General features: G+C 43.4%; 1 protein-coding gene and 1 long non-coding RNA gene across 2 annotated transcripts in view; one reads left to right on the top strand and one right to left on the bottom strand.

Annotated features, from left to right (window-relative positions):
• LOC311235242 overlaps window positions 1–1,058 on the bottom strand; it is a 7,646-nt gene extending 6,588 nt beyond the window's left edge. Inside the window, exons 1-2 of the long non-coding RNA XR_014620148.1 lie at window positions 953–1,058; window positions 39–68 (exon numbers count right to left, since the gene is read on the bottom strand). This is a non-coding gene — a long non-coding RNA (uncharacterized lncRNA). The remainder of the gene's footprint in view (window positions 1–38; window positions 69–952) is intronic.
• A 52,436-nt stretch (window positions 1,059–53,494) lies between these two features.
• On the top strand, window positions 53,495–113,270 carry mier3b (mesoderm induction early response 1, family member 3 b). The gene is made up of 13 exons (XM_084323958.1): window positions 53,495–53,511; window positions 54,551–54,575; window positions 55,977–56,122; window positions 65,891–66,010; window positions 73,114–73,240; window positions 76,212–76,285; window positions 78,370–78,442; window positions 78,641–78,789; window positions 82,671–82,752; window positions 86,300–86,394; window positions 92,432–92,559; window positions 110,041–110,192; window positions 110,482–113,270. The coding sequence occupies exons 1-13, from the start codon at window positions 53,503–53,505 to the stop codon at window positions 111,000–111,002; spliced, it is 1,701 nt and encodes a 566-aa protein (XP_084180084.1). The 5' UTR covers window positions 53,495–53,502; the 3' UTR covers window positions 111,003–113,270.
• Window positions 113,271–114,745: the final 1,475 nt, after the last annotated feature.

Raw genomic sequence — 114,745 nt, 5'->3', positions numbered from 1 at the left:
AAACAAAACATGATTTGAGAATGTGTTAGTTAACTCACCTTGATAGCGGCGATGATTGCCAGCGAATTCTAAAAAGAAGACGATCAAAATATTCAAAAAACCTTGTATGCAATTTATCAAGACTGTGTATATTATATATATATATGTTTAGAGTAGCAGGAGCTAGAAGTTCAAATATGTCAGTCTTTCAAAGCCCCATTTTTTATATATAACAAAAGGCAGAATGAACATCACTGCCGCCCTGCTGGATTAAATTCTGAATTGCAGGTAGGCCTGAATAAGTATTTACTGTGCAAAATAACCAAAACCAGATAAATAATATCTGTTTTTTTATGAAGCACAGATCATGTTAATTAAGTATTCTGAGTCTGAGCAGACAGAAAACCATCTTACCCTCAGCAAGGGATTACTTTGTGCTGAAGACCCACAATGCAACACAACAACTGCAAGCTAAAATGCCTCACATACAAAACGAAATAAAATAGAGCCATGGCTGTGTCCCAAGTTTAACACAATTGAACTATAATAAAGTATTTGTTAACACTAGTTACAACAATGCTTATGTAACTATTAAAAACGTACATTTTAATCACGAAACAAAATGGCAGAATAACGTTAGCTAGCATGATAGCTAGCTAACGTTAGTAGCTATAATAATATGCATCACTATTTGCTCAAACAAGCTCCAAACTATTTGCCACGGCACAGAGATAACATTTAGTCAAACGATAACAGCCCGGTGATGGTATCTGAACGGAATCATACTATTCCCATAAGAACTCACTTACCAGTTAAGTACCATCTAGCATGTTAGCTAATAATGCTAACAAGCTTCGTTCTAGCCTACTAGTTGCCACCACGGTAATAATTCACAAAGTAGCATGTAGTCAAACGATGACAGCAAGATTATGGTATGTGAATGGCATAATACATAATATTGTCAATGACTTACCAAGGAGTTTGGCTCAGACTATTTGTCAAGCAGTCAGTGAAGACACCATCCATCGCGCCAAAGTGTTTGAATACCTCAAGTCCCGTGAGATCTTCTAGGTCTCGCGAGTTGCTTAGGACTATACCCTCTCGAAGGGGAGGGGAGGGGGAGGAGGGGAGGGGGAATCTACTAAATTGATTCAACGACAGTTTTTCAAATGTTGAAATGGTATCTGTAATTAAATATTGAATCAACATAGCTTTTTCAACCTCAACCAAAAATAACCAATCTGACTGTACATTGGAGGTGGTTGGGTGGGTGGGGGGGTTGGGTAGGAGGGGTGGGTGGGGGACACTGTACAACTGTACATAAATATTACAGTGACAGTCCAGTTGAGTTAATGGATGGAGGGGGGGGGGGGCGTTGACTTGCAACGGATGGACTATAGTGCAGCAATGCAAGTTCAATTCACAGTTATTACTACAGACCGGTGGCACTCACCTCTGTGGTCATGAAATGTTTCGAGAGGCTGGTCAAGGACCACATTTGTGCCTCCCTCCCCAGTGATATGGACCCTATGCAATTTGCATACAGGACAAACAGGTCCACTGACGACGCGGTCTCCCAGGTACTGCACAGCACCCTCTCTCACCTTGACCGTCAGAAGGGGGGCTATGTGAGACTGTTGTTCATACAGCTCAGCGTTCAACACCATAGTCCCCATCACCAGACTGGTGGACAAGCTGATCGAGCTGGGTCCGAGCTCCGCCCTGAGCGCCTGGGTACTGGACTTTCTGAGTGAAAGACCCCAGGCGGTCAGGGTGGGGGGTCAGACCTCCAACACCATCACCCAATTCAATTTCATCAATTTCATCTCTGTGCGTCAGAGTTAATTTTTTTACAGAGCGCTAGCTGCTCCCTACTTCCAGTCCTTGTGCTAAACTATAGGCTATAGTTGCTTGCTTCCAGCCCTTGTGCTAAGCTATAGCTAGCTGGTCCCTATACTGCTTCCAGCCCTTGTGCTAAGCTATATAGCTAGCTGCTCCCTACTGCTTCCAGCCCTTGTGCTAAGCTATAGGCTAGCTGGTCCCTATACTGCTTCCAGCCCTTGTGCTAAGCTATAGCTAGCTGGTCCCTATACTGCTTCCAGCCCTTGTGCTAAGCTATATAGCTAGCTGCTCCCTACTGCTTCCAGCCCTTGTGCTAAGCTATAGCTAGCTGGTCCCTATACTGCTTCCAGCCCTTGTGCTAAGCTATATAGCTAGCTGCTCCCTACTGCTTCCAGCCCTTGTGCTAAGCTATAGGCTAGCTGGTCCCTATACTGCTTCCAGCCCTTGTGCTAAGCTATAGCTAGCTGCTCCCTACTGCTTCCAGCCCTTGTGCTAAGCTATAGGCTAGCTGGTCCCTATACTGCTTCCAGCCCTTGTGCTAAGCTATAGCTAGCTGGTCCCTATACTGCTTCCAGCCCTTGTGCTAAGCTATAGCTAGCTGCTCCCTACTGCTTCCAGCCCTTGTGCTAAGCTATATGCTAGCTGGTCCCTATACTGCTTCCAGCCCTTGTGCTAAGCTATAGCTAGCTGCTCCCTACTGCTTCCAGCCCTTGTGCTAAGCAGGCTAGCTGGTCCCTATACTGCTTCCAGCCCTTGTGCTAAGCTATAGCTAGCTGCTCCCTACTGCTTCCAGCCCTTGTGCTAAGCTATAGCTAGCTGCTCCCTACTGCTTCCAGCCCTTGTGCTAAGCTATAGGCTAGCTGGTCCCTATACTGCTTCCAGCCCTTGTGCTAAGCTATAGCTAGCTGCTCCCTACTGCTTCCAGCCCTTGTGCTAAGCAGGCTAGCTGGTCCCTATACTGCTTCCAGCCCTTGTGCTAAGCTATAGCTAGCTGCTCCCTACTGCTTCCAGCCCTTGTGCTAAGCTATAGCTAGCTGCTCCCTACTGCTTCCAGCCCTTGTGCTAAGCTATAGGCTAGCTGGTCCCTATACTGCTTCCAGCCCTTGTGCTAAGCTATAGCTAGCTGCTCCCTACTGCTTCCAGCCCTTGTGCTAAGCTATAGGCTAGCTGGTCCCTATACTGCTTCCAGCCCTTGTGCTAAGCTATAGCTAGCTGCTCCCTACTGCTTCCAGCCCTTATGCTAAGCTATAGCTAGCTGGTCCCTATACTGCTTCCAGCCCTTGTGCTAAGCTATAGCTAGCTGCTCCCTACTGCTTCCAGCCCTTGTGCTAAGCTATAGGCTAGCTGGTCCCTATACTGCTTCCAGCCCTTGTGCTAAGCTATAGCTAGCTGCTCCCTACTGCTTCCAGCCCTTATGCTAAGCTATAGGCTAGCTGGTCCCTATACTGCTTCCAGCCCTTGTGCTAAGCTATAGCTAGCTGCTCCCTACTGCTTCCAGCCCTTGTGCTAAGCAGGCTAGCTGGTCCCTATACTGCTTCCAGCCCTTGTGCTAAGCTATAGCTAGCTGGTCCCTATACTGCTTCCAGCCCTTGTGCTAAGCTATAGCTAGCTGCTCCCTACTGCTTCCAGCCCTTATGCTAAGCTATAGGCTAGCTGGTCCCTATACTGCTTCCAGCCCTTGTGCTAAGCTATAGCTAGCTGCTCCCTACTGCTTCCAGCCCTTGTGCTAAGCTATAGGCTAGCTGGTCCCTATACTGCTTCCAGCCCTTGTGCTAAGCTATAGCTAGCTGGTCCCTATACTGCTTCCAGCCCTTGTGCTAAGCTATAGCTAGCTGCTCCCTACTGCTTCCAGCCCTTATGCTAAGCTATATGCTAGCTGGTCCCTATACTGCTTCCAGCCCTTGTGCTAAGCTATAGCTAGCTGCTCCCTACTGCTTCCAGCCCTTGTGCTAAGCAGGCTAGCTGGTCCCTATACTGCTTCCAGCCCTTGTGCTAAGCTATATAGCTAGCTGCTCCCTACTGCTTCCAGCCCTTGTGCTAAGCTATATATCTAGCTGCTCCCTGACACATGCCTCCTCTATTTGAACGACCACATCAAACAAGAGGTGGACGCGGGCAAATACTGCGGCATGGTCATGCTGGACCTACAAAAGGCCTTCGATACTGTCAATCACTCCATTCTGATTGACAAGCTAAAAGCAATTGATTTTGATAGCTTATCAGTGAGCTGGATGCAATCCTACCTGGAGGGGAGAGAACAGATGGTAGAGGTAAACGGTATACTCTATCCCCCCCCCTCACAGTGAGCTGTGGTGTTCCACAAGGAAGCATACTAGGACCGCTACTCGTCCTAATTTATGCAAATGACATGTCGTCAGCCTGTGACTGCAACTTGTTCCTGTTTGCGGACGACTCAGCCATGCTGGTCTCTGACAAGAACAAGTTGCAGGTTGAAAAAACCCTCAGCTCGGAACTATATAGGCAAAATCTGCATATGGCTCGCTGATAACAAACTATCATTACACATGGGCAAAACAGAGTCCATTCTCTTCGGTTCAAATAACAAACTCAGCAAGACCGACGGCTTCTCAGTTGCAGTGCATGGGTGACAATATTGTCACAAGGAAAGATGAAATTACCTACCTGGGTTCCATCCTAGAGGCAAATCTTTCCTGTGACAAAATGGCATCCGATGTAATAAAAAAAGTCAACCAACGAACTAGATTCTTGTACCGGATCTCCTCTCAAGAAACAAGAATACCCTGAAGACTCTGGCAGGAGCCCTCATTCAATATACTACGACTATGCGTGCACCTCATGGTACCAAAGCACCTCATAGGCGCTTAAATCTAAATTACAAACATCACAAAACAAACTGGTCAGACTACTACTTGACCTTACCCCCAGAACCCACCTCACCCCTGCCCACTTTGACAACCTAGGATGGCTTAGAGTAGACGACAGAGTACAGCAACTTGCAATGGGCCTGGTCTACAAGATACACTATACGACTAAGGTACCCATGTACATGTCAAAATACTTCCCAAAGGTCAGTGAATACCACAACCACTAGAGGAAGCTCAACAAATCATGTTAAACCCAGATTCGGCTCAAACAATGAACTAAACACGTTTCGCAATTATGCCACATCAATGTGGAACGCCCTACCCAAAGCTGTAAAGGAATGTGAATCACTACCCACTTTCAAAAACACCCTCAAAGAACACCTATACGGGATACTGCAATTCGAAACATGGCCCCTACAAATTTACATTTACATTTACATTTAGTCATTTAGCTGACGCTTTTATCCAAAGCGACTTACATGTTCTGTACGACAAGCCATCAGGAAGGGCACAAGCTGAGCAACAATGTTCATCAAAGTGTTGAGTGCTGGTTAGTTTATTAGGACAAGTGCATGACAGTACGGTTAGTTAGGGTTAGATTATTTTTTTTTAATTCAGATAATGGTTGAAGAAGTGCGTCTTTAGTCGACGGCGAAAGATTGGACGTGTTTCGGCTGTCCTAACTGGGGTGGGTATAGTTCATTCCACCATTGTGGGGCAAGGACTGAGAATAGGCGACTTCTCTTTGATGACCCTCCCGGAGCTTGGATAGGAGTAGGTCTGAGGCGGCCAGAAGATGCAGAGCGTAGGGGTCTTGAGGGTGTGTAGTTAGAAACCATTGATCGGAGGTAGGCGGGAGCGGTTCCCTTTGCCGCACGGTATGCTAGGTCGAGGGCCTTGAAGCGGATTCGTGCAGCAATGGGGAGCCAGTGCAGGTCCCTAAGAAGTGGGGTGACATGGGCCGACTTCGGTAGGTTTGAGATCAGGCGGGCCGCTGCGTTCTGAATGAGTTGAAACATTTCCTAACCCAGTTGTCCCCCCCCCCCCCCCCCCCCAACCCCCCCCCCCCCACCTCCAATGTACAGCCCACCCCACCCAACCCCACCCCACCTACCCAACCTCCTCCAATGTATACAGTTTCGACATCAAATGTATATACACTCTTTTTCTGGACACTTTTTGTATCACAAACAGTACTGTATTTGCAAATCTGGTATGTCATAAATGTATAGATGTAGCAGTACTGTCTATCTGTAAGTCGTGTACATATGATGAATTGAAAATGGGGGAAGTCTTTCTCTGGTCTGCATCCCCTTAACAATTGTATGTATTGAGCTGTACTGCACTGTACCCATTCTGCAATCTGTTAATAAACTTTTAAATCAATCAATCAATCAATCAATCAATCAATCAATCAATCAATCAATCAATCAATCAATCAATCAATCAATCAATCAATCACATTATAATTACATTGTCATTTAGCTACCGGCAAAAGACACAGATACCTATGCAAGCTGTTCTGCGCATGGGAGGTTCTTATATAAATCGTCATTACACACAAAAAAAAACTTTTTCCGCCCTGAAAGACAGGAACAGCAGCAAGACCCGACCCAGTAAGACATTTATATTAAGTCATTGTTTTCAAATAGTCATTATATAATAGAAATCTGCGACTGTCGTCTTGTCTTAAAATGTACATTTCCACGTATTTTACCGTAACAATATGCTAGCGTACATGTTTGTTCGTGCAAAGCAGCTAAAGCAATGAATGTGTTCATGCACACATGTAAGAATTAAGAATGGGAAATTCAGAAATAAAAAGTATACACTTGGTAGAATCAATATGAACAAAACTTTGCATTATATTCGAAAATCATTTAAGGTGTATTCGTGCACACGTGTCCCGCATGTCTTTGGAAAGACCAGATTACTTATTTGCCATGAAAGAGTTCTCTGCAGTATATGACAGCAGTCATAGAGTGTATATTTTCAGCAATACGTTTGTTTAGGTTAAGGTTAAAACTTAGGAGATTTTATCTTTTTTTAAATGTGATAATATTTCCACAGAGGTTGTTACAGCAGGATCTCACTGCCACCTATAGTATAGCGGCGCCTATGTACATGTATGTACCACGTGGATGGTTTGCAGGTTATTGTTACGAGACCGCCGCCATCTTATGACCGCCGCCATCTTATGAGTGAAAACAAACGAATTTCTACCATCAAATGGCATTTCACTATTTCGAAAGCCTTTCTAGGCGAGATATGCGTCAAATAAGCTTGCCCTGATTGACTTGTCCAAATTGGTTCAGTTATCTGCAATATTGGCTGAGATATATTAAACAGATTTGTTTGCGGTTTTTTGATAATCATGTCCTTAATTTGCATATAAATGATACATGGGACACTCTGACAACTTTCAAATCTAGAAACACTGGTTAGAAGTATATTTCCGGGGGGTGCATGATACCCCCCTCTATCCTAAAGATGATTAAAGCCCAACCTCCAGGTTAAACCCTACTGATCAATTATGGGTAGTTTACATCATTGGTATATAATTTCATTATTTATTTTTTTCCATTTGACACCGGAAATGCCACTCTGAAAGAGTTAAAAAGGTCCACGCACGAATAACATGCACGTGCGAATCAAAAAAGCTTATCAAACGCCGACGTCACTACAGCCAGGTGCATATTAATGAGCCGAATCTAAAAGCTAGCACGGCCGTGACGTCACTTCAGGAAATGCCTTGCCCGTCCGGGTCATAGTACTAGTTCAATGGTGGCCCACTAGGTGCATCACAGTTAGCCTATATAGTATATAGCTCCGCCGTCCCTGCTGCCTACAGTCAGGACCACTACACTGACGTTAGCCTATGGTTCTCTCCTCTTTGTGTGCCCCCGTCCTCGCGGGTGTCCTGCGGAGGAGCTTGTGGACGCGACAACAGCGGCGGCCGTTGTTAGCTCATAGCTATCGTGAACCACTAGCCTTTACGGGCTCGAGCACCCTACAGCATAGACATCTATATTCTATTATAGATATCTATGCCCTACAGGCTGCCACCATTGTCGCCGTTGTCGCGTCCATGGCCCCCCGGCAGGGTACCCGTGGGGACGGGGTGTACAGAGAGGAGAGAACCATTTTGGGTCGGCCGTTCATGCCGGCCAGCGAGCCGGATGTCGGGATATTTTGTTAGCACAATAGCTACCAAGCTAAGCTATGTTAGCTAAGTTAGCTAAGTTATAAACACAATATGTGTACAACGACACAATGATTTACATTATTACAAATATGGTAACGTGGTTGTGGCTTTAGAGATGGGTGGCTATAATCACGGAGCAATAGTGTTAGGTGAAACAGATACATTTTCATTCGGCTAGTAGTAGCAAGCATATATCAGTGCCATGCCACTAGCTGTGTGTGACTCTCAGCGCCCCCTGGTGCCCTGCACCTGTTGTGACGATCATTTCGATTACATATGAACCATTGATTAAAATATGCACGTGCAGTGATTGTGTTGGGCAGACAAAATGTTTGATAAAAACGCTAAAACTGGGTCAATTTCAATACTTTTTTTCCCCATTCTTCATGAAAGTCACTGTTGGCCTAGTCCACATTGTTTATTGAACAAAAATACAACAGAAGGTTTTGTAGATACAGTACTGAATTCTTCATCAGTTGCAACATTTAGCCTATCTGCAGATTTAGGACAGGTTATATACACATGCACACACAGAACTTCCTGGAATTGTTAGATGTAACATGAGATTTGAGGGAATACTTAACTTCTGAAAAATGCCTGGTCATACATGTAAATGTAGGTCCTGTGGCCTGTCATTCAAATCGCTTAAACGTTATGTTGACCATCAGTTACTTCATAGACATGAAGCAAACAAGCAATTCCCTTGTGGTGTGGCTGACTGCAAACATCAGTTTCTGAAGTATACTGCTTTGAAAAAACATATGTACCGTGACCACAGGACCATCTCTGCTTCACAAAGAAATTATATAGGATGTTCATTCAAATGCGAGGCCGCAAGTTGTCAGGAGCAATATACTAATCTCAGGGATGTCATTGCACATCTGAAATTGCATATATTGAAAAAAGAGACAGTAAAATGTCCATTTGCAAATTGTGACAAAACCTATAAATTAAAATCATCATTCACTAGCCATATCGCACGGTTGCATATTAATCAAACAGAGTTGTTTGTAACCCCTGGCCCTACACAATCGCAGTCTACTCAGGATTCCGCTGAGGTGCAAAGGGATTTAGATGAAAGTCATGTAGCAAGTTCATCTGACGACATGCCAGATGACACTGAAATGAGAGCCCTGTATCAAAAAAATCTATGCCTTTTTTACATGCGTCTGCAGGCTAAATGCCTCATTCCATCATCAACAATACAGATTATTGTTGAAGAAATTGACAGTTTGAATGATGCGTGTCATCGGTACACTAAGAAGGAATTCAAAAAGTTAATGGGAGCTAAAACAAACTTGTCTGAGACTGATATTGACAGTGTTTTGAGTATTTTGGGAGAAGCAGATTTGCATTCGCTGTGCAGCTTTCACCTTTCCACTGGGCACAGAAGAAAGATGTTCTTCCAAAAGAACTTTTCATATGTGCACCCACAGGCTATTTATCTTGGCACAGACGAGAATAGAAGGGAGTGCTATGCACAATATATCCCACTTCAGGATACTTTACGATCCATGTTAAAAGACCCAGTTGTGTGGCAACAGTGTGTGAAGCCACAAAATAATGCTGCTTCTACTAATGTGTTCACTGATATTTGCGATGGATCTGTTTTCAAGTCCAACGACTTATTCATGGAGCCAGGTATAAGCTTAAAGCTTATCTTGTACCAGGATGCATTTGAGGTAGTGAACCCTCTTGGATCATCAAAGAAGAAGCACAAAATTGTAGGAGTTTACTTTACACTTGCCAACTTCGAGGCCATCTATCGTTCTAGTGTTGACAACTTGCAGCTTTTGCTTCTGTGTCCTGAGAGGTACTTTAAGTACTTTGCACATGAAAAGTTGTTTGCACGGATGCTGTCAGATATTAGAGAACTTGAGAGGCATGGACTGGTCACTTCATCTGGCCAGGTGGTGCGGGCAACAGTCGTATGTATTCTGGGGGACAATTTAGGCTCTCACTCGATCGGTGGCTTTACTGAGAATTTCAGTACTGCAAGTCACTGCTGCAGGTATTGCTTAGTCCCTACAAATAAAATGGACAACCCGACAGACCGGTTTCCGGTAAGAACAGTTGAGACCTACAAGGAAGCACTGCGACAACTACAGGACTCTGAGGCAACACATGTAAAGGGACTCAAGTTTGACTCTGTTTTCAACTCTCTTAAGTATTTCCATGTATGCCAGCCAGGGCTCCCACCATGCATAGGCCATGACTTGTTTGAAGGCGTAGTAGCCTATGACCTTACCCTTTACTTGAGGTATTTTGTAAAGGTGAAGAAATGGTTCACATACACACAGCTGAACCGACGAATCGCACAGTTCAAATATGTGGGTTCTGATGCTGGTTCTGCTCCTTGTGAAGTAAGTATAAGTGGTATGAAGATTGGTGGTCAGGCGGCTGAGAATTGGTGTCTTTTGAGACTTCTACCAGTGATTATTGGGGATAAGATGTCGGATACTAAGGATCCAGTGTGGCAGTTACTGATCTTGCTGAAAGAGCTTTGTGAGTTGGTCTGTGCCCCCAAGATATCTGTACCTCAAATCTGTTTCCTCAATGTTCAGATTCAAGATTATCTTGAAACAAGGAAACAACTATTTCCCACAGAGAAACTCAAACCAAAACATCACTACCTCGTCCACTATCCCTCTTTGATCGTGAAACTTGGTCCGCTCATACGGTTGTGGACAATGAGGTTTGAGAGCAAACACTCATACTTCAAAAGATGCATAAGGAGGACACAGAACTTCAAAAATGTGTGTAAGACACTTGCAAACAATCATCAGCTGCTTCAGTCATATCTGAACTCCAGCTCTTTCTTTCCTGCAACTTTGCAAGTAAAAAACATGTTTCCTTACCACACTGACTTGTACAGTGACCAAGTGCGTGATGCGGTTAAAGCAAGCTCGCTCCCACATCCTGAGTTGGTGTCCACAGAAGTGCAGTGGAAGGGTACCCTGTATAGGAAAGGCTATTTTCTATGCATTAAGAATGAAGAGTCAGTGGAATTTGGACAAATTGAGCTCATTCTGATGAAGGAAAACAAGTGTGTGTACTTCCTGGTGATACCACACTCGTCATCCTATCTGGCAGAGTATGGCCTCTATAACCTTGGAGAAGCAGCTAGACAAATGGTTTGCATCAATGCTGAACAGTGTTTGGACTTTTATCCACTAGCTGCATATAGTCTATGTGGAATGAGAGTCCTGTCCCTTAAACACAGTGTTCTGGATCAGTAGCTTACTGAATTCGCTACTGACGATATATGGGGTGGCTGATTAGTTGGGGAGGGGATGGGAATCTCAGTTATATTTGATCTTGATTCTTGGGAGTAATGATTCGATTCATAATTGATTGGGTACATACATTCTAAATTCTAAATTGCTGCACGAGGCATATATAACATGTAGTATAGGCATCCAAATCATTCTCATACACACACACACACACACACACACACACACACACTGAGGACAGACTCAGGCAAAGTGGCAGGATAGGTGTCAGCAGTTGGGCGTTCAGTGTCTTCACACACTTCCACACACTGCAAGGAGGAGCTGGCATCAAACAGCTGTGCCCCTCAGCCAATGGCACCCCAGGTGAGCCAATAAAAACAGCCGTATTTATTTAGCATTGAACTACCATCCTAAACAGCTTTCATTACTGTTTTTTTTTTTCTACTTTTTCTGCCCTTTCTGTGATTTTTCTCCCCATCCCAATTTACCTCTTGTGCCAATTCTCCCTCCCCTGTCCTGATTGTTGCTTGCATATGCCCCCCACTGGTCGGTTGTAGGGAGGATCGAAGCCTTGCATCACATGTCCCCTCTGATACATGTGGAGGCAGCCTGTCGCATCTTTTCACCTGCTAGCTTTTAGCTAAATCTGGGCTCAAGCTGTGTTTATCTTTCTTTGTAGTCATGGGTGACCTGGCCAGTTACATAAATGCCGTGCTTCCAGGCTCTGGACTACAACCTTTACTACTGGATTTACTTGACGGCCTCGGAGTGACTAGTGTGGACGATCTACAGTTTTTGCAACCGCATGAACTTGAAGGTGTACTGAAGCCGGTGGAATCCAGAAAGTTACTTGCTCATGCCAAGCGTAAGTGAAACATTGACTGTCACTCTATTTGAGCATGTCTTCATTTTTATATAGTAGAGTGTATGTCAAACTGACTTTTGTTTAACAAAATGGGATTAATAAAGTATCTATCTTTAGGTTACAACCGCAGAGAATCGGAAGAAGATTCCAGTAGCCCGTCTACAGCCTTTCCTGCCAGTTCAGGCATTTTTTCTTCTAGCGGCAGTAAGTAAAACCATTGTGCACACTTTCCTTTCAAATGACAATACTTGAGAGGTCTGTTACGACCAGAAAGGAGATTGCACTGTGCTCATTACATAATTAGCTGCTGCCTTAATGAGGTACACATGGAATGAGTTCAAGTATTAGGGTTCTAATGGGTTCTCCTATTAAGGGGGGGGGGGGGGGGGGTAGGCTCCCAGATATACACAGTACATTTCACAGAGTAAATTTTACTCAAACTGAGTAAATTGTACTCAAACTGAGTACATTTTACTCAAACTGGTTTGGGTAAAATCTTACTCAGTTTGAGTCAAATGTACTCAGTTTGAGTAGAATTTACTCTGTGAAATGTACTGTGTACTTTTTTTTTGTTATAACCTCTGCATTTGTCATGTCTCGATGGTAATCAATAAATTATGATGTCAAATCAAAATCCATAATGGATAAGGGGTCAGGGGAAGATTTACCTCCACCCAATCAAAACTCAAACCAGCAGGTTTAATTGGACGGCCTAGTTGTGCGTCAGAAGCCGAACCAGAATGCACCTATCATCATAATCTATTGATTACCATCGAGACATTATGACAAATGCAGAGATTATAATAAAAAGTACATAGAAATCTGGGAGCCTACCCCCCTTAAATACACTGATTTAAGCTTCAAATGTGAGTTTCATATTGTGGGCTCAATTTGTTGCCGTCTTCACTGTTAACATCCAACCATGGTCGCACTGAGTAGTGTACTTGCAGAGGTGGTGGTCCAAACAATATGATAATACTCCTCTGTGCCTGTTTTGAAAATAACGTTATCATTCACTACCATTTTGGACCCCTCTACAGACTTTCCCAACAACACTCCAGACAGAAATGCGGATGCGCTGTTTGACTCCTGCTCGCCTACAAGCTCCTTGTCACCTCCGTTCACGCCAAGACTATGCCCCATCACAAATAAACGTGCGTACATTTACCATGTATACTGTTGGGGATGTTGAATTCAATTGGTAAATGGTCGGCCCAAAACTGTTCTTACTGACTATGTAAATGTGTTTAAAAAAAAATAAACACCTGTCATACAGAATGGCACTATTCTAAAATGGTTCAATGTATGTTAAAAAACAACACATGAATTGAAAGCAGACATTCTGAACTTTTACCTCATAGTTCATTGTTTCATTTAAAATATAAATGATATTGTCTCAGAGGCAAAACAACCAATCTCTCATATCTGTGCTAATTATGGCTTACTGTATTCCAGGTCTGCCGATGTCCTCATTGTCCTCCACCAATGAGTGCTCCATCAGCCGTGAGAAGGGAACAGCAGCACTGGACAATAACTGGCACTTCAGTTTCAAGATACAGTGGAACATCATGCCGTCGAATATACAAAAAATATTGGTGAATGAAGAGCGGCCAACGGCGAGGGATAGAAGAGAAATAGTCAGGTTGATTTCCGCAGAAATCCTGGTTGTCTGCAAACATCCTCAAAAGAAACATTTGAATGAAATTGCCCGCAAGATGGTACAAGAGTATCCTAAGTCATTCAAGGATGTGATTGAGGATCAAGTCATAGGTAGTGGCTACGATGCTCTAGCAAAACAACTACAATGCAGAGTGGACAACCACAAAAGGATAGGTCCACCAACGATGACTCCCAGCAGTGTTGACAAGGGAAAGACACGAAGGAAAATGTCTTATGGATGTGTGAACCCAGAACCTCAACTGCGTGCTGCAAATGACGAATCACAGAGGAAGATGAAAGAGGACCTACATAAAATGTTTGAGGAAAATGAGAAAGATGAGAAGAAAATAGAAGCATTGATGACTAACACGTTTGCCTCCCAGAGAAGAGATGTCCTAGATGAGAAAGACACACGGACTTTGAAAAAAGAATGGCCCTATCTTTTCAACACAACTGGCTTGAAGGCTCATTTCAATGAACTGACTGGGGTCCAGATAAATGAAGAATTCCAAGAGGCCATGAATGTAAAATACAAAAGAGTCCTGGGATTTTTCAAGTGTCTGCGCCCAGAAAGAGATAGTGTTGCAGGAAAACTCCAACCTCAAATCCAGGCTGCGGGTTGTGATGACTCCGTTGGGACTGTGTTACTGCTTTTAGCTCACTTCAAAGAAGACCAAAACAAGATGCTCATAAATGTTGACGATACCGATCTTGCAGCAGATGTGAACTCTCAGGATCTTCCCACAACCCCATGCATATTGCTGTGTGGTAAGTTAAGTAAAGGATAATGTATAGCTATACTCTGTCATTGTCGCAAAATAATTGACAGACACTGCGTTCTGGAACACCGAGGCACAGCCGAGGTGTTCTAAACCCAGTGAAGGTCAATTATTTTGCGACATTGACAGAGTATAGCTATACATTATCCCGCTTATTACATGGCTAACTTACTAACAATATACCTAATTCATTTTACACCATCGACAAGATGAGATCAAATGCAGACTCAGTTGTTCTGTGGCTCCTCTGTCATCGCCGGCACCCGGCAGGTGTGTGGACTTGATTGCACTGATGTAGTGCAGTTGTGCATAATGGTAATGCTTAGCTTTCGTGACTGCGATCAAAATGCTTGATTGTGATTGGTCAATAGCGCTCTGTTGCCCCTGACAGCGGTCATTATTGCGCGTTGCCCATGACAGCGGTGAATTATCGAAAAATAAATGTTTTTTTTTATCTACTTTTTCTCCCCATTTTTCTATTTTTCTCCCGTCCCCAATTTTGTATTGTCCAATTACCCTACCCTTCCCCCTACCCTCCCCTGTCTCGAACGCTGTTAGGCCATGCCTCCCACAAGCCGGCTGCAATGTGGACGAAGCCTTGCATCACGTGTCCCCTCCGGTACTCAAGGAGGCAGCCGTCGCATCTTTTCACCTGCACAGCGTGATCTCTCAGCGGCGAGGGTCTGCGTGGGAGAGACACGCCGCCCTCGTTGCTTCCTGATTCTACTGCGCAGGCGCACCAACCGACCTGTAGGAGTCGCTGTCCACAACGTCCAATCCCCACCCACCAGCTTCCCACCCCCTAATACTGCCAATTGTATTAGTATGAACAACCAGCCAAGCTGGTAGCAACGCCGAGAGCTGGGCTCGAACCCAGCATCTCCTGCATTGGTGGCGAACGCCTTGCCCACTGCGCCACCTAGCCGCCCGCATTTTGGCTAATGTTAAAACTTGTCAGCTCAGTGTTGTCTATTTTTCTGTGTGTGTGTGTGTGTGTGTGTGTGTGCGCGTGTGTCTGTCATACCTTCACAGGACAAAGCCCACTGACTGCATCTGTCTTCATGGTAGCAGTGGACCAGGTGGTGGTCAATGATGGAGTCTCAACGTTCACTGAAGCAGTCAATGCCATGTTCATGATCTATTATGCCCTCAACATCGACTATCCTGTAGAGCTGGGTGCAACAATGGAGTTTCTTCAAAGGTAATTGTATATTTTTTTCATCTTTTTATTCATTTACCAGCATAATGAACTTTTTTTTTTTTTCTTTTTTTTTTTATCTTTTTCCCCCTCCATTTTCCTCCGATTTTCTCCCATCCCAATGTTAGTCGTATGCCAATTCCCAGTCCCTTCCTGGTCGCTGCGCACTTACCCCCCACAGTCAGATCATCTGGGAGAGTGGAGGCTACCACGTGCTTCCTCCGACACACGTCCAGCCAATCACCGCTTCTTTTCACCTGGCAGCGCGGATTCTCATCGAGAGGGCGTAGCGTGTGGGAGGATCACACTATCCCCCTCAAGTCCTATCCGCGCTTAGCAGGCGCCCCGACCGAACTGTAGGAGTCGCTGTTTACAACGACCCGGACCCACCCCGCCAGCTTCTCCCACCCTCTAATACAGCCAATTGTATTAGTGCAGACGGCCAGCCAAGCTGGTGACAACCCCGGAGCTGTGAGCTGGATTCGAGCTGGATTCGAACAGGCGAATCCAGCTCACAGCTCCGGGGTTGGTGACGAACGCAATCTCCGCTCGGCCACCTAACCGCAGCATAATGAACTTTTAATCATAAAGTCCTTGTAGCAGTTTGAGAGTGAATCAATGCAGTGCAGAAAGCAGGGCATGAGTGACAGAGCCCATTCTTTCAAACATTCATTGAGAGCAGCACACACATAGGCTATAGCAGTATCACGGTATGCAGCCAAGGCCCACCAATGTGAGAATGAACGGAATTGTGTAAATGTACACCATTTGATAACGATGTCAATCCTTTTATGTACCACTCCTCTACAGATGCATGTTCAAGATAAATCCGGACAAGGGCTCAAAAGTCCACAAACAAGGCAATAAGAAGTGTCTCGCAGTCAATCCCAAGGTCCTGTCACTCATATCGAAGATATCAGAGCATGACTGGCTGGAATGACTGGTGAGTTTGCTGTTAATTCATTTGATTACTTGTGATTTATTTCATGTCCCTTTTTTCAAAACTATTTGGCAGGTGATCGGATCAACCTCTATTCAGGTAAATCTAATTCTTTCCACCACAAGGTCGGGAGTAAAGCGAATACAGTTTCCACAGGAAAGAAAACCTTCAGTGCTGTTCTTTGCTCTTCCAATTAAGAAACTCATTTCATTTCAGATATAACTAATGTTAATAGCAGCATCTACGCTAACCTCCGCCATTGGTGTTTTGAAATGAACAGTTGCTTCTCACTGTTGTCACACCTAAACCACCTCTTCTCGTAGATTACAAACTTCTCTCTATGGAGATTTGCCAGAATGATGTGGGCAGTGAAACGTGAGCTCACAAGATCAGAATGGTCTCATGTCCAAATTCTGAAGATTTGGACATCAATCTGATGCAATTTCTTCTTTATTTCTCCATGAGGTTGATTGAAATAGTATTTCTGTTTGTGTGTATTACAGAGAATCCAGAGCCATCAGGACTAAAATGAAGCGAAACAAGATACAGCAGCACTGGAAGAAAGAGGATGAATAACATTCTTGTTTTCAGTTCAGTTAATTTTTATATTGGACACATGACAATGGTCATAAATCGCAAGTTTTACCAGCTGCTGTTGCAGCATTGTCCGAAAAGGGCTAGGGAGAAGCACTATATAGCTTGCCGGGCCTACGCCTGAAGACTCCCATTTTTTATACACATATATACCTGCACATATTCATACATGATACATATTCATACATGATGTTTATAGCATTGTTCTGTATATACTGTATACATACACATATACACACACGCATATATATTTATCCCATAAATACTGTATCATATTATAAATAATAAGCTGTACACCAACTGGGGTGCTCTTTGCCATGGATATGTATGTGTGTGTATGTATATATATATATATATATATATATATATATATATATATATATATATATATATATATATATATATATATATATATATATATATATATATATATATATATATCCATACACACATGGCAAAGAGCACCCCATAGTTGGTATACACAGCTTATTTACAATATGATTAATAAATTAGTGTTGGCATGTATATAAAGTGATATACAGTACATATACACATTATAGTATATTATGGTTGAGCACTTTGGTTCCGCACGGACGTTTACACTGTTATAGAATACAGCACTGACCATCACCAACCGTAACTTAGGGGTTAGAGTTAGAGGTGGTCTAGGTCTGGTTAGGGGTTAGAGTCAGAGGTGGTCTAGGTCTGGTTAATAGAGGCCATAACCAGACCTAGACCACCTCTAACTCTAACCCCTAACCAGACCTAGACCACCTCTAACTCTAACCACTAACCAGACCTCTTCCATGTGGCACTTTAACAGTACACTGACCTCAGAATGTATATTTTTATGCAAGCAGATTGCAATCAGTGTGTACTACTAGTACTACTGTGTTTAGTTTACAGTATCATGTTGTTATAGAATAAACCGCTGCCAGCAGCAGCCCAGCACTGACCAATGACCATCACCAAACTTAACTTGGGGGTTAGAGTAAGAGCCTAGGTGGTCTAGGTCTGGTTAGGGGTTAGAGTCAGAGAGGTGGTCTTGGTCTGGTTAGGGGTTAGAGTCAGAGGTGGTCTAGGTCTGGTTAATAGAGGCCATAACCAGACCTCTAGACCATCTCTAACTCTAACCCCTAACCAAACCTAGACCACCTCTAAATCTAACCCCTAACCAGACCTTCCATCACCATGTGGCACTTTACACAACAACCTCAAAATGTGATTTATCATTTTATGTTTATGCAAGCAGATTGCAATCAGATTGCTACTGTGTGTACTATACACTATTGTACTGTACTATTATCTACTCAAGTTCAACTACTGTGTTTGTTTGTTTACAAAACACAGTATCCTGTTAGTGTTGTTGACACTGTTACACTGGCTGCTGTTACTGTTATTTAATATTTTCAAATAAATCGCTGCCAGGTGAGCAAGGCCAGACATAGGCCCCGTCCACACGAACGCTGGGTTTAATGTAACCGTGATTGTATGTGCGCAGTTGCACTGTTCGGCCACACACAACCGGGGATTTGCTACACTGCAACCGCGGTCTTTGAAACCGGTGGCCAGGGTGGAGTTGTGCGGTTTTGCAGTTGCGTGTGGGCATAGCAACCGGGGTTATTCCCAGTGTTTACAGCAGAGCTGTCGCAATTATTCCCCATGTTCACGGCAGACCGCGGGGTAGAGAGATTAGAGCAGAGCCAACTACACCAGTGTTTACAGCAGAGCTGTCCCAAGTAGCGTTATATGAAAATGATTGTAACAAACTTTTGTTAAAAACGTATCGTCTGTGTTGAAGAGTGTTGTGATCGACTGATGTCTGTTGACGCTCAGAGTAAACATGTAGCTGCAGCTAAACTAAACTCATGTGTTGTCAAGTTATTGTTATAAGGAACCCAGTCCAGACTGCATCCCCTTAACAATTGTTTGTATTGAGCCGTATTGTATTGTACCCATTCTGCAATGTGTTAAATAACGTTTGCATCCATTCATTATACTAGCGTTAACGTTACATTATTACGTTAGCATTTAAGCTATATACTATACATAGAGAATGCCATTGACATTAGCATGTAGCTAACAACACCGGAGATCTTTTTTGTGAGACTAAACTATCCGCTCTTGGTGGTAAATTGTGTTGCTGATGGTTTTGTTTCATCAACAAAATGAGAGGCAGAACACAGTGAATGTATCCGTTTGTTTATTGCAGTTTCTTTCTTTGCTGAAAATATATGTTCCGTTGGCAAAATGATCAATAGGGTCCAGCTGTGCTTCTAAACAGGAAGTTTACTTCTTCTTCTTCAGTAAATTAATGGCAGATCGCGACCCAACAGGAAGTTTAGTGAGCGTTCAGTCTTTTCTGATTGGTTGAAATGGCCTTCATGTCTGAACAACATCGCCGCCTACTGCTTTGGCATTGTATTACATTGTACTAAATGTATCGGTTGCTGGGTTCCAGCTCTGCCCGTGAGTACGCAGTTATACACGGTTGTCCACCTGTGTTCACCGTGTGGACGGAGTTTTATTTTTTCAAACTTCGGTCATATTAAATCCAAACTCTCGTGTGGACAGGGCCATAATGTGACTGTCTTATTAAGTTATTTCTCCATTCACAGATCGACAGTGAGTGCTGCACCCTTCCTGTTTATTACTTGTGCCGCCGACTCAGATTCCCCTATAGGTTAAAAAATAAATACGCAATTTAAATCAGAATATGTTCCATGTTGACTATTTCTGACTTCTGCCAAGTTTTTTTCCATTGACTAAAAATAGACAAAAATGTCATCCGTTTACTAAAATGCTCAGACATTTTAGTTGACTAAAACTGACTAAACGAAAAAAATAAATGAAAATGACTAAATATGATAAACGAAAAAGGAGCACTTGACACATTACTAAGACTAAAACTAAAATGAAAATAGCTGCCAAAATGAACACTGGTTTACAGTGACATTCCATATAAATGTTGTGATTTCCATATAAAATGTTGTGCTAATAAATACCGCTCTCCTTCGAGACACCACCGCCGACTCATCTCTCAGCACTATACAATAGTATGCTAGATATAGTCGTTTCCTTTTCACCATTGGCAGATTATCATCCACATTGGAGAATAGAGCTTTTAAATGCTTATTTCTACTTTTGACACATTAACTGTACTGACTTTTACAAGGTATATCAACTGTATATATCAACTGTATGTACTCCAAATATACTGAGAAGAGTGCTTGCTTGTGGGTTGTTGAACTGGAGTGCAGCTGAGACCATGCAAAATGAATACTTAACCCATTTAGACATAAAACGCCTGCTAAAAACTCCTATTAAAACCTATGCAATTAGGGTTTTTTGGAAAGATTTTCAGAATTGTCAGTTAATAAAACCTTTTATATCAGCCTCTGGAGCAGATTGAAACATGAAATGAAAACCGATAGATTAGAACTTGGGCTTTTATTTGAACATCATTCATTTTCCCTAATGTGCATTGACATTTAAAAAAGAAAAATGTCTTGTCCAGATACTTTTAAAGGGATTTCAAATAATAGGTAATTTGAATTTGTATACAGCAGTTGGGCTGTAAAAATACAGAGAATATATAGCAAATATCTGTAAAAAAAAATTCACTGCTGAACTTTGTGTTCTGTCACTTAATTGAAGGAGTTTGATTGTAATCATTTTGGAAAAACCTGTAGAATAACAGTGTTTCACTGCTGAATGAAGTTATGTCACTTAATTGAAGGAGTTTGATTGTAATAATTATGGGGAAACCTGTAAAGTAACAGTGTTTCACTGCTGAACTTAAGTTATGTCACTTAATTGAAGGTGTTTCATCGTAAATGTAGGAAAAACCTGTGAAATAACAGTGTTTCACTGCTGAACTTTAAGTTCTGTCACTTAATTGAAGGAGTTTGATTGTAATCATTTTGGAAAAACCTGTAGAATAACAGTGTTTCACTGCTGAACGAAGTTCTGTCACTTAATTGAATGAGTTTGATTGTAATAATTATGGGGAAACCTGTAAAATAACAGTGTTTCACTGCTGAACTTAAGTTATGTCACTTAATTGAAGGTGTTTGATCGTAATAATTTAGGAAAATACTGTCAAATGACAGTATTTCACTGCTGAACTTTTAGTTATGTCACTTAATTGAAGGTGTTTCATCATAAATGTAGGAAAAACCTGCCAAATAACAGCGTTTCACTGCTGAACGAAGTTCTGTCACTTAATTGAAGGAGTTTGATTGTAATCATTTTGGAAAAACCTGTAGAATAACAGTGTTTCACTGCTGAACTTTAAGTTCTGTCACTTAATTGAAGGAGTTTGATCGTAATAATTTAGGAAAATACTGTCAAATGACAGTATTTCACTGCTGTACGTTTAGTTATGTCACTTAATTGAAGGTGTTTCATCGTAAATGTAGGAAAAACCTGTGAAATAACAGTGTTTCACTGCTGAACTTTAAGTTCTGTCACTTAATTGAAGGAGTTTGATCGTAATAATTTAGGAAAATACTGTCAAATGACAGTATTTCACTGCTGTACGTTTAGTTATGTCACTTAATTGAAGGTGTTTCATCATAAATGTAGGAAAAACCTGCCAAATAACAGCGTTTCACTGCTGAACGAAGTTCTGTCACTTAATTGAAGGAGTTTGATTGTAATAATTATGGGGAAACCTGTAAAATAACAGTGTTTCACTGCTGAACTTAAGTTATGTCACTTAATTGAAGGTGTTTCATCGTAAATGTAGGAAAAACCTGTGAAATAACAGTGTTTCACTGCTGAACTTTAAGTTCTGTCACTTAATTGAAGGAGTTTGATCGTAATAATTTAGGAAAATACTGTCAAATGACAGTATTTCACTGCTGAACTTTTAGTTATGTCACTTAATTGAAGGTGTTTCATCATAAATGTAGGAAAAACCTGCCAAATAACAGCGTTTCACTGCTGAACGAAGTTCTGTCACTTAATTGAAGGAGTTTGATTGTAATAATTATGGGGAAACCTGTAAAATAACAGTGTTTCACTGCTGAACTTAAGTTATGTCACTTAATTGAAGGTGTTTCATCATAAATGTAGGAAAAACCTGTGAAATAACAGTGTTTCACTGCTGAACTTTAAGTTCTGTCACTTTATTGAAGGAGTTTGATCGTATTTTTTTTAAATACTGAAAGTTGCCTTATTTTCACATTCAGTAAAATGATGAGTATCTTATGTGTTTTTACATACAATTCAATGTAATTTAACATTCAACACAATTAAGCAAATACATGTATTTAAAAAGAATTACCTGTAGAATAACTGAAGGTTTTTACTGTTTTTTAATTATATTATTCTCTTTTTTAACATTATTTAACATTACATTTAAAGTTTAACAGCAAAAAAACAGAAAGTTGCCTTATTTTCACATACAGTAAAATGATGTATATTCTAGGTGTTTTACATGTAATTTAACATTCAAGACAATTAAGCAATGGAATAATCCTGTAAAAAAAAGATAATTTCTTATTAAATCAATCTACAGATTACAACCTTTATTTAATGGTTAATATTTGTATTAAATGTTATTTACTGTATTTTTATGGAATTTCCTGTATTTTTATGGGATTTACACTTAAAGTAGAAAAACAAAAGTAATCTGTAAAATAATACATTGAAAGTCCCGTAAAAATACATTTTTTTTTAAGAGTGTAGTGCATATTCTACTGTTGGTGTCTGCCGGTTCATGAGGGCTAGCTAGCCTATACTAGCTCTTGCAGTGATTCAGTCATTCTATTACAAGACAATGTGCTTTCCGTATTCCTGATTCCTTACAGCACGTGGACGTAAATAGTTGTGACTCGTGAAGTTTTTTCTCTGACTAAAAGTTTAGTTAGCAATGTTAGGACTAGTGCCCACCACAGCATCAGAAGCTAAAGTGCTAACCTAGAGAGCCAATCAGAACCTAGGACGGGCTGCAAATTAATCGGCTACTAATATTATAATAGTAAATACTAAAATAAAATACTATTATGTTCCCTTCCAAATGTTCATGTTAATATAATATTGGTAATCTAATTGATTGAATTGATTAGTTGCCATTTTGCATGCTTAAATAAGATGTACCTTAGAATTCCCAACTGTTAGCCATCTTCTCGATCTGTATATGATTAGTCTCATCTACATGTTTGTAAATAACCACAGCTAACTAACTTAAGCTAACAACTAGGTCAACTACTACCCCGTAGTTAAACAAATGTCAGGGCTGACCTTCGAAGCTTTTTTTGGCAATCGAAGCTTCGGGGCCGAGCTTCGATTTTAATTCGAAGCTTCGAAAAAAAAAAAAAAAAAAAATTATCTTGGGACTTGTACAGCACTTTCGTAAACGTTGTTGTTTTTAAATGTGCTCTATAAATAAAGTGGGTTGGATTAATTAATTAAGTAGCCCCTTTCGTGACTGACGCATCCAACAAGGTTTCACTCGGCTGTGTGATTTAATTCAAGGTGGATCGCTGTTGTCGTTTGAACAACTTCAGATTTCATGGGAACTACCAATCCCCCAAATCAAGAATGTTTAAGATGAATGAAGTAAGATTTTGATTATTTGAAATATGGCCTGTGTAGACTAAACTATGCACAGAATTATGTCAGTCTACAAGGTCCGGATTCTACATGGTCCGGCAATGTAGACCTTGTAGACTCCACTACAGACCAATTATCAGTGAATGTTCATGCATTTTTAAGAAGGGCAACTTCCACAAAAAAACAAAGAACTCACCAAAACATCTCAGTAGCACCTTATCTAAATGTTATATTTCATATATGGAGATTCATATTTATTTATGTATTGCATGCATTTCTACATTTTATTTCCTATTTTGTTTATTCATCCCAGTATCTTTCTTTCTTATGTGTGGAATTCTACAAGGTGCGCGCACACACACACACACACACACACACACACACACACACACACACACACACACACACACACACACACACACACACACACACACACACACCTACACACACACACAAATCGAAGTAAAAAAAAAAAAAAAAAAAAATTTTTTAATTCATATTTTTTTTTCTTTTTTTGAAACTTCGATTTTTTTTTTAATGTTCGAAGCTTGTGCCATCGAATCGAACGTTCGAAGCTTCGAAGCATTTAAGACAGCCCTACAAATGTGATTGCATATAACAGCTAACTGCTACAGCTAAGTTGGTAGTTAGCCTATTCCATTAATGTTGAATGTATTTATGAAGGTTGTTGATGGTGGTTGGCGCTGAATAGCAGACATGATTCCGTCAGTCTGCCAAGGGGCAGCTGTGTTTGCTGATGCTGCTCACGACCACCAGTAGCGTATGACTGTGTGAGTGTGAATGCTTGATGGTTTCTGTGAAGCGCTTTGTGGAACAATGCTGATATACAGTTAAGAATGAGTAATTCGCTTTTGGTTTTTAAGAAAATTGTTTGTAAAGCTATTTTTGAAAACTACAAGGGTGAATAACACTGTTTTTTTTGCTATTTTCTTTTAGAATACTGTTTTGGAGTCTTAATTTTTGTAATTTTTGTTAAGAATATAGGACAGGCATATATAAGCATTATGCTTCAGTCTGTACCTTTTCAGTCACTGTAAAATCAAATATTGTTAAATGATGGTGTATATTGTATTGTGTGAGATGATGACTGAATAAACTACTACTACTACTACTACTACTTTGGGTGTTTTCAAAAGGCTGAAAAACGCTGTATGAATTCAAGCCATTATAATTGATTGCTGATGTTCTTCTTATGCAGTTGACTCTGAGGAAAGAGAGAGCGCCCAGTCCAGCACAGCTGACCCTGAGGGGAGAGAGAGAGCCCAGTCCAGCACAGCTGACCCTGAGGGGAGAGAGAGAGCCCAGTCCAGCACAGCTGACCCTGAGGGGAGAGAGAGAGCCCAGTCCAGCACAGCTGACCCTGAGGGGAGAGAGAGCGCCCAGTCCAGCACAGCTGACCCTGAGGGGAGAGAGAGAGAGCCCAGTCCAGCACAGCTGACCCTGAGGGGAGAGAGAGAGCCCAGTCCAGCACAGCTGACCCTGAGGGGAGAGAGAGAGCCCAGTTCAGCACAGCTGACCCTGAGGGGAGAGAGAGAGCCCAGTCCAGCACAGCTGACCCTGAGGGGAGAGAGAGAGCCCAGTCCAGCACAGCTGACCCTGAGGGGAGAGAGAGAGCCCAGTCCAGCACAGCTGACCCTGAGGGGAGAGAGAGAGCCCAGTCCAGCACAGAAGAACCAAAAGACATGGAGATGTTGACTGATGAAGTGAGCTTTGATTACTTTGCCCGGCCTGCAGTTAAAGATATAGAGGCATTTTTCTCATAACACCCTTAACAACCCCAAAAACACACCGGTAGAAGTATCTACAACAACAAAGATGGAATCAACAGAAAGTGGCTTACATATTGTGAGAAATCCAACTCGCTTTACTGTACAGTATGTTTAGTGTATGCAAAGTCACCAGCAAATGACGGCTCATTCATCAAAGGGGGAATGACTGCTTGGAGGCATGTACACCAAAGGATAGAAGAGCACGAGAGAAACCAAGTCCACAGAGAAAGTGCAACAGCATATTTCATGAAGGCTAGTGAAGTAGACATAGCAAGCCTACTCAGTGGCAAACAAATCTCTCTACACCGAGACCAGGTCAGGAAGAAACGACAAGTCATGGAACGGATCATAGAAGTAGTCAAACTCATTGGAAAGCGTGGTCTAAGCTTCAGAGGCCACAAATTCGAAGCAGCATACATGTTGGAGAACGTTGCGGTTGACCATGGGAACTTCTTAGAATTAATCATCATGCTCAGCATGTCACCCAATGTATCGAGAAAAGCAAAAAGCTGCATGAGACTGGGTCTAAAGGCAGAGGGTCCTTTATTACTCTGCTCTCCAAAAACACAGTCAACAAGGTGATCAATGTCATCTGCCACCTGATCCAGGAGAATATATCTAGGGAAGTCAGGGAGGCAGGCATGTTTTCTGTTCAGATTGACACCACACAGGATTTGACGTCTAAAGACCAGTGTGCTGTCATCCTCCGATATGTGACAGATGTGATTCACGAGAGGCTTGTAGCTGTGGTTGACTTCGAGTCGTCAACTGGGGAGTATTTTGTGGAGCTACTGAGGAAAACTCAGGCGATGGTGGACATCAATCTTGGGAACTGTGTGGGAAACTCAACTGACGGAGCAGCAAATATGCAGGGCCAATACAAGGGGTTCTCCACCTTGCTTTCCGCAGAATCTCCCAACCAAGTCCACATCTGGTGCTACGCACACGTCCTGAACCTTGTGCTAGGAGACACCACAGGCATTGTGGTAGCCAGTGCATCGCTCTTCTCACTTCTTAATGATGTTGCTGTATTCATCAGAGAGTCATACAAGCGTATGAACATGTGGGAGAAAGTGAGTGAAGATACTAGACACAGACGGCTTACTACAATCGGGGAGACAAGGTGGTGGGCCAAGGATCGGGCTCTGAGCAAGATTTTCTGGTGTTTTGGCAATCCTGACCATGCCTTGTTCATCGACTTGGTGTCAACATTAACAAAGATTGAAGAAGATGTCTCCATGAAGCCAACCGTCAGAGCGAAAGCCAGAGGGTACACAGAGGCTCTCCTAAGGTTTGAGACCATACTGACCGCTCAGATCTTTCTCTGAATATTTGAGATCACGTCACCTCTCTCCAAGTATCTCCAAACCAGTGGCATGGACTTACTGACTGCTCATCGGTTAGTGACAGGGAGCCAGGAGAGCCTCAAAAAGTGTGTCAGGGATTTTGATGAGGTGAAAAGAGCAGCAGATGCATTTGTTGAGTGGGCCAATGCCAAGCTGCAGGAGAAGGAAGACTGTGAAGTTGTGGTCCAGACTGCGCTCCCAGAGAAACGGGTCAGGAGAAAGAAGGCCATGCCAGGTGAGTTAGCTGAAGATGAGCCTGTGTCAGATGCTGAGGCAAACTACAAGATCAAGGTCCACAATGTCATTCTGGACACAGTCACAGAGAGCATTAAGAGTCGCTATGCTGCAAATGGACCACTCTGCGCAGACTTTGCATGTCTTGATCCTCGGAATTTCCCTGAAATAATGGAAACGGGCCTTCCAACAGAAGCATTGCAAAAGTTGAGCGAATACCTGCAGAGGTTTGATGAAAGAGCCACTGCTGGAAGACTGCAGGCTGAGCTCTCAAGCCTGGCCAACCATTGGGAAAGACTTAAGATGCCTCATTTGGATGCATACAATGTCAGGACAACCGGAGGTGAGGATGGAGGAGGAGGAGAAGAAGACCTGGAGCTGGAGAACAAGAGTTGCAACTCATGTAAAAACTGTCCTGTTTGTGTGCATCATGTACTGTCAAAGTACAAATTGCTGACTGATGCCTATCATGTCATTGGATTGGGCTACAAGTTCCTCCTAACACTGTCATTCAGTCAAGTTGCCTGTGAGAGGACCTTCTCCACCCTGAAATTTGTGAAGACTCGACTGAGGACCACTCTGACCCAGGAGCATCTGGAGGCGTTCATGCTCATGTGCACAGAGAAGGAGATCCTGACGGCTCTGGACACTGATGGAGTGATTGACAGGGTCGCAGGAACAAGTGACTTGCTGCGAAACATGCTGGTGATGTAGAGTATAGGACAGTTTAATTGGGGGAGAGACAGAGAGAGCGACAGACAGACAGACAGACAGACAGACAGACAGACAGACAGACAGACAGACAGACAGACAGACAGACAGACAGACAGACAGACAGACAGAAAGACACACAGAGAGAGAGAGAGAGAGAGAGAGAGAGAGAGAGACAGAGACACAGAGAGAGACACACAGATAGAGGGAGAGACACAGAGAGAGAGAGACACACACACAGAGAGACACATACACAGAGAGAGAGAGAGAGAGAGAGAGAGAGAGAGAGAGAGAGAGAGAGAGAGAGAGAGAGAGAGAGAGAGAGAGAGAGAGAGAGAGAGAGAGAGAGAGAGAGAGAGAGAGAGAGAGAGTGAACAGGCTCTTGGAATGGGTGTCTGGGAGGTCTTTCGATGTTGATTAAACGGCAAGCAACTAATGTCATGAGTGCCAAATTAAAGGACAATAAATCCAATCTAACTGAAATTGTGTAGCACAGACCTTTCTATGGATCAAAACCTCAATATTATTATGGTGTAGTTAATACTTCATGTATCCTTAATCCCTAGGCTAATGAGGCACTAAGATGTTAGTAAAAAAAAACACATATGCCAATGACAGAAAGTAACGGTATATGTGTGTGTGTGTGTGTGTGTGTGTGTGTGTGGTGTGTGTGTGTGTGTGTGTGTGTGTGTGTGTGTGTGTGTGTGTGTGTGTGTGTGTGTGTGTGTGTGTGTGTGTGTGTGTGTGTGTGTGTGTGTGTGTGTGTGTGTGTGTGTGTGTGTGTGCACTGTGCACGAGTGGACATCTAGGGGCGGGGTGTAGATTTGGTCTCCTTAGCCACAGCCTTGGGTTGTTTAATACTGGACAAGTGTTTCATAACGGCCGTTGTGTGGGCCGGTTTTGGGGCCGGTGCGTGGGCCGGTGTGTGGGCTGGTGCATCTGAATGTCCCGGGCTGAATTTGTGTCCCAGTCCGCCACTGCCCTTAACAATTGTATGTATTGAGCCGTACTGTATTGTACCCGTTCTGCAATCTGTTAAATAAAGTTTTCATTCATTCATTCATTCATTCATTCATTCATTCATTCATTCATTCATTCATTCATTCATTCATTCATCCGTCTCTCAATCTGCGCAGCCTGAGGGCTCTCCACATCCCCGGCAGGGAGAATGTGGGTGCAGATGTGATGTTGCGGGGCGGTCCTCACCCAGACGAGTGGGGACTATGTCCAGACATAGTCAGACAGGTCTGGGACCGATTCGGGGAGGCCACGGTGGACCTGTTTGCGAGCAGACAGTCCCACCAGTGCCCCTTGTGGTTCTCGGTCAGTCGGAAGGACAACCCCGCTCTGGGGGTGGTTGCCTTCTCAATGTGTCCGTGGCCGCCCGGGATTCTGTACGCGTCCCCCCCCCATACACCTGATAGCTCAGCTGTTGGGGCGGGTACGTCAGGAGCGCGGGACTTTGATCCTGGTCGCGTCGGGCCGGGGCTCGGCTGTGTGGTTCCCGGCCCTGATTCAGCTCTTGGTGGCCCCGCCGTGGCCTGTTGCGTGGTCACCGCGGGCCCTCTCTCAGGCATGCAGAACTCTGTTATGCCTCCTGTTCTGGGGCAGCCTCTGGGCTTGGCTGCTGAAAGGGTGAATCTGGTGGGGATGCGTCTTAACTCTTCTGTGGTTAACGCCATCCGGAACGCGCGTGCTCCGTCCACTACCGCGGCTTACGCAGGGAAGTGGCGTATGGTTCGAGAGTGGTGTGAGGTTGGGGGCTTGGACCCGGTGTCATGCCCCCTGGACTCGGTTCTGTCCTTCTCCAGTCTATCCTGGATGGGCGGTCGGCCTCGACAGTGAAGGTATATGCCGCAGCTATATCTTCTTGTCATGTGGGCTTTGAGGGCAGAACACTGTTCAGCCACCCTCTCGTGGGACGTTCTTGCTTGGCGCACGGCGTCTCAAGCCTGTGGAACGTTCTCTGTCTCCGAGTCGGGACCTCCAACTGTTCTGGAAAGGCTGTTGGGGGCCCCGTTTGAGCCTCTTGAGCATGCGCCATTGGATTGTCTGTCTTACGACCGCGTTCCTTTTTTGGGCCATCACCTCCGCTAAATGCGTGGGTGAGCCATGTGCTCTCTCGGTGCGGTCGGAGTACCTGTCTATTCGGGCCGATAGCAGGCGACTCTGTGGCTTGATCCGGCCTTCGTGCCAGATATTGTGGGATATTGTGCTTCAGGCGTTTCGCCCTCCTCCTCATGCTAGTGGGTTGGAGGTGAGCCTTCACCTGTTGTGTCCTGTCCGTGCACTGAAGGTTTACCTTAGTCGCACGCGGGATCTCAGGGCTCAAAGGATCAACTGTTTGTTGTTACGGTGGCCCTCGCGCGGGTAAGGCGCTGTCCAAGCACATTCACATTGGTTGTGCAAGGGCATTGCCCTTTGCTACACGTTGGCTGGACAGGTTCCCCCCGGGGGCGTCAGGGCGCACTCCACTCGTGGTGTGGCGGCCTCTGCTGCCCTGTTGGGGGAGCCTCGGTGGAGGATGTCTGTGCTGTGGCCTCCTGGTCCTCCCAGAGTCCTTTCGTTAGGTTTTTACCTCATGGACATGACTGGGGGTTCTGTCTCCCAGGCAGTCCTGGGGTCCGGGACCTCTCCTGCATCCCGCCATTAGGTGGGCTAGCAGGAGCGTGTGGGTGTGGACTGCGGGATGCTGTGTCACACGTGGTCCCGCTTGCGCTGTGCGTTCGGGGGTGCCTGGTTCCCCTTTTTTCGCACTTTGGTTGTAGTTGACTGCCTCCCCCCCTTCGTTAGGACGGGCGGGTGGACGGGACTCCCCTCCTCCCTGGTTGGGGCTTACGGGCCCTCAGGGGGTGCATTTGACGTGGCCACGCGTCCGCTCTGCCCTTTATCTCAGTAGGCCAGATGATATATAACGTAAGGTTATCCTATAACCCTAGTTATATGAATACTGGCTGAGCGTCATGCTCTTCAGCGCCCTGAGGTCCCTTGGATGTTTTCCGCGTATGGAATTCGAACTTGGAAGGGTGAGGCGTGACCACTTCCGGCGTAATATAGAGGCACGCATGGGAGTGGCGTGGTCACGTGCAAGTGGGTGCACGTGACCACGTGCACCCACTTGCAAGACGCTCAGCCAGTATTCATATAACTAGGGTTATAGGATAACCTTACGATATGAGGACTGTGTGTATGTGTGTAACTAGGAGGGATATGAGGACTGTGTATGTGTAACTAGGAGGGATATGAGGACTGTGTGTATGTGTGTAACTAGGAGGGATATGAGGACTGTGTGTAATAATGTATGTGTAACTAGGAGGGATATGAGGACTGTGTGTAATGTATGTGTAACTAGGAGGGATATGAGGACTGTGTATGTGTAACTAGGAGGGATATGAGGAATGTGTGTAATGTATGTGTAACTAGGAGGGATATGAGGACTGTGTGTATGTGTAACTAGGAGGGATATGAGGACTGTGTGTAATGTATCAATAGGAGGGATATGAGGACTGTGTGTACATGTGTTGATTGATTGAAAACTTTATTAACAGATTGCAGAATGGGTACAATACAGTACAGCTCAATACACACAATTGTTAAGGGGATGCAGACCAGAGAAAGACTTTTGTCTTGTTTACATCAGGGCCCCCCATTTTCAATTCATCATAACATTTATGACATACACGACATACAGATATACAGTACTGTTACATCCAGACATTTATGACATACAAGATATACAAATATACAGTCAGGGCCGCCTCAGGGGGTGTGCGAGCAGTGCGGTCGCACAGGGCCTCGCGGGAAGGGGGGCCTCGCAAAAAAAAAATAAAAAAAAAATAAAAAAAAATAAAAAAAATTTATTCATTTTTTTTATTATTATTTTTTATTTATTTTTTTTTTTTTTGCGAGGCCCCCCTTCCCGCGAGGCCCTTTTTCATCACAGACCTAAAATCTAGTTTTGCTTATATGCTTATATATTTCACATTAGACACGTTTGTAGAATGTGTCTGACTTGTTCCTGGGTCTGCAGTCCTGCAGCTGCAGACATACTCACTATTGGAGCTCAGCCTCTGGGGTTCTGCAGCAGCATTGGTTTCAACGAAGGGAGTGGTTTTACTTACATCATGTGTAGACAGTGTAGACGCCGGCAGCGTGAGTCGGCTGCGTTTGACATTTTCGCGCGTGCAGCTTTTGACTATGCTTAGTTATGCCCAATAGCCAAGACGAAGAAAGAGGTCGGTCATTATCAGTCGGTCGGTCACCAACCAAGGAACGTTGACGAAAGGCCTCTCGCTAGCGGGACAAATGGCCGGAGCCTTTCATGGTATAGCCATGTCGGCTAGTAGCTAGCTTAGCTAAATGCTAACTAGCGTTAGCTAACCTAGCGAGGCGAGTGGATGTCTTTTCAAAAGAAGGAGAAGAGAACTTGTGAGCAGATAAATCTGTTAGGCAGCAATACGCCGAAATTACACCGTGGGGCCAAGAAAGTCTCCTTCTACGTTGATACTGCGTTATGGTGAGTCAACTTATGATTATATACCCGCCGTGGATCTGAGTCACCTGACCCTATCTCTCTTTCTCTCTCTGGAGCCGGCCGACTAGCTAATACTACTAGTAGCTAACTGTGTGAGCTAACTGTTAGCCAGTTAGCTGTTTAGCGTCAGCTGGGAACGTTCGTTTGATGCTATCAGTTAGCCTTGAGAATAGCAGGCCCTTTGACAGAAGATGTAGTCGGGCCTGCACCATGACAAGGCTCTGGCCATAGCTTCTTTTTGTCCCGCCAGCGAGAGGCCTTGCGTCAACGTGGAGACCTTGCGGCCTTTCGCCCTGCGTTCATCGTGCAGGTAACTTGGATTAATGAAAATGTCATGATGACATTACCCCACTCTTCCTTCCTTCCCCTCCCGAATGTTTTGTTAATAACGATGTTTTTTTCCAGGCAAAACATATGCTACTTCACAACATTTGGAGATACGACATGTGCTGTGTGTGAATGGTCGTTTGTGTAGCTTGGGTAGCGTTGGGCCGTTGGCCAAAGCTGTGTGTCACGTGGCCTGGTGTCACAGTACCTGGCTAGCCTATTTAGCTGATGTCGGCCATTGGCTCCTTGCTGCTTTGGTTTCTCTGTTGACCCTCTTCTTGTTGGATTTAAGTGTTGATCTTTGTCCTTTTGAATCTCTCATACATGCTATAGTCTCTCTCTAACACACACACACACATGACAAACACACATGTTCTCTCTCTCTCTCTCTCTCTCTCTCTCTTTCTAACACACACAGTCTGCCTATGGCGGCCTTTCTCGATGGCTAGGCTGTGCTCAAGGATCTTCAGTCACAGTGCTCAGGTATTCTGCCACTGTGTACTCTCTGTTTAGGGCCAAATAGCATTTCAATTTCTTTCCAATGTGTCTCTCTCTCTCTCTCTCTCTGTACACTGTATATTGACTGTAGAACGGGAGCTCTCTCTCGCTCTCTCTTTTGCTATATGTTGACTGTATCATGCCCCGCCTCGGGCAGCGCTATTATTTAAGAATATGTTGACTGACTGTATAAAAAAAAAAAAAAAAAAAAAAAAAAATATATATATATATATATATATATAATTTTTTTTTTTTTTTTTTTTTTTACATTGGGGGGGGGGGGGGGGGGGCCTCGCGTTAAATCTCGCACAGGGCCTCGCATTTCTCCCAGGCGGCCCTGTATACAGTACTGTTTATTGTCTCCCGGTGAGTGGCTGTCAGTGTCTCGTAGTGATGACCGGAGTGTTGGACTTCCTGTGATGATGTCAAGTCAAGTCAAGTCAAGAGATTTATTTGTCACAGCATACAAGTATACAATGAAATGCGGGTGGTCTTGCGCGCAACGATGTGCAAATAACATATAATAGAATCAACATTGTGCAATAAACAAGTAACATTGTGCAATAAACAAGTAACATGTTAGAGCATATCGGTATATGTACATAAGTTATTTACAGAGCATGGAGGACATACTAGGTCCTTTGGTAGTGTCTTTCTGTACATGCTAATTTATACAATCTCCTGTTATACTATTTTTAAAGTGACCTTTCCTTAGTGGCCATAAGTGTGGGCGTGTGCAGCATGAGTGTGTGCTTGCTCATGTTAAAGTGGCTGCTAGTGTGTGAGCGTGTACAGTGTGTGTGTTGTGTGTGTGCTCATGTGTGCTTGTGTGTGGAGAGTTCAGTGTTCAGGGCTCTGATGGCCTGGGGGAAGAAGCTGAGCCGAAGTCTCTCTGTCCTAGCAGCTGGTGTTCGCAGGCGTCTGCCTGACCTGAGCAGCATGAACAGGCTGTTGTTGGGGTGGTGTGGGTCTTTCATTATTCTGCAGGCTCTGGATTTGCACCTCTTGTTGTATAGAACCTGCAGGGGTGGTAGTGCAATACCCGTGGTACGCTCGGCTGATGACCGGGAGGATGCGACCCTCTCTGCGCCGCCCCCATGCCTCAAATAGATCCGCCATCAGAGAGTGGTGCACTCTGCAGAGCGTACTACGGGTATTGCACTTCTACCCCTGCATGACTTATATAACAGGAGGTGCAAATCCAGAGCCTGCAGAATAATGAAGGACCCTCACCACCTCAACAACAGCCTGTTCAAGCTGCTACGGTCAAGCAAGCGCCTACGTACACACACAACGAGAACAGAGAGACTTTGGCTCAGAACACTGAACACTGAACTCTCCACCCACAAGTACACATGAGCACACACACACACACACAACACACATGCTGCAATCGCTTTAAACAAAATGTCACTTGGAAATGGAAAAGTCACTTTAAAGGAATGAGGAATATAAAAGTCACTTTAAGGAAAGAACAGATGTGGTTCTTGTATAGTATATGTAGACACCTGAATATGTCTAACCGTAATTCAATGTGTCTAACTCTAACTCCTTGTATTCTACTGTGTTCATGATAATGTTGTGTAACTGGTCGTCAGGGAGAGCTGGTGTGACGTTGGGCTGGTGGCAAGAGGTGAGGAAGAGGTTGGTAGGAAGGAGGAGCTGGATACACGGGACTTTCTCTTCGTCGTTTTCCACTGAAGCAAGAGGACGTGTGGACGAAGAGCTCCTGATATAATAAAGACACGCGAAATACGAGTCCTGCCACGGGGTGGGATAGTAACGTTGTATGCGACAGTTTAGCTTCCCAGTATAGTGCTTAGGGTACGTTTCAACCAAGAAGAAGACGTTCGACTGCCGGACTGTACTGTCGATATGCCACACGCTGCGTTTAGGAATGTATAGGCGAGGAGCTAGGGGGTCGCACTGACCACAGCTTAGCTTCAAGTATAGGACTAGTAACCTGGTTAGCTCCACGTGTCGCCACGCCGTTTCCAGCCCTCGAAGCAGACGCCGCCGCCCGATGACACGGGGCTCTACTCGCCTGCAGCCTGCACCTGTTTACCACCAGCCCAGCCAGCTCTCCTGTGTATCACGCGGGGGGCCTTTTGATGGCCAACCCACGCCCCAAACATTCGTTGTGGGGACAGAACAGCACTCGGTTGGTACACTCACACCAGGTACTGCTAGCGCTCCGAGTGCTCTGGAATATACACGGCGAACATTTTCCTTTTCGAGAGCATGCCCTCTAAGGGCGAAGAGAATAAATACATTGAACTGGCACGTGCACCAGTGACTAGGGGCGCTCCAACGTTTGTGTAATGCCGGCTTAGATAGGCTTTTTGTTTCAACTGTGGGCCCACTGTATTTTCTGGTTACATGTGTTGTGTGGTTGAGTTGTGCAGACAGCACGTGTGTATAATAATAATCATTCCCATTGAGTAGCTCGCGGAGCTCCCCAATACCCTCTCTCTCTCTCCCTGCGGACGAGTGAAAAGTATATTAACCCTTCTACACGTGTAAGATCTAAGTGCCATGCATTGTGCCTTGGCATATAATTAGCATGCAATTATATAAATTGCATGCTAATTTATATAAAAGGAGAGGCGTACAAATGGGATCACTGTGTGCGTGTCCATTAATGTGCATTATTGGTTAACCCCTTCCTTTCGATTAATGTACATTACTGCTTAACCCCTTCTTATCCACGGCCTATGTATCATTGGGACAGGGGTTCTGGACAGGTCTCTGTTCGTAAACAAGGAAAGGTACTGCTTTGGGGAGGAATTATATCATCTATCACTACTGTCACCGGGTGTGGGAGGGTGTGGGAAGTATTAGGGGAAGTGTGGGTGTTTGGGGAATTACTGTAAGTCGCCCTGGAGGGCAAGAAGGACCAGAGCAGCACCCCTAGGTTAGTAAACCCTAGGCCCCATCCGCTCCCTCTGCTAAATCCCAATTCTAATACCCCTACACTACAGTCTGGGACTCAGCCGGACCCAGATCTGCTGTGTTCCCACTACCTGGTGACAGTGTACATCTACTCTCATAAAGTAGGGATAATCCACCCTTCTACATATAGATAGATATAGTAAGTATAGCAGAATGACGGAGTTAAAATTGTATATTGTATAGTAGTGTACATAGAAACCAGTGCCTTCTCAGGAATTTAGCATGTCTATTTTATCATGCACATCTTATGTCTTCGTATTACCTGTTTTGTATGTCTATTTTATTATTGTATTATTGCACAATCAATGCGGGCATGACCACCCGCATTTCACTGTATGCCCTTGATATGTATGTGATAAATAAACCTCTTGAATCTTGAATCTTGAAATCTTGAGCTCTATTTTTAATCTTTCAAAATGTTCAGTTGCTATTGCATGCACTTATCTGTGTTTCATTACGCATATAAGTGCATGCTTACCAACTGTTTCACCTGTTTTATTGCAACACTACTATCACCGACATCTAAGAAGGGAGATCCCCCCTTGAACGGCCCTTCTAAGGTTTCTCTCCTCCACATTGCCTGTGGTGCATTTTTTCCTATTGCTAGGTTTTAGTGAATTTTTCCTTACCTTCGCGTGGGGTATGTCTGGGAGTGTTGCATTTATTAAAAAAAACATTTACCGGGGCCAGTTTAGAATTGCAGCCTCCCGTAGGTGCTCTTTTAGAGCAGTTTTGAAGGTGGGTAGGGATTCACATTATTTTACGGCTGTGGGTAGGGCGTTCCACATTGTTGTGGCATAATTGCGAATCGTGTTTAGTCCCTTGTTTGAGCCGAATCTGGGTTGAACATGATTTGTGGAACTCCCTCTGGTGTTGTGGTCATGGTATTCACTGACCTTTGGGAAGTATTTCGACATGTACATGGGTACCTTAGTGGTGTAGTGTATCTTGTAGACCAGGCCCATTGCAAGTTGCTGTACTCTGTCGTCTACTCTAAGCCATCCATAGGTTGTCAAAATGGGCAGGGGTGAGGTGGGTTCTTGGAGTAAGGTCAACCAGTTTGTTTTGTGTAATCTTGTTTTTAGGGCCTTTGAGGTGCTTTGGTACCATGAGGTGCAAGCATAGTCGTAGTACCCTTGAATGAGTGCTCCTGTTAGAGTCTTCAGGGTATTCTTGTTTACCAGAGAGGAGATCTGGTACAAGAATCTAGTTCGTTGGTTGACTTTTTTGATTACATTGGTTGCCATTCTGTCACAGGAAAGATTTGCCTCTAGGATGGAACCAAGGTATGTAATTTCATCTTTCCTTGTGACAATAATATTGACACCCACTGTAACAGAGAAGCCGTTGGCCTTGCTGAGTTTGTTATTTGATCCAAAGAGAATGGACTCTGTTTTACCCAGGTGTAATGATAGTTTGTTTTCAGCGAGCCAGATACAGATTCTACCGAGTTCAGAGCTGAGGGCTTTTTCAACCTGAAACTTGTCCCTGTCAGAGACCAGCAGGGCTGAGTCATCCACGAACAGGAACAAGTTGCAGTCACAAGCTGATGATATGTAATTTGCATAAATTAGGAACAGTAACGGTCCTAGTATGCTTCCTTGTGGAACACCACAGCTCACTGGGAGAGAGGGGGGGGGGGGGTAGTGTACCGTTTACCTCCACCATCTGTTCTCTCCCCTCCAGGTAGGATTGCATATAGCTCACTGATGAACGATCAAAACCAATTGCTTTTAGCTTGTCAATCAAAATGGAGTGATTAACAGTGTCGAAAGCCTTTTGGAGGTCCAGCATGACCATGCCGCAGTATTTGCCCGCGTCCACCTCTTGTTTGATGTGGTCGTTCAAATAGAGAAGGCATGTGTCAGTGGAGTGAGATGTTCTGAAGCCAGATCTGAATTCGTAGATTCGTTTTTTTTCCCACAAGGCACTTTTCGACCTGTTCGTAGACCATGTTTTCCATGACTTTCGAGATGGAGGTAAGAATAGAAACAGGGTGGTAGTTGCCTGGGTCTAATTTGCTGCCTTTTTTGTGCAGGGGGGTCAGGACACTCTCGCAATTTTGAAGTCTTTGGGGACGTATCCCTGTTTTATGGTGAGGTTTATTATATGGGTGATGACTGGGGTGATGGCGGCTGCTGATTCTCTGAGGTGGAATTAAACTATTGATCAACTCCCTAGAACTCCCTCAAGAACTCCCAGGCGTCTGCTGCTCCTTTTTATTTGACGTTGACTTTCTTTACATCAGATTATTTGTCACATAAGGTACATGTACATTACAGTGCAATGCTTGGTTCTGTATCATGAGCCTCCTGATGTTGTGCTTCATACAGTAAAAAGTTAAAAGAATAAAGACCAAACATTAAAGTACAAAATGCAACCAAAATGCAAAAATTTGGTAGTTTTTTAGAGTAATTTTATCATAATTTTATTTATTATTTATTTATTCATACATGGAATTACCACAGTCCAACAGTACATATTAATATAATCCACCAAATTCCATGGCCGAAAGGAACAGGAAGAAGAAAAATTCTTATATATACCTGCCCCTACACACATACAGCACACCGATAGACTTATTGCGTAAAACCAACCCCATTTATATACCCATTTTGCAAAAATGGAAACATCAACACAACTAAATTAAATCAACATAAATAAACCCATTTTGTGTATCTATCAGTCAAACTACATATTTAGGTTCATTCATTTATACACACACACACACACACACACACACACACACACACACACACACACACACACACACACACACACACACACACACACACACACACACACACACAGGCACATGCACACATAGAGCCCAAGGGGTGCTTGAGCACCTGCCTTTTTGAGCCTCATAAAAAAGTGCCCTTAAAAAAATAAAAAATAAATATAGACTGCCCTTCCAACTGAAAAATGTCAGGATAGAATCAAAATATTAGGTAAAGAGAGAGAGATGCCCCATATTCCATTGCAGTTTGCACTGCCTCCTCAGCGTGCCTCCTATATTTTTTATGCATAGTGTGGGTGGTGATGATGATGATGATGATAGAAACCGCATACAGTTGAATGCTGGTATATTTTCAAATAAATTGGAATAAAAAATGCATTTATTAAACAATACAGAATATACAGCACTTCTTGGGGTCTGTAGGGTAAGCACTTATTCCCTCCCCCCTGAACATTTATGGAGATGTATGGGCCTTTTAAGTCAGTGATAAAAGTGTCTTTCAAGGATAAGTGAGCTCCTGCACTGATTATTATAGTTCAATATTCAATATTTGATCACCAAAACCCCCCAAAAAGCATAAAAAGGGGGCCCCCCGCCCGAAAAGGGCCCTTAAAAATCGGACTTGCACGCTATGCGTGCTCGGTTAAAACACACACTGGTATAGTAACCTTTTCAGCCTTTGAGCACCTGCCCCTCTAAAGTCCCTGCACATATACACATGTATCTATACATTTATATAATGTATTATTCTATATTATACTTCTATATAATTTTATAATTTTTTTTTATTATAATATAACTAAATCATACTATTTATACTACACCATATTGGTATACAGTATTGTACAATATTTGAATATATTATTATTCTATGTTACGCTGCTATATACTATATTACTATACTCATAGCCTATACTGCAATGCTATATGTTATCCTGTTATGCTAAACTGCACTATTATACTAAACTGTGCTATACTGTCTGTAACTGAGGGGTACAATTCCCTGACTGTATTGATAAGTATGGTATCATTAAACCACTACCGCTTTATGTACTTTAATTACTGGCCATACAGTACACGATATCTAAGTATGATGAACACTTTCCCACATATGAAATCAGGTCCACACAAAGGTAATAGTCAAATATTTAATATATAGCAAAGGGTACATATAATAGTTACTTATTACATTTATGATTTGAATTGAATGCTCTTGTAAGGCAAATGAGTACTCGTATGCAAATCAACACTGAATGTCCAATCTCTGGTTACACAGGAAGCAAGCATACAACCTGGCTCTTAGGGAATTATAGCGATGGTCACTTAATGATTATAGCTGGATAATATACTGAAGGGGTCCCGCCGGTTGTAAGCCAGTAGGGGGGGTAGGAGAGCCGTCGGCTGTATCCCGTCTGGTCAACGATTTCTAGGGAGAGTCCAGGTACAGAACACAGTGCCCGTAGAACCTTGATCCGCAGATGAATACACTTGGGCTCTCTTGTAGACGATAGCTGTAGCTGTCGCTGTCGGTCCACAACGAAGAAGAAGCGAGGCGACCTCAGTCTGGTCTGAGCGCCGTCTCACCTTGGCTCCTCTCGGGGTAAATCCAACACTCACCGGTGTTGGCGATTATCCGCTCCACAAATCAAAGCACCAAAGCAAATAGATATTCCATGCCGTATAGGGCTCAGCAGTCGTCGGGGTAGGTAATCCAATGTGCAGGTCCACTCGTCCTCGCCTAGAACTCCTCGGATGAAAGCACCACGCGTGGTCTGCCCAACCTGGTTAAGACTCTAGATAACGCGAGGAAACGATGGGGGTGCTGCTCACTTTAGAACTCTAACCGAACGATGCACCATACATAATAGACTATTATTACTTAATAGAAATACGGTGCCAAACTCTGGCAATTCAGCTATTAATTCGCACGAGGTCTCACTGCTATTCTAAGGCCAAACAGGCCGTACTACACCGCACGCGGTATCGTGGGGTGAGGCTTCACGTCTTGTTACTTAGTTGGGTAGAAGGGTAAAGGACTAAGAAGGAATTCTACATTTCTTGCGCCATATTTATATGCACGGTGGACAAGTAGTGCCGCTCTGCTTTCGGTAGCCGTATTCCTGCGCGGAGCTGAGGCTAGTAAGGGCATGTCTCGTCGGTACCTTTGAACTTGAACGCCAGGGGCTTGTCCCTGGCGCCTGGTCCTTTTGTCCAATAAGAGAATGAACTATTATGGGCTGTAGTAGAATAAAGGGATATTCCGTGTATATGTACAAGGAATATACAAGGGATATCAAACGATATACAAATACTATTAAATATATATCCATAAATAAATATATATATTCGGTTTAATCTGATCCTTCACAACAGCCGCCCCCTAATTAGTCCCACCTAATTAGCTGAGCAGAGACAGATTAACCGCACTGTCCACTACTCAATGTCCGCTGTAAGGGTCAGTCAACTCACAAAGTCATAGGGTCATGGTCGTCATCAATAGTATCAGGGAGCCTTGGCAGTTCTATTAGCCTCGCCACGGGTCGGGTGTAAGTCCGTCCTTGGACGAGCACTTCAGCTGCTCGGACCTTTCCATCGGCACCGGTGATCACTTTGCTTACGCGGCCAGCCGGCCACATAGCTCGGGGTAGTGACTGGTCGATGATCATGACGACTGTTCCTTCTGTCAAATTGTCTCTCTCTTTTACCCACTTCTGGCGGGTCTGTAGAGACGGTAGGTAGTGGAGTAGGAAGCTGTTCCAAAACTTGTCAGCCAGTACTTGACTGTACCTCCACATTCTTCTGCCGTTCGCTTCTTCAGGCCTGTACATTGTCTGTGGTAGCGCGGGGTCCAGCCGCCCCATCAAGAGGGTGTTGGGGGTGACTGGGTCGACATCTGCTACTTTGAGTTCAATACTCCCTCGATCTCCGTGAGGTCATTAGGACTTCTTCCGCCACAGTCTGGGCCCCAAGCACGGCGTACAGGGCTGTCTTTATGGAACGTACTTCTCGTTCCCAGGTTCCACCGAAGTGAGGTGCGTTCGGGGGATTAAACTGGAAGTCAATCTGGGATGGAGCGAGGTGGGTCTTAAGTTCTGGGCCCATAGCTTGGAAGCTCTCTCTCAGCTCTCTTTCTCCGCCTTTGAAGTTTGTCCCGTGATCAGACAACAATGTAGACGGTTTTCCTTTCCGTGATGTGAATCTTCGGAAGGCCATAAGGAATGAGTCTGTGCTCATGGTTGGGAGGAGTTCGATATGTATCGCTCTGGTGGTCATGCATTTGAATACAATACCCCACCGCTTCTCGGTTCCTCTTCCTCTCTTTATATACAGCGGGCCAAAACAGTCCATACCGGTGGAGTGAAAGGGCTTGTCGCCGAGTCGGAGGCGACAGGGAGGTAGGTCAGCCATCCGGGGTATACTGGGCTGCGCGCGCCACTTACGGCAGTCTAGACAGGTTCGCTGGAAGCGCCGCACTGCTTCTCTCCCTTGCAGTATCCAATAACGACGTCTGATCTCCGCGAAGACTCTCTCTGCTCCTGCGTGGTGCACATCCTCGTCGTATTTCTTTATGATCAGCACTGTGACCTTGTGTCGGCTGTTCAAGACTATCGGGTACTTAACGTCATCCAGTAAGTCTGGGGCTCTCCGCAGACGACCACCCACTCTGATGAGATTATGGGCGTCGCTCTCGGGGGCCAGGTGAAGCAGTCTGCTGTCTGATGGGACGGGCGTTGCTCCCTGTAGACAGGCTAGCTCATCGGGGAACGAGTCTCTCTGGGCTCGTTGTAGTAGAAGGAGTTCTGCTTCTTCGTAGTCAGCTGCTGAAATGTCAGTTGTGGGCTGAACCTCTGGGTGGTGCCACAGAAATGTCTTTAGCTGCGCACTCTCTAGGGTGAGGCAATCGTCTAGAACCGGGTCTGTGGGGACGAGTGTGTGTGTCAACCCACAGAACATAGGTTTCTTGTTCTCTGCCTCCTCTTTGCTCGCCTCCCGTGGGGTGGGTGTAGGCCACTCTTCTTCGGGGAGCTTGAGGAACTCTGGCCCGTCACTGTAGAGGTTGGGACGGGTGAGGTCATCCAGGGACATTCCCCGGGTGATGACGTCAGCTGGGTTGTGTTTGGTGTCCACATACCGCCAGCTGGTTACTTCTGTTAACTCTTGAATCTCGGTGACTCTGACTCCCACGAAGACCTTGTATCTGCACGAATCAGACCGGATCCATGTGAGTACGGTCGTGGAGTCTGACCACAAGATTGTTCTTTGCACCGGGATGGTGAGTTCACGTTGGATTAACGTGGCGAGCTGCGCTCCTGCTAGGGCTGCGCAGAGCTCTAGGCGCGGGATAGATTGTTGCTTGCGTGGGGCTATTCTTGAGCGAGCCAGGATGAAAGCAGTATGTATTTCTCCTTCCTCCTCTTGGGCACGCAAGTAAGCCACCGAACCGTAGGCTACTTCGGAGGCGTCGCTGAATACGTGCAGGTCGATCTTGCATGTCTCTGGCCTCACTGTGGGTGGGAAGTAGCTGCGGCGTATATTAACACCTGGGAGTGAGCGGAGTTCCGTCTCCCACTCTCTCCATGTGGATGCAAGGTGTTCGGGTATGGGATCGTCCCAGCCCTGGTCTTTGTCCCATAGCGCTCTTACAATCATCTTTGCCCTGGTGGTGTAAGGTAGAATACATCCCAACGGGTCATATTGTCTGGCGAGTGTTCTGTATACACTCCGTCTGGTGGTCGGTATTGCCGTCGACCTTCCCTGCTCCTTGATCAGGGGTTTGTGTCTATAATGGAGCGAGTCTGTTTTGAAGCGCCAGACTAGTCCTAGTGTCATTTCTTGGGCTTCTCCTGGGATGGTCGCCATCCAGGTATCGCTGCTCGCGGCCTTGTCCTCGGGGGAGAGGCGGCGCAGTACTTGCGGGTCGCTGCTGGCCCACTGCCTGAGATCAAAGCCGCCTTTGATCAGGGAGGCGCGGAGCTTGAGTAGGAGAGCCTCGGCTTCTTCTGGCGTCGAGACGCTTTGTAAACAGTTGTCCACGTAGAAACTATTTGTCACACTTTGTTGGACCTCTTCATCTGCTGCTGGGTCCTCTGCGACGTGCTTTTGCCGTGCAAACGTAGCACAGCATGGGCTGCATGTGGTTCCGAAAGGGAGGACTTCCCATTGATAGATGGTTGGGTGCTCATCTCCGATCCTCTCTCTCCATAGGAACCGCAGCAGGGGCTTGTCCTCCTCCACTAGCCTCACCTGCAGGAACATCCCTTTGATGTCGCCGCTGATAGCCACCTTGTCCTGGCGGAAGCGTAGTAGCACGCCTAGTAGGGAGGGGCCGAGTGTTGGGCCGGCCAAGAGTTCTTTATTCAGATTTTGTGATCCGATCTGGTAGCTGCAGTTAAACACAATGCGATCCTTGCCGTTGTGGTGGACCTTGTGGTGCGGCACGTACCATGATTCGGTCGTCTGATCGGCCTCTTTAATGTCAATTTTCTTTATGTGTCCCGCTGTGATTAATTTGTTAATCTCAGCGCGGTACACAGCTTCTTGAGCGGGGTCTTTGGCTAGGCGCCGCTCTGTGTTCAATAGATACCGCTCCGTCGCCTCTTTTGTAGCACGAAAGGTGGGCATTCCCTCTCGCCTCAGGAGTGGAGTTGCGTATCTCATCACTCCGTTGACGTTGACTCTCTTTGTCCCGTGCTCGAGGAGGGCTATAGCGTAGATATCTTCCTTAGAACGAATGTCTTTCTTTTCGTTCTTAAAGGGCATTGTCTCTAGTGTCCATAGCCTCTCGACATGCTGCAGGAGTGTGGTGTCTCCTTCTGTCGCTCTGGAGTGGAGGCAGCTAGTGGCTGCTGTTCGGTTAAGAGACTTGGCGAGGGGGCCTTGTAATGTCCATCCTAGGCGGGTCTCGACTGCTGCAGGGCAACCTCTGGGTCCTGTATGGACCCGGTCTATCGGGACTATGAGGTCTGCATGGTCGGAGCCTATCAGCAGGGTCGGGGTGGCACCGTCTATGAGCGGTATAGGTAGTTGACGCAGGTGCACATATTTCTCCATCAGCTTGGCGATGGGGTAGGTGTACTGCGATAGTCCTATTTCTTGGCTGGTGAAAGCATTAGTAATCCTGTACCGTCTCTCTGGCTGCCCGCTTGCTGCGATAGTGAAGGAGACATTCTCGCCCTTTATCGTCTTTAGATCTCTTCTTATTGTCCGAATCGTCATCTGGTTCTTGCTCCCCCGCAGCCCCAGCTGGGCCGCAGCGGACGCGAGGAGAAGGGTCTTCTCTGACCCGTCGTCAAGGACGGCGTAAGTGTCCATGACCTTATCTTGGTAACTCAGTGTTACACGGACCACCTTTAAGAGCACCTGGGCGCCGCTGCTGCTAGCGGGGTCAATGTACATAACACTTGCCTTTGTGCTGTTGGATGGTGCAGGCTTTCTTTTGTTACTGTCGTGTAGGACATCCAGATGGGCTCCGTCACACCGACTACACCTCTTCTTTAGGCGGCACTCGGCTGCCATGTGACTGCGCGCACATCGGTAACAGCGCCTGTTGGACTTTATCCAGTGACTTACTTCTTCAGCGGTCATCTTCTTGAACTGGTCACATTGTGACAACCAGTGTTCCTTCTCGCAGTACGGGCACACCATCTTCCACTTCTCTTTCGTCGAGGGGGTACTGTGGTTCTTGCTGCTCGGTACTGATTCTGATTGGTGCATGACAGTCACCGATCTTCGGCCATCGTTTACTCTCCTAGGTCCCTCTCTGGAGCTTGGCGTGCTCCGCACGAACGTATCCAGCCGTAGGCTGCTGACTTCTCTCGCCAGGAAGTCGGCTAAATCTAGGAGGGATGGCTCGGGACCGTTAGGATCACGGTGGTCTCTTTGCCGCCTGAAGCGCTCCTGTCGGGCGGGCGGCAGCTTCTCTAAAATCCTCTCGACGTTCGAGTTTGCGTATAGTTCGTGCATACCCTTTTCTCGTTGCGCCCCCAGCATCCCTACCAGGGATTGTACTTTTATAGACAGGTCGTCTAGTGAGCGATTGTCTGTTGCTGGGGGTAGGCGGTCAATATGCCTTATCTCCTGTATTACGTAATCCCATATACGTCCATATCTCTGGTCCAGCGCTGCTAGAGCCGCGGTGTATGGGGTCGTAGAGGTGGCATAGGCCAGCGCTATGTTGTGCGCTCGGGGCACTTTCAGGTGCTTCAATAATATTGCATACTTGTGGCGTTCATCAGCGACATCCACCATCATTGTCTCTAAGCACATCCGGAGCTCCGTGTACTGTGCTCGATTCTCATGGGTGAAGTCTGGAAACGTCGGTGTGCCAATGTATGACGCCATGGATGGCTGGCACATCGGTGAGCGTTGGAAGAGAGGCCTCCTGGGCGAGTCTCTTCTTACGCCTCTCGGTGGGCTGGTACTGGCAGGGTACCATGGCCCGCTGGTCCAGGTGCTATTCCTCGGGACTGGTCGTGCGTCATGCTCACCCGTGAGTCGAGTCGGGGGTCTGTAGCGCAGAGCCGCGGGGGTATAGCCTGGGCTGTACTGGACCTCCTGGTCCTGTGGAGTAATGTGCTGCTGTCGGGCTTGACTCTCCTCTTCTCCCTCTTCTTCTTCTGCCAAGTCACCTAGATCCTGTAGTCGTCTATTTAGCCTCTCCGCGGTGTCCGCTGTTCCTTCCTTGTAGCTGGGTCTCACTTGGACCGGTCGGGGAATGAGTTCGGAGGGGGGTGTAGACTCTCTCTGGTGGTCGAGTTCAAGGTCGCCTGCTCGGTTAGGGGAGGGTGCCCTTGACGTGTGTCTTGACGAGGCTCTGGAACCCCTTGTGGAGGGAGGGGGTGTTGCCCTGGTGATCAGCTGCTCCATTAGCTGCGCTTGTAGTCTGTCGCGCTCGGCTTCGCGCTTGGTGAGATCTGCTTCTCTTTGGGCACCGGCAGCGGCGCGCTGGGCGTCGGCCCGTTCTCTTGCCATATTCTCTTCCGTCTGAAGGCGTCTCAGCTCCAGACGTATGTGCTCTTCTTCGCTCCGTTGCTGCGCTTGGAGTTGTTCGCGCTCGCTAAGCGTCTGTGCTTGGAGTCGATCGCGTTCACCCTGAAGTCGATCGCGTTCACCCTGAAGTCGATCGCGTTCGGTAGAGGCTGTCAGGCTGGCGAAGAACGCCTGTGACAGCATCCTCTCCGCCTCGCTGGGGGAAGACGCTTGTAGAGGTGAGCCGCTCCTGGCTGTACTCGTTGGGGAGTCCTGGAGCTCTATCTCCTCGGCGCTCTCCTCATCTTGTTCCGTGCAGAGTTCCACCTCTGGAGGGTTGTCTTCCTCCCGGAGCTCTGGGGGGACTACTTCTTCGGTCTTGGCGGGGGGTAAAGTCGTGTCAGTTCCCTCCTGGTCCCCACCGTGAGCTTGGTCAGTTACATTAGAACCCACTAGGGCCTCTGTGGTCGGGGTATCCTGGTTGATAGGGTTGGACATAATTTTACTTTCTACCTTTACTGCGTTTACTGTTTGTAGAAGGCTAGGTAGTTTACTGACAGCGTAATCCTCTAAGTACTGAGGTGGCTGTCGTCTACGTTGCGGGCGTTCTACTTTAGGAGGACCGTTTCGTGGAGTGTTCATCATAGGCCATTTCAATATTAATACCACTATATTAATATTACACTGATTACCATCCGGCTCGAAGGACCAATTGTAACTGAGGGGTACAATTCCCTGACTGTATTGATAAGTATGGTATCATTAAACCACTACCGCTTTATGTACTTTAATTACTGGCCATACAGTACACGATATCTAAGTATGATGAACACTTTCCCACATATGAAATCAGGTCCACACAAAGGTAATAGTCAAATATTTAATATATAGCAAAGGGTACATATAATAGTTACTTATTACATTTATGATTTGAATTGAATGCTCTTGTAAGGCAAATGAGTACTCGTATGCAAATCAACACTGAATGTCCAATCTCTGGTTACACAGGAAGCAAGCATACAACCTGGCTCTTAGGGAATTATAGCGATGGTCACTTAATGATTATAGCTGGATAATATACTGAAGGAGTCCCGCCGGTTGTAAGCCAGTAGGGGGGGTAGGAGAGCCGTCGGCTGTATCCCGTCTGGTCAACGATTTCTAGGGAGAGTCCAGGTACAGAACACAGTGCCCGTAGAACCTTGATCCGCAGATGAATACACTTGGGCTCTCTTGTATCGAGCAAGGATTCAATATCAAAGAGACGTTAGGGACTGCAATGTCCTTTGCTTCACCGAAACATGGCTCACACCGGAGGTTCCAGATCACGCAATTCAACCAGCGGATCACTTCTTTATCCATCGAAAGGATCGGACATCATCAGAGTCCGGTAAACAACGTGGAGGAGGTATTGCCTTCATGTTTAACAAAAATTGGAGTGATCCAACGAACGTGAAGGAATTATCCAACCACTGCTCCCCAGAACTGGAATATATAACCATCAAGTGTCGTCCTTTCTTCCTCCCGAGGGCGTTAACGGCGATCGTCCTGGTCGGAGTGTATATTCCACCGCAAGCCAGCAACAAGGTTGCGCTCTCCAGACTACACGACGAGGTAAATAGAATACAAGTGGCTAACGTTAACGCCGCCATTTTGGTACTGGGAGATTTCAATAGCGCCAATCTGAGAAAGGCATTGCCTGACTTCTATCAGCATGTGACTTGCAACACCAGAGGCGGTAACATCCTAGATCACTGTTACACGCAATTTAAAGGTGGCTACAAGGCTCATTCTGATAGTGGCTTTGGCAAGTCAGATCACGCATCCATTTTCCTTTCACCAAAGTACAGACAGAGAATTAAAAGTACTCCCGTAGTCTCGCGAGAGGTGCAGAAATGGGATCTGACGTCAGAAGAGACGATCCGGTCAGTGTTTCACCACACAGACTGGATTGTGTTCCGCGACACAGATAACATTAATGCCTACACGGAGACAGTGCTGGACTATGTCTGTACTAGGGTGAAAGAAACAATCCCCACTACCAAAATGAAAGTTTACCCAAATCAAAAACCCTGGGTAGACAAATCCGTCCGTGAAGCTCTGAGAGAGCGCACCAAAGCATACAATGACGGCCTAGTGGCAGGCAACATGAATGACCACAAGGTGGCGCGACACAACGTAAGGAGGACAGTGTCAGAGGCCAAACGGCGCTACAGGGATAAAATTGAACTCCAGTTTGAACAAGCTGACTCTAGAGCTATGTGGCAGGGGCTCAAAACGATGACAGACTACAAAGGCGCCTCCCTCAAACTGAACAGTGACATCTCCTTAGCAAACGACCTCAATACCTTCTATGCGAGGTTTGATGCTGGTAATAACAACACCAGCTCACAAGCCTCGGCAATGGGGAGGGGGGGGTCGGCTGCTGATGGAGGCGCAGTGTTCAGGGTAACAGAGCATGAGGTGAGGCGGACCTTTAAAAAAGTGAATATCAGGAAGGCAGCCGGTCCGGACGGCATCCCCGGCCGCGTCCTAAAAGTCTGTGCCGACCAACTGGCCCCAGTATTCACTGACATATTTAACCTGTCCTTAGAACAGGCTGTCATCCCCACCTGCCTGAAGAAGTCCACTATTATCCCTGTACCCAAAAAATCCAAGCCTGCTTGCCTCAACGACTACCGCCCTGTAGCTCTCACCTCCATAGCCATGAAGTGCTTTGAGAAGCTAGTAAAGGGCTACATCTGCTCCTCCCTCCCCATCAACATGGACCCCCTGCAATTTGCATACCGCCCCAACAGGTCCACGGAGGACGCCATATCCCATGTGCTGCACACAGCAGCATCACACCTGGACAAGAGGCAGGGGAACTATGTGAGAATGCTATTCATCGACTACAGCTCGGCATTCAATACCATAGTCCCCTCCATACTCATAGCCAAGCTCAGGGACCTGGGCTTGGGCTATGACCTCTGCCAGTGGGTCTTGGACTTCCTGACTGGCAGACCCCAGGTGGTGAGAGCAGGCAACTGCACCTCCTCATCCATCACCCTCAACATAGGGGCCCCCCAGGGCTGTGTTCTGAGTCCCCTCCTCTACTCCCTGTACACACACGACTGTGTGGCTCAGCGGAGTAGCAATACAATCGTCAAATTTGCTGACGACACAGTGGTGGTGGGCCTGATCTCTGCCAACGACGAGAGGGCCTACCTGGAAGAGGTCAAGGTCCTGGCGGGATGGTGCCAGGAAAACAGCCTCTCCCTGAACGTCAGCAAAACAAAGGAGATGATTGTGGACTTCAGGAGGTCGGGGGTCAAGGACTACAGCCCCCTCAGCATCGACGGGGCACCGGTTGAGAGAGTCAACAGCTTCAAGTACCTCGGAGCCTACATATCCGAGGACTTGACATGGACCACACACATTAACAGTGTGGTGAAGAAGGCACGACAACGCCTCTACTTCCTCAGGCGCCTAAGGAAGTTCCAAGTCAGCCAGAAGATCCTTAAGAACTTCTACTCATGTACAATAGAGAGCATCTTGACCGGCAACATCACCTCCTGGTTTGGGAATAGCACTGCAAAAGACCAAAGCAGACTACAAAGAGTGACACGTTCAGCCGAACGCACAATTGGAGGGGGGCTCCCCACCCTCCAGAACATTTACTACAAGCGTTGCAAGGGCAAGGCTAAGAGAATCATTAAAGACTCCAGTCACCCGAACAACTGCCTCTTCGAACTGCTGCGGTCAGGCAAGCGATACAGGAGTCTCAAGGCGAGCACAGAAAGACTCAGAAGTAGCTTCTATCCCCAGGCCATCAGGCTGCTAAACGAACAATGAATGAACACTACACAACAACAACCACCAAACGCACATAGCACACACATCCACACGCACACACTCACTTTAAACAAACACACTGTAGCACCCACTCCACACACTTTATAGCACACACCCACTTTAAACAAACACACTGTAGCACCCACTCCCCACACTTTATATTTATGGATGAAGGATTGCACTACAACTCGTACACCTTACGGTAAATTGTACCTAAAATTGTACCTCATCCCATTTCTGCTTTGCACTAGATAGTACTGTACATTAGTACACTGCATAGTATTGTGTATTGTATATTATATGGTAACTCAGAACATTGTACATATGTCTATACCGAACACTGTGACCTCATTTTCTTCTTCTAAATTCATGCTATATTATGTTATTATGTTATTTGATACTATCTTGTCTAGCACAGTCTCTGGAGCGTAACAGTAAGAAGCATTTTGTATGAAAGTATTCTGTACTTCTGTATGACAACTATTAAAGAACTTGAACTTGAACTTGAACTTGTAGACGATAGCTGTAGCTGTCGCTGTCGGTCCACAACGAAGAAGAAGCGAGGCGACCTCAGTCTGGTCTGAACGCCATCTCACCTTGGCTCCTCTCGGGGTAAATCCAACACTCACCGGTGTTGGCGATTATCCGCTCCACAAATCAAAGCACCAAAGCAAATAGATATTCCATGCCGTATAGGGCTCAGCAGTCGTCGGGGTAGGTAATCCAATGTGCAGGTCCACTCGTCCTCGCCTAGAACTCCTCGGATGAAAGCACCATGCGTGGTCTGCCCAACCTGGTTAAGACTCTAGATAACGCGAGGAAACGATGGGGGTGCTGCTCACTTTAGAACTCTAACCGAACGATGCACCATACATAATAGACTATTATTACTTAATAGAAATACGGTGCCAAACTCTGGCAATTCAGCTATTAATTCGCACGAGGTCTCACTGCTATTCTAAGGCCAAACAGGCCGTACTACACCGCACGCGGTATCGTGGGGTGAGGCTTCACGTCTTGTTACTTAGTTGGGTAGAAGGGTAAAGGACTAAGAAGGAATTCTACATTTCTTGCGCCATATTTATATGCAGGGTGGACAAGTAGTGCCGCTCTGCTTTCGGTAGCCGTATTCCTGCGCGGAGCTGAGGCTAGTAAGGGCATGTCTCGTCGGTACCTTTGAACTTGAACGCCAGGGGCTTGTCCCTGGCGCCTGGTCCTTTTGTCCAATAAGAGAATGAACTATTATGGGCTGTAGTAGAATAAAGGGATATTCCGTGTATATGTACAAGGAATATACAAGGGATATCAAACGATATACAAATACTATTAAATATATATCCATAAATAAATATATATATTCGGTTTAATCTGATCCTTCACAACACTGTCTATTTATCTTTTTTTTGTACAACCTTTTGAAGTGAAATATATTAGTAGAACTCTTTTCATCGTTCTGCAAAGAGTTCCATAGTTTGATACCTGAGGTGCACCTTTGTTTTAAAGTGGTCCGTGCAAATTGGTGCTTAAAATTTTATTTCCTTCTGCTGTCATCTGGACAGGGAAAGGACAACCTCTGTATATTTGCTGGTAATACTCTGCATTTAGCTCTAAACAAAACCAATAAAGTCTGTATTTCAGCTAACCCTTTAAGTTTCAATAGTCTGGATTTAATAAATAATTCATTGGTATGTTCTCTTGAATCTACTTTGTGAACTATTCTTACTGCTCTCTTCTGTAATATAGATATATATTACAGAAGATATAGGTATACCTCTATGATATATATCTATTAGGATATGATATAGGATGGCTTAGAGTAGACGACAGAGTACAGCAACTTGCAATGGGCCTGGTCTACAAGATACACTACACGACCAAGGTACCCATGTACATGTCAAAATACTTCCCAAAGGTCAGTGAATACCACGATCACAACACCAGAGGGAGCTCCACAAATCATTTTAAACCCAGATTCGGCTCAAACAAGGGACTAAACACGTTTCGCAATTATGCCACATCAATGTGGAACGCCCTACCCACAGCTGTAAAGGAATGTGAATCACTACCCACTTTCAAAAACAGTCTCAAAGAACACCTACGGGAGACTGCAATTCGAAACTGGCCCCTACAAATGTCCAAAAACAAGTTGTACAGTAAATGACCAAGTATGGCTTTGTCAGTATTCCAATGACCAGTATTCCAATGTACTCCCCCCCCCCCCCCCCCCCCCCCACCCAACCCCACCCCACCTACCCAACCTCCTCCAATGTACAGTTTCTACGTCAAATGTATATACACTCTTTTTCTGGACACTTTTTGTATCACAAACAGTACTGTATTTGCAAATCTGGTATGTCATAAATGTATAGATGTAGCAGTACTGTCTATCTGTATGTCGTGTGTGTCATATTATATGTTATGATGAATTGAAAATGGGGGACCCTGATGTAAACAAGACGAAAGTCTTTCTCTGGTCTGCATCCCCTTAACAATTGTATGTATTGAGCTGTACTGTACTGTACCCATTCTGCAATCTGTTAATAAACTTTTCAATCAATCAATCAAAGGTAGAGTCGAGATGTAGTGGACATCTTTAGTAATAAATAGATCAAATGTAGTGTAGTGTTAAAGTGTTTAAAAAAAAGTGTTAAAGGCACGGCAGTTCAAACCACTGAGCCCAATTCCATTTAATAACAAACAAATGAATAATGAATAATAATAACATAATAACGCATAAGCACCAAACTATACAGTGCTGTCACGACGAGTCACGACTTCTGTTACCTGGATCTCTGATTGGCTGAGGAAACCCCACATCCGGGTACTCGCTGTGACGTCACGAGTCCATTAGCCGCTAAGGTACCAACATGGCGGAGGTAAGAGGGAAAACAGGGAAGAGGCTTCCGATCTGAAATCGATATTTTAAAATGTTTCGCGACCCCATTTCTCATCGCTAGGCTATCGATTGGATACGTGATGTTTTTCCCCGTCTATATATTCCGTTTTTTGTCGGGATATATAGCGTCGGCGGCTTTAAAATTACGCTTGAACGTGTGGACGGAGCCTCCACGACAAGGCCGCTCTCAGCTGTGTAAATTGATACGTCAATTTAGCTTCGCCGTGTTGAATTATTATTATTATTATATTATTTTACGTTTTTAGCCCGCTTTCTAGACGCGTTGAGGGGGGAATTGTTTTCAACGTTAAATGCTATAGTCCGCTGTGAAAAAAAGCGAAACGACATTGTTTATGTTTTGGAGCGTAGTTTTTTATTTTTTTTTTGGTGGTAAATATACCGATTTTTACTTTCTCTCATTTTATTAAAGCGATCTATGTGGGCGAACGCGTTTGTGTTGTTTTCGAGAGAGCATTGTGTATTTTCCATCAGTTGAGCTAGAATAGCGGCAATGTGCTGTGACTGTTTTTTTTTTATTTTTATTCAATAAAAAAAAAATTATATAGATCCACAAAATGCCTAGCGAGTGAATGTACAGAATATGTTTTAAACTGTTTTTATATTAGCTTTAATATCCTTCTATTTTCCCCCATTTTTTTCGGTTTCTTTTCTGGCTTAAACATCTAGCCCAGGGACTACACCTGAAAACTAGCAACCCTGCTAATGTTGGCATATTTACAGTTTTTATTTTATTTGTATTAATTTATAACTGTTGATTAATGTGCACTGTCCCTCAAATAAACTGAGTAAACTAAACTGGGCACCTATCTAGAAAAAAACACACATTCCTCATCTCCAACTCTTGTTGGCGGTCATCACAGACGCTCTATGGAAGCAGCAACTGCATGACAAACCACCAGGGCTGTTTACTGGAAATAGACCACCACACACAATGGCTTCCCCCCCGTTTTAAATTGTACTAATTTGTTTGTTTTTGTTTCGCCTTTCCCCTCCACCAGGCTTCCTTAGGGAGTTCGAGTCCAGGTAAGTTAATTTGTGCATAGTTATTAACCACAGCCGTATTATCAATGTATGAATGAATGAAAACTTTATTAACAGATTGCAGAATGGGTACAATACAGTACGGCTCAATACACACAATTGTTAAGGGGATGCAGACCAGAGAAAGACTTTTGTCTTGTTTACATCAGGGTTCCCCATTTTCAATTCATAGTGACATTTATGACATACACAACATACGTGACATAGGGACATACATGACATACAGGTATATAGTACTGTTATATTTGTGACATATGATATGCAAATATACAGTACTGTTACCCAGATATCCTAACAGAAAATATATACATATGATATGATACATATGATATATACAATATACATTGTAATTGACAGGTAATAGCACTATAGTATAGGCTGACTGTGTATCTCCGTTCTAATTATAGCCATATATATTATGTCATCCTACTCAACTAAAGTGGACAGAAGATGCATTTGATCCATTTTGATTGCAATTTAGAATTAAGATTCAAATGTATTGTCATTATACAGCACAAGTACAGTACAACGAAAATAAGTTTATAACCACAGAGTGCAAATGTAACAGTAAAGTGCAACAGCACTGTACAGGTGGTTAAACTGGGTACAAAATATACAAGTTGGTACTACTGAGTGTAGTGTTATCGCACAGAGCCTAGCTCTGAGTATGCTTTTAGAATGAACAATCTATGCCAAACTCTTTTGGCTGTAGAAAAAGGGGGTAACCACTGCGCTCAGACAGGTGCGTAGTCCAACATTAATTAAGTTGCATAAAAGGAGGTAGGGACCGCACTCGGAATATCGTTGTTTTTATTTTCAAGTTGTTATAGCGCACAAAACGTTTTCAGCCATCCGGCCTTCATCAGTTCATTTGTGCGCTATAACAACTTGAAAATAAAAACAACGATATTCCGAGTGCAGTCCCTACCTCCTTTTATGCAAACTCTTTTGGCTGTGCATTTCAACATTTCTGAGACATTTGTGTTCCATTGAAGTCTTGACACTTATTCTAATTTCTTTAACCCTTTCACTTCCACACTACAGAAGGTTAACCCTTCACTACCACACTACAGACGGTTAACAGTCCGTAGTGTGTGTGGTAGTGAAAGGTTAACTGTCTGTAGTGTGGTAGTGAACGGTTAACCTTTTGTAGTGTGGTAGTGAAAGCGTTAACCATTTGTAGTGTGGTAGTGAAATGGTTAACCTTCTGTAGTGTGGTAGTGAAAGCGTTAACCCTTTGTAGTGTGGTAGTGAAATGGTTAACCGTCTGCAGTGTGGTAGTGAAAGCGTTAACCCTTTGTAGTCGTGTGGTAGTGAAAGGGTTACTGATTGAACTATACGCAGGCGTTCCATAATAATGATCCAAGCATCTTTTCTCCTCAGTTGGCTCTTTATCATCAGAAGACCATGATTTTGACCCGACAGCAGAAATGTTAGTCCACGAGTATGACGACGAGAGGACTCTGGAGGAAGAAGAGTCTTTGGGTGAAGGAAGGAACTTCCGCTCTGAGATAGCAGACCTGGAGAAGGTAAATTTTTCATTAAGGAGTTCAACAGGCTTTCCTCCCTGTTGTACATCTTTTAAACTCAAATCTACTGATCGGTTGTCTGTCTTTGTCACCCGGGTACCATCTGTCTCTTGAGTTGGCGGTTACTCACGATAAGTCAAGTTCATGCCGTATTATGCCGTCTTCAGGTCAAAGTTCATGCAGTATTATGCCGTCTTCAGGTCAAAGTTCATGCAGTATTATGCCGTCTTCAGGTATGGTGAAATTGCGTCTGTGTGAAAGGGACTGCCTGGCATTGTCGGATAGGGGGCATGGCGTTTTGATTATGTGGTTCATTCTGTGGTGGTTAGCTGGTAGGTTCTATCATAACCACAACTGTTTTCATAAGAGATGATGTGGTTAATTCTGCAGGGGTTAGCTTGTAGGTTATATCGTAACTAGGGCTGTCTTAAATACTTCAAAGCTTCGAAGCTTCGTTCGATGGCACAAGCTTCGAACATAAAAGAAAATCGAAGTAAAAAAAAATATTATAATTATTTTTTTTATTTTTTTTTGCCTCCAAAATCTTGCGCCTCCATTCCAATGAAACGAAAGTAAGCGGCGCCTCGACTCCACCTCTCTACAACAAGTACGTGGAGATTATCTGTGTTGAAAACAACAAGGACATATGCAGCAGACATGTCGACGAAGAAGTCATCAGACGTGTGGTTACACTTTAAAATATGCAAAGACAATGCCCAAAAAGCAGAGTGCCAGATATGCCAGAAGAAAATGGCATATCACAACTCTACAACAACTTTGTCAAATCACCTAAAAAACGTAAGTATCGTTGTACACGACGGCGACGCCACACAAAACATTAATAAGGCTATGCCTATGCTGCTATGACTAATGTGTTACCAAGTTGGCTAATTTAATTGTAATCATCTGCTTTTGTAGGTGCATTGTCTGATATAATTATAAATTATAAATTAAATATAATATAATTGTTTGCTTGATAGACGAAGGTTGCAACATAATTATGTAATGTCATGTCGTTGGCTGTGAGAGCAGCCCCACTGCACCCAGGCAGCGCAGCCGAGTGAAACCTTGTTGGCTGCGTCACAGTCACGAAAGGGGCTACTTAATTAATTAATCCAATCCACTTTATTTATAGAGCACATTTAAAAACAGCAAAGTTTACCAAAGTGCTGTACAAGTCTCACAACATAAGATTAAAAAAAAATATTATAATTAATTTCTTTTTCTTTTTTTCTCGAAGTTTCAAATTAAAATCGAAGCTTGGCCCTGAAGCTTCGATTGCCAAAAAAAGCTTCGAAGGTCAGCCCTAATCATAACCACAACTGTTTTCATAAGTGATGATGTGGTTAATTCTGTGGGGGTTAGCTTGTAGGTTATATCATAACCACAACTGTTTTCATAAGTGATGTGGTTAATTCTGTGGTTATATCATAACCACAACTGTTTTCATAAGTGATGTGGTTAATTCTGGGGGGTTAGCTGGTAGGTTATATCATAACCACAACTGTTTTCATAAGTTCACCACCAACCCACAGGAATATTGCTTCGTCTAGCCATCAGTAGTGCCATATGAAATACGTAAATTTGTTTCCTAATTTAATTTTTTTCCAAATTCCGTTTTTTTCGTTTTAATATTTCAGAATTCTGTATTTTAACCATTTAATGTTTTTAAGTGCTGCAACTCAGAAATACAGTTACATTTTACACAATATTTTTCAAATAATATTGTGACAAAATAAAAATACACATTTCAAGTGTAAACAAACAATAGATACAGCTAGCTACTACTGACATTATCACAATGTAAGTAGCCTAGCTATATCTATTCTATTGTGATGAAATATAGTAATGCATAATTTAGGCACCTTTAGTTTATAAAGGACAGTGTGACATCGTTTGCATTAAACAAATAGATCGGTGCACCAGATTTAGCAAGAAGCTATAATTTCTAGTCCTGTGTACTTTATGTACTGCAACGTTACATAGCTATTTAATGACAATAGTGTCAGTGATTAGCCTCGCCCTCTAGCTGTATCTATTGTGATCACCAGGGATCATCGTTAGAGAGCTGGTGTGTATGGGGCTGCGGCACTGCAGATATACCCTACTCTGTTTTGAAGCACAGTGTTTTTCCGTGTTCCTGACATGGCTTTTGGAGAGTGATCTTCGCACGTGTTTTGCAAGTCCAGTCCACGGCATGTTGACAGAATTTGCAAAACACATTATCGCCGGTCATATACAAGTCATTAGGATACTGCGCTGCTCTGAATTTAGGGCTTAGGTCGCTTTCACATATAGTTTTGGTGGACTCGGTGCGGTTCTGGTGGTGAAGTTGCAACATTGTTGCATTCTTCATTTGGTTCGCCTGCGTTCACATAGCAATTTGTCAAGCGCACCGAACTTTCTGAACAATGTCACGCGGTCGAAAAGGGCGCTCGTCTATTGGACACAATGGAGAGTGGAAATCCCTCCCCTTCAGGAAGTGAAATGCGGAAATACACAAACTGCGTAGCAGTGATAGTAGCAGAGGCGTGGCATTGATAGAGAGTGGAAATGTGTGTGTGGCTGCGAGCCCGTGTGTGCGCGCGTGTGTGTGTCTGTGTGTGTGGACTGCGAGCCATGTCTTTTCATCCAGAGGAAATAAAAGCATGCACGGATAGTTCTAGTTCAGAGTGAGATATGATGGTGCGCAGTTTTGCAATGTTTCTGAGGTGAAAGAAGCAGGTGCGTGTGAGTGTTTTGACATGTTTGTCTAGGTTCATGGCCTGGTCAAAGACAACACCCAGGTTTCTCAGGTGGGGACGTATGTTGTCTTTAAGGGACCCCAAGTGAGTGGCCACTCTAGCTGCAGTCTTTTCAGCTGCTACGATCAGCACCTCAGTTTTATTTGCATTTAACTGGAGGAAGTTACTCCCCATCCAGCTCTCAATGCCGAGCAGGCACTCCTGGAGAAGGCTGAGTTTCTCTAAGTTGTCGGGTTTAAAAGAGCAAAGTAGTTGTATGTCGTCTGCGTAGCAGTGATATTTAATGCCGGTGAATTTATTGATGAGGAGGCCTAGGGGAAGCATATAAATGGCAAAGAGGAGTGGTCCTAGCACCGATCCCTGTGGTACCCCACATGAGAGAGGGGTGGGGTCAGATTTAAAAGGACCCACAGCCACCGAGAACGTTCTCTCCCTCAGATAAGAGGCGAACCAGTTTAGAGCGCTCCCAGAGATGCCCACCCACTCCCTGAGCCTGTCCAAAAGGATGTTGTGGTTGACCGTGTCAAACGCTGCGCTCAGGTCTAACAGGACCAGAACAGAGCATTCACCAGAGTCAGCAGACATCAGGAGATCATTGGATACTCTGAGAAGGGCAGATTCAGTGGAGTGGAGTTTGCGGAAGCCAGATTGGAATTTGTCACAGATGTTATTCTGTGACATGTGGGTGGTGAGCTGGTTGGCTACAACCTTTTCTAACACCTTTGATGCAAAGGGCAGCTTGGAGATGGGTCTGAAATTATTATGGATGGTGGGGTCTAGGTTGGGCTTTTTTAGGAGTGGCTGTACGACTGCCTCCTTAAAATAGATTGGGACAGAACCAGAGGCTAGGGATGAGTTAATGATAGTGACTAGACTGGGGCCAACAGAGCAGAAAACTTCCTTAAACATGGATGTAGGAAGGATGTCTAGGGGGCTCGAGGAGGTCTTCATGGAGGTGACTAAGATGGTGAGATCATCCAGAGAGACAGGTGAGAAATCGCTCAGGGATGCTTGAGTGGTGGGATGGAGGGGAAGGGGGGATAGAGAAGGAGTGATGTTTGCCATTATGTTTGCAACCTTGGTGACAAAAAATTGAAGAAAGCGGTTACAGTCCTCATTTGACAGCACTGGTGTAGGGGGGGGGGGCTGACAAGTGTGTTAATGGTTTTAAATAATACTCTGGGATTGTGCTTGTTGGATGAGATTAAATTACTGAAATAGGTAGCCCTGGCGGACTTTACTGAGTTATTAAACTCAGCCCTCAGCTCTTTGAGGTATAGCCGATCTAAATGAGAGGTTTTCCAGCGTCTCTCTACTCTGCGGCAGTTACGCCTGAGCTCACAGATGTTGTTGTCAAGCCAGGGGGAGGGGTTCACAGGACGAACGCTGCGTGTTGCTAGGGGCGCTACGTCATCTAAAATGGCCGCGCAGTGTGTGTTGAATTTGTTAACCAGACAATCAACGTCATCAACAGAGGACACCAAAACATTTCTATCATAGCTAGCAAGGAAGCTATCTATAGCTGTGCTATTGATAATACGAGAGCTTTTAACACACTTCAATGGAACAAAGTCATTATCGAACGCTAGGCTAAACAAAATACAGCTGTGATCGGACACCAATAACTCCTCTGTGCTAACATTGCTGACTTTTAACCCGATCGTGAACACAAGGTCTAACGTGTTGCCTTTGCAATGCGTCGGACCGGAGATGTGTTGGGTGAAATGAAACGAGTCCGTAACATTTAAAAAGTCAGTGGCAAAGTTATCAGAGCTCTTGTTTACATGGATATTAAAGTCTCCAATCAGCAAGACCCTGTCCAAGTGAATAATGGACGCTAGAAAGTCACCAAAATCAGCGAGGAACGAGCTATTTTTCCCAGGGGGTCGGTAGATCAGTACACAGTGAAAGGGGTTTGTGTGCCCAATTTTATTCACAAGTACCTCGAAAGATGAATAAGTTCCAGAACTCACCCTCCGTGAGGAGAAACAGTCCCGGTGGACAACAGCCAGTCCACCCCCTCGGCCGGAGGACCTCGGGGCGCAGGAATAAGCGCAGTTAACATTAACAACCGAAGCAGCTAGACGCTTGGATATTTCTCCGTGTTGTGTGTAACACGCTGTAGCATCCCCGGTCATGTTCGCGTTGCACCAAACGTTCCATCTCCTCCCGAACACGGAATTTCAGTCCAGATTAGGGCAAATTCTGCAATATTCCACGTTTACAGTTGATATCGTTTTTATTGCTCAATTCCGCGATTCCGTCCGCGATTCCGTGAACGTGGATTTCATATGGCTCTACATCAGTTGTCGCATGGAAGGTGGGATAGAACAAAGGCTGACCACAGGATGATGTGGGGGATGAGGTCTGGTGTGCAGAGCCTCAGGGGATGAGATCTGGTGTTAGCCTAACTAGGGATGCACCGATATGAACATTTGCAGCCGATACCTATTGTTCAAATAACGCAATCGGCCGATACCGATATTTCTGCCCTGCCAATTTTTTTTTTTTATTTTAGTTTTTCTTCACAGTTGCAGATAAAGATTAGGCTACACTAATATTATAGTATTATACTATTATAGTATGTATATGACTCATCATAAAAACATTTATAAAACCTTTATCATAAATGATGTTGTAGCCTATCTGCATCCGCTCGGCGCTCGGCGCTCCATCAAGACGTCACCATCACTTTCGTACCAACCGTGCCCTTATTGGATTATTTATGTTGACGAAACTGATGAGTTATATTCATTAAATAAAGTTGATTTAATAATAAAAAAAATACTCATTTAATCAGATGAATCACTTTATTCAAATGATCCATATGATCAAAGTGCTATATACAGGTCCATCGGCCATGATTTTAACAGGTAAACTCTGCTCGCCACTCTTTCCTGTATCACGCTCGTCCAGACAGGGTTGTCCTCTTAGTCCCGGACTATTTGCTCTATCCCTCGAACCTTTAGCTCAGTACATAAGACAATCCCAGACCATATCACCGATCTCAATTAATGGCACACAGCATCACATCAGCTTATATGCAGATGATGTACTCTTGTTCATGCAGAACCCCGCCACCTCACTACCTCATCTTCTCAAAGTAATAGATGATTTTGGCAGTCTATCGGGATTTAAGATCAACTGGCCAAAATCGGCCTTCCTTCCACTCAATGTGACTGCGAAGGCTATAGTGATGCACGATATATCGGCCGCCGATATAATATCGGCCGATATGGCCGTTTTTTTACACATCGGTATCGGTCCGATATCAAGATGGGGCCGATATCCGATATTAAAAAAAAAAAAAAATTATCTTTTTTTTTCTTTTTACATGTTTTGGCCTTAAATAGTTTCAAAAATCAGTCATTTCTGAAAATAAGTTACAAAAGTAAAAAAATTATGCGTTAAAAAAGTGTTTTCTATACAGAGATATCGACATCGGTAAATATCGGTATCGGCCAGAACAGCAATATTAATATCGGTTATCGGTATCGGCCACAATTTTCACATCGGTGCATCACTAGAAGGCTACCATCCTCCCAGCAAATATACTCATGGTAGAACACTTTAAATGTCTTGGAGTTGAAATATTCCCCACTATAGGCCAGACGGTGAAGTATAATTACTCCAGCTTGCGAGACAGGATCACAGATGACTTCAGCAGGTGGTCAAAAAAAAAAAAAAACTCATTACAGGCCCGAGCGTCAATAGTTAAGATGAATGTTTTGCCCAGAATTAACTTCATCAGCTCCATGTTGCCGTTACCCCCCCCCCCCCCCCCCCTGCTGGTTACTGGCAAAAACTGCACTCTGCTGCATATAAATTCATTTCGAACAACAGACGCCCACGATTAAAAAGATCCACTGCACAGAGAAATAAAACCGACAGGGGTTTAGCCTTTCCAGACTTCAAATATTACTTTAAAGCGTTCTCTTTAAGACCACTGATCACCTGGTTTGATTCTCACGCAGCGGTTTCCTGGAGACCATTGGAGGAGAAGATAGTGGCCCCACATAGACTGCAGGATATAGTGTACACCAACATATCAATTAAGCAATGCAACTTAAGATTTGGCCCTCTTATTATTGGCGTGACACACAGAAAACGTGTACTAACCACCATAAATGGCACATGCATTCTCCCCTATTTAATAACAATTTACTCCTTATTGGACAACAGATACCCTGGTTGGGAAAAGAAAGGCATACACACATTGGGGGATATCTTCGATGACTCTGGTCTCCGCAGTTTTCAAGATATAGCCAACAAATTTGACCTCCACAGTTCCTCCTTTTTCTTCTATTTACAAATAAGAGCAGCTCTGAAGGCTCACGGCGTCCCATGGGATGCTCCACTTGAGCACCACAGGTTTCACAAATTCTTTTATGACAAGGAGACGTCGAGAGGCTTGGTCTCTGACTTTTATCGCCACTTACTTACGTCCTCATATAAAAGATCCTTCCCCTAGACTCGGTTTGGAGGAAGGATATCCCAGAGCTGGAGGTAGATTTTGATTGGGATGCAGTCTGGGAAAATGTTCGGCTATCATCACGCAACCCAGATCACCAACAGATTAATCTTAACTTTGTTCATAGGACTTACCTGACCCCTAGACGATTGTACCTAATAATAATAATGGGTCTCAGACCTGACTCTCGATGCTCCTTGTGTTCAAACAGTGCTATTGGTTAGGCTTGGGCGGTATGACGGTATTACGGTATACCAGGGTATTTAGAAATCCCGACGGTATTGAAAACCAATACCGTCAAAACAGAGTTTTGTTGTAGTGCACACACGCGCCAGCAGAGAGCGAGACCAGTCCTCACTAGTGGGGCGAGCCATGCAGAGCTGGTTGTCTACACCAGGGGTTCCCAAACTTTTCAGGCCAGGACCCAGAAAATAAGGCGTCAGAGAGCCGCGGCCCAATGCACATCGTCAGGCTTTTTTTTGTTTTTTTAGTTTTTTTTGCCAGGCGACCGATTTTTTAAGCCAAATATCACTTCAATCCTATTACGTTAGTTCAAGTTAGTTATTCATTTATATGTGCTATTTATGAGAGGGCTAACTTGTTGCAAAATAATAATGATAATAATAATAGCCTCATTAAAATACTATTGTTGCTTCGGTTGTTTTTAGCGTTTTATGTGCATAATCTGTTATTTAGTTTGAAATGTTCGTTGAAATAAGTAGATTTTTTAGCTTTTGTTTATTTATTAAGTATAAAACCATATAGTCACATTTTAGAATACAATAGAATAGAATACAACTAGAAACACTGTCCTGCTTCTAAGTTCAGTGGCCTGACAAAAAAAATAAATAAAAAAATGTTTTTTTTTTTTTTTTTTGTAATCATCTCGCGGCCCACCCGTGGCTGCTCGCGGCCCACCTTTGGGTCGCGACCCCGACTTTGGGAACCACTGGTCTACACACAGGAGGAGGAGGAGGGGAACCCCGCTTCACTGGGTGAAATTAAATTAGACACGCTTATTGTTGCTGGTGCTGCGGGCTAACTGGCTATTCTGAGAGCTAACTGTTGTTGTGTATGATCACAACGGTGTTCACGCTTTTACGGTAATGTTGCGACAGTGCTGTGAAAATACCGTAAAGCGTTGTGGTAACGAGAGTGTGTGTTGTTGTGTGTAGGATGCTGCGCGCGAACTGCTACCATTCTGAGAGCTTAACGTTAGCACTAGCATGCTGCGGGGGAGAACTGCTACCATTCTGAGAGCTTAACGTTAGCACTAGCATGCTGCGGGAGAACTGCTACCATTCTGAGAGCTTAACGTTAGCACTAGCATGCTGCGGGTGAACTGCTACCATTCTGAGAGCTTAACGTTAGCACTAGCATGCTGGGGGCGAACTGCTACCATTCTGAGAGCTTAACGTTAGCACTAGCATGCTGCGGGAGAACTGCTACCATTCTGAATGATGTTTCTCAGTTATCAACCTCTGTACAAGAGACTCATTTTGGTGGGTCTTACAGCTGCCAAAAAATTTATAGCATCACGCTGCATTTCAACCGGATAAAATGTGCCCAAAGGTATGGATTCTCACCTATCTCGATGTGATTTATCTAGAGATATCTACTGCGTGAATTTTAGGTGTTAATGAAGCCAGCATCGCAGTCTGGGTAGCTGTGGTGGATAAGATAAAGGAACGCATATAAATTTGGAGTTTTCTGGTGGTGTTGAATGAAGTAGTGGATGTATAGCCCACGTTGGGGTCCTGAGGGGGGGGAGCGAGTGAGTGTCCATGGTATTGTATTTATTATTTTTATGTCTTTTAGTCTATTTTCATTCTGATTTAATTACTGGACTGTCATTATTGTTATTATTATTTCTGTTATTGTCCTGTGAGTTATTGTTGATTATTACTGTTACTGTATTGTTTGTCTTGTTTCATGTAAAAAAAGAGAAAATAAAAAACATTTGCTAAAAAAAGAAAAAAAATACTTTATTCAAATTGAGGGGTTAGTTTGAGGATATAAAAAAAAAGTTAAATATAAAAAAAGAGAAGAAATTTGGTAATTATCGGCCACTGCCATCTGTAAATTTGATCTTATGGGCCGATTGCAGTCAACAATGCACATATCGGCCGATTCTCGAAGTCAACTTCCTGTCTGTTGTTGCTACGCAACTACGGCTTGGGGGGAAAATGCACCCCGGGTACATTGTGTACGGTTCATTTAGTGCAGAAAACGGATCGGAAAAGCGGCGAATTAAACACAATCAAGGGTAATTTTCTTCAGTGCATCACAATGCCAAAGAGCTGCTGTGTTACGTTTAAAAAAAATAAAAATAAAAAATCCAAATCGAAAGTCTTATGTAAGGTTATGAAATGAACAAGAAATGTGATAAAAGATGTAATAAAAACGGAGCTCAACGCATACATTTGATCGTAGAAACCCGGTTGTTGTCCCTACAATGATGGCGGCGGTCTCATGACGTCAAGAGTGTCTTATGCGATACGCAACCGATATATGGGCGCACCCCTAAGCCTAACGCTGCCTCTGCTCCCCCAGGAGGGGAACATGCCGCTGGAGGAGCTGCTGAACATCTACCGCTACGAGGCGTCGGGCTCCAGCGTGGACAGCTCCTCTGGAGACCTGACCGACGAGCTGCCAGACATGACCCTGGACAAGGTGGGTACACCTAGTTACTATTATTATTATTAACACTTTGGTCGCCAAAAACGCCTTATCACGTCATTCCCTGCCATGCTCATTCTGCCAAAGACGCCGTACCACGTCTTTGAGATCAATATTTCAAAAATCTGTGATCGCAATCATATTTCTCCCTCGGAGACTTGAGATCTACTGTTGATCCCCTCTCAACTCTCCAACGGTTCAAGAGCGCCATCTGGTGGCCGATCGGCGGATCGCCCAAACCGGAAACAGGAAACGGAAGCTGGTGCTCATTCCAATTTGGTCCGATCACTCGCTAATAGTCCCAGGACTCGAGCTAGACACAATGGATAGCAATCCGTTACCAATAACTCGATAAACAACATGATTTGGACGTATATACTATTATACAACCTGGAGATGGATCGCATATTTCTACATCCCATAATAGGAATATTTCTGCTCCACGCTCATCGCCCAACGCTACGAGGAAGCTACGGTGAGATTCAGCGTTTTTTTTTACCGTGTTCGATATAAACTGCTCTGATGATCATATCACCCACACTAGATGAATCATCTAACGTTGGCCACGGAATTATAAACGACCCCCCTCCCCATCCGGTCAACATCAGATGATAGTAGTAACTTCTAGAAGCAGGTCCATTTGAATTTTTTTTATCTCGCGCAGATCGCTATCAAACTGTATTTGATCCTCAATATAATGCATTTAGGGCTATAAATCACGTTCTGGAGAATGCTGCAGAAAACGATAAAAACATACTTTTTTTTGTATTTAATTTTTTTATTCTTTTTTAAACAAACACATAAACAAACATGACAACACACGATAAGATATACAAGCATTAGTTGACAGTGCACATCCAATGAAATCACATTTTAGTTAATTGTCTTATACAGGATATACCCTTAATACCTGTTATCTAAAAACCTACACACATATGCTCCAGCTCGTACCCCCCCCCCCTCCCGGACCCCCCATTGGATAATCCATCCATTTTCCCTCGCTCCTAACCAGACATTACCATTATATGCTAGCTTTTATTTTCTCCACCACTTCTAACCACAATGTCATTTTGGATTCATTGAGACCCAAAATTCTTGCTGTAGATAATTCTTGATAGATCACATCGAGATATGTAAGAATCCAGACCTTTCGGCAAATTTTTTCTGGTTGGAACCATCGTGATGCTATCAGCTTTTTAGCCACTGTGATACCCGATAAAACCAATCTCTTTAGCTGTGGATGTACTGCACACTCAAAAACATCATTCAGCAGTAATACAGAGGGGTGCAGAGGGGTGTACAGGTATATTCCAAGTTAAGAGATTTGATAATTGCTGGGTCACCTCTTTCCAGAATATCTTAACTGGTGGGCAGTCCCAGTACATGTGCATAAATGTCCCCTCGTCCCCATTTGTACATAAGGAGCATTTGGAGTCTTGTATAAGACCCATTTTTTTCAGTCTTATAGGAGTCAAGTATGTCCTGTGAATATAGTTAAGATTGATTTGTTGATGGTCCGGGTTCCTTGATGTGAGTCGAACATTTGCCCAGGCTTCTTGCCATCAAAATCACTTTCCAGGTCTGGTATATCCCTCCTCCAGACGGAGTCTAGGTGGAGGGTTTCATACGAGGACGTTAGTAATTGATGATAAAAATCTGAAACAAAACCTCTCGATGTCTCTCTTTCATAGAAGAATTTGTGGTATCTGTGGTGTTCAATTGGTTTCTTTAATGGAACACCTTGAGTCTTCAAACATAACAATAACTGTATGTAAAAAAGATGTGTGGACTTGGTGAGATTAAATATTTTGCGTATTTCTTCATAACTACAAAAACCCTGTTTGTTAAAAACATCCCCTAATGAGTGTATGCCTTGCTTTTCCCATATAGGGAATCTTATAGGTTGTTTTCCAATCAAGAGTGCATTGTTATTGAATAAGGGAGTATGATTGTGCCATTTATGTGGGTTAGGATATTTCTTTTGTGTTTCACGCCATATCCGGATCTCATGAGTAATTATGGGGCCAAATTTCCGTTCGCAATGCTTAATTGATAGTTTAGTGTGTATGCTATGTCCTTCAGTCTATGTGGGGCTACTATATTTTCTTCTAATTTTCTCCAGGATACTAATGCTTGGGGATCAAACCATGTTGTCAATGGTCTTAAAGTGTACGCCTTAAAATAGTGGAAAAAATCTGGAAATGCCATGCCACCGTCTGCTTTATTTCTCTATGCAGTGGATCTTTTTATACGTGGTGGTTTGTTATTCCAAATAAATTTGTATGTGGAGGAGTGTAATTTTTACCAGTAACCCTCTGGAGGGGGTAACAGTAGCATTGAGCTGAAGAAGTTGATTCTAGGTAGTACGTCCATCTTAACTATTGATATCCGTGCCTGTACTGAGTTTTTAAGTTTTGCCCACCTATCAAGGTCGTCTTTGATTTTGTTTTGGATTTTTGTGTAATTGTGCTTCACCGTTTGTCTTATGGTGGGGAATATTTCCACTCCAAAACATCTAAAGTGTTTTACCATAGGTATCTCTCCTGGGACATACTTATACTTTAGACCGTATTTTAGTATGAATATGTGAATGAAAAAGTATAACGTTGCTACACCCTGAACAATAGATACTTGACGTTGAATGGGCCATAGTAATGTCAATTTACCAATACAATTAAAAAAGTTTAGCCCTGCAAAGAAGGGGAACTTCTCCATAGACAAATAGAGCTGGCGTGGGATGGTTTATTATGAATATAAGCCTGGCGACCAAAGTGTTAATAAGGTACACCTATTACTATTATTATTATTATAAGGTCAACCTAGTTACTATTATTATTATTAATAAGGTACACCTAGTTACTATTATTATTATTAATAAGGTCAACCTAGTTACTATTATTATTAATAAGGTACACCTAGTTATTATTATTATTAATAAGGTACACCTAGTTACTATTATTATTAACACTTTGTCTGCCAGGCATTGTGCCCATCCTTTTTTTTTTTTTTATCCACTTTTTCTCCCATTTTCTATATTTTCTCCCATCCCAATTTCGTATCATCCAATTCAACCCTCCCCTGTCACGAACGCGGTTTCTTGCCTCCCACAAGCCGGCTGCAATGTGGACTAAGTCATACATAGCACAAGTCCCCTCCGGTACTTGAGGTAACAGCAGTCGCATCTTTTCACCTGCGCAGCTCGATCTCTCAGTGGCGAGGAGTAACGCGTGGGAGGCTCACGCTGCCCCCGACACTTCCTGATTCTACTGCGCAGGCGCACCAACCGACCTGTAGGAGTCGCTGTCCACAACGCCCGATCCCCACCCATCAGTTTCCCACCCCCTAATACGGCCAATGTGTATTAGTATGAACGACCAGCTAAACTGAAAGCAATGTGGAGCACTGGGCTCGAACAGGCGAGCCCAGCGTCTCCGCATTCGTGGCGAGCGCCTTGCCCACTACGCCACGTAGCCGCCCCGCATTGTGCCCATCCTTATGCCCAGTCTGCCAGTGCTGTAACCCTATGGAGATGTTTACCTTCTTTGCAGGGCTATAACTTTTTAAATATTATAGCTATATCGACATTACTATGGCCCATTCAACATCTGGTATCTATCGTTCCGGATATGGGAACGTTATATTTTTTCATCCATACATTGTTGTGTTAGTACCGTCGAGAATATAAGTATGTTTTTAAGGTTTTCTGCAGTAATTCCTAAAACGCGAGTTATCGATTGACGTTTATTTCCTATACACGCTATATAAAAAAATTCAAATGTATATGATCATTATACATTGTGCTTCATCATGCGTGAAGGAAAGGGGGGGGGTCGTTTATAATTCCTTGATCGTCTGCAATGGCTTTATTTAGTATGGGTTGATACGTTGGTCAGATGGATTGCCGTGAAATGAATAAACAATCTGGCTGAAAATAACGTTATATTCCTCTTACCGTTCGCCGATGAGAGAAAAAATATTCCAATTATTTGACGTCGATCTGCTAGATCCATTGCCCGTTTGTATGACGCAATAAACGCCGAAATCATATTGATTATTGCGTTTCGAAAGCGATCCCATGCACTTGAGTGTGTATCTAGACCCACGTTACAAGATATTACTGCCGGAGGAATTTCCTCGATGCACCGAGCGCCACTTCCGGTTTGGCTTGGAATGTAACTTCATCCCCCGACATCCACCAGGTGGCGGTATTGAGGCGTTGCAATATCAGACAGGGTCCAGCTGCAGTCCCGGAGGGAGGCTGGATGAATTATGAATGCCATGGCGATGTGTTAAGGTCAACCTAGTTGTTATTATGATTATTAATAATAATAAGGTACACAGTTATTATTAATAATAAGGTAAACCTGGTTGTTATGAATAATAATAAGGTAAACCTTTTTATTAATAATAAGGTAAACCTAGTTATTATTATTAATAATAATAAGTAAGGCTGTCAAATATATCGCGTTAATATCGCGTTAACTCCCGATTCTATTAATGCCACTAATTTTTTTAACTCAAGATTAACTAAAAAAAAAAAAAAAAAAAAAAATGTTTTACTAGACTTCACTCGGGTGTATTATTGATGCTCTCATTGATACTATGTTTGTTTCTGAAGTGTGTGTGTGTGTGTGTGTGTGTGTGTGTGTGTGTGTGTGTGTGTGTGTGTGTGTGTGTGTGTGTGTGTGTGTGTGTGTGTGTGTGTGTGTGTGTGTGTGTGTGTGTGTGTGTGTGTGTGAGATATAGAGAGAGAGGGGGGTGAGAGAGATGAGGAAGGGGCAAAAGAGAAAAAGAGCTGGGAGAGTGTGTGTGTGAGGGAGAGAGGGGGGGGTGTGATTAATCAGCCCTTGTGTGTGTGAATGTAACAAGTTCCTAACGTTTTCTTTCCCCTATTATTTCATGCACACTTTATTCATTGTTTTAAATTATTATTTTCTTTTGTTATTTTGTGCATCACTCTGTTTTGAATTTGATGCAAATTTGCAATGCATGAGGGTCATCCTTTTGTGTTAAATGGCTGCACAAAGCAAGCATTTGTTGACTCGCATGTTGATAAGAGTATTAAAACTTGGAACTTGAAAAAGATCTGTTTAAGGTATAAAAATTTAAAAAAAAAAAACGATTCATTTGCGATTAATCGCGAGTTAACTATGGACAATCATGCGATTAATCGAGTTAAATATTTTAATCGTTTGACAGCACTAATAATAAGGTAAACCTAGTTATTTTTATTATTATTAACCTCTTGAGCCTGAGTCCTATTTTCAGAAAATCCGCATAAAAATACATGCCTACAAGGTCCATTTGCATGTTCTTGGTATCTAGGGACATCTATGGATCTCAAGGAATGTATTCAAAGTAGGGCTGGGCGATATGACGATATTATATAAATATCGGGTACAGTTCATTAACGATACACTTTTTCAACGTATCGTGGATATCGTGATGTTTTGCCCAAGAGGATTGTGTCGCGTCAATCTGTCCACACGTTACTCGTTCATATCTCAGCCTGTGCTGAGATATGCCCATTCCGCGGTCTGTTAATAAAGTTTTCAATCAGACAGATGTATGGAAAGGCTTTTATTATAACATTCGTTGTAGTAAAATCATTATGCCTCATTTAGTCATCCTGTGAAGCACTGGTCTCCTACTCGACGGCCGCGGGGAGCTAACGTTAGTAGCTTTGTTGATGTTCAGCACACGGGACATTCAGGAAGTCAAAAACTAATAACGCTTGCCGATTGGTGCTAAGAACAGCAGGGCGGGTGCAAGCGGTGTGACGTCATTGGCAGACTCGACTGTCAATCAAAATGATTATGTTTCCGTCAGAATGAATGAATGAAAACTGTATTAAAAGGTTGCAGAATGGGTACAATACAGTACAGGAGGATGAAGACCAGAAAAAGACTTTCGGCTTTTTTACATAAGGGTCCTCCATTTTCAATTCATCAAAACATTTAGAGACATACATATATACAGTAGTTTCATAAAAATGCTAAAATGCTATTTATTGATTGATTGATTTAAAACTTTAACATATTGCAGAATGGGTACAGTACAGCTCAATACATACAATTGTTAAGGGGATGCAGACCAGAGAAAGACTTTAGTCTTGTTTACATCAGGGTCCCCCATTTTCAATTCATCATATTTCATATCTAAATCATATAATATCTCATATGCAATATATAATCTAATAATCTAAATCTAATATAAAAATGCTAAATGCATGGGTATTTTATTTTGTCTTTAATGTTAGCTTGCAAACTCAAATACTGTCTTGGTAAGCCTCATAATGAATTGTTTGGGGTAAAAAAGAAAAACATTGTGATGTGTATCGTGTATCGCCGAAAGGTCAGAAAATATCGTGATATCATATTTAGGCCATATCGCCCAGCCCTAATTCAAAGTGTCAGAAATATTGTGTCCGTTACTAGGCTTGAGTAAATTGCAATGAACCAAAGGAGAATATTAAAAACTATATTTGTAACGGGTGGTGCAGAGGACATTGCGCTCGTCACCAATGCAAGAGACACCGGGTTCGAATCCGGCTGTCTGCGTTGCCTCCGGCTTGGGCAGGCCGTCATACTGACTCAATTGGCAGAGTTAGTGGGTGGAAGTCGATGGATGGTAATCTGGACGTTGTGGACAGCGACCCTTACAGGCGGTTGGGGGACACCTGCACAGCAGAGACAGGAAATGGCGGGGGTAGTGTGAGCCTCCCACACGTTACACCTCGCCAATGAGAGTCCACGCTGGCAGGTGAAAAGATGTGACAGGCTGCCTCCTCGTGTACCGGAGGGGACACGTGATGCAAGGCTTCTATCCTCCCTACAACCGGCCAGTGGGGGGCATATGCGAGCAACGTTTAAGACAGGGGAGGGGAGAATTGAAAACAGCGAAATTGGGATGGGAGAAAATAGAAAGAGGAGAAAAAGTGGATGAAAAAAAAACTATTTGTAATAATAATAATAAAAAATGCATCTTTGACGGTGAATAACACCATGCTAAAAATGACCAGACATGGAAAAACCTCATCCCCTCAGACTCCTCCCTCTCGCAGCCTTCAGTCACAGTGCTTCTCTTCTCTTCCACAGGAGGAGATCGCTAAGGACCTGTTGTCTGGAGCCTATGATGAGGAGGAGACCCAGTCGTCAGCTGATGACCTCACCCCCTCGGTTACATCCCACGAGGCCACCGACTTCTTCCCAAGAACACTCCGATGTAAGTCACCTGCTCAGTCACCTGCTCCTGCTCAGTCACCTGCTGAAACGACTATCGACAGGCAACAAATAGGGCTTTAATTCGATCTATATATTGTATTAAAAAATATGCACGCCCGAGCCGCTAGAGGTCGCCAAAGTGGCGTGTCGCGCCGGTGGGAAAATCGTCCTTAACACTTTTAGTGCCGGCCTCCGTTTCCTATTTACCCTGTTGAATGCCGCCACCCACTTCAATGATAGAGCTCTCATATTTGCGAACGCATAAACTATATCTTAAATTATGGCTATGTGTCTAATCTGGCCGTCGCTTATCAATGACTTGTTTGCAGTCAACATTGTCGAAACGGATTGTTTTTTAATCGGTTCATTTCCGTTTTATAAAACGCTCGTTTCTTGAAACGTCCAGAAGATTTCAGAAGATTCTGTGATAAACGCCCTTTACTGTAATACACAAAACACATTGACATTTTTCGGCCTATTTATTAATCGTTTTCAAATAAACGCTAGATTATCGATAGTATATGTGTACTTATACTATAGAAGCGGGCTGAAAAATCTATTCTCTTATTTCCTGATCGCACACACACACACACACACACATATGGCACACGCTGATATATAGGTGAAAATAGCTCTGATTATCCCAATACTGGTAAAATAGATTCCTTACCTCAGATCAGATGTTCTCCAAAAAGATTATTCCAATTCCTGATCGTCATTCCAAATATCGATCGCGTTTATTGATCCAACGCTGGGTACTGGAAATATATATTCCACGCTGTTCTGACTGTCCACAATGAGTCCGATCGGCTCGGGTTACTTGCCTGAGAAGTAAAATGTGGATTCCGGATTTTTCTTTTCTCATCCATTTTCATTGAGTCCATTCCAATGCGTGCATTACCATCCGGGAGACGATAGGGGGTGGTATTTTCCCTATTCGAGTTCAGACAGATCCCCACTGGTAACGTGAGGCTAGATTGATGAAATATGAATGGAAATTGCTAATAAAAAAAATAACTATTAAAAACAAGATAAGATATCTCGTCGGCTGGCACTCAACGGTTGGCATGAACTAACGAGATATCTCGTCGTTGGCATGAACTAACGAGGTATCTCGTCGCTGGCACTCAAAGTGTTAAGAGGTGCCAGTTAAGAGGTTAAGGGTCGGACATTCCTTTCTTTCATCATTCCAATTGTATGTACAACCTTACCTTTATTTTCCCATTAGATATGCTGTTTATTAACTTCTTTGTGCTTTGGGTTTATTATTGTATATCATTATGGAAATCTAATATGGAGCCTTACCTGGTCTCCCCTTTACCTCCTATATGATGGCAGGTAGTCAGAGCTCAGGTAGGCAGAGCTCAGGTAGTCAGAGCTCAGGTAGGCCTCAGGTAGTCAGAGCTCAGGTAGGCCTCAGGTAGTCAGCGCTCAGGTAGTCAGAGCTCAGGTAGTCAGAGCTCAGGTAGTCTGAGCTCAGGTAGTCCGACCGGAACTCAGTTAGTCAGAGCTCAGGTAGTCGGAGCTCAGGTAGTCAGAGCTCAGGTAGACAGAGCTCAGGTAGTCAGAGCTCAGGTAGACAGAGCTCAGGTAGTCAGAGCTCAGGTAGACAGAGCTCAGGTAGTCAGAGCTCAGGTAGTCCGAGCTCAGGTAGTCAGAGCTCAGGTAGTCAGAGCTCAGGTAGTCAGAGCTCAGGTAGACAGAGCTCAGGTAGACAGAGCTCAGGTAGTCAGAGCTCAGGTAGTCAGAGCTCAGGTAGCCAGAGCTCAGGTAGTCAGAGCTCAGGTAAGTCTCAGGTAGTCAGAGCTCAGGTAAGTCTCAGGTAGACAGAGCTCAGGTAAGTCTCAGGTAGTCGGAGCTCAGGTAGTCAGAGCTCAGGTAGTCGGAGCTCAGGTAGTCCGACCGGAGCTCAGTTAGTCAGAGCTCAGGTAGTCAGAGCTCAGGTAGTCAGAGCTCAGGTAGACAGAGCTCAGGTAGTCTGAGCTCAGATAGTCAGAGCTCAGGTAAGTCTCAGGTAGTCAGAGCTCAGGTAGTCGGAGCTCAGGTAGTCAGAGCTCAGGTAGTCGGAGCTCAGGTAGTCGGAGCTCAGGTAGTCAGAGCTCAGGTAGTCAGAGCTCAGGTAGTCAGAGCTCAGGTAGACAGAGCTCGGGTAAGTCTCAGGTAGTCGGAGCTCAGGTAGTCGGAGCTCAGGTAGTCAGAGCGACAGAGCTCAGGTAGTCAGAGCTCAGGTAGTCTGAGCTCAGATAGTCAGAGCTCAGGTAAGTCTCAGGTAGTCAGAGCTCAGGTAGTCGGAGCTCAGGTAGTCAGAGCTCAGGTAGTCGGAGCTCAGGTAGTCGGAGCTCAGGTAGTCAGAGCTCAGGTAGTCAGAGCTCAGGTAGACAGAGCTCGGGTAAGTCTCAGGTAGTCGGAGCTCAGGTAGTCAGAGCTCAGGTAGTCGGAGCTCAGGTAGACAGAGCTCGGGTAAGTCTCAGGTAGTCGGAGCTCAGGTAGTCGGAGCTCAGGTAGTCAGAGCTCAGGTAGACAGAGCTCAGGTAGTCAGAGCTCAGGTAGTCAGAGCTCAGGTAGTCAGAGCTCAGGTAGTCAGAGCTCAGGTAGTCAGAGCTCAGGTAGTCAGAGCGACAGAGCTCAGGTAGTCAGAGCGACAGAGCTCAGGTAGTCAGAGCTCAGGTAGACAGAGCTCAGGTAGTCAGAGCTCAGGTAGTCAGAGCTCAGGTAGACAGAGCTCAGGTAGTCAGAGCTCAGGTAGTCAGAGCTCAGGTAGACAGAGCTCAGGTAGTCAGAGCTCAGGTAGACAGAGCTCAGGTAGACATTTTTATAACGTTTTTTGGAAGTCTGCAATTGGGAGCGTCATACCTGGAGCCTCAAGGCACTGTTGGTCCATAGGACTGACCATACACATGGTCTCATCTGCACCCATAAGACGCCATTAAGCAGGTAATAACCACACTGTTCTCTGTCACTCGCCTCCCCAGCCAACCACATCTCGGACGGTGACAAGGAGTCGGAGTGCGACGAGGACGGGCCGAGTCCGGAGGACTCCAGGAAGGTACGACTACCACCGGGATCATCTAGACCAGCGGTTCCCAAACTTTTTTGGCCATGCACCCCCCATCACCTCCCGACCTAGCTGACGCACCCCCCAATGCCCAACATAAAAAAGACAACACAGTCTATTCATAGGTGCACTAAAGGCATCAGGTTTAATCCAATAAGAACACATACCAAAGTATGACAAACAAAATAAAATACTTCACCACACGAAAGAACAAAATGAGAATTACATGCATAGGCTCAGAACCAGATTGGCCAAAAAACAAGAAAATGGGTTTAATCCACGTCTGAGATGCATCCATAGGTGGGAAATATGTCCGTAGCTGCTCAGCGAGTTGGTTGAGGTGTTCTGTTATTAGGCTTTTTACAGGTTCACCCATGACAACTTTGTTTCCCTCCAAGAACGCATGAAGTGTAGGGAAACACATGAGCATAATACGCTGCCACAATAATAGCGCACCGGTCCCAGTCGCGCGCCTATGGCATTTTGGCAGGAAGTAAAGTGCATTTTGGATACATCTTTTTTTTTATTATTATTATTAAAACGTACGTTTTTAACACTTTGATCGCCATGGTTAAATTCATAATTTAGCCAGCTCTATTTGTCTATGGAGAAGTTCCCCTTCTTTGCAGGGCTATAACTTTTTAAATTCTATTGCTAAATTGACATTATTATGGCCCATTCAATGTCCTATATCCATTGTTCAGGGTGTAGCAACGTTATACTTTTTCATTCACATATTCATACTAAAATATGGTCTAAAGTATAAGTATGTTTTTATCGTTTTCTGCAGCTTTCTCCAGAACTTGATTTATAGCCCCAAATGCATTATATTGATGATCAAATACAGTTTGGTAGCGATCGGTGCCAGATGAAAAATTTCAACTGGAGGTACTTCTAGAAGTTACTACGTATCATCTGATATTGACCGGAGGGGGCGGGGGGTCGTTTATAATTCCGTGGGCAACGTTATATCATTTGTCTAGTGTGGGTCATATGGTCATCAGAGCAGTTTATATGGAACACGTTAGAAAATAACGCTGGATCTTACCATATCTTCCTCGTGCCGTTGGACGATCAGCTTGGAGTAGACGGTTTTCGATTATGGGATGTTGATTTAGATGAACCATTTCCAGGTTGTATAATACTATATACGTCCAAATAACGTTGTTTATTGAGTTAGGGCGAGCGATTGATTATCCAGTGTGTTGAGATGGAGTCCGGCTACCGATCGCGAGTGCCCGGACGAAATATGGATGAGCACTTCCTGTTTGGCGTGTCACTTCCTGTTGGCCGATGTGCCGATCGGCCACCAGATGGCGCTCTTGAACCGTTAGACAGTTGAGTGGAGCTCACCAGTACATCTCATGTCTCCGGAGGAGAAATATGATTTCGATCACAGATTTTTGAAATATTGATATCAAAGACGAGTTACGGCGTCTTCGGCAGAATGAGCATGGCGAGCAAAGACGAGTTACGGCGTTCCCGGCGATTAAAGTGTTAATTAAAAAGTTTAGTACATTTCATGATTTACACAGTAAAAATCCCCATTTGAAATACTGTATATTAGTTATATTTATTAGTAAAATAACACCAGCCATTAGCCTTTTCATGTCAGGCACCCCCAAGAGGGCTCTCGCGCACCACAAAGGGTGCACGCACCACAGTTTGGGAACCACTGATCTAGACGATGTCTGCTTTATTTTGGGGTGACCTGCTGCTCCTTTTTGAGGCATAAGGGTGGGATGGGATTGAACCATTTCACTGCCACACTACAGAAGGTTAACGCTTTACTAGCACACTACTGACGGTTTGATATCACAGCATAAATCCATCTCTACAGAATGTATGAATTAATGTTGCATTTTTTGCTGGTTCAAACTCAGCACTTTATAGACCCCCCCCCCCCCCTAGTTCAAACTCAGCACTTCTTTATAGACCCCCCCCCCCCCCCCCGGTTCAAACTCAGCACTTTATAGACCACCCCTCCCTGGTTCAAACTAGCACTTTTATAATCCCAAAACGTTTCTGTCACTCTATATTTCCGCTGATTCCTGCTGTTTCTGTGCCCGTCGCAGGAGATCATGGTGGGCTCACAGTACCAAGCGGAGGTCCCCACCTGCCTCTGCTGCTATAAGGACGGAGAGAGAGGTGAGCACACGGCGCCGCGGTTTGTTTCGATTTGATTCATTGAAGTTTATTTCAAATATGCAACAACGACAACGAACAAACGACACATACAGATATAGCCTTGAAACGTCGTCGGAGGCGTATGAATCCTAACGCTCTGTGAAACGAGGCGGGGGCGGAGTGTGAGTGTGACGTGTTGTCTCCCTCGTCGCCGTGCAGTCTACGAAGACGACGACCAGTTGCTATGGAGCCCGGACGTGTTGCCGGAGAAGAAGGTGAGGGGCTTCCTGTGCGACGTGTCGTCGCGGACCACGGGCGAGAAGACGGGGAGCGACAAACCTGGGACTCACGTCAGAGACAACGAGCAGGTCAGTCGCTCTTCAGGGTATTTGCTGCTTAACACTTAGGACGCCGGAGCGATATGCGTGATGTGTGGTTAAAAGGCCGGCGTTCTAAAGTATAGGAATACGTGGCGGTGTTTGCAGGGCTATAACTATATTCTATATTATAGCTATGGATACAATACTATGGCCCATTTGACATAGAGTATCTATCGTCCAATATGAGAAAAATAAATACAATTTTCATCCATACATTACCGTTTTATACCGTGGTGAATATGACTATAGTTTTAGAATAATCTTGTCTAATCCCAGAAAACTACGCTAATTATATGACCTCTGCCCTCCACATGAGATTTGTTTATTAGTCATGCAGAGTGTTGATATTTTTGCCCACATATTCTCCCATAGCACTATAATGGTAAAATTGTAAAATTGCCCCTAAAAAAGATTCGGTGCCCCTAAATTTTTCATTTAGGGGCACCTGTGCCCCTAGTGAAAAAGCTTAGCGTACAGCCCTGCGCTATGCAGCAATACGTGCAAATCACTAAAAACTGTCATTTCTTGCCTGTACACGCTACTGTTTTGAAATCGCATCTATATTATCAGTATTATGTTTCATCATGAATGCATGAAAGGGTGGGGGGCCCGGGCGGGGTAGTTTTTTGATGCTTTGATCGTCACCAACGGCACACGTTGTGGAGTAAAATACACACATATATTGTGATCGAAGTGAAATCATGGTTGGATCACAGCAGGATTGATACCATATAGGCCTTACCTTCACTAGGATGTGCCCCAAAAAGAATATTCCAAATATCTGATCGCGTGTCCCAGTATTGGTGTCGATCGTGTCGCCAACATAATCCGCCACACATCATGGACCGAGAGCAATTCACATTTCTCAATCCGATCGGGACAACCGGTCCCCTTGCCCAACCAATAAAAATCCGACGGAGACTTTTGATCGACGCACAGGCCAAGATATAATATTTCAAAGGGTGCTCGATACTGCCACCTGGGTGGATGCGGCCGGTATTGCACATTGGCATTCTCAAAATGATTCCCCATGTTAACCCAGATGCCCGTGTGTCTGTAATGAATGGAAATAACGATGAAAACCCGACTATACTCGTGTTTTCGGGGGTCCTGGCGCTGAACGTTCTGCGAGTTAACCTGACTATCATCGGGTATGGCGTCCAAAGTGTTAAAGGAACACGCCAACATTTTGGGAAATTAGCTTACCGTCTTCTCCAGAGAGAGACAAGAAGATGCTTAGGCTAACCGGCCATGTCCGCTTCCATTCATTGTGCTAAGCTAGGCTAACGTGCAGCCACATCGCTTTCTACTGAACGCACAGAGAGGAAACTGGCATCTATCTTCTTGTCTCTCTCTGGAGAAACTAAAGTATATGAAACAAAATTCGTAGGTGTGATTATAGATCACAAACTCTGTTGGAAGCCACATACCGGTATACAATATATCAAAGGTAAATTAGCCAAATCTGTTGGCAGTCTGTACAAAACAAGCTGTTGAATCAGACATGTTTGCATATTGTATTTTTCACTTGTAGTGCCATACATGTCATATTGTGTTGAGGTCTGGGGGAATGTATATAAAACCAATATAGATCCTATTATTAAACTACAGGAAAGAGCTATTAGAATAATAAACAAAGCTAGTTACCTTGAATCGACAAATACATTATTCATAAAGTCCTGCACATTAAAATTGGTAGAGATGGTGTACATAAAAACTTTGGGGGGGGGAAATGCATGCTAAGAGTAAAAGCCTACCAGTTTGTATTCAATGTCTCTTTAACACTTTGATTGCCCAACCCCAATGCCCATTTTTTATTAGCGATCTGAATTCATATTTCATCAACCGAGTCTACCGTTGGTAAATCAGCCACTCCAGGCACTCGGATGTGAAAAAAGCGCCCCCTATCGTCTCCCAGATGGTAATTCACCCTTTTGGATTGGACTCAATGAAAAAGCATGAGAAAGAAAAAAAACCCGGACTCCACATTTTGCTTCTCACGCATGTGACCGGAGTCGATCAGCTTCATTCTGGACCCTCAGAGCAGCGGGGATTATGTGTTTTACAGTATACACGTGGATCAATAAAAGGATCGATTTTCGGAATGGCGATCAGGAATTGGAATAATCCATTTGGATACCATCTGATCTCAGGTAAGGAATCTATTTTACCAGTATTAGGATAATCAGACTCGTTTTCACGGAGATATAAGCTTTCCCCCTATAATGTGATATGGCTGTTTGACTGTAAAAGCGATCAGGAACTGAGATTTTCAGCGCGCGGCACCAGCGTGCACACGTACACATATACTATCGATAATCTAGCGTTTATTTGAAAACGATTCATAAATAGGCAGAAAAATGACAACGTTCTAGAATATTCCAGTACAGGGCGATTATCATGGAATCTCTTCTTTTTTCCGTGAAAACGAGGGCTTTTCAAAATGATATAAAATGGAAATTAACCGATAAAAAAACAATCCGCTTCGACAATGTTGACTGGAAATGGGTCATTGATAATGCGACGGGCAGATTAGACACATAATTTAAAACATAGATTAGGCGATATTAACGTTAACATTGAAGTGGTGCTGGGCATTCAAGGGGGTAAAAAGGAAAACACGGCCGGCTCTGAAAGTGTTAAGATGAGTTCTAAAAATAAGATTTCCCTAAAAAAAAAAAAGATTGCCCATCCCTACTGTTATGTACCTTACTATGCTACTATACTTATACTACTACCCGTCATGCTAATAAGTCTATACTACTATAGCACTCAAGAGTGTAGCACTCATTGGGTGGCGCAGCGGACATTGCGCTCGTCACCAACGCAAGAGACACCGGGTTCGACTCCGGCTGTCGGCGTTGCCTCCGGCTTGGACCAGCCGTCATACTAACTCAATTGGCAGAGTTAGCGGGTGGAAGTCGATGGGTGGTAATCTGGACGTTGGGGACAGCGACTTCTACAGGTCGGTTAGGGGACGCCTGCACAGCAGAGACAGGAAATGGCGGGGGTAGTGTGAGCCTCCCACACGTTACACCTCGCCAATGAGAGTCCACACTGGCAGGTGAAAAGATGTGACAGGCTGCCTCCTCGTGTACCTCGTGTATGCCTTCTACGACGGAACTGCGTTTCCGCGTTCGAGTTTTGCGCTCTGATTGGCCAGGTCATGTGACATGTGCGCCAATCGTGGGACAGCAAGTTCTGCGCCTATTTCCGGGTCTAACAGCCTGCAAACTACCTGGCGTTCTATCGCCATGCTCTAAGACAAACTCTAACCTTAACCAACTTCGAACGAGCGCCTAAGCTTAACCAGTGTAGAAACTTGCGGTCCCACGATTGGGCGTACATGTCACATGACCAGAAATGACCTGGCCAATCAGAGACGCGGAAACGCAGTTCTGTTGTAGAAGGCATTCAGGCGGAGGGGACACGTGATGCAAGGCTTCTATCCTCCCTACAACCGGCCATTGGGGGGCATATGCGAGCAACGTTCAAGACAGGGTAGGGAAGAATTGGCACAATGGAATTGGGATGGGAGAAAAAGAGAAAAAGTTGATAAAAAAAAAATAGTGTAGCACTCAAGATCGACACTGTTTTTGACAAACAAATGCCACTGACCCTTAGCTGCCAGAGTTGTACTTCTTCCTGGTGACTTGTACACGACTTGTATGTCGCCTTGAATAAAAGCGTCAACTAAATTACTAAATGTACTGAAATGTCACCCTAAATACTTTGTAGGTGTCGAGTGAGATGTGTCCTAAATAAATGGGAAACGCCCAGCTTAGGGTTCAGGCTACAGGAGAAAAGTACATTTTGGCAAATGTTCCCGTTTTGACCGGTCTTTTTCTCCTCTCTTATTTCCCCCGTAGGCTTTGTATGAGCTGGCAAAGTGCAACTACAGCACACACGAAGCCCTGGAGAGGTACTGCGGCCGTGTGAGGTCATCAAAAGGTGAACGACCGTCCCAAACGGGAAAATGTATTTTGTGTTTACCGCAGAGCAGGAGACCCATGTTACTGACTAGGCTTGGGCGGTATGACGGTATTAAGGTATACCAGGGTATTTAGAAATACCTACGGTATTGATTTTCAATACCGTCCGTCACCGTCAAAATCACAGATGCGCTTCAGTTTCTATAACAGTGAAACGGAGTTTTGAGTGTAGTGCACACACTGAGTGTAGTGCACACACGCGCCAGCAGAGGGCGAGACCGCTCTAGTGGAGCGAGTGGGTCACAACGGTGTTCACGTTTTACGGTAATGTTGCGACAGTGCTGTGAAAATACCGTAAAGCGTTGTGACGAGAGCAGTGTTGTTGTGGCGCAATCCGTCTCTTATTATATGTGAACTAAATTATTATATGTGAACTAAAGAGTACAAGGTTTACACAACAGCCCCCACCCGCCTTTTTATTGTATTTGTACCGTCCTGTACTATCCGCTGTCAGCTGTTTATCTCTCTCTGTGAGCTACTGAGCTTGAATAACTAGCGTTAGCTCACGTTAAGTAGCGTTAGCTCTGCGGCTAATCTTAGATTACCCTGAACTAAATCAATGACTAGGTTATAAAGCATTCGAGTAGTTTTCACTGCACATAGAAGTAGCCAAACAACGGGAGCATTTCGGGAGCATATGACCAAAACCCAGGCAATTTCTAGCCCTTAAGGAATCAAATAGTCTGCCATGGCTATAGGCTAGATGCTAACGCTAAAACGGTGCAGGCTTCTACCGGTGCGGGACTACCGTTCTGAGAGCTGACGATGATTTGTTTACTTGGTAACACGTAACCCCCCCCCCCCCCCCCGCGGATGAAAATGAAAGTCATACCGTCAAATACCGTGCACCGGGGTATTATAACATAAAGGTTTGCCGGTTTGAAAATAAGGATACCGCCCAAGCCTATTACTGACCAGACACTCTGTATCAGTGATGGCTGTTTACTGCAGAGCAGGAGGGACTGGGAGACCCATGTTACTGACCAGACACTCTGTATCAGTGATGGCTGTTTACTGCAGAGTGGAGGGACTGGGAGACCCATGTTACTGACCAGACACTCTGTATCAGTGATGGCTGTTTACTGCAGAGTGGAGGGAGAGGGCAGAGCCATGTTACTGACCAGACACTCTGTATCAGTGATGGCTGTTTACTGCAGAGCAGGAGGGACTGGGAGACCCATGTTACTGACCAGACACTCTGTATCAGTGATGGCTGTTTACTGCAGAGTGGAGGGACTGGGAGACCCATGTTACTGACCAGACACTCTGTATCAGTGATGGCTGTTTACTGCAGAGCAGGAGGGACTGGGAGACCCATGTTACTGACCAGACACTCTGTATCAGTGATGGCTGTTGGAATGTAGAGCTATTACCTTTAATACTATAGGACTGCCGCGGCTACGTGGCGTAGTGGGCAAGGCGCTCGCCACGAAATGCTGGAGACGCTGGGCTCGTCAGTTCGAGCCCAGCGCTCCACATTTGCTTTCAGTTTAGCTGGTCGTCCGTACTAATACACATTGGCCGTATTAGGGGGTGGGAAACTGATGGGTGGGGATCGGGCGTTGTGGACAGCGACTCCTACAGGCCGGTTGGTGCGCCTGCGCAGTAGAATCAGGAAGTGTCGGGGGCAGCGTGAGCCTCCCACGCGTTACTCCTCGCCACTGAGAGATCGAGCTGCGCAGGTGAAAAGATGCGACTGCTGTTACCTCAAGTACCGGAGGGGACTTGTGCTATGTATGACTTAGTCCACATTGCAGCCGGCTTGTGGGAGGCAAGAAACAGCGTCCGTGACAGGGGAGGGTTGAATTGGATGATACGAAATTGGGATGGGAGAAAAATATAGAAAAATGGGAGAAAAAGTGGATCAAAAAAAATACTATAGGACTGCCTCCCAATCGCACGCATAGCCCTCAGGGTGCTTTCACACCAGAGCTGTGTTTACTTGCTTGCCTGGGTAAGTAAAGGTTAAAAAAATATATAATAATAATAATAACGAACTAGGGCTGTCACTAACGACTATTTTGTTATCGATTAATCAGTTGATTATTTTATCGATTAATCATTCTAAACCATTAATTTACCAGACAAATCAACAATTGATTATATTTGCAATTGAATATTTCAAAATGTTTAATAAGTATCCTCATCCTTTTTAGCTTTAGATAAAAAAAAACTACTAGCCATAGATCTTTACCGGCCATAAATAGCTTTTAGTATATTGTGTGTTATCTCTCCACTCCACGCTATGGTAGTGCTTGTGCCAGCACAGGAGATACGATTAAAATGTATTTTTTTTATATAGGCTATAACATATATATATATATATATATTAGAGGTGGGCATAGATAATTTTTTTTAATCTAGATTAATCTATCTGCAATCCTGGATTTAATCTAGATTAATCTAGATTAAAATGGCTCAAAAAAAAAGAAAAACCTGCCGAAGGCATTCAAAATAATATGTGTGTTCTACCCAAATAATGACCAGAAGTAAGTCCTTACTTTTTCTTTCCTCCTTATGTTTCTCAGGCCAGGTGGCCCATTACACCATGAGCCCATCTCCCGTTTCCAAAATGCATTACAGACTGTTTGAAAAATCTGTTTTGCTATGATAATTGGTAATGAAATATCAAAATAATGTTCAATAAGATGTAGGTACTTGTAGGTAATAAGTTGTTTTATTCAGAAGTTAACACAAATAAATAATATTACCAGTACAGTACAGTATCTAGCACTCTCAGGAGCAAAACAGAAAGAATCATTTCAAACTTGAACTATGTGACATGGCTTGAATCAACTGCTCCAGTGGAGTTGCTCAGTGGCCAATGGTGTCAACTGTGGTTGTACTGGGCAGCTCCCAGGTGTGAATGGAACTGTGTGAATGTGAAGCAGGGCGTTCCTGAAAAAGAGCATCTGTGCTCAGCGAACCTACCCTGGGTAAATAAAGGTAAAAAAAAAAAAATGTAAAAAAAAAAAAAAACATTTTATTTTTTTTTTTTTTTAGATTAATGCGTTAATTATATTATCGCGCGATACTAGTATAGCGTTAACGCAGCACGTTAACGCCGTTAACGGCCCAGCTCTAATATATATATATATTTTTTTTTAAGATTATTTTTTTTAGCGTTTATCGCTTTTTTTTCTACTGGGCAGTCCAGTAGAGAGAGGAGGAACGGGAGACAGAGTGGGGGGAAGACGGAATCGAACCCGGGTCGGCCGTGCCGCGACTCAGCACGTTATGTGGTTTGCCACTGGGGCACCTGACAGCCCTAATTTAAATCAATATCTTCCTTTTGAATAAAATAGGCTCAGGAATCAGGATTGTTAAAGCTAATTAGCCTAATCCATGTCAAAATGAGTAGCATATAGTAAATGTATGCACACACACACACACACACACGAGAGGGAGAATAGCTTATTTATATATATAATAGCTTAATTTGAAATTAGTTCTTTGTCTCCGTACCTTTTTTACAAGGCTTTTTTGTGCCATGTCTTTCATCACAGAGGAATCGCCTCCGTGGTCGGAAGAGGAATGCAGGAGCTTTGAACACGCGCTGCAGATGTACGACAAGAACTTTCACCTGATACAGAAACACAAGGTGAGTCTCACGTCGTGACTTTACCAGACTTTACAACAGTCCTCTTGTATTTAACCATCCATAACATAATACAACAGTCCTCTTGTATTTAACCACCCATAACATAATACAACAGTCCTCTTGTATTTAACCATCCACTACATAATACAAGTCCTCATGTATTTAACTATCCATAACATAATACAACAGTTCTCATGTATTTAACCATCCATAACATAATACAACAGTCCTCATGTATTTAACCATCCATAACATAATACAACAGTTCTCATGTATTTAACCATCCATAACATAATACAACAGTCCTCTTGTATTTAACCATCCACTACATAATACAAGTCCTCATGTATTTAACTATCCATAACATAATACAACAGTTCTCATGTATTTAACCATCCATAACATAATACAGCAGTCAAATCAAATCAAATTTATTTATAGGGCCCAACAACACACGTTAATGTCCCCATGGGCCGTACAGATCTTCTTTAAACAAGTCAAGAAGAAAACATAACAATAAGTCAAGAACAGAACAAGAACACCATAAGGTGCAAACATTTTTAGATGGATGCAAATAAATGAAAGAATGCAAGCACTCCCAGACATACCCCACGCGAAGGTAAGGAAAAACTCACTAAAACCCAACAATAGGGAAAAAAAAGCTCCACAGGCAGTGTGGAGGAGAGAAACCTTAGAAGGGCCATTCAAGGGGGGATCTCCCTTCTTAGATGTTGGTGATAGTAGTGTTGCAGACGGACAGTTGGTAAGCATGCACTCAAGTGTGTAGTGGAACACAGATGAGTGCATGCAATAGCAACTGTACATTTTGAAAAATTAAAGATAGAGCTAATAGCGATAGCAACTGAACATTTTGAAAGATTAAAGATAGAGCTCATAGCAATCTATTTGAGGCACAGGGGCGGCGCAAAGAGGGTCACGTCCTCCCCGTCTTAGTCAAGGGACATTTAACACTCCGGTCGTTGCTCAGGGACAGCCGGAGACAGGGAGATAGGGGCGGCGCAGAGAGGGTCACGAACTCCCCGACATCATCGCGGGACATCCGGCACTCCGGTCACCACTACGAGACCTCCGGAGACAGGGGGGCACGCAGAGGGGGTCGCAACCTCCCGGCCTTCGTCACGGGACGTCCAACACTCCGGTCAACACTCCAGGACAGCAAGTCATAGGGAGACAGGGAGACGGGACAGGCGTTAGACGGCTCATGAGATTGTAGTAGGCGGACATAGCAATAGATACAAGTGGTAGGCATATATGTGAAAGGAGTAGATATATGAAGTAGGCGTATTATGTGAATAGAAATGGAAGTACTTAACCCAGCAATGAAACCGCATTGACTGTTAATCTGTTAACAGTCTGTTAATACTGTTAATCAGTTGACAGGACCACGGACAGACGGCGGTGAATAACTGATCCAAGGCCTCGGAGGTGCATGTAGAGCAGTCACTACAATCTTGGTCAAGACCCCGAGGCATCCATCACCTTAGTCAGCGCCAGGAGACGGGCACTCAGAGAGAAGGGGGGGGGGGGGGGGAAGAGTTAGAGAGTTCCCATGTTTGTGGTGCTGCAAAGGAGCAGACATGTAGTACCCTGTAGTGCCATGTAGTACCCCGTAGTGCCATGTAGTACCCTATAGTACCCTGTAGTGCCATGTAGTGCCATGTAGTGCCATGTAGTACCATGTAGTACCCTGTAGTACCCTGTAGTACCCTGTAGTACCCTGTAGTGCCCTGTGGTACCCTGTAGTGCCACGTAGAGCCATGTAGAGCCCTGTAGTGCCATGTAGTACCATGTAGTACCATGTAGTACCATGTAGTACCCTGTACCCTAACTAAACTACCCTGTAGTAAACTACCCAGTGGTACCATGTAGTACCCTGTACCATAACTAAACTACACAGATTAATCTAAAGGTCAGTCCCCGACCAGGTGAGATCAGGGTAGGTTGAAGGAGAGAGAGAAAAGATGAGTCTTAAGCAGGGATTTAAAAGCTTCGACAGAGCAGGCGCCCCTGATGACGGCAGGTAATTTGTTCCACAGGTAGGGAGCGCGGTAGACAAAGGCTCTGTGGCCGGCGGATTTCTTTTTAACCCTAGGGGTCGATAGAAGCCCCGCATTTTGTGAGCGCAGAGCACGAGCGGGCGAGTATCGGGAGATGAGATCGGATAGATAGAGCGGTGCAAGCCCATTTAAAATTTTGTAGGTGAGGAGTAGCACTTTAAAGTCAGAACGGGCTTGGATAGGAAGCCAGTGTAGGGCGGACAAAACTGGTGTGATGTGATCAAATTTTCTAGTTCTAGTTAGTATCCGTGCAGCCGCATTTTGCACGAGTTGAAGATTTTTGATGCTTGAATTAGGTAGGCCTGAAAAAAGTGCATTACAGTAGTCCAGACGTGATGAGACAAAAGCATGAATCAGGGTTTCGCATGAATCAGGGTTTCAGCATCAGCCAGAGTTAAAATGGGGCGTATTTTTGCGATATTACGAAGATGGAAGAATGCAATTTTGGTGACATTTTTTATATGTGCATTAAATGTCCTCATGTATTTAACCATCCATAACATAATACAACAGTTCTCATGTATTTAACCATCCATAACATAATACAACAGTTCTCATGTATTTAAACATCCATAACATAATATAACAGTCCTCATGTATTTAACCATCCATAACATAATACAACAGTCCTCTTGTATTTAACCATCCATAACATAATACAACAGTTCTCATGTATTTAACCATCCATAACATAATACAACAGTCCTCTTGTATTTAACCATCCACTACATAATACAAGTCCTCATGTATTTAACCATCCATAACATAATACAACAGTCCTCATGTATTTAACCATCCATAACATAATACAGCAGTTCTCGTGTATTTAACCATCCATAACATAATACAACAGTTCTCATGTATTTAACCATCCATAACATAATACAACAGTCCTCATGTATTTAACCATCCATAACATAATACAACAGTTCTCGTGTATTTAACCATCCATAACATAATACAACAGTCCTCATGTATTTAACCATCCATAACATAATACAACAGTTCTCGTGTATTTAACCATCCATAACATAATACAACAGTTCTCGTGTATTTAACCATCCATAACATAATACAACAGTTCTCGTGTATTTAACCATCCATAACATAATACAACAGTTCTCGTGTATTTAACCATCCATAACATAATACAGCAGTTATCATGTATTTAATCATCCATAACATAATACAACAGTTCTCGTGTATTTAACCATCCATAACATAATACAACAGTTCTCGTGTATTTAACCATCCATAACATAATACAGCAGTTCTCATGTATTTAACCATCCATAACATAATACAACAGTTCTCTTGTATTTAACCATCCATAACATAATACAACAGTTCTCGTGTATTTAACCATCCATAACATAATACAACAGTCCTCATGTATTTAACCATCCATAACATAATACAACAGTTCTCGTGTATTTAACCATCCATAACATAATACAACAGTTCTCGTGTATTTAACCATCCATAACATAATACAGCAGTTATCATGTATTTAACCATCCATAACATAATACAACAGTTCTTGTGTATTTAACCATCCATAACATAATACAACAGTCCTCATGTATTTAACCATCCATAACATAATACAACAGTTCTCGTGTATTTAACCATCCATAACATAATACAACAGTTCTCGTGTATTTAACCATCCATAACATAATACAACAGTTCTCGTGTATTTAACCATCCATAACATAATACAACAGTTCTCGTGTATTTATCCATCCATAACATAATACAGCAGTTATCATGTATTTAACCATCCATAACATAATACAACAGTTCTCGTGTATTTAACCATCCATAACATAATACAACAGTCCTCATGTATTTAACCATCCATAACATAATACAGCAGTTCTTGTGTATTTAACCATCCATAACATAATACAACAGTCCTCATGTATTTAACCATCCATAACATAATACAACAGTTCTTGTGTATTTAACCATCCATAACATAATACAACAGTCCTCATGTATTTAACCATCCATAACATAATACAGCAGTTCTTGTGTATTTAACCATCCATAACATAATACAACAGTCCTCATGTATTTAACCATCCATAACATAATACAACAGTTCTTGTGTATTTAACCATCCATAACATAATACAACAGTCCTCATGTATTTAACCATCCATAACATAATACAGCAGTTCTCATGTATTTAACCATCCATAACATAATACAGCAGTTCTCATGTATTTAACCATCCATAACATAATACAGCAGTCCTCATGTATTTAACCATCCATAACATAATACAGCAGTTCTCATGTATTTAACCATCCATAACATAATACAGCAGTTCTCATGTATTTAACCATCCATAACATAATACAACAGTTCTCGTGTATTTAACCATCCATAACATAATACAACAGTTCTCGTGTATTTAACCATCCATAACATAATACAGCAGTTATCATGTATTTAATCATCCATAACATAATACAACAGTTCTCGTGTATTTAACCATCCATAACATAATACAACAGTTCTCATGTATTTAACCATCCATAACATAATACAGCAGTTATCATGTATTTAACCATCCATAACATAATACAGCAGTTCTCATGTATTTAACCATCCATAACATAATACAACAGTCCTCATGTATTTAATCATCCATAACATAATACAACAGTTCTCATGTATTTAACCATCCATAACATAATACAACAGTCCTCATGTATTTAACCATCCATAACATAATACAATAGTTCTCATGTATTTAACCATCCATAACATAATACAATAGTTCTCATGTATTTAACCATCCATAACATAATACAACAGTTCTCATGTATTTAACCATCCATAACATAATACAACAGTTCTCGTGTATTTAACCATCCATAACATAATACAACAGTCCTCATGTATTTAACCATCCATAACATAATACAGCAGTTCTCATGTATTTAACCATCCATAACATAATACAACAGTTCTCATGTATTTAACCATCCATAACATAATACAACAGTTCTCGTGTATTTAACCATCCATAACATAATACAACAGTTCTCGTGTATTTAACCATCCATAACATAATACAGCAGTTCTCATGTATTTAACCATCCATAACATAATACAACAGTTCTCTTGTATTTAACCATCCATAACATAATACAGCAGTTCTCGTGTATTTAACCATCCATAACATAATACAACAGTTCTCTTGTATTTAACCATCCATAACATAATACAACAGTTCTCATGTATTTAAACATCCATAACATAATACAGTCCTTGTGTATTTCCCATGCTTGATTCTTCTCTCACACGACACTAGCTAGCTGGATTTTAATACACTGGCTTCCTCTATAAACATAATAGTTCCGAGACATTGCTAGCATCAGGAATACATTAGACTTCAGTATTCTGGTGTGGATGGCAGGGTATCTGTGGGGTATTAAATGAATAATTCTCAATTTAAGGCCATAAAAGCATCTTAAAGTCTTACATTTTATATTTGTACAGGTATTACACTTGAAATGTGTTTGTATTCAAGTGGTTGTTTTTTTGCGGGGCTACCAGGGGCTTGGTGTGTCTGGTGAGAGCTTGGTGCGTCTGGTGAGAGCTTGGTGCGTCTGGTGAGAGCTTGGTGCGTCTGGTGAGAGCTTGGTCCGTCTGGTGAGAGCTTGTATGGAACACGCAGGAATTTTATTTGGCGCACAAGTGCAGCCTCCACTTCAGTGTTTAAAAAATAAATAAATATAAATAAATTCTAGTATGGTCGTGAAATTGATATAAAATTTGGCTCCAAGTGGTATTGAAAAGGTCTTAAATTGAACTTGTTTACTGGTTTCCGCTTGAGAGAAACCCTACGTGTGAAGCTGGCTTTTTACGGTGGAGAAAGGCTTGTTGTTTCTTGTGTTAACCTAACCCACCATGACCCCGTTCCTCCCTCCCTCCCCCCTCAGGTTATGTCACGGACGGTCGCTGAATGCGTGGCCTTTTACTACATGTGGAAAAAGTCGGAGCGATTTGATTTCTTCGTTCAGCAGAATCGCTTCGGGAAGAAGAAATACAGCAGCTATCCTGGTGTGACGTAAGTGACACACACACATACCAGCAGCTATCCTGGTGTGACACACACACACACTCACACATACCAGCAGCTATCCTGGTGTGACACACACACACACTCACACATACCAGCAGCTATCCTGGTGTGACACACACACACACTCACACATACCAGCAGCTATCCTGGTGTGACACACACACACACATACACATACCAGCAGCTATCCTGGTGTGACACACACACACACTCACACATACCAGCAGCTATCCTGGTGTGACACACACACACACTCACACATACCAGCAGCTATCCTGGTGTGACACACTCACACACATACCAGCAGCTATCCTGGTGTGACACACTCACACACATACCAGCAGCTATCCTGGTGTGACACACACACACACTCACACATACCAGCAGCTATCCTGGTGTGACACACACACACACTCACACATACCAGCAGCTATCCTGGTGTGACACACTCACACACATACCAGCAGCTATCCTGGTGTGACACACACACACAATCACACATACCAGCAGCTATTCTGGTGTGACACACACTCACACATACCAGCAGCTATCCTGGTGTGACACACACACACACACACACATACCAGCAGCTATCCTGGTGTGACACACTCACACACATACCAGCAGCTATTCTGGTGTGTCGTAAGTGACACACTCACACACACACACACACACTAGGGTTGGAAAAAACTCATAAAATTGCAATTCGATATATATATTAACATATATTGTTTTTACTTAATAGTAGGGGTGCACAATATAGATTTTTTGATACCGATAACTTTCTGCTCCTCAAGGTCGATACCGATAAATATATATATTTATTGTAGGCCTGGGCGGTATAATTTTTTTCACACCGTCATACCTTAATTATCACCATACATTAACGCTTGCTTATATTGAAACACGTTGAGATTAGGGCCGTTCTTTCAACCTGAAAGTGCACTTCCTTCAACCTCGAGGTAAACAAATCATAGAAGGTAGCCACTGCCGCCTGCCGGCACCATCCAGGTATCGACGTGAGCTAACGGTAGCTAGTTAGCCCGGCCGGCAGCCCGGCACCATCGTATCAACGTGAGCCAGTTGCATTAGGATTAAAAAATGTCAACACTCACTCACCCCGTTTTATATTACATTCCCAAAGAAGTGCCTCTGTCTCTCGTAGTCTCGTTGTGCTGGATGAAGTCACTGACGAGTCGACTCGTGGTGCGAGGGTTTTGCTTAAATCCGAACAGACTCCAGTCCTTTAATTGTCCAAATGCGACAGTGTGTGCAAGTTTAGCTCTTGTTTGACAAAACGTTAGCCATCTGTGGTCAGGGAGCTCATCGTGGGCTGGAGTGATGGTGGTTAACTTTGAAGCGTCATCGTTCAATGGTAACATTATTATTATTGCTTAAGCTTTAGCAGCTGCTCAGAGATAGAGGAAATTCATACAGGTTAGTGTATGCTCAGCTCAGCTCTGTGCGGGGAAATACGGACCGCCTCCCCTGCCCTCTGCTGGCCGTGCTGTGTGTGTGTGTGTGCACGCACTTCAACCAACTCGAAAGTTAACTCCGTTTCACTAATGGAAACCGAAACCCAATGCCGTCCCTGTATAAACTCTGTTTCAATGGAAATAGAAACTTAAAACCAACTGTGATTTTGACTGTATTGATTTTCAATACTGTCGGTATTTCTAAATACCCCGGTATACCGTAATACCGCCCAAGCCTAATTTATTGTATTATAAAAAAAAATTATGTATATTCCTGTAGTTTTGACTAGGGTTGCCCCCCGGACCCCGGTTCTAAACGGGAACCAGCATTGAAGAACGCTTCAATACTGCCACCTGGTGGCTGATCGGCGAGTTGCCAAACCGGATATGCCCGTTGGAGCTTGGTCCATCCCCTAAATTCTGTCCGGCCACTCGTTTATCGTCGCGGGACTCGAGACACACACGTGGATATGGATCGTTGCCATAACTCAATAGTCGACATGATTTGGGCGTATATTAGTATTATACAAACCGGAAAATGGATTGCCTCGATCCCCATCACATAACTGGGATCTGTTTGCTCCAGTATCATCCCCCATCGCTAAGAGGAAGCTGCCGTGAGTTTCAGCGTTTTTGATTATTATGATCCATACAAACTGCTCTGATCTATATATCACCCATACTACATGAAGCATTTAACGACGATCACGGAATTATAAACGACCCCCCCCCCCCCCCCCCGTTCACCCGCGCATGATCAGTCATAACGTTTAGGACCATGTACAGTTGACATTTTTTATATAGCGTCGATCGGTATCAAACGGCATTTGATAATCTAATATATGCATTTATGCCTATATCTCACGTTCTAGGAATTACTGCAGAAAACTATAAAAACATATTTATACTCTAGACGGTATTTTCGTATGAATGAAAAAGTGTACACACTTTTTTGTACTTTTTTTTTTATCGGATCTATCAATAATTTTATCGGGATGACGTCATAATAGCTGATATCGGCCCGATAATTATCGTGCATCCCTACTTAATAGCGAATGTGAGATAATCCAACAAGCGAGCTAGCTGGCTGCTGTTATTGCTAACAGCTAACGCTAGCGGAGCAGTCGAACATCTCCGGTCTCTTCATCTTTCTTTTCTGTTCTCCCAGCTCTTAGCAGACTGTTATGCTACCTGGCTAGCTAGCTACCTGTACCCAGCATGCCGTTCAGCGGTGTAACAGTTAATAGGGTCCCCTCAATACACGACACAGTGTATAGGTGCTGGTAAAAACAAGGGATTATTATTTTTTTGATCAATTTCTTTTTATTATTACCTACATGAAAACACATGTAATAACCACAATAACAATACACAGAACTTCACAGGGAGATAACAGAAACAATAATAATACAGAAATAACAAATTATATATAAATAAAAAAATACAGAGTACAACATTTTAAATTTAAAGGGGTACTATCTCATAAATGGCCTTTCCCAGTATTCAGCACCGTTTCCCGGCCGTGTGGCCCTATATTAATAAAACTTATGTCTCTAATTCTCAAAAAGGCGTATTCTTCCAATTCACCTCACAACATTCACCCTCACGGAACTGAGTCATCTCAAAATGTGCATATCAGTGATGTCAGAGATTTCCCAGCTGCATAACAATGTGGCAGTTGCCACCGGGCCACACAGTGGTTGGAGCCCAGCCTCAAAACGGCCTAAGGTCCTGAGGTAGAAAAACGCTGCTTTTGAGTACCCGAATAGAAATACAATGAACCTTCTTGAAAAACAAAAACCTACAGAGGTGTTCCATAGACTCACAGGAACCGTGTAAAAGTGCCCAAATAGTGAAGAAATAGCAAAATAGCTCCCCCCCCCAATTAAATCCCCCCAGTTAAAGTCAAGAGGACAACACAAAAGACAAGACAGACAAGACATTTCCTCCTCCCACGAGACCGCCGGACTCCCCCGGACAAGCACCCCAACCCCGCTCAGCCGCACACGGCGGTTCTGACCTTTTCAGCTGCTGCGACCCACAGTTCAATCCCAGCCTGCCCCACCCCAATCACCCGCGCCGTGGATATCTCAAGATAAATCACATCCAACAGTGTTAGGGACCAGTTAATCACTGTGAGCTTCTCAGGCTCCTTCCATCTCAATGCTATTAGCTTCTTCGCTGCTGTGACGCCCGCTAGGATAACCCTTTTTTGTTGTACGGACGCGGGTAGTGTTGTTATATCGTTCAGGAGTAGCGTAACAGCTGTGAATGGGATTGTTAAGCCACATAGATCTGAAAGTTTGTCCGTTATTGACCTCCAGAAGCGGGCTACTGGTGGGCAATCCCAATACATATGCATATAAGTGCCAGTGGCCCTTTGAGAGCACAAAGTGCACTGAGAGTCGGTTACCAGTCCCATAGCAAATAGCTTCCTAGGTGTAAGATAGGTCCTATGAATATAATTAAAATTAATTTGCTGGTGATTGGGGTTGCGGGAGGACAATGCCACATTTGTCCAAACCTCATCCCAGTCAAACTCGGGGTCCAACTCCGGGATATCCACACGCCAGATTGTATCCAATGATACATTTTTATACGTGGATTGAATTAAGAGCGTATAAAAGTCTGAGACAAACCCTCTGGAGGTTGTCCTGTCCACTATGAGCCTGAGGAAGGGGTGTGGGTGCAAAGCTTGAGCCCACGGCACGCCATGCGCCCTCAGCGCTGACCTTAGTTGAAGGTAAAGAAAGAAGGACTCGCCGGGAAGATCATACATTTCTTTTAAGTCCTGAAACGCTCGAAGGCCGTTCTTATCATGAACTCCCCTCCTTTGCCATTGAGGAATACTAACCGGTTTGTGCCCAACAAGTAGTTGCTGGTTATTAAAAATTGGAGAGTCCAGGTGCCATGGGCATTTAACCGCACACGACTTCTGTAGATTACGCCATGTTTGGATCACGTGAGTTATGATCGGTCCATATCTTAGTCGGCATTTTGAAATAGGGATAGTGGAGTATACTACATCCTGTAATCTTTTTTTTTTTTAAACTTTGGCCATTCCCCTGGCTCTTTTTAGCGTTTATCGCATTTATTCTGGTCAAGAATGACCGACAGAAACAGGCTGAAGGGGTACAGATGGGGGGGAAGACACTCTGGGAAAGGCACGGCTGCAGTCCGGGATTCGAACTCGCTAAACCCCAGATCCGTGACGAGCACGGTTGTCCCCGGCGCCGAAATAGCGCTCGAGGTACGTGGTGAGCTACTGGAGCTCCCCTACATCCTGTAATCTTAGCGGTGAGACCGCCGCCGCTTCTAAGGAGCGCCAAGATACAGCATCTACAGGGTCTAGCCAGTACATCAGAGGTCTCAGTGAAAAGGACCAGAAATAAAGCTTAAAATCAGGGATTGCGAGGCCCCCATCTTGTTTCCTACGTTGAGTGGTAGCTCTTTTGATTCTCGGGCGTTTGTTATTCCAGATAAACTTAGATATCATCGATTGTACCTTGCGCCAGTGGTCTATTGGAGGGGGCAGGGGGAGCATTGAGCTAACAAAATTTATCCTAGGCAGGACGTTCATTTTGATTATGGAAGCCCGGGCTTGTAAGGAGTTAGGAAGGGACGACCATCTATCTAGATCCTGGTGTATTTTATCATAAGTACCCGTGAAGTTGTATTTAGTAGTTTGACTTAGTGTGGGGAATATCTCTATGCCTAAGTATTTAAAATGTTCCACTATGGGGATATCAGCTGGTAGTCGCACCGCCTTGGCCAGCTCATTAAGAGGTAGGCAGGCTGATTTGTTCCAGTTAATCTTAAAGCCTGACAATTTACCAAAGTCGTCGATTATTTCCAGTAATTTTGTGGCCGACTGGGAGGGGTCATTCATAAAAATCAGTAGGTCATCTGCATAGAGAGCAATTTTGTGTGGTGTATTATTGATCATTATGGGGACGATGTCCTCCGATTGCCTAATAAATTGGGCCAATGGTTCGAGGGAAAGCGCGAATAGTCCTGGGCTCAGAGAACAACCCTGTCTAGAAGATCTGGAGACTGGAAAAAGTGTGGAACAGTTTTTGCCTGTCAGTATCATCGCCGACGGCGAGGCATACAGGACTTTAATCATATGAATAAAACTCTTTCCAAGTCCCATAACCTCAAGTACCTTCCACAGGTATGACCATTCTAGTCTGTCAAATGCCTTCATGGCATCCAAGGACAGAACTGTGGCCGGAGCTGTATTGTCTTTACTGTTATCGATTACATGTAACAGCATCCTAAGATTATCTGCAGCCAGGCGCCCCGGGATAAAACCAGTTTGATCACAGTGTACCAGTACCGTCATAAACTTCTGCAGGCGGCGGGCCAGTACCTTGGCAAACACTTTAAGATCGGCCCGAGAAGACTCAAGGGCCTATAGCTACCAGTCATTGGGATCTCTATCCTTCTTGAGAAGTAAATAAATCAATGCCATGTTGCCATCTCTTGAGAACTAAAACAAGGGATTATTATTATATTTTTTTATAAAACTATATTCGCATAAACTATTCAATTTAAATTGATAATTGAATTACTATTTGAGTCCATACGAGACGCATAGAGAACTCAATTACTATATTATACAGTGTAATTACTAGGGGTGGAACGGTTCACAAAATTCACAGTTCGGTTCGTATCACGTTTTTTGGTTTAACGGTGTTCGGTTCGATATACGTTTTTTTTTTTTTTTTTTTTAAATGTAACACTCCAAAAATACCATACATCAGCATAAAATATATAGCCTAAAAATAATCCAACTTTTCAGTTATTCTCAAGTCATGCAAAAACTGAAAGAATGAGGCAGTTTGACATCAGGCACATTATTTTGACAGTGACCGGTTAGAGCTAGGAGAGATGTTGGTACAGCAAGAGGGGCATTGCCGATTTTAAACATTTGGTAAAAAATAAGGTTTACAGCGGTTTGCCTTAAATACAAAGACCGAACTGGCACACAAAGACCGAACTGACTGAAAAATATAGGCAACATTTGTCAACGTATTAACTTAGTGCAAACAAACAAAATAATTCTATTTTTTGTGGCCACATTATAGACAAAGGCCATCAACATAAAGTATTGATTGATTGAAAATTGTATTAACCCTTCAAGGTTGACGGGGCTTTTTGGACCCGTGGGCGGAAAACAAAGGGATTTAGAATGACTCATAAATGCTCTGGAAGTCGCGCTTTTCAGAAATCTGTAAAAATAGAAAAATGACAATTTCGAGTGCTTTGAGATGTACTATATATGTCTCCTTACTTGCTAAACATAATACGACTTGTAAATACGTTTAATTCTTGCTAGATGGTATGCTTGTAATTATCTCCGTTTGCCAGAGAACTACAGCGCGTCACGAAACGCACATACACGCACGCGCGCACACACACAAGAGAAGTGTGTGCGCTGTGAATAGGTGTTAGACCCTGCAGAGGTGAGAGGTATCAGAGACCAGTCTATGACGTCGCGATAAAACATTAACTACTTGCTTTTTATGTGCAAGGAAAGAAGGAAGAGGTGGACGTGGACTGCATTATTATACCTTCAAAATAAGCCATCAATTGTCAAATTTGAGACGATAGTTTTCAATCAATGTCCTATCAAACATTCTGGTAAAATCCTGGTACAGTCATTACCAATTTGCAGCAGGAGCCTCTGAAGAGAATTCAGTGAATTCAGCTAATGATAAGGGAACTACACTCCTTCCCAGAATGCAATGTGATGTCAATGTCAATGACTACTTCACACCATGAAACAAAGGCCCAGCAGGGAACAATTACGGCTGAATGGGGGTATAGTGTGACTGATCAATACAGGCAACACGCACTTTGATTTGATGCCATGCATACACACACTAGATAGACAGAGGTTTAGATATTTAGATAGATATATAATAGTAATATAATAGAAAGAGAGAGAAAGAAAGAAAGAAAGATACAGAGAGAGAGACATTTATAATAATAATAATTATTATTATTAAATAGAATCATTTTCTATAGGCTTGCCGTGGTAGTCAGTGATACTGGTGTATACACACACTAGATAGACAGAGGTTTAGACATTTAGATATATATATAGATATATAATAGTATAGAGAGAGAGAGAGAGAGAGAGAGAGAGAGAGAGAGAGAGAGAGCTCCCGTCTGGTAGAGATTTGGGCTCTACTGAGCCTACCTTTCTAGTTGAAACGTTGCAATTTTTACATCATGCGTAAGCTGTCAACTAACTAGACAGAAAGAAAGAAAGAAAGAGATAGAGATAAAGAGGGAAAGAAAGAAAGAAAGAAAGAAAGAAAGAAAGAAAGAAAGAAAGAAAGAAAGAAAGAAAGAAAGAAAGAAGAAGAGAGGGGGAGAGAGAGGGATATAGAGGAAGAGAAAGAAAGAGGGAGATACAGACAGAGAGAGAGAGGGAGAGAGAGAGAGAAAGCTCCCGTCTGGTAGAGATTTGGGCTCTACTGAGCCTACCTTTCTAGTTGAAACGTTGTAATTTTTACATCATGCGTAAGCTGTCAACTAACTAGACAGAAAGAAAGAAAGAAAGAAAGAAAGAAAGAAAGAAAGAAAGAAAGAAAGAAAGAAAGAAAGAAAGAAAGAAAGAAAGAAAGAAAGAAAGAAAGAAAGAAAGAAAGAAAGAAAGAAGAGATAGAGGGAGAGGGGGAGAGAGAGGGAGAGAGGGATATAGAGGAAGAGAAAGAAAGAGGGAGATACAGAGGAAAGATGGAGGGAGAGAGAGGGAGATATTGTCACCCACTGTACAAGACTGTACAAGAAATTCCTTCTGTAATGTACTGATTTCTTTTGATTTCTCTGTTTGAGAGAGAGAGAGTGTGTGTGTGTGTGTGCAGGGGAGTAGCTGGGGGGGGGGGGGGGGGGGGGTTAGGATGATTCCAAGGGCCCAGCAAATGCCCCAAATTTTTTTATAGATTGGGGGCCCCACATTTTTTAATAGATTGGGGGCCCACAAATTGATTCTTTCATGGGGCCCAAAATCTCCAGCTACGCCCCTGTGAGCGCACCTTTCTACTCTAGAGAGCTGTCATCACCGCGATGCGCGCTTGAATGAACTGCGAGATAACTCATAACTCGTACACACACGCACTCTGTCTCTGCCATACAGTAGTTTATGTTGTTTTAGCGCGACGTGGGTATATACACGGGCGAGGATGAAAAGCATAAGACTACTTTTAATACATAAATTAACGTTCCGTCGGGTCCCGTGTATTCTCGAGAATGATAATAATAATGCAGGACCTCTTCAGATTATATTATCAACGACAGACAGTGAGAAACACAACCCCCCCCCCCTCGCGCTGAAGAATATGCATATTAGATCACTCAGTGATTAACACCTATGCGCTGTTTGTGTGTGCGCGCGTCCATGTATGTGCGTTTCGTGACGCGATGTAGTTCTTATCGCAAATGGAGATTATTACAAGCATACCATCTAGCAAGAATTAAACGTATTTACAAGTCGTATTAGGTTTAGCAAGTTGGGGGACGTATACCTTACATGTCAAAGCACTAGAAATGGCCATTTTTCTATTTTTATCGATTTCTGAAAATATGTCCTTTTTGAGCATTTAAGAGGGATTCTAATTCTTTTGTTGTCCGCTGACGGGTTCAAAGCTCCAGCGTGACCCCTAAGGGTAACAAATTGCAGAAGGGCTGGGCGATTCTTGCTAAAATGTGAATCACGATTTTTCTCTCTAAGAATTGAGATCACTATTCTCTCACGATTGTTATTTTTTCAATAAAATCATTTAAAAAGTCAAGTAAAAAGTAAAAGAAATTCAAATTAAAAAAATTATTTTATATATATATATATATATTTTTTTTTAATCGTCATAACTTAGAAATGAGATTGCATAGGTCTATGAATCGAGATTGTGATTTTTCGATTAATTGCCCAGCCCTACAATACAGTACAGCTCAATACACACAATCGTTAAGAGGATGCACAGAGTATGCATATGCTCAACAAGCACTAGACTTTCTTATCAAAAAGGAAAAGTCAGTGTTATTTAAAATAAATAAATCATGTGTACTAAATATATATTTACTTTTTAATTGCATGAAACATTATGAAGTATTCTCTTATGCCGTTTTTCACTGCATGGTACCTAATCAACTTGACTCGCTTTTGCTATTTGAGAGTCTTGCTAGCCGTATTTGAAGTGACATCACACCAGGAAGTAAATAGTCAACAGTAACACACAGCATTGGAACCTGGAGAAGCCCTGATGATATAATATAAACGAACAGTTAATAAACGTGAAGTTATCTTTAAACCTCTGTTGTCAAGCCCTGTCAATATACCCCCCCTTCCCCACTAATGGATCTTGTGTCGTGGAGTCACTTCGCTGTGAGCATTTCCGCGGTTAGCTTGCGGCTAACGTTATAACCGAACAATACACGCATGCCCCGAACCGTGGAGGTCGTATCGAACGGTGCACGGTTCGAATGCGAACCGTTCCACCCCTAGTAATTAGGAATGTATTCCTTTGCATGTCTCTCAGGCACGCTGACATGTGCACATTTCACCACCGCAGGGGTCAGAGGGTGGGGTCTGAGCTATTTGACCCTGGAGCAGGTGGGGGAATTCAGTGCCACATTGAGCGTCAGTGGGATCAAACTTGTGACCTTCCCGTTATAGGACTGTTTCTCTGACCACCCTATCACCGAACGCCTAGTTCTATAATAAACATAAAACATAAAGTTTGGAATTCTTTTATTCTTTTTTTTTATAGATTATTTCTCTGTTGTAACAATGCTTCTTGGCAATATATTTTATACCGTTGGAAAGCCTGTTTATTTACCTTTTTAAATTGTGGCCCATTTGTAAGGAACATGCATTTGTGGGATGAGCAGCACAGCTGAGTATGTGGGTTGCGGCCATGAAAGATTTGACAAATCTTATTCAAACAGCTTATTCTGCTGTTGCTATTGACTCTTGTTTGGTGGATTGGATGATTGAAGTCTATCAGTAACAAGGAAGAAACTAGACATATTGGCAATTTTACAATTTATTAATTTAACAAAGAGTCAGGAGCCTCAGTAGCGTGTGGAAGAACCATACACAGCCACAACAGCCTGGCAAAAATATTATTTCTTTAGAAATTATTGATATTATTTTTATTATCGATTTATTAAAATATATCGCGATAATTATTGTTTTATCGCCCAGCCCTAACCTTCGTCAGAGTATGGATTCAGAATCGTAATTTCTAACAGTTCTTGAGTTCTGCAGCCGTTGGTTCTCCAGCTGCTGGCAGCGGTCCCAGGTTGTGGAGCCTGTTTGCCGCCGTCACGAAGGACCTAGGGGGTGGGGGGGGGCTGGGCGGGTATGAGTCTGTAGCTGAACGTGCTCCTCATCTTGGCTAGCTCCTCATAGAGGGGGGGGGGTTGCTGGTGTCCCTTGAGTTGAGTTTGTCTTCATTCAATAATTGTCATCGACGCAAGAGCGGTGTGCGTGAATTTCTTGATTTCTATGATATTAAGCAAAAATACTAGTGCTGTCAATAGATTAAAACAAATTAACTAATTAATCTCTCAATTTTCTGTAATTACGGTAATCTAGATTAAAAATCGCATTTTTCTACTTAAGACCGAAGCTTGTAACAGATATTTACTTGAGTAAAATCATGGAATTAATGTAAAATCAACACAAAGAAAGTATATTTAGATTCAAAGACTATTTTAATAGCTTTCTTTGAATACAGTTTCTCTCCTGTGAAATACAAATGTTGAACAAAACCATCAACATTGACTCAGCTAGACCGCTTTCTTATATCAGCGGCGCTAACAGAAATAAAAACAACCCATGTTAAAGTGCAGATTGGCTTAGAGCAGGGGTGTCAAACTAATTTTCACAGAGGGCCACATCAGCATTATGGGTGCCCTCAAAGGGCCAAAGACCGTATAAATGTTAATGTAATGTAAAATAAATGTAGCTACTCATTTACATATTGTTAAACATGTTGTTTCTGTATTTATTACTTATTCAAGTTATACATATTGCATATGCATAGATGTAAAAATATATGTTAGCTTATGTTATTTTAACAAATAATTTTAGTTTATCAGAACCCCATATTACTCCATCAATCAATGATCAAACCATTCAAGTAAATAACAAAGAAGAATATCATCAAATACAAGCTATGACATTAAGTTTGTTCAAAACCTTTTTGTCACAGTCAAGAGGGGCAGAACTAACAACTGTGAGCTGCAAAGAACGCGTGGGACAGATGTAGCAGATGTTACAAAAACAAATGGCTGCACACAACCTTGCAGAGGCCATACATCCAACTAATGGAAGATAGTTTAATTAACTTTAATTAACAGATTGCAGAATGGGTACAGTACAGTACAGCTCAATACACACAACTGTTAAGGGGATGCAGACCAGAGAAAGACTTTCGACTTGTTTACATCAGGGTCCCCCATTTTCAATTCGTAATGAAATTGCGATTATGTGTCTGCATGAACACACAACTGTAACTGTACTCAAAAATAACAAAATAAGGGTCACAACTATATTGGTCAAGTTTTGGGTGGGACTTGTTTGCGTCCCTACAGCTTCTTATTCAATTGAGCGAGATGCTCGGTTATGTCACACAGCCAGCTTGCATCTGACAGTTCAGACAATATTTCTTCAACCCTTTGTTACCTATTCCGCCTGGATCTTTTTTGTATTTTGGGCTGTAAAATTGTCAAAGAATGTCTGAGGAGTAAGTGCTTTTGGCTTTTTTCCTTTGTTACTTCATCAATACCTCAGATGTTCAACACACATGTATGTGTAATAACTAAGGCTGTCAAAGCTTTATTAACGCATTAACCCACAATTATTTTAACGCCGCTATTTTTTAACCCAAGATTAATGTTAAAAAAATATATAATTTACCAGAGCTCTTGGGGGGCCACATCAAATGACGTGGCGGGCCGCATTTGGCCCGCGGGCCATGAGTTTGACACCTATGGCTTAGAGCAGTGGTTCCCAACCTTTTTCCCCCCAGGGACCCCCAAACATCTCTGATGAAATTCGCGGACCCCCTCCTAATAAGATACCATAAAATACTTTTTTTTTTCATTTTAATAACAAACTGCTTATACACAGGCATATGCATCACAATTAGACCCACTATGCTTCTTTAACTTGTGCCTTCAATCAACAAATCTCATCTTGCACCATATGCATTTCAAAATGTTTGGCCAATATTCAAATCCTGTATTCATCCTCTCAAATCAGTCCCTAATGGTGAACGGTTTGCATTTATGGAACAAATCAATGCAACAAATTAAACTAAATATGAGACAGGAAATTCCAATCAGTAGCAGAGAGAATCTGTCCTAGCTGGGTTTAATACCTTTTTTTTGTCATTTTAATAACAAACTGCTTATACACAGGCATATGCATCATAATTAGACCCACTATGCTTCTTTGACTTGTGCCTTCAATCAACAAATCTAATCTTGCACCTTATGTATTTCAAAATTTTGGCCAATATTCAAATCCTGTATTCATCCTCTCAAATCAGGCCCTAATGGTGAACGGTTTGCATTTATGTTGAATGAAGTAAGAATCCACTGCAGTAAAAATATCCTCACCTCGAGTGGTGGTAGTAAGGTTGACTGACATGAGAATGTCCTGCTTCAGATCCTCATTTTCAATATATTGCACATAAACGATGAGCACAGCCTCGTCTGCGACAGTTGTAGTTTCATCAAGTTGTATGGCAAATGGACCCTTTCTAAGCTTTTCTGACAGCTGCTGCTCGCAATCACTTGACATCTTATCAATTCGGTATTTCACTACATTGTTCGAGAGTGGTACTGATTTTAGTTTATCCGCCACCTGTGGGCCGCACAGTTTCTAAACCATTTTGATGCAGGCTGGTTTGATGAGCTGCTCGCCAATATTGTGCGGTTTCTTTGCTTTTGCAATTAAAAGCGAACACTCAAAGGAGGCTTCGGTAGCCTTCTGTAAATCACTGCCACCCCTGCTCCACGCTACTCTAACATCAACAGGCTTGTTCGCCTTGAGAGACTGTTCTTTCCTCCGAAAAAAGTCTGGATCCTTCCCAACGGTTTCTGGGTGCTTAGACGCCTGATGTCTCTTCAGCTTGCTGGGCTTCAGGCTCGAGTTTGCCAACTTTTCTCCACAAATCACACACTCAGGTCGTTTGTCTGGTCCCTCAGTGAAGCCCATGGTGATGTAATTTTCGCGATTGCTGTAGGTCCTAACTTTTTTTGCAGATGAGCTGCCATCATCTCCTTTTCGTTTGTCACACATTTTCGCCTCTGGCGGCTGACTGCAGACGAGCCGAGAAAGTTAACTAGCGTGCTAGGCTAGCTACAGAAAGTGATACAGTCAACTGATTCGCGTTTTAGCGGCTACCCGGTAGCCTACTGTTAACATTCAAAAATCATGTCTAGATGTTTATTTATTTATCTTTATTTTTTTATTGTAGTGGAGAGACTATTCATGCTTTTGATGATAAAAAAAAAATAAAAAAAATAAAAATAAAAAAAAACTCAAATCATCTGTGGTCTGGCGGACCCCCTGCGCCCCCTGGCGGACCCCCAGGTTGGGAATCACTGGCTTAGAGGACGATAATGTCTTGTATGAACTACCAGTAATATAAATCATATTAAAGGGGCTATGTATTGCTATTCCTAGCACTATTTGGGCAACTTTACACAATTCCTGTGAGTATGTAACACATCTGTAAGGTTTATTCCAAAAATAATCATTGTTTTATATTTCTAATCAAGTACTCAAAACCAGCATTTTTCTGTTTTAGGATTTCAAGCTGTTATTGGCTTGGCTCCACCCATACTAGCAGAATGCTTTGAGTGACAGCCACCCACCAAATAGCTCCGCCCATCTCCCCGTCCTTCCCTCAGGTGAAGATTTTTTATTTCGACTAGGGATGCCCCGATCACGTTTTTTGCCACCGATACCGATCACCGATCGTCGTGAGCCATATCGGCCGATACCGATCCGATACCGATCGTTTTTGATTAAAAAGAAATTAAAAATTATTTTATATAAATTTTTTTTTTTTTTTTTTTTTATAAAATATATATATTATATAATTAGACTTGTACTTGTATTATCTGCGAGACATCGCCACCACGCAACAAGTAAAAATGCTCGCTATCTGCAAACAGCTCCACTATCTGTGTACTCTAGTAGCCTCCAGCTCCAAAAAGGATTCTCCGGCGCTGCAGCGGGACCCTATTGGTAACGTTATGCTTTGGTCATTTCACATTCAGCAAGCCCTCAGCTCGAATACGCATTAAATCAATGTTATAAGACATTGATATCAAGAGCTATCTGTAGCTACTGCTAGCCGGCTAGATGACGTTAAGACAGAACTTTAGTTCAATGGGACATTTCGTTTTGAACAGTAAACTAACGTCAGCTAACGCAAGCTAACGCAAGCTACCGGAGGTATGAACATGGACTACTAGATTTTCTGGATCATTTGTTGATATCAGGAGCTATCGGTAGCTAGCCGGCTAAATACCGTTAGACAATGCCTACTAAACGTGAATAGTTGACTGGGTAATTTTGTTTAAACAGTAACGATAGCTAGGTAGCTAACGTTAGCGCAGGTCGAATGCACTACAGACTCGAGCAGAGGAGCCGCACCTCTTTGTTTACAAACTATACACGGGGGCGGGCGGGGCTAGGGAGGAGGAGCAGTTTGCAGGTCCTGTGCGTCTGAGACAAGCGAGTGAGATATCCACTTGATCAGTTTCCGCGATCGGCGAATATGACTCATTATCGGAATTCCCCGATCGCATATTTATACTGATTATCGGCCGATAACGATCGGTGGCCGATCGATCGGGGCATCCCTAATTTCGACACGCAAAACATATACCGATTTTACTAACTAATACAACATGGCTGTACATTATGTTTGGGATCCAGAGAGCGACCCACAGTATGATTCAGAGGAAGAAGTCGAGTTGCAACAGCGAGGCTTGCAAATAGTTTCCGATTGGTAAGTTTATTACAACGTTACGTTAGTATAATGGCTTGCCGAAAAGAGCGAGTAACGTTACTTACTTGACCAGCCAGCTTTTGCTTCGATAGCTTGCTATAAGTAACGTTACCTTGTTTACCTCTGACTAGTTGTGTTTGTATTGAGCAGTTTTTAATTATGACTAGCTTGCTTCAATAGTTTGCTATAACGTTACTTTATAAAGAGCAGCAGTTATATACAGTGTACTTCTGTCGCGTCCCGTCGAACACACACACACTAACGTTAGATTGTACTCACCCCCCAAACAATGGTTCCCCACACACACACACGTGAACGATATATCTACTTACTACTTCTGTCGGGTCCCGAATAGTAGGCACAACACCTTTCTTTAGAAGAATCCAGGATGTCACCCCAGCATCAAAAAGACCTTGATTGACAACGTCTTCGGCGGAAAAATTTGCAGTACAAACCCGAGTATGAGACGTTGCGACAGAACTAGGAGGGTCCCCAAAAACGAACTTTGTCCATTGCTGGCGAAGTTCGGCATCCACAGGAAAAGTGTGCAAAGACGTATTAGTAGTACTAGCTTTACAGCCAGGAACAGAACATGTCCTGTAAGGCCTGTGGGGTTTGCTGGGTTTGCTCATCGTGGAAGATATGAAGATGCAAGTGAACGCACTCCGTTTTCTCGGTACCTCTGTATTCTCGGTAGAATGGGGGCGGGCGTTAGGGGGCGGGCATTAGCTCCAACCACAGAGCCAATCGCATCACTGTGCGCTACCCAGCGGCTGTATGACACGTATTGGCCGTTCAAAATATTACCTGATTTACTAGACCAGGAAAGGGGCTGGGCTGAATCTGAGCAATCCGCCAATATGGTATTTAGACCCTAAAACACATTGATACGAACTCCTATTACTATAATACAATGCTAGAGACTGTAAAATGACATTTATAATACATAGCCCCTTTAACAACAAAAATGTGTTCCATCTTCATGTCAGATGATTTTCAAAAAGGTGCATGAGTCAATGCAAAAAAGGAACAAGCAAATATACTGCTGAAAGTTCAGAACGTTGAAAAATGTTCACTCCATAGATTAATTTTTTTAACGCTTTAAATAATTTAAAATATTCTCACAAGCATTTATAAACAGTATTTCAATGCAAAAGCCTTAATTAAGCATACAGCACTTCCATACATCCGAACTGAAATAATATAGTTATTATTGTACAGTATATAAATCAATACTCAATATTAACTTATTTAACATCACCCAGAACTAAAGTGCAAGGTATCTTTCCAATGGACTAACTCAAGCCTCTCTTAACTCAAGTAAACCTCCACCACCCCATAGAAAGCTACACACTTACCGTATATATATCTATCCACATCGGTATATAATCCTTTTTACATATCTGTAGATACTATATCTATTACCCACTCTTACTAGTTACGCTGCTGGCCAGTATGACTTACTACCATAGTGTCTTTATACCTGTATCACTGTACATATTAATACTACAACTCTGTACATACATCTGATTAGCACGATTACTCAGTAGTAGGGGGGTGTAAATATTTGACCCCACTTCGATTCGATTATGATTCTTCAGGCAACGATTCAATGCATCATGAAATCTCTTAATTTGACCTCGATGCGATTTGACCTTAGGATCGATGCACCCTACTCTGTAGTACTAATTTATATATTTTATTATTTTATATAATAAACATTTTCACTCTGGTGCCAAACCTCTTTTTGTTGTACTGTACTTACTTGTGCTGTATATGATGACGATATACATTTGAATCTAATGTAATCTAACAGTGTTTTACTTGCTGTGAGTGGTTGAAGTTAAAGTTTGTCCCACCCCCTACCCTACAGGGACCTGATGGACAGGCTGGTTTTACTTGCTGTGAGTGGTTGAAGTTAACGTGTGTCCCGCCCCCTACAGGGACCTGATGGACAGGCTGGTGGACGAGGCGGAGGGCTTGGCGGTGGACAGCTCTTCATCAGTGTGTTCCGGAGGAGGAGGAGGGAGGATGGAGGTCACCACAGACCAGCAGCTCAGCCTACTAAACTCCATCACAGCCAGCGACCTCACAGGTCAGTAATAGGGGGCGGACCTCATGGGTCAGTAATAGGGGGCGGGGCTTGCAACCTCACAGGTCAGTAATAGGGGGTGGGGCTTGCAACCTCAGGTCAGTAATAGGGGGCGGGGCCTTGCAACCTCACAGGTCAGTAATAGGGGGCGGGGCCTTGCAACCTCACAGGTCAGTAATAGGGGCGGCGTCTGTATAGTTTTTCCGCCAATTCGCTACATAATAATAATAATTGTTACGCATATTCAGCCCCCACAGCCCTGAGTAACATTGTCGTCCCTCTCCCCCCGCAGCCCTGAGTAACAGCGTGGCCACGGTCTGCAGCCCGGCGGATGGCGGCTGCCTGGACTCCTACAGCTTCCCCCCCCTGGAGGGCCTCCACCGGGGGGCGCCCCTAAGCCACGAGGAGTCCCTGGGCTTCCCCCCCGGAGGGGGAGGAGGAGGAGGAGACATGCTCGACACCGGCTTCTACCACTCGGACCTGGGCGTGGGGGGGGGCGTGTGCGTGGGTAAGGACTGCGAGCGGCCCTCCAAGAGGCTCAAGATGGCGCTGCCCGACTCCTTCATCGGCGACGTGTCGGTGGGGAGCCTCGGTGGGGTGGACTTTGAGGGCCGGCGGGGGCCACACCACCACCACCACCGCCACCACCACCACCACCGCCGGATCACGGGCACCGCCAAGATGGCCGCCATGTCCGTCACAGACTTCGGGAGCCTGGGGGGGGGCGTCGCCGGGGAGCCCAACGGGTTTCTGGGAGGAGTGCACGCGCACCGGCACCACGCGCAGCACACGACAGCGCTCCAATCAGAGTGATCCCCCCTCCCCTCCGCACACCATCCTGCTTGTATATAAGACTTGGCTCACTGGAGAATCGGATTAAAGTATATATGAAGTATATGAATATACTTTTTGGTTTTTGGTGTAATATGACATCAGTGATGTCTTTATCGTATAGAACTAAAAATCTTGATTTCTCAAGAGTTTATATAGCCATTTATTTTATGTTATTTAAATTTAAATTCTCTTATTTTTTTTTGCTCGCGGTCCTGCGATGTTCAACGTCGGTTGGGTATCTTCCTCTTCTACCACAGACACACACTTCAGAGCTATGTCATCCTGCCAAAAAAATTATTCTGATATTGTTTTCTGCCTCTATTGTCAGTCGTTAGTATTTCGTTTCTTTCTTTTTTTACGTGGTACTTTTTATTTTTTATTTTTTTGAAGTGTTTCGTTTACAGGTACTCTGTAAACTAAACACTGTAAAAATCCTATTTGGAATCGTGTTTCAAACCATCTCCAAATGTGTTTTGGATCACAATAGCAGATTTCTTTATTTCTTTGCTGTCTGAACATTAGCTTTAGTCTGCTTCTTTAAAACGTTCTTAACAGTCCAAAGTGGCCAAATGTTTCATGAGAATCCTTCCTTTTTTTCCTTCCTTCTGAATAACCATTCTTAATTAATCTCTCATACATTCTTGTCCCTGTCGAACTCTGAAGCCGAAATGATCAAGAAATGCGTGCGTGAAAGTAACATCACAAGTAGGCTCGGGCGATACGCCCCGATACTGGGAAGGTATCGCGATACCCAGCCGTTAACCCTTTCACTGCAGCACTACCAAACGGTTAACCCTTTCACTGCCACACAACAGCAGGTTAACCCTTTCAGGTTAACCTTCTGTAGTGTGGCAGTGAAATGGTTAAAAACTGCCCGATGCTCCATCTTATTAGTATTGATACTTTTAGAATATCTTGGAACTGCTCATAGCGGAGTCTGGGTAGAGTTACGTTTTCTTTTCCAAAAGTGGGGAATGGGAGGGGCTGACCCCAAAACCCTCTCTCTCTCGCTCTCTCATATACATTTCCTGGTGTTTTAGGTTTTTGCCGTGGTATCGTTTTAGAACCGGTATTGTGATACTTAGGCTGGTATCGGTATCAAAGTCCAAGATTTTGGTATTGTGACAACGCCAATCACAAGGGTCACTTTCCAATCGAGTAGGATTAACAGTCACATTAGTAAAGCCTTTATTGTGACAATTATCGAAATACAAAGGTAAACGAGGTGGCTGGGGTTTGTTGTCGTTAGGCACAGTGACGTACTGTATAGTTTTCCTTTCATTCATCTGTGGCACGATTTACACAAAACAAAAACAATTATTCTTAAAATAACTAAATTTGACTCGCTTAAAAAAAAGAAAAAGATTCTTATGCAATGTATGTGTTTGTGTTCTGGAATTATCTTGTTTCTGAAAATAATTATTGATCTTAGGATGCCTGCGTTGGCGCGTTACCAGTATTATTTCTTTATTCGATGCCACTCTTGATCCGCTCTATTTGAAGCTCCTACACTGACCGTAGAGTTCGCCGTGTGTTGCCCTCTCTTGACTTTCATGTCCATGTTTGGAGTCTAGTAGCAGAAGATTTGAGCGGTTTCCTCTCGACTGAATCACGCAATTGTGAATTATGAATCGTTGGCGTTGAAATGGATGCAGTAGGTGCGTTTACTTATTTATTTGCATTGTGAGTTGAAAAATTAAGTTTGTTTCAGGGGTACATTGAACAGGATTCACGTAGAAACAGGATTCATGTCGAAACAGGGTTCACGTGGAAACAGGATTCACGTAGAAACGGGATTTGTGTAGAAACGGGATTCATGTAGAAACAGGATTCACATAGAAACAGGATTCACGTAGAAACAGGATTAGTTTGCAGCATCTAAGTCCTAATTGGCTTCAACCGTTTTAACTCGCATCACACATCATCAGAAGATACTCACTTCACACATCATCAGAAGATACTCACTTCACACATCATCAGAAGATACTCACTTCACACATCATCAGAAGATACTCACTTCACACATCATCAGAAGATACTCACCTTTATGTCAATGTCTTTGTTTAATGTAAATAATTAGCAAATAGCCTTTAAAAGTCTATGAACTGACCTCTTAAACTTGTGAATCTGTGTTGAAGATACAAAGATTTAATTTCATTCCTTTCTTGTCAAAAGGCAATAATGTGTAAATATGTACAGACGTTGGGGCCTATGTTTTTTGCATTTTTCTGATTGACCTTTGATTGATGTTTGACCTTTTGGGGGGAGGGCGGGGTTGAGGGGACACGGCACTAAGGGACGAGCTAAAACCACGCATGCCAGCTGCGTCCATTCTCAAAAAGTACCACTAAAAATGGCTTTACCTAAGACGTATTAATATTACTCAATGTTGCATTTTGCATTTAAAATGTGCAATTGTGTGTTTTAAGAACCTCTTTTTTTCTTTTTCTTTTGGGGTGCGGGGGGGTTCCATGCGTCATTGTTTGTCTTGGTGGGAAAAGGGACAGCTGCTGATAATACATCCATGGAGAGGTAGGTTCTCTCCGAATACAATGTGCATAATGCAGTAGGTCCTCTGAGCTTTTCTAGCTTTAGTGCAGTGATATTTATTTCTCCTGTGGTTTTTGTACAAAGACTCAGAAAATACTGTCTGAATGTAAAGGCCATTGACTAGTAGTAGAAACAGTAGGATTTTCACCACCCTGTCCTGAATTCTTGAAAATGTGATATTCTATTGATCTCTCTGGTATGAGACTTGTGTGTGTGCGCGTGTGTGTGAGAAAGCACTAAACAAATTTATTTTATATTTTGTATTGTGTTTTGAAGTTTAAAAAGGAATAATAATTATAGCAGTTGTGGTTTTAAGAGGGGGAAAACACAAGAAGTCCTTTGAAGAAAAACACCTTTGTGAATAAAAACCAACAAAACATAGACATGTATATCCAGAAATATAGACAATCAAAACATTTAATATCAGAAATGTTCAAGAGGATATCTTTATTGTTTATAAGATTTGTACATAAACATTGAGGTTTTTCCTTTTCTTTTTTTTGTTAAACATTATTTTGTATTTTCTGTTGTACTTTAATACCTGGTGTACAGATCCAGAAATAAAGCTCTGGAAAAGGTTCAGAGGCCGTGGTTTTCTCTGGAATGAAAGTGGCGTGTTTGAGGAGGTTGGTGGGACTGTGTTGTAGTCGAGTCACTGATTGATTGATTGAAAACTTTAACAGATTGCAGAATGAGTACAGTTACAGTACAACTCCATACACACAATTGTTAAGGGGATGAAGACCAGAGAAATACTTTCGTCTTGTTTACATCAGGTCCCCCATTTTGAATTCATAATGACATACACAACATACAGGTATTCAGATATAAAAAAAAAAGTACATAATGTACGTTATGTTGTAGCCATAAGTAATATATTTACGTATTTTCAAATCTAATGTATTTGTAGAGCCCAAAATCACATGGAATCTCCCCCCCCCCCATGGGCTTCACAGATCAAGAAGAAACATCACAATAGATCCACAAAAAAACATAAAATCCACATATGCACATAACGCCCCCAGACTTTCCCGTACGTATTGTATCGGCAAATGTCCAAAAACGAACGCAACAAGCAGGAGTTGAACCAACGATCAGCGCAGTCGTGGGTGAGTGCTACCACTATCTGACTAGTAATATTATAGTTCAGTTTGGGGTTTGATCCCCAGCAG

This window comes from Notolepis coatsorum (genome assembly GCF_963971535.1).
Source record: "Notolepis coatsorum genome assembly, chromosome: 10".
NCBI classification, from domain to species: domain Eukaryota; kingdom Metazoa; phylum Chordata; class Actinopteri; order Aulopiformes; family Paralepididae; genus Notolepis; species Notolepis coatsorum.
Note: the sequence above shows the minus strand (reverse complement) of the source record. Positions and strands in the feature narration are given on the sequence as shown.

Coding starts and splice junctions, on each gene's coding strand:
- mier3b (XM_084323958.1), top strand. Junction 66,011..73,113: donor CAGACATGACCCTGGACAAG/GTGGGTACACCT, acceptor TCTCTTCCACAG/GAGGAGATCGCTAAGGACCT. Junction 92,560..110,040: donor AGCAGCTATCCTGGTGTGAC/GTAAGTGACACA, acceptor CGCCCCCTACAG/GGACCTGATGGACAGGCTGG.